Source organism: Anticarsia gemmatalis, chromosome 27 (assembly GCF_050436995.1).
Source record: "Anticarsia gemmatalis isolate Benzon Research Colony breed Stoneville strain chromosome 27, ilAntGemm2 primary, whole genome shotgun sequence".
NCBI lineage: Eukaryota > Metazoa > Arthropoda > Insecta > Lepidoptera > Erebidae > Anticarsia > Anticarsia gemmatalis.
This window is the reverse complement of record NC_134771.1, coordinates 1,094,708-1,238,886: the sequence shown is the minus strand read 5'-3', so window position 1 is coordinate 1,238,886 and position 144,179 is coordinate 1,094,708. Positions and strand designations below refer to the sequence as shown.

At 36.3% G+C, this 144,179-nt stretch overlaps 3 protein-coding genes across 6 annotated transcripts; all 3 read left to right on the top strand.

Moving 5' to 3' along the window:
- The first annotated feature begins 5,695 nt into the window (after window positions 1-5,695).
- On the top strand, window positions 5,696-21,163 carry LOC142984417 (UBX domain-containing protein 4). Its single transcript, XM_076131976.1, has 11 exons — window positions 5,696-5,929; window positions 9,806-9,943; window positions 10,502-10,627; window positions 11,440-11,607; window positions 12,098-12,264; window positions 13,105-13,215; window positions 13,516-13,611; window positions 14,329-14,485; window positions 15,155-15,282; window positions 15,763-15,931; window positions 16,428-21,163. Exons 1-11 carry the CDS (start codon window positions 5,848-5,850, stop codon window positions 16,667-16,669), a joined length of 1,584 nt encoding a protein of 527 aa, XP_075988091.1. The 5' UTR covers window positions 5,696-5,847; the 3' UTR covers window positions 16,670-21,163.
- Window positions 21,164-28,669: 7,506 nt separating this feature from the next.
- On the top strand, window positions 28,670-54,261 carry LOC142984418 (uncharacterized). Of its 4 annotated transcripts, none has more exons than XM_076131978.1 (5): window positions 28,670-29,049; window positions 44,573-44,742; window positions 47,039-47,150; window positions 47,468-47,557; window positions 53,199-53,337. In XM_076131978.1, exons 1-4 carry the CDS (start codon window positions 28,767-28,769, stop codon window positions 47,551-47,553), a joined length of 651 nt encoding a protein of 216 aa, XP_075988093.1. In that variant the 5' UTR covers window positions 28,670-28,766; the 3' UTR covers window positions 47,554-47,557; window positions 53,199-53,337. The 4 variants fall into 4 exon arrangements, with proteins under 4 accessions (XP_075988093.1, XP_075988094.1, XP_075988092.1 ...); XM_076131979.1 differs by having other exon boundaries at window positions 28,671-29,049; window positions 47,471-47,557; XM_076131977.1 differs by lacking the exon at window positions 47,468-47,557 and having other exon boundaries at window positions 28,671-29,049; window positions 53,199-54,261.
- Window positions 54,262-85,838: 31,577 nt separating this feature from the next.
- Window positions 85,839-143,632, top strand: enc (R3H domain containing protein encore). Its single transcript, XM_076132002.1, has 32 exons — window positions 85,839-86,276; window positions 111,714-112,145; window positions 112,553-112,637; window positions 112,918-113,115; window positions 113,723-113,865; window positions 114,562-114,653; window positions 115,216-115,285; window positions 115,712-115,767; window positions 116,506-116,635; window positions 118,449-118,579; window positions 120,025-120,127; window positions 120,681-120,810; window positions 121,535-121,618; window positions 121,962-122,100; window positions 122,916-123,014; window positions 123,363-123,481; window positions 123,913-124,014; window positions 124,370-124,436; window positions 125,035-125,585; window positions 126,142-126,369; window positions 128,357-128,459; window positions 129,551-129,651; window positions 130,023-130,113; window positions 130,861-130,951; window positions 131,826-131,928; window positions 132,369-132,494; window positions 133,258-133,464; window positions 134,308-134,522; window positions 135,073-135,155; window positions 136,070-136,242; window positions 136,631-136,679; window positions 137,248-143,632. The coding sequence occupies exons 3-32, from the start codon at window positions 112,569-112,571 to the stop codon at window positions 137,298-137,300; spliced, it is 3,906 nt and encodes a 1,301-aa protein (XP_075988117.1). The 5' UTR covers window positions 85,839-86,276; window positions 111,714-112,145; window positions 112,553-112,568; the 3' UTR covers window positions 137,301-143,632.
- The last annotated feature ends 547 nt before the right edge of the window (window positions 143,633-144,179 follow it).

The window sequence follows — 144,179 nt, the reverse complement described above, 5'->3', positions numbered from 1 at the left end:
TAACGGCGTAAAAATAATTACTGACGCCATAAGGGTTAGATAATAAAAAAAGAAAAACAGATATCTAAAGGCTGTTTGACAGTATTTAAAGCACGTGTGGCCAGTAGTAAGTAGAATTAAAACAAATTGTTGGTATGTTAGTGTGTTAAAACGTAATTTTAAACAAAAATGTAGAAGCGGATTTTTTTCTTTGCAACTTATTATTAAAATATAGGTACCTAATCAGTCTTTTTGTGTTTCCTTATTAACTATAAAAACAATATTAACCCTTTTAAGCAATAGTTAAACGCAGAAATTTGTATAGGTTCAAACGTAATAGGTAGGTATGCACAAAAGATTTTACCAAAAACATCCCAATTTCCAGTCACATTTTCCTCATTTGACATCACAAATATGGCGGGCCAAGGCTGCCTAAATCACGAACTAGCGGTACTAGTACCATACTAATACTAATTAACAATCAAATCACGTTTAAAACCTCGTTTCTAATGAATTAATAATAAATCAAATACCATTTGACAAGTTTGACGTAAATTTTGGCGGGATTTTATGGATATGTCGGTTCCTGTCTGTCTGTGGTAAGAGTTCCTTCTTGTTATGGCGACGGAGAAATAAATCATTTTGACGTTTGTTGTGTTCTGGTCATGGTAAGGACATGACGTAATAAAATATAGGTACAATTTGTAAGTGAAATTATTGTTTTTATAACTTGTGCCACAACGGCTTATCACAAGGTAACTAGAAGTACCCTAATTCCTATCCTACTAATAAATGCAAAAAATAAAGGTTGCATTAGTATAATTAAATAAGCCACCCAGTAAAAAGTTGTGAGGTAACAAAATTCGAATTGAGGACCTCCTCCTTTTTTGAAGTCGGTTAAAAATGTAATATACAGTACTCGTAACTGGCGTTCCTGTATGACAACATGTATGTATGTGAATGAGGCAAGGGAAGTTTGTGAGGATCGTACCAAGTGGCGTTCCATGGTCTCTGACTACGCTCTTGGAAAGAATTGCAGAGTGCGCCAGAGGGCCATTGCGGTCGCCTGATTGTTAGAACAGTCAACCGAGAGTCCTATACATCCATACTTAATATTATAAATGTGTAACTCAATCATGCCTAAAGTACTGAACCAATTTGCATGAAATTTGGTATGAAGATATTTTGATACCCGAGAAAGGACATAGGCTACTTTTTACCCCGGGAAAATGACTATTACCATGGGAAAATTCAGATGGCGGACGATGTCGCGGGTAAAAGCTAGTAGGATATATATTCAGTTTGCTATAAAAACAACCTACTTCTTCAAGTGGTTTGGCGACACCTATAGTTCCTCGCAAGAAACTAGGGCACCAACTCAATGAATTTGATGAAATTCGGCAAAAAAATATTTCAGGCAATGTCACTTTTACATAATACTAAACTTAGAACTAGCATTTGATAGAAAAAACAATACGTAATTTTAAAGATTTCCTTTATCTAAAAAAGCAAAACTAATTTAAAATCAGATTCTAATGCCTTATAGCATGTATTTCTAGACATTCCATTGTTTAAACAATGACCAAACGACCATAGTGTACCGAGAACAACTTCTATTGTATTCTATTTTAAGGCAAAGGAAACTATTCTATGTTTCCTTGATTGTCGTTGTCTATGATCGATTCGAATAAAATCGATATTTTTATCTTTTTATAGAAGGAATTTAAAGTGCAAATGCTAGATCATGTTTATGACTTTAAAGAAAAAAGCTTTAGGGTTATTCTTTAAACTGCATTGAAATAAACGTGAGGAGTTCGATCGTTGAGGTTAAGCCACACTTGCCGAGGTTGTTTTGCGGATGGGTGACCATCTTGTACATATCGAGTTCCTCCGTGTTTCGGAGGGCACGTGAAAGTCAGGGTCCCGGCTGTCATTTTCAAAGATCTCCCCTCCCTCATTATGAAATGAGACTCTTGCCCAGCAGTGAGACAGTAATGGGTTAAACTAATTTTATTTTTTATGTATGTCATTTATGTGAATGAGACAAGGGAAGTTTGTAAAGATCGTAACTAAGTGGCTATCTTTGGTTCTTTGGCCTCTGCCTACTCTATGGGAAAAGCTCGGGAAATAAGGTATGTTCGTATGTATGGATGTGAATAAGGCAAAGGAAGTTAGTAAGGATCGTACCAAGTAGCGTTCTTAGGTCTCTGCATAGACAGAAAAAAGGTGTGATATTATCTATATATAAAAACACTTTTACTTTTCAATCGAAAGCTTAAAATATAAATCTGATATTGTACTTAAACAACAAGAGAAGTTAAATAAATAATTTAAATAACATAATAGAAGCGGATGTGACAAGTGTGAACCGATTAATATCCGACACTCTGCCGATGACTTGTGAAACAAAACAATAGAGCATAGACACTCGCGCCAAATTTCCAAACAAACGGATTGTGATTATTATCTGTGGGGTTGAGGTTTTGGTGGGAAAGGGGTTCTGTAGGTTAATAGAAATAAAAGTATTAGAGCCGGTGTAATTTCAATAGATTCTTTAATAGGTAAAAACTGTTTCTCGAATAAAATTCGAAACTGTTGAAAAGGATAGTGGCCACTGGTCGCCCGCACTAAGAATTGTTCTTGTGTCGCGACTCGCGGGGACTTTTACAAACATACAAACAGTGAACACAAAGTACAACCAGACCCGAAAATTATTTGTGGATCGCACAAATAATTGTTCCGTGTGGGAATCTACCCCACGACCTCCCGACGCAATGGTAGCGGCGTGGTGACCTAAACCACTGCGCTTAAAGCCCTTCTCCCATTACGATACGCCCGCGTGACTCTAGTCTCGGAGACTAGTCGCCACGAAGTATCTCACATACATTTGTATGGAGACTACCAATATCGTAATGTGAGAGTCTCCATACAAATGTATGTGAGATACTTCGTGGCGACTAGTCTCCGAGACTAGAGTCGCGCGGGCGTATCGTAATGGGAGAAGGGCTTTAGGCTTTTACCTCGGCAAGCCTATTCGCGATAATTCTCTGCTAAACTTAAAAAAATAATGGCGCCTAATGTCTTTAGAATCACTTTAACTAACTACACAACGGATCTCTAACATGTAAGATTAAATAATAATGTGGAAAGTGACAGAACAATATGTAAATAACATTATTTAGTGCGTGCTGCGTCATCCAACCAATTTGTACCGACCGCCATCTTGTATTGATTGTATAGAACAGGGCATCTGTGGAGACGTCGATACATAAAATCACGACTTTTTTCTTTAAGGGTGAGAGAGACTAAAGAATGCGACTTACTACGATCATTTAATTTTCAAACTTCCTTTGCTTCATTTACATCCATACATATAGAACCTACGACGCGGGCAATATAATATGTACGAGTATACATATAGATGAGTGGCCGCATTGTGCTATTAAAAAAAAGACGATAAGAAATAGACTTTACTTGTTATCTAATACGACAGTCGATTAGTCCCGACAGAAGCTTTAGCTAGGACAACTGGTACATTAGTTGGCTGCCTGATTGACCATAAGAAAATAAATAAGCCTTTTTTTATCAGTTCCTTAAAACAACTTTGCAGCAAAATAACGTACCTACTTAAAACTTTACTTCGGAGCATTTATCTATAACTTCAGACACCATATATCACAGTTACACAGTCAAACAAACAAAACGGCACTTAATTAATTTTCGCAAAATCCACCCACCCAATTTCTAAATTAACTCAAAAAATCTTAACAAATATTAGACTCCACTTCCTTTCTAAAGCATATTGAAATTGGAACGCTCATAGACAATAACGATGGTATCAATAACCGTTTAGCATACTACACAGTTTGGCAATGACGCGCCCTTTGTATTCCATGTTTAAAACTCACTCACAAATATGGCGCCTTCAATATGACATGATATTTAATCTTTCTTTAGTTTAGCAATTGTTTTATTAACTGTTTAACTTATTTCACGTTTGGCGCAATGGTTAACGTGGTCAACTCGCCGCAATAACCGTAGCGCCGCGTATGGTTAGTTCGAATCCCACCCAGACACAATATCTTTTTGTTCTGAGCCTGGTTGTCAATTTGTCTATACATATAAGTATGTATTTAGAAGTCTACAAGTATGTTTATCAGTTATATACCATACAATACCATAGTACAAGCTCTACTTAGTTTGGAATCAAATGATCGTGTGTGAGTTGTCCAATGATATTTATTAATTAAGTAGGTATTTATTATTATTTGCTTAGCAAAGTGAGGGAACTGTATGAATGCGGCTGTCAAATTTGCATCTAATTCATATTAAGGTGAGAACGGGACCAAATCTTTTTTTAGTTTAAAAATAGTTTTATTAACCGTTTTACAGATATAAGACAACTTGGTCCAACGGCGACGGAAAATATCGTGATGCAACCTTACATGTCTGAGAGTTCTTTAGAACAGATCTTGAAAGTACGCAAAGTCCCAGACTTGGCCAGCTTGTTGGACTTATTCTCATTCCGGGAGGAATCCTTTGCCCAGCAGTTGGACAATAATAGGTTAAATGTGCTTATAAGTAAATAAGTATATTGTTTTAATAACTGTCTTATTTCTATTTTATTAATAAACGTCTACTTTCCGAACGGTGAAGAAAAACGTGAGAAACGACATTACGCAACAAAGTTGCTCAAGTTCTTGAAGAAATGCAAAAGATCAAACCTGCATTTAGTCAGCGTGGTAGAATGAAAGCTGCCTGGATGGCCTTATTCTTCTGTCATTGATTCAGAAGTCCTGATTCAGATCCTGTGGAGGGAAAGATAGATTGAATAACTTAATAATAAATATGTTGACCGCATAAATATTTGCATTGCACGGTGTGGAAATCGAAGTTACGAAGTTAGCTTACAATTTGATCGGAGTTGTTATTTAAGCATGGCGCACTTAGATCTCCTAGCTACGACCTAATCTTCCTAATATTTCGATATATTTCAGCGAATTACACTACAGGTTATATGAACTTGACACTTCCGCGCCATAAAACAAAGAGCATTTAATTTTGCCTTTATACATTTTTTGGCAGATGCAGCGCAAAGTATTCAGAGTTCAGCCTAAATGATTATAATGACTGTTGGTAAATGAAGCGATAATTAGAATATTTACAAAATTAAATGAAGTTAGACAGAAAAACGATATCTTATAGAAATAATTATAATGAATAAAGCGTGCGTTACGACATCTATCGCCAAGTAGAACATGTAAAGCTTATATTTGTTCCAAATTTTACACTGCCATCTAGTATCGAATAGATATTTCCAAGGTCACATGGAGCTAGTCATAGACAATTTAATAAATCATTCATCTCAGTCTAAATATAACCTTGCACATTTACGCTGATCGGAATCTTGTTGGAATGCTTCCTACAATGGTCTATTTTAAATATGGTTGGATAATAAGCTATTAACATATTTGCGTTCGGAAGCAGTAAACTGTTTCATAGACGAACATAGTATATAATTTATTACTCTGCAATTTAGTTATGTATGAGTAGTTTTTTATTTAATCATTATAGCGTAACAGATAACATTTTAATCTGTGTATCTGTAGAAGTGGATAAGAAGAAAACCATCCATTACACAAGCGCTAAGCCTTCGACGGATATGGGTCAGAACAAGACTTCGGAACGCACAACTGCAACGACAAGAAAAAGAACAAAAATAAACACGTCAGCTGTCAAAATTTGTTGTGTCATGTCGGTGTAATATTTTTGTTGGAAACCAAACACAGTGAAATCGTCTCAAATAGATAAAATATACACTGAAAGTTTCTAATTTTGCTGTTAAACTGCAGCGGCTGAACAACAACAATGCATTGGTTCGGGGGTAGTATCGCCGAGGCGGTAACATTGTCTAAGCAAAGGAATGCGATTTTCGTCGTATTTGTCGAAGGTACTGTGCTAATTTTGTATTTTATACCTTAATTTAGACAAATAACGTTAAATATGTGTTTAAAAGTAGTTACAGTACTCAAAAATTTCACTTAAATATAGGTCATATTATGTCAGACTTGGAGGTTAAATGGTAATGTTTAGACGTCAAAATAAGCCCTAGTTTATGTCCCATCCTCATTATTTAGCCGCTCTATGTCTTCCGCTATCATTTATTTCATCCGCAATGCATCGTTAGAATGATGCAAAGCCGCTAAATATGCTGCAATGCGTGAATGTATAAGGATGTGTAATTAGGTTAATCCTTTGATAGTTCTAGTGACCGATTTTTTATTAATATCACCCCGGTATGCTCTAGAATAGTAAGTAGAGGTGTAGAATTTTACTCTCCATGCATACATGCATAAAATCATCCTTCATACAAACTTTCTTTACTTCATATCATCATCAGATCCATACAAACTTTCTTTACTTCATACACATCCATACATCTTGTCATACATTCTTAATTCAAAATATAATTTCTGAACAATCATCAAATGTTATATAGTGGCCTCTCTTACTTCCGCTTCGGAAAGAAGGGAACAGCACACGGCACTCCTGCCCAATTGCTTGTAACAAATCAGTCTTGTTATGTGTGTATAATGTAAAACATAGTAATTAAGTGTCCATTGTTGGTAACACTATTGAAATATTGTTGTTTAATTATACACAATGGGTAAAATAAAATGGTTAGTCATTGTTTGTATACTGACTCAGTTTTCTCACCTATTTCTTTTTCTACTTGTATTGAGTCTTCATATCAAGAATCTTTTTTTAAATTTTCTTTTTCAAAATCAATCAATGATTTTAAATTGTAATTGACACAAAAGCAATTCTTAGGGCAGGAGTTGTCTTAAAAAAACAAAATTAGATTTCCAACATAACTCCAAAAATCCACTCGTTCTACTCTTCAACACTCCCAAGAAACAACAAAACATACATGCCAAGATTCAACTTGTTATGTTCAGTAGTTGCGGTTGTGCAAAATTTGCATGGGTCTCCACCCATAATCAGAGAGATTTGGGCTTTGAGTCCACCACACTGGCCCATTTTGGGTTGGGTCTTTGCATACCTTCAATAACTCTCAGACATATGATGATTATCTATACTAATATTATGAAGCTGAAGAGTTTGTTTGTTTGTTTGAACGAGCTAATCTCAGGAACGAATGGTCCGATTTGAAAAATTCTTTAAGTGTTAGATAGCCCATTTATCGAGGACGACTATAGGCTATATATCATCACGCTACGACCAAAAGGAGCAGAGTACCAGTAAAAAATGTTACAAGAACGGGGAAACTTATGACCCATTCTCTCTTATGTGACGCAAGCGAAGTTGCGCGAGTCAGCTAGTTTCTAATACATATAACTTCGAAAAGTTTTTTTTTGGTGTGTTGCTTGGGGTTCGAACCGTCAGCCACTTAAGTGGTAGGTGTCATCTTATACCACTCGGCTATCACTGCTCTCAAGTCATATTGTGTCAAACTATTGAATAACCTAACATTTATATACTTATATCTATCTCTCTATATGTAAGTACTATGTGTATTGTATGTACTTAATAATGTATATTTATTTTCACTTATATTACCTATTACTATTGTTATTTATTTGTACACTCTTTCTTAACTCATTTTCCTTCCTCTTTTAAACACATTCATAATTATCTTATAACACCCCAAGGTAGACTGGCAGAAAATGCCCCTAGCATTTAGTCCGCCATTATACCGTGTTGTATATTAAATTTAAATGAAAATAAATAAATGTAACCCATTAATGTCCCACTGCTGGGCCGGGGTCTCCTCCCGTAATGAGGGAGGGGTTAAGCCTTGAGTCCACCACTCTGGCCAAGTGCGGGTTGGGGACTTTGCATGCCCTCAATAAAGGTATTAAACAAATTTTAGGCATGCAAAGTTTCCTCACGATGTTTTCCTTCACCGTTGGAGCATGTGACAATTATTTAAATATGTAAATAAATAAATTAACATTCTCATGTTGTCTACTATTCCACAAATATTTTCTCTCATGAATGAATCACAATTTGAAGTAACACTGACTGCAGCTGTCAATGAGTCAAGCATCACCTTGCCAAATACTACACCTGGCAAGTTGCCATGTTGCCGCATCTTTGTACGTGACGGTCGGCATTGATTGACTTTTATATTTTAATGACATTACTATTTTGTATGGAGTTTTTATTTGATTGGTTATTTTTTATACATACCTAATTTTATGTATTTTTCCATAAAGGAAGGCAGAGGCTATTTATGTAAACAAAGAGTTTTACTTAGATGAATGACTTGTTTATTGAACAATAATAAAAAATACAGTATTTTAAGAATAGGCTAAATCTTGATTAATTTGTCCTAAGTAGATAGTAATGGGGGCGAACCTTTTGCTACATTTCGGGCAGATTACCATACATCAGGGTACTATGGAGATAACTTTGATATAAATTAGAAAATTACAATAGAATTTTGAAATACTTGGATCGAACCCTGGAACTTCGTTATAGACATTCATTACACTACAGACCAATCGTAAATCTATATCTATATCTATACTTATAATAAATCAGTAGAGGGTCAAGGTCAGGTTTTTTCCTGTCTGTATGTTACGCTATCACGTAAAAACTACCGGATAGAATGCACTGAAATTTGGTATATGCATAGAATAAGTAGTGGAGCAAGTACTGGGATACTTTTTATCGCATATAATTTCATAGATTTTTAGAAAATTACAAAAAATACGTAGAAATCGTTTTGAACCTGCTTTTCCCTATGGAGACCATAGATGGCGTTGCAATCCATTTCACAACATTCGCATAGTGAACGCGGCGCGTGCCGTATCGATACCTGTTGTCGCACCAACCAATAGATGGCGTTATAGTCTGCGACAAAGCATGTTTTTCCTTATTAATTTATTTTGATGGCTTGTGTAAAAAAATACCTTTGAAACAGGCTATACATTTATTAGATTTTCAAACATAAATGTTGTATGATATATTACACAAAAATGTTGTTTTACGTGGGTCTGGTGCGGTCGAGATATCCTAGATGGCAAACCAAGTAATTTCGTTCGTTGTCGTTGTTCGCCGCAACTAGCAGATGGCGTTGTAGTTCGTAACACATAACCAAATTAAATTAATTGGTTGCATTAAGGAAATAAATTGGATAACTATGAAACAGACTATGTGGTAAGTTTAAAAAAATAAACAACGGATGATATATAAAAAATAATTACGGGTTACGCGGTTTCGGACGTATCATCGCAAGTATACATTATTACGCGTGTGAAGAGCTCCAGCGCAGATAGGTCTGCTGTACGTATAATAATATTCTGAATCCAGACGGGTAAGCAATGGTCAGTCTATAATAAGGTATTATATTTTACACTGTAAACTGGTACGGATACAGACGAGAGAGGAAAAGAAGGTTACCACAGGAAATCAGACCTGCCTGAGCCTGTGTCACATTGTGTGTCCTTCGGGTCCCTTTCGTAAATAACCATTAGATGACAAAGAGTTGTTAGCATTTTTATGTGTAGGTGTATTGAGTGCTTCGCAATTCGCGTGCTCAAACGAATAAGCAACAGTACGAAATTCACGCGAGCGGAGCCGCACGGGTCAGCTAGTTGGAAATATGGGGTCGATCGTTCAACTAAATTGAAATTTCGCACATAATTTCGGCAAGACACATAACAATATCGAACTTATAACGAAACATAGGAAGCCATACAAACTTTACCTTCAGTTATACCTTGCGTGATGTTATAAATAAAAAAATAATGTTAGAACTACTTAAGAACGGTTCACTAAGTTGAGTATTTGTTTGCAGGTGAGAACGAGCTATCAGTGGAGATGGCAGCCACCATCGACGACACAGCGGTGGTGACGCGGCTGTCGGACCAGGCCAACTTCCTTGCCGTCAAGCTCAAGAGTGGATCTACTAACTACACGCACTTCGCGCAGATCTGTATCCTTTGTAACTGGGAATCGAACTTGGATATAGCCGGTTTTGATACTTCTAAACAAGCATCGCATAACTAGTAGGAATTCGTTTTAAGATTTTTTTTATTTAATATTTACACAGACATTTTCAAATTAAAAAAGAATATAATATTTAGAATCGTATTAAGTAGGTATATATTTTAAGATTTCTCTTGTTTTATAAAATTATAAATCTTGTATTAGACCAGACTACCAATTGCTGATCATGGGGTCATGTGTGCGATTCTCGGGTCAGGTAAAGTGCTATTGTTATTTTATAATTTTAGTTTAAAATATTTCGGTAACATGCCCGATATATAGGTATATATGGCAATGACTCACCGCTATCATATAGGGCAGACATTGTTCGCGAAACTTGGGTGTACTTTAAACACCTCTACTTAATCCTTCGAATGTAACAAGCTTTATATTATGTATGAAGTCTTGTAAATCGGCTCTCGAGTTATGAAATGTTCGAAAATATGTTAAACAATTTCTACAGTTTCTCCTATACGAACTTTTCACTCCTTAACTCGATGCTCAGACCAGTTCGTGCCAGTTCCCTCGCTGTTCTTCATAGGTAGGAATGGTACGCCGCTGGAGGTGGTGTGTGCAGGAGTCCAGGCCAGCAACCTTGCTACCAGGATCGACAGGATACTGGAGGAACATCGTAAGTTATTCACTACTATCTTTTACCCGCGACTTCGTCCGCCACCTGAATTTTCCCATGGGAATGCGTCATTTTCCCGGGGTAAAAAGTAGCCTATGTCTTTTCTCGGGTATCAAAATATCTCCATACTAAATTTCATGCAAATTGGTTCAGTAGTTTAGGCGTGATTGAGTAACAGACAGACAGAGTTACTTTCGCATGTATAATATTAGTATGGATTATACTAAGTTCATAAGTAAAAGTAGCGCTCTTAATGGCCAATTATCTTTATCAGCACGGCAGAGTTAGTATATGTTGATTGTAGACGCAAAGATATTGCAAGGGAGATTTCAGGCATGCTGAGGTGCATCTGGAATGCAACCGAGAGAGAGCCAGATCCCTAGTTTAAATTGAGGATGAAGTAACAATTTAAACACGATGACGAAATTCGAAAACCAGAAAATGTATAGGATTGACTTAAACTACGCTAAACCACGTGGTCAATCGTCGTCGTTATCCTAAATTGGTAGACAATGTTACAATTTGTAGTGAAGTGTTATCACTTACAAATGTAATTAGTAACGGTAAGAAACATTCATTACCGATTTTACAGTTATTGATTGACACTGACAGCAAAATTTTTGGTTCTTATTAATGAATAAACGATTCGTCATAATGATCGCAAAAACGTAATATGTTTAGAAAAGCTTTAGGTCTATAGAAATTATTTTGGAAACATAAAATAAAAACTAACAGTTTATATAATATATATATAACCCTACATTCTATAGACTCTATCTTAAATATTTCTGATCGAAAACTTTGACTTTCAGACAAAGAAAACAAACCAATTCAGCCGTCAACCTCAGCTCAGAACATCAGAGAACAGACGGTAAACTTCTTACAGTCAGAAGCCGCGTCACCTGTAAGAGATGAGACTGAAAAGACCGAGAAGACCACTGAAAAGACCGCTGAAAAGAAACACGCTGAGAGTGAACCTGGTATGTTAGCTTATTATATTTATGGACAGCTATCGAGATGTTATTTCTGTGCTCTGCTGGCTTACACTTGACGAGACTGTATTCGAATTTTAGCGCAGTGGTTTGGGTCGCCACACCGCTACCATCTCGGGAGGTCATGGGCTCGATTCCCACACGGAACAATTATTTTTACTTTGTGTCCGTTGTTTGTATGTTTGTAAAAGTCCCCGCGACACATGATCAATTCTTAGTGCAGTTGTCTTTTTTAAAAAACAAATAAAAGACTGCTGTCCTAGAAATTTCAAATTCGATTTCCAAATTGTCAAAATGCTATTGGAGATTTCTAATTTGTTTTAAATTTCTCTCTATAGGAGTCCATGAACGTGCCTGATTTATGGCAATTAATATCCCTAAATTACATAGTAAATGGCGAAACGCGACTGTATTTCATACACCACCTTATAATATAACAAATGAAAAGTTTTTCATAACTTTAAACTGTTATTTCTAGAATCATCAGCAACTCCCGCCAAACAGGCGAAGACAGACGAGTCCCCAGACCACGAGATAGTGTGTGACGGTGGCGTGTGCGTGCGAAGACCTAAGAACAAGCCTGATGAGCCGGGACCCTCGCAGGCGCCCACGCCCACCATGCCCGTCGCTCCGGATAATACACAGGTAAGAATACAATACTTAATTATAGCCCATAGCCAGTTGCGCTCACCGGTCGGTAAACGATCTGTGGGTTAAGCAACCATTGGCGCGGTCATTCCATAGATGGGTGACCGCATAGTGGTATTTGAACTGGGCGTCTCCGTGCTTTGGAGGGCACGTTAAAAGTCGGTCCCGGTTGTTGTCTACTAAGATAACAGTCGTTAAGCCACGTCAAAGGCCTTCCGGGCGGTTGAACAACTTTGACACTAGGTTGATCACTAACCATACGACAAACAAAAATACTTAATTTCATTTTATCATATACTTAAGGCCGCTCGCGACTTCGTCCGCATGGACACCCTTCCCGTGTAAATCCCGATCCCTCGGAAACTCCGGGATAAAAAGTAGCCTATGTGTTATTCTGGGTCTTCAGCTACACCTACATACATACCAAATTCCTAAATACCATTTTAAAATGGGGGTGAAATTTTCCCAGGTTCGGGGAGATTGTCCCACATTTGGCGAGATTATTCTGAGATATGGGGTCAATTTTCCCAGGTTCGGGGAGACTTCCTAGCTAGGCGAGATTATTCTGAGATTTGAGGTCAATTTTCTCAGACTCAGGGAGATTTTCCCAAATTCGGGGAGATCCGATCCACATTCATTAGAGGAATTTCTCCCGAGATTGTCGAGACTATTGTCATATAAATAAAATTGATCTCCACTGTTGGGATAAATATTCTCCTTTCTTTCTTATTTGACATGGCTAATTGACTGTCCAAAATCAGGATGTCTGACCATTTTTTCTGTAACTTGTTTTATAATATCATTGCATATTTGATCTAATTCTACTATTATTTGCAGGGCGAAGTCCCCATGGAGTCAGAGAGTGCAGGCAGTATTGATGACAAGATGGAACGCGCTAAAGAGCTCATCGAAGCACGCAGACGAGAGAAAGCTGATAAAGAAAAGGAGGTAATTACACAAACAGCTGGTTTGACAGACAGACCCGGGTGTGAAATACGCGCCACATAACTCTATGTTTGACTGCGTCCGTGGCGCAGTGGTTAAGGTCACCACGCCGCTACCATTGCGTCGGGAGGTCGTGGGTTCGATTTCCACACGAAAAAATTATTTGTGCGATTCAAAAATAATTGTTTTGGATCTGGTTGTACTTTGTGTCCGTTGTTTGTATGTTTGTAAAAGTCTCATCGACATAAGAGGGTTTCTTAGTATGTATGTAATAATAAATAATTGTGTCTGTCTATTTCCTAGGCTGATAAACAAAAGGAAATGGATCGCCGCGCTACCGGTAAAGGAGTAGCCGAACTGAAGAGGTGGCAGGCTGATCAAGAACTCAAGCAAATACAGGTACTTACAATATATTATACTAGCAGACGAGCCCGTCTTCATCCGAGTATAGAACAATTTTATTCCACTGATTCCACTCCCATGGGAATTTTGATCCCATCGATCCCATACAAACCTTGCCCCGACAGTTACAAACATAACTTTTAAACTCTCGCGTTGCATCTTTAATGTATAATAAAATACGGGAATTAACGCAAACACGCATTTTACCTTAAAATTATTTAGTGAGAAACGTATGAGAAAAGAAAAATCCAATTTAGTTTAGTTGTTCAAAAGTCATGCGCGTACATAGGTTTAGGTGATAACCAACTATTGTATTCCGAAACACGGAGAACTTATGTATGTATAAGATGGTCACCCATCCACAGAAAAACCTCGGCAAGCGTAGCTTAACTTAAGATATCGATCCGCGCGACTGTTGTTAAATAAGCCACGAGCTCCTCTATGTATTTATCATGTCCTAAAATACATGATATACTTAGTTTCTTATATCATTGTATTTCTGTATCTCTAGAAGACTACAGGCTGCTTTTAGCCCTGCCCCCCAAAGTCTAGAGTAGCAAAGGAGGGGGTGACACAAAGGATCAGGAATGGTCGAAGTGTCAGCCAGGCATTAACTGGCACCCCCACCCCTAAGATAAGATAAGATCTCTGTAGCTCTTATATCATTGTCTTAATGTCCTACACAACTAATTGTTATAATTATGTTTTTCCCAGGAGGAGCGCAAACGCGAGAAGATGGAGAACAACTTAGCTCGTCAGCGCATCCTGGAGCAGATCGCGCAGGACCGCGCCGAGCGCCGCGCCCGCGACCTGCCCCCCGCCACCCCCACCGCGCCCGCCAACACTGCCACCGCACAGACACCACCTGCTAGTAAGCATACTATTACATACTAAAATTGTTAAAGTAACTGCACATTGCACAACTGTTTATAATAATGTTCTCCTTCCCAATATAACTACGGCGGCCAGTTTATTTAAAACCAGCCAACGGTGCAGGATTTTGTTTATAGTGGCCAATTGTGTGCAATACACAGGTACACTCTCTATTCCATCACTCTTATAATCCACAATCTCTGAAAAAATCTTAACAGAAAAGACTTTAGGGCCCGACCCAGGTTTCGAACACGAGACTGCACGGCAGTCACATACACCACCGAAAACGCCACAAAGACAGTTAACACTTTATAACGTTTTTAAATATTTATTTCACCTCTTGTAATAAGATAAAACGCCAAAATAATTTCTCTGATATATACCTAATCTTTATCAATCAGTACAGAAATTGAATTTTTAAAATAAGACCTTTATAGTGTAGAATGTTTTTAAATAATTAATATGGAATTTCCTAAAAGTTATTTGTACGCAGTTTCTTGCATACGATACATCATCCTCTATTAAATTGAAATGTAAAATTCGGAAAAAAAATACTTCCACTATACTATGTTTTAATTCCAGTATTCATCAAAAATCCTGTAATATAGTCAGACAAACTTACTTATAAACATTTACTATATAATTTAATACACATTATGTATTACAGCATCAGGCGACAGTGGTGGTCGCGCCCGCATACAGTTCAAGTTACCAGACGGCACGTCGCACACGGCGCACTTCGACGCAGAAGACACGCTCGCCAATGTGCAGAGATACGTCGCTGATAACTTGCAGGTAAGTCGCCGTTAAATAGGGAATTTATATTACATTTGGTGAGATTTTACCCTTGATTTGGGGAGATTTACCCATGAAATGGTGAAATTTTAAACATTATGGGAGAAGTTTTGGTCATTATATAAATACAGCATAATTAATATATTAAATCATATTTTTTTAGTATAACGATTTTATACCTAATGCGGGGTCAATTATTTGTTATTATTTTTTATTATTTAACGCTATATTTATGTCGACATTTGCCGACGAAAGCGTCGTTAGTACTTTCTGATTTGTCGAGTATAGCCGACCGTCGCGGACAAAGGCTTAAAAATGCATGATTTTGAGAAGTATAGCAAAAAGTGAAGTATTACTCTACTAGTAGTGCCATTGGGAGTAAACGAAGAATTCTTATTCATTTATATCAGTCTAAAGTTGGATGTATCTCATTCTGTGCTTACTAAAGCGTCAATGATTAAATTGTATTTCTGTCCCCAGTTATCCACCTCATCATTCTCGCTCTGGACGGCATTTCCCCGGCGCGAGCTGACGGAATCCACCGCCAGCCTCCGCGGGCTGCAGCTGGCGCCGTCGGCCGCGCTGCTGGTACTACCGCGACGCGCCGCGCCCACCGTGGCCACGCCGCAGCCTGTCGCCAGCATCTTTGGTGAGATACACTATAAATAATTAAATATATGATAAAATTTTACCACATTTTAGGGAGAATTTTTCCCATTTGGAGGTAATTCTCCCACATTTTGGGGTAAATTACCCATTTTAGGGTAATTTGGTTCACTTTTGGGGAGTTTTACCAACATATTTGGGGAGTTTATCGACATTTGTGGGGGATTTCACCCACGATTTCGGAAGATTTACTAGAGTCTTCAAAATGTTATTCAGTCGTAGAGATTTGGACTACAGAAAGGTAAGGGTATATCCAAATCTACGATACATATCCGGGAGATGCATCCATTTTTTTATAGATTTTGCATAAATCTTTACATATCATTATTTACTCAATGGAACATGGATTATTCAGCATAAACTTATTTGGTTATTTATATACATAATACTTCATTTTTAACAAAGATAACATCTTCGTACCTCAAAACAATACCTACTTTTAATATACAAACTAACCCAAATTATTTCTTTGCCCGCAGCATTCCTCACACAACTATTCACCTCCCTTATCCTAGAACCAACACATCAACTATACATGTGGCTTCGAACCCGGCTCTTCCCTCCCCCCGCGGCCGCCCCCCGCGCCTCCAGCCCCACCGTCCCCCCTCCCCCTCCCCCCGGCAACCTGCGACGTCGCGGCAACATCCACCGCCTGCCGAGCGACAGAACTGGCGACGACGACAATAACACATGGAACGGTAACTCAACGCAACAAATGTAATTATAAATGCATATCCAAAACTTAGCAAAACTTAATTAATTAAATGTTTTTTGCAAATAATGAGTACTTGACTCGATCAACGATAAATTATTAAACTTGTACTCGTAAAAGGTTCATCTAAAATGCTCACGCTATTTTATTTTTTCGTAAATTGAAATTGTAATTATTACAAACCGAAACATTTTATTAGGCACTCGTTTGATTCGGAAAATACGGTATCGTGTCACTACGTCGTATTTCTATACTAAAATGTGTTTTTGACATTTCTTAAAGAGTAGCTGATTTGACTGTTGTCAAATACTCGATTATAGAAAATGTAATTTATGGGAAGTTAGTACTATATAAAATTTGTAACACTATAATGGAAAGGTTTTGATACCTTTGAGAGTAAATCGACGAAATTTAATTAAAAGCAAGTTTTTGCGAATTAGGGTAAAATTTAAAACTATAATGGGAGGTCTTTACGAACTTTTGACTTGGGTCAAAACATTTAAACTTTATTAGTTATTGGTATCTTACTGGAATAACACTTATTTATTAAAATGTTTTTTGCAAATTGCAATTAACTATGGGAAATGTTATATAAGTCACGTATTTGGTACCTTAGTAAAATCTGTGTAATGTGAGGTTCTAACGAACTTGAGTGAACACCTATTAATGCAAGGCAAAATGAGGTAAACTATAATATATTGTAAAAAATAATTATTGGGATGTTATTTATACCGAACTTAAAAAATCTTTTTGGGAATTAAAGTGAATTGGTTGGTAATGAAAGGTTTTTGGTATCGTACCAGCTATGTGTTGGAAGTCCTGAGTTTGATGTCCGTTTATGTATTTAATTTGATTCTTTATTGTACTTTACGGGTTTTCTTTTAATGCAGTTATATGCTCAGCATTTCCTCATAATACCATATACCTAATATTATGCATTTTATGCCAGTTTTTTAATATATAAATGGGATGTACTAAACTGACATCAAGCTTAGGACTTATGCTCTCCGCTTTCGACACAGGGGACGTTTGATATCGCTCTCAAAGTAAACTTAAATGTATTGAGAGTGATCTTACACTTATTTAGTCAAATATACGATTTATTCTATTTTGATATCTGAGTAACCCCCGGTTTCTGAGTACATTTAGCGGTAGTTTATCTATTCAATAGCGTTTGTTATATGAGTTTAAACGCTATTGAATAGATAAACTACCGCTAAATGTACCTCAGAAACCGGAGGTTAGTATTACAGAATGTTTTTTTTAACTGACTTATATTCGGTTTCTGAAACGCATTTAGCGGTAGTTTTTGTATTCAAACTGTTATGTTTATATGAGCTTAAACTAGAATAGATAAACTACCGCTAAATGTACTTCAGAAACCGAGAGTTAAAGATACTCCTATTGAAAGAAATGTAATTTCTTAATTGTAACTAAACTGACGGATCCAAAAATTTGGTTACCGTCGTTTGACATGTTTTTGAAGGGGGCGTATTATCACGAAAGTGGGGGGGAGAGAGTTGTCAAAATAATCACATTGAAAAGTGGGAATTGACTGTTGGGAGGGAGGGATGTTGGACTTGAAATTTTAAATATTTAAGTCTTTACGGGGTATTGTGTATAAATTATAAAGTTAGTAGTATAAGGGCCGATTCAAACCAGCGAAGGATTTTTTTAGCCTGCCTCAATGGCGCAATGGTTAAGGTCGCCAGCTACCATTGCGCCGGGAGTCGTGGGTTCGATTCCCACAAGAAACAATTATTTGTTCGATCCCATCTATAAATAATTGTTTCGGGGCTGATAGTAAAGGTCGCCAGCTACCATTGCGTCTAGAGGTCGTGGGTTCGATTCCCAAAACAATTATTTGTTCGATCCCACAAATAATTGTTTCTCAATTGTACTTTGTGTCCGTTGTTTGTATGTTTGTAAAAGTCACCGGGACACAAGAGCAATTCTTAGTGCGGGAGTTGTCTTTTAAAAAATATATTCGCTGGTTTGCTTTAGCCCTAAAACTACATACTCAATTAACTCAAGAAAAATTAATTAAGTATTTTGTTAGCGTTACAATGGATATTGCATAATTACATATAACAATGTTTTAGCCATATTTTAGTGTACTCTGCAATTTATTCAAGTTTGGTTTCCATGGATAAAATAAAATTAAATAATTAATATTGTGTATTGCATTTCTGTATATCTTCAAAGTAATAACTGTTAATTTGGAAAATAATAATTGAAAATTAAAATTTCATAAAAGAAAAAAGTAAGTATACTAGTAGTGTTGCTATATTAGTATTGAGGAGGCGCCCATAGCTAGTTGCGCTCACCATTCGGTAAACGATCTGTGGGTTAAGCAAACCTTGGCGCGGTCATTCCATAGATGGGTGACCGCATAGTGGTATTTGAACTAGGCGTCTCCGTGCTTCGGAGGGCACGTTAAAAGTCGGTCCCGGTTGTTGTCAATTAAGATAACAGTCGTTAAGCCACGTCAAAAGCCTTCGGGCGGCTTGAACAACTTTGACTCTAGGTTGACCACTAACCATACGATGAGTGTGTGAGTAATGATCAATTAACAGTTTTTATTTTGAAGATAAATAAAACCAGTTTCATTGCTTTCAAATAAGTGTCGGTTAGGTTATCCAGTAGATACTTAGTTGTACATTTGATGTTACTTTATATATTAAATAAGTTAACCAACACTTATTTATGCCCGGTTTCTAAGGCACATTTAGCGATAGTTTATCTATTGAAACTGTCATGTTTATATGAGTTTAAACGCTATTGAATAGATAAACTACCGCTAAATGTACCCCAGAAACCGGGGGTTAGCCGTTGTAACTGGTAAAATCTTATGTTCAGCTGCTGTATTTATATCATATCACAATAAAAAAATTGCAAAACTTACTTATTATGATAAAATGAGCAGGCTTAGTACTAAGGTTGTATTTAAAATTTGTTTGTTTAAAATACGTTTTTATTGTACGAAACATAATCATTTATTTCTATGTATATATTGACCAATAAATATAATAAAAATAGAAAGAAACTAAATGTTTTATTAGTCTTGCAACACATCGCACTAATAATACAATAGTGTGGTAATTCAAAATTAGACTAAACACTATAACTATACCGTATTTTTAATTATTTGTAATGAATAATAATAATTTAACCCATTAATGTCCCACTACTCTGCCGTCGTCTAACTATAATGCCGTTATCTACAAAAACAATTTTGTAGATAACGGCATTTTGTTTCAAGATATTCGCGAAAAGGCGCGAGAAAAGCAATATGCAATGCTGTTTCCAGATGCTGCTAAAGATATTTCAAATCGCAGTTTCCAGATAGTTACGAAACAGCATTGCATATTTATTTTGTCGCGCCTTTTAATCGAATATCTCGAAAAATTGTTTTTGTAGATAACGGCATTATAGTTAGAGGACGGCAGTACTGGGCAAGGGTCTCCTTCCGTAATGAGGGAGGGGTTAGGCCTTGAGTCCACCACGCTGACCAAGTGCGGGTTGGGGACCTTGCATGCGCTCAATAAATATATTAAACAAATTTTAGGCATGCAAGGTTTCCTCACGATGTTTTCCTTCACCGTTGGAACAAGTGATAATTATAACTTCTATTTCATTTTTAACACAAAGAGCATTTAGTTTTTTTGTACCCATAATAGGGAGTTATAAACAAGTTATTCGTCCATTCTGATAAAAGTTGTATTTTGAGTTAAAACACTATTGTATTATTAGTGCAATATAATCGTTTCGGCATTTTCGTCCTACCCCTGGTTTCCGAGCACATTTAGCGGTAGTTTATCTATTCAATTGGGTTTTTTTATATGAGTTTAAACGCTATTGAATAGATAAACTACCGTTAAAAACTGTATATGTGTAGATGAACACGGTACAAGCCGAACAAGTGAGTCGAGTCGGTTTTGTTGTTCGATCAATATTGCCGAATCGACTATGTGTGTAGCAAGACTTACTTATGTTTGTATTACAAATTATGTTATTCGTATAGTATATATTTTATTTATTTCTCGGTTTCATTTGTATAGAAAAATACCCGTTTATTTAAAACCCCTTAAGCAATTTTACTGTCTTACTGCTAATCAAAGATCTTTTGGAATAAAGGCGGGGTTAGGCCTTGAGTCCACCACGCTGACCAAGTGCGGGTTGGGGACCTAATATTGATTTATTCATATTTTAGAAATTTCCTTATTTCTTATCCTATATAAGAAATAAGGAAATTTCTAAAAAAGGAGACTTAAAAAGGCAATTTTTACATACTTTTATTACTATCTATAACTTAATTTTCTTTCTCAATCGGAACAAATATTTGTGCGATCTACAAATAGTTGTTTCGTGTCTGGTTGTGCTTTGTGTCCAATATTTGTAAAATTGCTTCCAATGATTTTAATTAAATGGTTATTTTTCTAGTCATTATTATCAAAATTTCGTTGTAATTTATATTTGAATATTAAATATTTGTTAAATGTATTTTTTGTTTTATTTTCTGTTCTTTCTGTTATCCTGATTTTTCCACAGAATTTATTTAGATGAAATTTAGCCTGGATATGGTTGAAGACGCGAAATCGTAACTTTATGCCCGAACGTAACCCCTCGCCGTGTGTGTTTGTCTGTTCGCGATAAGCTCAAAATATACTTAACGGATTTTCATACAATTGTCACCAGTATATTAAGCTATTCCTGCGAAAGGTTTTTTATGTACAACTTCTTGACGTCTCTAACGTCCATGGAGGGTATTGTAATATAATTTTGTATACTTTAATATCCATTGGACGTTTGAGTAGTACGGACGGTAAATCTAGCGAAGTCGCGGTGGCTACTAAAGAATAAAAATGCAGTTTAAAGGTAGGTTTTTACGGCAACAGTTCCGTCAGCCTTTCTTTATTAATAGCGGAACATTGTCTGTTCCTGTTACACAGTAGATGGTAATCGAAGCGGCACTTATTAGCATAGAAGTATTCATTAATATCGACTGTCTGAGTGCGAAAGTAGTCGATTGTGTAGTTCAATTCCCGGGTCAGACAAATATATATTGGCTTAGCCTTTGTTCCAAACTATGTTGGAGTCGGCTTCCAGTCTCACCGGATGCAGCTGGATACCATTGTTTTACATGGAGCGACTGCCTATCTGACCTCCACAACCCAATATCTGGGTTATAACACGATACCTTCGGTAAGACTGGTTGTCAGACTTTCAAGCTTCTGACTACTGTTAACGACTGCCAAAGATCTTCGAAAATGACAGCCGGGACCCACAATTTAACGTGCCTTCCGAAACACGGAGAAACTCGATATGTATAAGATGGTCACCCATCCACAGAACAACCTCGGCAAGCATAGCTTAACCTCAGAGATTGATCTGCGCGGCTGTTGTCAACTAAGCCATTTGACAACAGCCGCGCACAAAGATTGTATTATTTTGGATTCGTTTGAAGAATTCAGATATGTACCTAAAGTTCGTTCATGTTATAGTAGGGGTACCTATCAAGGCTTCATCTCGATGTTTTCCTTCACCGTTGGAACAAGTGATAATTATTTCTAATTCACACATCATTTCGTGTTGCGTAGGTACATTTATTCATTGTTTTATAAGATGTATATTTTTAACTTCGGGATGAAATAATTACTACTTAATTTGTTATACTGTAGGTATGGGTACAAAATCATAAAAATAGTACTAAATTCATAAACGGCCCTTAAACAAGATGAGAATTTTAATGGTTACGAATGTTACTATATTATTATCTTTAAGTTAACTAACGTTTCGACCGACTTAAATAAAAAAAACATACAAGTAAAAATACTTACAGGACATTAAATTCACAGGCTTTCCCGTTTAATAAGGTGTCAAATGAAAATTAAACCCGTTATTTCACACCTCGGGTAAACGAACTTATCACAGAATCAATTGCATGTGCTCTGTGAAGTGTAGATGACTGAAACACGCAGGCTTATACGTACGGCACGTAGAATAGACCGTGTATCGGACATTTAGATTTCATTGATTAGATTATTTTTCTTTATTTCGTAAAAAAAATGGTTTTCATTGAGAACACTTTTCTTCTCAACTTCGTAAACTAGGTATATCACGTTATTCTTAAATTTATAATAATACCTGGCCTAATGCAGGTCATACGCGCAAGACGGATTTTGAGCTATATACTTAGGAACTAAAAAATACGCGTGTTACATGCGAGCCCTCTTTATGTGTATTAAAAAACACAGACAAAACGAGAAAATCCTCCGTTTAAGTAGGTTAAGAAAGTAATCTCACAGTTGTTAATCATACAAAAAAGTGTCATCAAATCTAAGGTAACACATAAGTAAATAATGAAAGTCAAAACGCTATACATACTTAATCAGTTCCATCATTATGCACATATTAGATAGGTAGGTACCTACTAGCTGACCCGCGTAACTTCGCTTGCGTCTCATAAGAGAGAAAGGGTCATAATTTTCCCCGTTTTGGTAACATTATTTACTAGTAGGTACTCTGCCCTTATTAGTCGTAATAAACTATCCAAAGCTAAATTATTTTTTTTAATTCGCTCCAGTAGTTCCTGGGACAAGCGCGTTCAACCAAACAAACTCTACAATTTTAAAATATTAGTATAGAAGAGACTCGCAGAGTCCCTGAAAGTCTAGATATTTAGTGCTAATTGTTTGTCTAGTCTAGATCTATCCTAAGATTGCAACATCATGTTACTCAACACACGACACGCGATGTCGATCACTACAATCTCACTTTTGTAGACTCACATGAATAACTGAATAATTGTGATCTTTACAGTGATTGACTACAATGAACGAAAGTATTTTTCAACGATATCATATCGAGTTCCTCCGTTTTTCGGAAAGCACGTTAAATTGTGGGTCCCGGCTTACTTTCAAAGATCTTTGACAGTCGTTAACAGTAGACAGAAGCTTATAAGCCTGACAACCAGTCTTGCCGAAGGATACTGTGTTGTAACTTATTACCCAGGTAAAACAGTTATAAACTGTCTTTTTCGTATATTGGTGTAGGCAGAGACCAAAGATTGACACTTTTCAAGATCCATATAAACTTCTTTTGTATATAAATAACTAGCTGACCCGCGCAACTTCGCTTGCCTCACATAAGAGTGAATGGGTCAGTAATTTCCCCGTTTTTGTAACATTTGTCGTTGCTACTCCGCTCCTAATGGTCGTAGCGTGATGTTATATAGCCTATAGCCTTCCTCGATAAATAGGCTATCCAACAGTAAAATATTTTTTCAAGTCACACCAGTAGTCCCTGAGATTAGCGCGTTCAAACAAACAAACTCTTCAACTTTATAATGTTAGTAAGTATAGCTGGGTTAAATTTACTCTTCGTCTATCAGTGGCAGTTTAAATCTATTATTATTGTTTTATTTAGATCAGCCATCGAAGTTATAACAAAGGTAATTTGAAACAACTTTCACTAAATCAATCAAATCGGACTGACAGTGAAATTAAAACTTTTACTTGCTATATCAAATTACTATTTTTCTTTTTTTAGAGAAAACTCCCGCACTAAGAATTGCTCTTGTGTCGCACTACAAAAATTGCATAAGATCATAGTAATACGTTTCTTAAGGGCATGCAAAGTCCTTTACCTGCACTTGACTAACTAGCTAACTAACTCGATGGACTAGAGGCCTAACCCCTCTCTCGTTTAGGAAAAGACCTTTGCTCAGCAAAGTGACGTATTATTAGAAAAAAATATTAAGTACTAGCTGACCCGGCAAACGTTGTTTGCAATATAAAAAAAAATTGTGTCACTTAGGTGTCTGAAAAATAGATGTTGGCCGATTCTCAGACCTAGTCAATATGCTCACAAAATTTCATGAGAATCAGTCAAACCGTTTCGGAGGAGTATGGCAACGAAAACTGTGACGCGAGAATTTTATATATTAGATTAATGAGTGTAACAAATTAAGTATGTAGGTACTACATACATATTTTTTCCATCGACTTCTCTCAAAATCCCGTAACACGGATACGGTCCATGACTTCTTAATAAAAATCATGTCTTATACATTTTGTTAACATAATTACTGTCTACGGTGAATGAACACAATTATAGATTTTATCTTTATATTATTAAGTATAACTGTTGTATACGAGTACAATCTATTAAAAACAACAAAAAATCAACTCATTACCCTCCTTTTACAGTGCGCAGTTGGCTAAAAATAGATAAACTACATATCTGATAAAACGAAACATTAATAAAATTTATAGGTCTACACAATAAATTGTCGATGTATTTAGTGCACCTGTACCTTTAACTTCTACTTAAGTAAAGATAATTTAAAGCATTATCAGTAGTTATCAGTAGTCAGAAGCTTGAAAGTCTGACAACCAGTCTTGCCGAAGGGTATCGTGTTATAACCTAGGTAACTGTGTTGTCACTGTGGAGGTCCGATAGACAGTCGCTTCATGTAAAACACTGGTATTCAGCTGCATCCGGTGAGACTGGACTTCAACATAGTTGGAAAAAAGATCAGTCTGATGTATAACTTCGTTGCAATAATTACAAATTAATTACAAAATACGGGAAATTAACGCGAACATTCCTGTCTTCTATTATACACTAGCTGACCCGCGCAACTTCGCTTGCGTCACATATAAGAGAGAATGGGTCAAAATTTTCCCCGTTTTTGTAACATTTTTCGTTGCTACTCCGCTCCTTTTGGTCGTAGCGTGATGAAATATAGCCTACAGCCTTCCTCGATAAATGCATTATCTAACAATGAAAGATTTTTTCATATCGGTCCCGTAGTTCCTGAGATTAGCGCGTTCAAACAAACAAACAAACAAACAAACTCTTCAGCTTTATAATATTAGTATAGAAGTATAGATTAAACATGCAACGCGAGAGTTTAAAGTTATGATACCTTTGCATCATTCTCATTCATACATCTTGTCAACAATCTGTTAATACTATATAGTGTCAATAAATACTAAAAACTACCAATAATCTGTAATATTTATTACATGTTACATGAACACTCTCACTTTCATTGGAAAGTGCTATTACAATTGGGATAGCTGTTTACACGTGGTATTTTACAGTGGACGCTAAGACGTTAAACGTTATGCTTCGGTTTCACTGCTGTGAAATATGTACGTAATATTTATTTTACCTAATGTAACAATTTTACTCGTGGCTTAGTTAACAACAGCCGCGCGGATCGATCTCTGAGGTTAAGCCATGCTTGCCGAGGTTGATCTGTGCATGGGTGACAATCTTATACATGTCGAGTTCCTCCGTGATTCGGAAGGCACGTTAAATTGTGGGTCCCGGCTGTCATTTATGAAGATCTTTGACAGTCGTTAACAGTAGTCAGAAGCTTGAAAGTCTGACCACCAGTCTTACCGAAGGGTATCGTGTTATAACCTAGTTAACTGGGTCGTGGAGGTCAGATAGGCAGTCGCTCCATTTAAAACACTGATATTCAGCTGCATCCGGTGAGACTGGAAGCCGACTCCAACATAGCTTGGAAGTAACCGCCTTGGTATACAAAACCACGATTGTTATACCCTAAGGTGAAGGTAGAGGTATGCTAACTACACCCGCGTTTCACCATAATCAATGTTAGTCCCATTTTAGTCACGTTTAGTCTATATCGCTGATTGTTAGTAGCACCTCGCATGATCAATTATTGTATCAACCACATTGTAAAACTTTTAGCGATTGAAAAGAGTGGCCGTGAGTTTCTTGCTAGCTCTTCTCATAAGGCTCTACCCCCTTTCCGAGCTAGCGGTAGATTCAGTAATTGTAACGACTATCATAAGTGTCAATATTTTACCTAAATGATTTGATTTTGATTTAATGGGTAATTATTGACGAACTCAGGGCTAGGTATATGTTGAAAATTACTAGGTAGGTACTTGGTGATCAGCAGTCACATTCCGCCTTAACCACTGAGGCACCCAAAATTGTGTTATAAAAGAGCTCCGAACCTGTCATACTTATTCTTGGGAGTCGTTCCCACTCTCACTCTCGACGGAGCTTTCTTTTCTCTAGAAAAATGTATGCCTAATAATTCTAAGAAAAACTATATGTACATGCAAAGATAATTTCTTCTATTAATTGCTCTGGTAAATTCCCATTAGTTTGACGTATTCTAAACCGATTAGCAAGACATGGTCACGGATTTCCTAATCGTTTATTTTAGTAAGCATTTAGGTACCTAATTTTAAAATATATAAAGTGTGGTTGGGTTTTTTTAATATGAGTAGAAACTTTGTTTGGAACTTCACTTATCAAAACAGGAAAAAGGCTTGGCGTTAATTTTAAGGGGTATGTACACATATGTACATTGACAGGCGCAGTAAGAGATTTTTATGCCGCGTCCGCACGCTTGCCAAACCTCAACAAGCGCCCACAAATTCAAACGTGTGGAGAGAGTGCTTGCCATGGTTTGTGAAGGTTTGCAAGCGTTTGTAGCCGTTCCGATCGAGTGTCGGTTTTTTGACACAAATCAAAGGAAATTTGCCGCAAGCGCTTGCGACGCATCCACATGTTGGTGCGCGCTCAGTTTGGTTTGTGTACTGGAGGCCAGCAGACTTAATTCTCTTTCTATATTGAGTCAATCTTCCGACTCCAAGGGCATTTGAAATGATCGCATATTATAGAATATTGATCGTTAGTAGTTTTTTTTCTTTTCTTTTTAATAAAATTAACTTAAACCAAATGTTATGGCTGATATACTCTCAATATCCAACACGTCCGTTATGCTTGCCTCTTCAGAACTTACTAAGTCACTCGCAAGCGTGTGGATAGCGATGTTTGATTCCCTAAATCAAGCCAAACGTTTGTAGAGGTTTGGAGTTTGCGGCAAGTGCCAAACGTGCGGACGCGGCATTAGGTTCTCTTCTTATGCCGCGTCCGCACGCTTGCCAAAATTCAACAAGCGCCCACAAATTCAAACGTGTGGAGAGAGTGCTTGCCATGGTTTGTGAAGGTTTGCAAGCGTTTGTAGCCGTTCCGATCGCGTGTCGGTTTTTTGACACAAATCAAAGGAAATTTGCCGCAAGCGCTTGCGACGCATCCACATGTTGGTGCGCGCTCAGTTTGGTTTGTCTACTGGAGGCCATGAGACTTAATTCTCTTTCTATATTGAGCCAATCTTTCGACTCCGAGGGCATTTGAAATGATCGCATATTATAAAATATTGATCGTTAGTAGTTTTTTTTCTTTTCTTTTTAATAAAATTAACTTAAACCAAATGTTATGGCTGATATAACCTCAATATCCATCACGTCCGTTATGCTTGCCACTTCAGAACATACTAACTCACTCGCAAGCGTGTGGATAGCGATGTTTGATTCCCTAAATCAAGCCAAACGTTTGTAGAGATTTGGAGTTACGTTAAATAAAAAATTACGAGTTTTTTTAATATATTTGCGCACTGAAAAGCTGCAAATAGGTAATGTAACCCAAAATGTATATAGCTCTATGAATGCCTATAGTAAAAAAGCCTACAAAGCCATGATTAATTAATTGCTTCTTCATGCCTAAAATAAATATTAGCCTTAATTATGAATACTATTCTTTACTTCAGACCACAATAGAATACCTAAGTAAAACTAAGCTATTTTCACCGCTTTCTAAACCTATTTGTTCAGTAAATCATTTCGAAACTAAAATGCTAACCAAAAATAATGATTGACAGTTTTTTTCACTAATTACACCAACGCAAAAACAATGTAGTTCCGCCACCTAAGTTTGTACACATAAAACAAATTCGTTTCCGAACGCAACTTAAAAGTAAAAAAAAAACGCTTTCTAAATTTTCTACTCTTTTCTCCCATTTTCATAAAATCGCGCATTCGTACTTAAATCGTACAGGACTTGAATTTTAATAGGAAAGCGAAAGTTTGTAACTAAGTGTTTTTATTTGTTAACATAGTGTGCAGTTGTCTTTAGTCGAGTGAAAGAAGAAATGGGCGAACGACCTTTCCGAACGGCTCAGTTTTGACATGGCGGCCGGCGCGAAATGACGTTCGTTGTTTTTACTCCGTCGCGCGTATATTCCGAGAAAAAGTGAATTTAAAAATCATTAATGAATAAAATGATGGATTTAAAAGAAATAATCAAATGGTTCATACCGTGTTTTCATATTTTGCTATATAAAAAAGTGAAAATGTCGTGCTTGACTCGCATTTGTTTGTTTTTGATACTTTTTTTGGCGCGTCCCAGTTGTGGCGCGAACGTAAACAGTTTTAGTGAGGCTGATACCAAAAATGTAGTTAATTATTTAGATAATAATAACCAAAGTGAATATTTTGAAGTTAATAATAAGCAGATAAATGAAGAAAAGAGTTTGGATGTCGATACATCAGTCGGTAAGTAGAATTGATAAATACTATAAGTTCCGCGTAAATATAAGATCCGTTAGTATGAAAGTGGAACCCACTTTCAAATACTAAATAGTATATAGTTTTAGCCGGTCTAGGTATCTAATTGAAGGATGGTACAGTTAAACGGCCGTTTTGTTTACTAAATAGTTTCTCTAAATAAAAGCTAGAATTTCGCTTATGTACGAAATATTTACCATTAAAAAAAACAGCAGTTGCTGGCAGGAAAGATTTAGTAGAGCCTAATTGTAATGGCCTTAATTAATTAAAAAACAGCTTATCATACCAAACGTAAACAATATTTATACACAAAGGTGTTTTTCGTAGAATACATAAAGTGCTGTCTCAAACGGGATTCGCACTTGTGACCTGCTGGCTTACTCGAGGCAGAATCGAGTTTCAAATCATCCTAGTTTGATTCGATCGAATAACCATCGCTTAATCGTATGTTCATAATGTTACTTATCTGGAAATGTAAGTACGTATTGTAATTTATTTTTTAAATCCATTACTGTCCCACTGCTGGGCAAAAGGGTCGGCTCCCGAACGAGGACGGTTAGCCTTGAGTCCATCACGCTGGCTAAGTACGGGTTGGCGACTTTGAATGCCCTAAAGAAATGTATTAAACAAATTTTAGGCATGCAAGTTTTCATCACGATGTTTTTTCATCATCGTTAGAACAATTGTTAATTGTATTGTACTTATTTCATTCAAGACGTGAGATTCAGAAAACTTATACCTAATAGGTACCTACCTAGGTATATGTTTTTTCTATTGATTGGCATTAGAAACGGTGACCATTTCTCCAATGCGTGATATTAATATGTCTAGTTAGTGTAGTCAATTTACACCAACATGCAAAAAGGAGTTTTTTAACCAGAAGGAAAGTACGAAAAGGAAAGTCTTTATTTTTGACGTGAAACCAAATAGGCAGGTAGGTAGACAGGTAGGTAGGTAGGTACCTATATCGACAATATTATACAGTAAATAAATAAGTATCGAACTACATACGCGAGCCGAATATCTGATAAGCGATTTTTTCTTTTATTGGTCTAGGTTCAAAGAACTTCAACATTACTTAGCTAATGTTGAAGTCCTTAAAGCCGGCTGAAGGTCTCTACAACTGCCTGAAATGCTGGATACAACTTGAATCGGAACCGATTTGAAATTGTCTCCGAAAATAAATATGTTATTTTCGGAGACAGGTATTTCTAACGAGACGGAGTATTTCTAAAACCTCATTATGTATATTATATGTACACTAGTTATAGACCAGCTTTATTTTCAAACAGTCGCGATTTTTTTATCTAGTTACAAAAGCAGGAACACAAACTTAGAAAGCAAGAAATGTCTACACTATAAAATAATTGGAAAATCTACATATACCTATTGTATAGCCTATAGTTTAAATCCTCAATCGCTGTTTCGAACAATAAATCAATTGAGGCAATAACCTAGGTGTTAAATCCCAGACCATGATCCCAATTTTGACAATTGACAAAAAATCAACATTGTCCCGCTTAAACCCGGGCATTTCTGACTATGGCCTGACTTCGCAGGTTGTTTACCTCACTGATCGTTTACCGACCGATGAGTACAACAAACACTTTCATCATGTAATTAGCACATTGTTACACGCAGTTGATTGGTTCTTTATTGTTACACAGACGTGTGTTTTGTTTTTATCTGTGGATTGACATTTTTTTATAACGCCTCTTGAAGTGGGTAAGAAACTTGATAGTCTTGATTAATACCATTATAATTTGGCTGCCTCTGTGAAGCAGTCGGTAGTGTATTCAAAACACAGTTTCGGCCAAAATGTATCAAGATTATTCAAGATATTACTGAGATTTTTCGTCAAGAAATACTTAGTGGCTAGTGATGGCCGGAGTTATAAAGTTAGGGCGTATACGTATCCGTGACTTGGAGAGCTGGTAAAGCCATCAGTTATCCGACCAACCGGGCTATGAGGGTGTACCTGTGTACTGTGCACACACTTGGATAAAAGTCCTGCACCGTTAGGTGGTTTTAATAAAATCCGGTGTTATGTTATTCGAGGGTTCGATTGCACCACAGAATAAATATTAGGTCGGGGAAAAAGTCTTTTCGCATTATAGTATGTATGAACTTGTAATAAAATCTTGTCTCTACACAAAAAGCTCGATGTTTAGGTACCTCACGAGCTCACTGAAATAAACCTAATGAACCGTGTACTCATTTGTGATTCTTGAAGCCAAAGAGATTTTTTTATTACAAGTTCACACATACTGTAATGCGAAAAGATTTTTTTCCCGACCTAATATTTATGTGATACACATATAATAGTCGTAGATTTGTTTTTTAACCCAAAATTCTACCGAATACTGCAATTATTGTTCCAGGTTTCGTTTTCGTCACAGCAAAATTTGCAATGAATAAACCAAGATAATATATTTCCATTTCTTACTAATTTATTTATTGATTAGTCTAGAAATCAATTAACTTTTACGACTTGTTTTGAGCGATTGTTTGCAGGAAGTTTCTACAAATCGTTTAAGTTTTTAATTTAATTGGCGTATTAAATATATTAAGTTTTCGCCACATAATTGTTATGGTATTAGGGCTGAGATTAATTAAAATTGCCCACAATTAAGGAATATAAAATTGTATTAAAAACAAAAAAATATAGAACTCGACTCCTAGGTTACATTGAGATTCCCGTCATTTCTAAGGGCGTTCCAGTATACCAGGATATAGTTTCCGACAGTGTACGCTCGCATCTTTCTTGCCGGAAAAGATCTGATGCCAAAAATGGTTTATGGCCAGTTTCTTCATCAAAAGTAGCAGCCAAAGTATAGGAGTAAAGTAAAAATTACAGGCAAAGTTTCTTCAATTTCGAATTTACTGATAGTTTTATGAAGAAACAGATTTGCCTTTGCTACCTATATAAATGTCTACACAATGGTTTTAGCGGTAACTTTAGATATATGTGTAAAGAAACTGGCCCTTAGACTATATATGCCAAAGTATATATACATACCTATACTTACGAAACAACGGAATGGATTTTCATTCATTTCTCTAACTTTATCTGTAACAGTTAGAGGACCCTAAAATTCTATACACAGACGAAGTTTCCAGAAATAAGTAGATCTATAGTCTGCGTAGCAAGTAAATCTATATCTATACTTCTATACTAATATTATAAAGCTGAAGAGTTTGTTTGTTTGAACGCGCTAATCTCAGGAACTACGGGTCCGATTTGAAAAATTCTTTTAGTGTTAGATAGCCCATTTACCGAGGAAGGCTATATAACTTCACGCTACGGCCATTAGGAGCTAAGTAGGAACGAAAAATGATACAAAATCGGGGAAAATTCTCTCTTATGTGACGCAAGCGAAGTTGCGCGGGTCAGCTAGTAAAAAATACAATAGAAACTGTATACAGAAAAATATCAAGATTATGTAAGGTACCTAAATGACACTGTATCATAATACTAGCTGACCCGCACAACTTCGCTTGCGTCACCTAAGAGAATGGGTCAAAATTTTCCCCGTTTTTGTAACATTTTTCGTTGCTACTCCGCTCCTAATGACCGTAGCGTGATGTTATATAGCCTATAGCCTTCCTCGATAAATGGGCTATCTAACACTGAAAGAATTTTTCAAATCGGACCAATAGTTCTTGAGATAAGCGCGTTCAAACAAACAAACAAACAAACAAACAATCAAACAAACAAACTCTTCAGCTTTATTATATTAGTATAGATTAAAAGTCAGTTGAATAATAAACGTCACACAAATTATTATCTCTTTGTCTGATTTTATTATTTTATTTGTCTATCGTCCTTGGCTGATTTTACTTTTAGTGGCAATTATTTTAGTTCTAGACACATTTTCCATTCACTTTATAATGGTATATTTTCGTACCTCTCACGCAAGTGGTTGCAGATTCGAACCCGAGTCACCATCAATGACTTTTCGAAGTTACGAGTGTATTAGAAATAATGATCACTTGTTCCAACGGTGAAGGAAAACATGGTGATGCAACCTTGCATGCCTGAGAGTTCTTAACAGTTCTTGAAGGTATGCATAGTCCCCAACGCGCAATTGACCAACGCGGTAAACTCAAGGCCTTACCCCTTCCTCATCTCGGGAGCAGACCCTTGCCCAGCAGTGGTAGAGTAATAGGGTACATCTATACTAATATAATAAAGCTGAAGAGTTTGTTTGTTTGTTTGTTTGTTTGTTTGTTTGAACGCGCTAATCTCAGGAACTACTGGTCCGATTTGAAAAATTCTTTCAGTGTTAAAATGCCCATTTATCGAGGAAGGCTATAGGCTACATAACATCACGCTACGGTCATTAGGAGCGGAGTATCAACGAAAAATGTTACAAAAACGGGGAAAATTTTGACCCATTCTCTTAGGTGACGTAAGCGAAGTTGCGCGGGTCAGCTAGTTTATTTATAAGAAGATAACTTCGTGCTCTACATATATGTATACGATGCTTATTGAAAAACTACTTCATTGGTTTGTTTGTGTTAAGTTATGTTATCATAAGAATATTTTGTATCTTAAATTAGTGATTAATAAATATTATTATTATATTTTATTCCTTTCTGTGTTGCATTTCAAATAAACATCGCTAACTAAGATCGTTGACCTTACACCGTTTAACGACCAGAGCTAATACTGAAAACTGAAAGTGTATTGAATTGATTTCAGTCAATTAATGCGGTAATAATTTTTGTTTCGTTTATAATATTGAGCGTGACAGTCACGTAACGACAAAGATCAGGTTTATTGGTTTATCTCTCCGGATTTTATAACTGAACCAGCTTTTGCCCGCGACTTCGTTCGTTTTTTGTGGCTTAGGACAGAATTTTTATATAAACTTTCATCACCTATTTTCTCCCCTTAGGGATTGATTTGATCAAAATCCTTTCTTAGCGGATGCCTACGTCATAACATCTACCTGCATGCCAAATTTCAGTCTGATCCGTCCAGTGGTTTGGGCTGTGCGTTGATAGATCACTATGTCAGTCAGTCATTTACCTTTAAGTTATTTATATATGTAGGTAGAGGTACATGAGTACGTCCGGTGTTTGTCACTAAGATTGCGTTCTAAAGGAGAGACAAAAGTAAGAGCTATTTTTTAATAAATAAAACGAAACAGAGATAAAAAATCAAGACTGCTTAACTATATTAGAACTTCTATCAACGCCTAAATGAGACACGCGTAACAAAACATCTATAGATACCAAATCTCCTAATTTTCGAAATCTGTCAAAAAGCATATTATTATTTTTTTGGGAACTCGCTTGAGCGACGAGTGAATGAAACGAAGATTTGCCAATTACCTAGTCCATTGAAATGTTACATGAATTTTACATTTGTTAGAGGACGCAATTTTATTTTTGGAACATGTAGGGGGGGTCAATAGAAGCTTAACTTGAAGTTTGTGGGGTTGCCACTCTTGTCCCCCGGCCGCCATCTTGGAAAAGGGGGTGGAACCACTTTATTCGCTATATCTCAGAAACTATGCGTCTTGCAATAAAACTGTAAAAGCATAATTTGTAGCAAATTATTTTTCCTACAAATATGTTTCGTAACTTTTTGCCCTAAATTAAGAATTAAAGAAGTTATAAGCAAAAATGTGTTTTTTTTTTTACAAAAATTTTCTTTCCGTGACCGGTCTACTTCGTAGCGCTGTTACTGAGTTTCTAATTAATGAAGTTGAAAAATATCATAGGGATAAATTTTCCTCGAAAAATACTCTACAAGATTGGTCTGAGGTAATTTTTTGTATTTATACATAGCAGCTTAGCCTTTTTTCCAAACTATGTTGGAGTCGGCTTCCAGTCTCACCAGATGCAGCTGAATACCCGTGTTTTACATGGAGCGACTGCCTATCTGACCTCCACAACCCAGTTACCTAGGATATAAAACGATACCCTTCGTTAAGACTGGTTGTCAGACTTTCAAGCTTCTGACTACTGTTAACGACTGTCAAAGATCTTCGAAAATGACAGCCAGGACCCACAATTTAAAGTGCCTTCCGAAACATAGAGGAACTCGAAATGTGTAAGATGGTCACCCATCCACAGAAGAACCTCGGCAAGCGTGGCTTAACCTCAGAGATCGATCCGCGCGGCTGTCGTTAAAAAAAGTTATAGACTAATAAAGAAAATTGTTATAAAAAAAATTGCACTTTTTTGCTTATAACTTCTTTAATTGTTAATCTAGGGCAAAAAGTTATGAAACATATTTGTAGGAAAAAAAATTTGCTACAAATTATGCTTTTACAGTTTTATTGCAAGACGCATAGTTTCTGAGATATAGCGAATAAAGTGGTTCCACCCCCTTTTCCAAGATGGCGGCCGGGGGACAAGAGTGGCAACCCCACAAACTTCAAGTTAAGCTTCTATTGACCTCCCCTACATGTTCCAAAAATAAAATTGCGTCCTCTAATAAATGCAATATTCGGCCCTCAAATTGTAACATTTCAATGGACTAAATGCTTTCTTCGTGTTCACTCACCGTAGTACATTCAATTGTTAGACCTTTCAATTGTTTTTTTGCCCATTCTGTGTGGTCAATAGATTTTTGAAACACGATGTCTTGTATAAAGATAATTTCGATTATAAAGCTTCATATTTTTGTCCAAAATATTGTAGAAAGTTGTATTTTGTGAAGGGAGTCTTCTTGCATAGACAAAACGTACATAATATTATGTCTGTTATACCCAAAGGTGTAGGCAGAGATGTATGAAATTCACTCACGTTTCGCCATTAACAATGTTAGTCCCATGTAATAGGGGGTGAGATTGCCATTTACCGGGCACGTTACGAATCGGGCTACTATTAGGAAATATACTTATCTATATCCTAGATTAAAACATAGGATGCTATTTTACCCGGAGGCGGGATCCCGTGGAATCTATTCGACTTTTACGCGGACCAAGTCGCGGGTAGAAGCTAGTACTTATTAATCAGAAAATTTGTATTACTATACCCGACCCGGGAATCGAACCCGAGACCTCATGGTCAGCAGTCAGATACACTACCGACCGCGCCACACATAAGCGCAAAACATAATACCTATGTATTATAACAAAACAGAAAAACATACGTGAGAGAAACATACTATTAAATAAAACTATTAATCATGTTTATTATAATAAGTTATAGCATCTTATATCATACATTTAATGTTAAATTGCTGGCTATTTCAAATAATGTTTATTAAATTGTGTATTTTATGACTTCTAGAATTACAGTCTTTGTTGTACAACACAATTCATATTATTACAAAGAAGCTAGAAATCTATCTAGATTCTAGCTAACGCAGCTGTGCCTGCATTGCTTTTTGCTGTCTAAAACAGTAGGTAGGTACCTACCTATAAAGTTTAATGTCTTCTTTTGAGATATATTATTTCATACTACTACATACATACACACAGCAAATTGCGGTTTGGTGCCCCGGATACGAACCAGCGACCACTTGGTGGAGGTGCCAACTTATACCACTCGTCTATCACTGCATCAAAATAAATTGATAAAACAAACTTAGTTAACTCACACTGCGCCATTCTGTTTTAATTACTCAACTAAATCCTAGCATGATGAATCACAATTAACACAGTCATAGAAAGTGAGATCTTAATTGAGAGTAGCTTTGAGTAAAAGTGTTTAATTAATATGTTCACGCTTTTTAAGTTTACGGTACGAGCAGATTTTGAAGATTAGTCTAAATTATGTCTGTCTTTGTCTGTTTGTTTTGATAAATGTGAGAGAAATTGTAATTTTAATTATTCTTCAGATTACTTATGACTCTAGTTATTATTTGTCTTGAATAGCAGATTTTTTGGATCTGTATTTAAACACCAAGCTTTCTTGAATCATTTGTTTGAGTCTTTTTGCAAAAGGATTATCCTCTGCCCATTTATTTTGTTAGATTATACAGATTCCGCCTTTATAACTTTAAAATACATTTATTTCAAATACTTTTACACCATAATTGAGAGAAACTTTGATATTTACAAATTCAAACCTAAAAAATAATCCAGAATAACTCAACTTTCAACTGTTACCAACTTAAAAAGGACAGTTATCTATCTATGCGATGACCTTGCCAAGGGATGATTAACCTACAAACCTAAAAATTGTGTAACACGTTTTTCAAGAACCTAATTAGTTAACGACCAAGATGAAATAAAAAAAATCTTATTTCCTGCAAAACAATTATTTCAAAACTAATAATTATGGTCTAACCGAGCCTATTACAGTCTTGAACATTCAATTTAAACCGATAACAAGTTTAACAATGGACCTTTCACTAAACTTTCTCTGTTTATAAACAATTGTTGTTGTTGTTGATTGATAGTACGAAAGTATAACAATATTAGGGCTGTATTCTTATGTCAAATCGTGCAAAAATGTTGCCAAAGCAACATTGAACGCAATGTCAAAACTTGTGGCTATCCTACTAATATTATAAATGCGAAAGTTTGTGAGAATGTATGTGTGTTTGTTACTCTTTCATGCAAATATTACTGAACCGATTACGATGAAATTTGGTATATAGGTACTAATAGGTTGCTGAAGACCTAGAATAACACATATGCTACTTTTTAATCCGGAGTTCCGGAGGGATCGGAATTTACACGGGAAGGGTTTCGACGCGGACGAAGTCGCGGGCGGCCTCTAGTAAACCATAGTTCATAAAATGGTGAATGTAACCTATTACTATAATTACTGCTCAACCCACCTTAAGCCTACCCACCGTAAGACTATTTTCTGTACAATCTATACTATACTAATGTTATAAAGCTGAAGAGTTTGTTTAAAACGCGCTCATCTCAGGAACTACTAGTGCGAATTGAAAAAAATATTTTACCGTTGGATACCCTATTTATTAAGGAAGGCTATAGGCTATATATCATCACGCTACGACTAATAGGAGCAGAGTACCAGTAAAAAAAGTTTCAAAATCGGGGAAAATTTTGACTCATTCTCTCATATATGACACAAGCGAAGTTGCGCGAGTCAGCTAGTAATATTGTATCTATCTGTTTAATAAATTATTAAAATTTATAAAAAGCCCATGTACTAAGTTTACTTTACTACAAGTACTTTGAATACGTGAAGGTATGTTATAACGAGAAAGCGTGTACAAAATGTATTATCCACTAACCCGTTACGTCCATGTTTGGTGACGCAAACATACAAAAGTGCCGGTCTACACCATGAGCTCCGTAACTAATTGTTAGCTACTAGCTACTATGTAGAATTTCGTAACAGCTAGTCAAAAGAAACGTTAGACAATGAAAGCCTACTCTCGTTTTTTTAACGTAATACAGTTAACAAATGGAAAATGTTTGCTAATTAGCACACACACAAAAATAAATATCATCCTGGCCAATATTTGACTACGGCGCGGCTACCAGTTTAATTGAAACCAACTGTTCAGGACTTCGTTTATAACAAGGGTGTGCACAATACACAGGTACACTCTCTATTCTTCTACTTTCATAGGCAGGTGAGATGGCTTAGCTGACGACCAGTGAAAAAATAAGCCCAGGACCGACTGCTTTACATGCTCTCGGAGGCACGCAGTTTTGTTACCTCAACTTCCCTTTCCTTATCTTAACTAACTGCATGATTACCGTCTGGTGATCGCAAAGGTTTTCTGTATTCCTTTAAAAATTAAAAAAATTGAGGTTAAATAGTCGGTAGCGCGATTGTAATGCCCATGGTGTTACAGGCATTCATAAACCTCGGTAACAGCTTACCATCAGGCGAATCCTATGCTAATTTAGCACAAGAGTAATAAAAAAAGTTGGTTATCACCATCTACTGAATATCTCTTCCGTTTACTCATCCGGGTTGGATGTTTCATACAAAAAATAACGATGTTAGTGACTTTCATCATGATGTCACCTATTTGCAATTTCCTCACTCGCTAACGATCGAAAACGTTCCACTTTACTATGTTGTGTTATTCTGCTTGCGGAACTGCTATCAATAATTTGAGCATATAGTTATTTTGTTCCTGAGTTATAAGTTAGACACCCCGTCTAACGAAGAGAAAGAGTAGACCACTGTAACTAGAAGTCTTGAGTCTATAATATTCAATTAATACATATAAGTTGTTTGGTAAACCATAGTACAGTTTGGAATCAAATAACCGTGTATGAGTCATCCATTGGACATGATATTTATTTATTTAATATGGTTATTTATATGCTTTCCGAAAATGTTATCGTTAGTTCATCATCAGCCTAGCTTTTTTTCCAACTATTTCGGAGTCTCACCAAACGCAGCTGAATACAAGTGTTGGCAACCAGGCAACATCAAGTGAAGCTGCCGAAAAGAAAAGGAAGAAAAAGAAAAACATGGCGGCTGCTTTTGTTTTTTTTGAATTGATTACGTCAACTTACGTTTGTGAATTGTACTGTTATTCTTAGTTTAAGTATATTTTACCTGATTATAATTATTTAATGTAACATTTGCTTAATTTGAAAGGCTCCAATCGTTAGGACAGTATATTAATTTAACACAAGTATTTTACATGGAGCGACTGTCTATCTGACCTCCGCAACCCAGTTACCTGGATAATAATACGATACCATTCGGTAAGACTGGTTGCCAGACTTTCAAGCTTCTGACTACTGGTAACAACTATCCACCCTTGAAAATGATGGCCATTACCCACAATTTAACCTGTCTTCCGTAATCCATACTTTTAATATTATAAATGCGAAAGTAACTCTGTCTGTCTGTCTGCTACTCAATCACGCCTAAACTACTGAACCAATTTGCATGAAATTTGGTATGGAGATATTTTGATACCCGAGAAAGGACATAGGCTACTTTTTATCCCGGGAAAATGACGCATTTCCCGGGAAAATTCAGGTGGCGTACGAAGTCGCGAATAATCAAAATTATAATGACATTGAATTAACAAAATTCCGTTGTCATGGCAACTGTTTTAATGGCGGATATGCCTTAGCGCGACTTCGTTATATTTTGAGATATAAATAATCTTGAGAATATTTTTCGTGAAAAAAAAGCATATTTTATATCATCACGCTACGACCAATAGGAGCAGAGTAACAGTAAAAAGTGTTACAAAAACGTGGAAAATTCTGACCCATTCTCTCTTATGTGACGCAAGCGAAGTTGCGCGGGTCAGCTAGTGTTTTTTAAATCAGTTATGGTATGCAAAAGATTTTTTTTTGAAATAGTGAACAGAGGCCTGCAGATCACAGTCTTTAGAAAAAGCGAGGATAAGTAGTTTATTATTTAACATATACCTACAAAAACTGTTCTCAAATCAACACTGAATAACTCAACAAAATATATAAGTTCTTTTGCAGCAAAAATCTTCATAAGTTTGTTTGAAGATAGACCTTGTCATTTCAAGGTTACCTCTTCATCGAAGGGGAACAAATAATCTTCTTAGAACTTATCATATTGTAGTGTTTAATTTAAACTTAACTTTAATGAAACATATTGACCTCTTGAGAAGGTCGTGGATACTTCTAAAATATTGTGGGACATCTGGTTAAATAGTGAATAATTACTTTTTGGTGATAAAGTACCTACCCAATCAATCAAGTATAGCCTTTCTTCCAACTATGTTGGAGTCGGCTTTCAGTCTCACCGGATGCAGCTGGATACCAGTATTTTACATGCAGCGACTGTCTATCGGACCTCCAAAACACAGTTTACCTGGGTTATAACTGAGCAGCTACTTAGAATTGACATTTACACAGGAAAAAATAGGGACTAGGCAGTCAAAAAAACGGAAGTTAAATTACTACCAGTCAGGGGTGTATTTACCCTAGGGCTAGAAGGGCTATAGCCCGGGGCGGCAGGCCGCGAGGGGCGGCCCAGGGGCGGCCCAAGGGCGGCCGGTAGGCCGCCCCGAGGACTTAGGTTTGGACATTCGGAAAAGTAAAAAAAAATTAAGACGTAAGGCTAGAACGTGCCTGACCCACCTTTCCCAAGTATGCAAGCCGCCCCTTGTTATCTCCTGAACTGGTTGACCCGTGTATTTTTTTTACGCCTCGGTTTTGTTATGTCTGAAGTAAGTTTGATGCCAACATAAATATTTTAGTATTTAGCTTACGTCGCCCTGCGCAAGGTAATTTCTAGAAGTTCTAACATGTACTCGTCTATCTAGAAAAATAATAAAGTTAAACAGGCACCGGGGCGGCGGCGAAGCGGTGGAACAGAACAGAATTCATTCTGTGACGGTGCGAAGCTACTGAAGTGGAGTCAGTCTTTCTTGGAACTAATAACTATTTTGGGTCTCGGTATGTTTCAATGTTGATCGGCTCGCGTTGGGTTAGGCGCGTTGTTTTTACCCCTCGTGAGTCTACATCTTGTCGTGGTGAGGGGGCTAAGAAGTAACATTGAAAGGTTGAGGAAACAGCGATCGCGAGGAACAAACAAATACTGTGCACGTCCCTCTGCTTGCAGAGGACATAGGTGCGGGACAGGTGCCCACCGAGCCCGTCCTCCCACTGACGGCTCAGTGGGAGGACGGGCTCGGTGGGCACTCACACTGCCCCGAGCTGACGAAGAGCCAGGCCGCCGTCGCCCTCGTCAACGTAAACTCGATATCGTACACCCGCTCATCCTTGACCGAGGGCCTTGCCTTAACCGGCTGGGTCGCGAGGAGACCATCTCTTTGAAAATCCCGAGTAACTCCAGCAGTGGCGCCTCCTTTGGGGGCCTTGCGTGGTCAGAGAGCATTCGCTTTGCGAGGGGCTGGAGGGAATACCAGACGCAAGCGGCCACTGGGGCACCTCCCGCCCTCCAGAAGTATAAACGTCAGGAGTTTGGGGCGTCTACCTCGGTGGAACCATACTTGCTACCACACGCGGGAACTGTTTGGATAATATAAATTTGAAAACGAACCTACTTGATGTAAGGGGGAGAGGCGAGAAACTCATACCCGAGGAGATCGGGGGCAAGAGGCCAAGCTATCTTGACTGCGTACAGTCAGAGCACGCCCAGTTTTGCGTGATACTCCTCGGTGAGGACAAGATCGAAGATAGCTCGGGCGTCTAGTGTCGGATCCGACACTGACTCCGACATGCGCGTGGTTTTGGATGCAACTCATCTATTCGAAAGCGGCCGCCTTTGGCGGAAGAGACGACCGAGCCCCGAGTCAGAGGAGTCGGATGGGGTGGGGAAGAAAAAGAAAGCGCCGGGGAAGCGGGTGTCAGACAATGATCCCAAGGACAAATCAGCCATCCAGCTGGCGGACACCATCCTCACCAACCTGGTGGTTGGTGAGGTAGTGGTGGAGGTGGCCGACAAATCCGGACACCTCAAGGGGACCTTTATAAAGTCCCCCAAAGACGCTGCCAGGAATATCAAACTGGCAGTTTTGGAGTCGAGCAGGCAGTATACCATGAAGGAGAATCTGGCGCGAATCATCGCTTGCAAGCGGAGGTCGATCACATGTAGCGAGAAATCGCTCGCTCGGAGCCTCGTATCCGTCTGCCCCTAGTGGCAGAGGAGAAGGCAGCGGCACTTCCCGTGCCCGCCACTAGAGCGGTAAAGGCAATGGCACCAACCTCCGCGCCAGAAAAGCCAGGGGCAGCGTCCTGAGCTGCGCCGGCTAACGCATCCGCCGCAGCTCACAGATCCCCGGACCAAGGAGAAGCAGGGTAAATAGCCGCAGCCCTCTTACAGTGCGGTGGCTTCCAAACCACCGTTCACTAACCCGACGGCTGCCAATGAGTAGCAGTTCGTCGGGAAAAACAGCAAGGCAACAAAGGCGCCAAAGGCTACGGGAGCCGACAAAAAGGGCAAGAAAAAGAAGGCGCCCAAACTTCGGGCTCCGAAATCGGCTGCAGTGATCTTCACGCTGCAGCTGGAGGCGGCAAAAAGCGGTGTGACCTACAAAGACGTTATTGGGGACGCGTAGGGCAAAATAAACCTGGCCAACAATGGAATACTCCGCTTCGAGGTTGCGGCTACGGGAGCTCGAATGTTCGAGCTCCCAGGGGTAGCAGGGGCCGGAAAAGCGGACGCCCTGGCCTCTAAATTGAGGGAAGTCATCAGGGAGGACACTATCCGAGTGTCCAGGCCCACAAAGGCCGCGGAATTGAGCATTATAGGTCTGGACGATTCTGCCTCCCCAGAGGAGGTGAAGGTCGATTAAAGCCGATTTCATAAATAAAATTGATTCGGACAATGTAAAAAACGAATTTGCTAAAAATTAAAATAATGTTTAGTTTTTTTCATGCCTTGATGGGGCGGAAAGCTAGCGGAGCCCGGGGCGCACCATCCTTAAATACGCCTCTGCTACCAGTTATATATGAACAGTCTATTGTATATCGGGTGGTCCTACTTTAAATAAAACTGTCATTGTATGGCCAGAATTTAATTGTTATTGCTGTTATACAATAGCTCGTAATCTTTCAAATATGGTAGTGTTATGGTCAAATAAAGGTTAGGGTACTTGAACAGTTCTTTGAAGTGATAGTTATTTTCGATAACTGCAATGTCTGATGATGATGACTTAGGTACTGTACCAAGATATATGGTTAAAAGTATTTGGCATAATCATGTAGACCCTTGCCTACCTATTTCGTCTTTCTTATATATTTTTGAATTTCGTACGGAACTGTGCGTACCGGTAGGACCCACAGTTCGATTATTCCTTTCTACACTCAAGGAAAATCACCGATTTCAGTGATCTTTGGCAAAACTAATAGGATATACTACTTGGGTTATTGTGATGGGGTGCTTATAGATAAGACTATGGCGCCTGTCTATAACAATGTTAAAAACATGTAAAAATGGCAGACAGACTTATTCAAGCCCGAGAGAAGTATTTATTAGTTGCTAGTACATTAGACATGGTCTAATATAAATTGACGTTACAAACTTGTTATCAAACATGAGTTAACAAAAACAGCTGTATCATTGAGACAATGTCACTGCGAGGTATGCGAAGAAAGTGGACCACGGACCGCGGTATAACAGATTCGAACCGGTTTTCACTCCGATGAGCACGTGCTTCCGGCGAACATTCGTACTCACTGATATATTGGGGAAATATAGTATTGATTTATTGTACAAATGCACGTTTGTACCTATTTCGTTTATAGTCTTTCATCATCTTATGGAAAATTGGAAACAAGCTTGCGCAGGAATATTTATAGTAAAGCTTATGTTACGTAGATATAGTTGCTTGTAATCCCATTCGCCTCTTAACCTGGACAGGTAACTGAATAGAATTTCGATAATTGCTAGCTTTTTGAGAATAAGAAGAGATCGACACTAGTTTGGAATAATATTTGAAACGATTTAATAAATCTCGTTAGAATTGTTTTTTTTTGATTCACCTGTAGATTTGCAGTCGAGGCTGACCAAAATCAAAATTAGCAAATACTTTAGTCACGGTCGTTACAATTATTTAATCAATGGCTCGAAAAGGTCATACCTAAGTCCAAATCTGATGTTTTTAAATTTCACATCTAATGGAACCCCCTCTCCCTTCCAGGCAGGACCTTCGGCCGTCCCATGAAGAAGATGATGCAGGCCCTCATTCCACTAGCCTTCCAGATCGGAGCCGCCTCCACCTGGATGGTAGTAGCCGCCGTGGTTGGAGTCAAGACCTTGCTGGTCGCGCTGGTGATTCTCAAGATATTGCTGGTCGCTGGAGCTGCTAAGGTATGACCATTTCAAATACTTTGTACGAAGTTTACGAAATCTTTACTAACCTTATAAAGCTGAAGAGTTTGTTTGTTTGAACGCGCTAATCTGAAGAACTATTGGTGCAATTGAAAAAATATTTTACTTTTGGATAGCCTATTTATTGAGGAAGGCTATAGGCTATATAACATCACGCTACGACCGACAGGAGCAGAGTACCAGTAAAAATTGTTACAAAAACGGGGAGAAATGTAATAAAGGAAATTTTGATTTTGATAATGGATTTGAGCATTACTTGCGGCGCCCATACCAAGCTGCGCTCACCGGTCGGTTAACGATCAGCAGGTTAATTTAATCTTGGCGCGGTCTTTCTATAGATGGGTGATCCCATAGTGGTACTTAAACTGGGCGTCTCCGTGCTTCAGGTGCACGATAAAAGTCAGTCCTGGTTGTTGTCTATTAAGATAACAGTCGTTAAGCTACGTCAAAGACCTTCGAGCGAGTTGAACACACCTTATAGTTAAGTTAAGAAAAAATCAAAAATAATCTATTCTATGTGTATTCTAAATAAAAACGAGGTAAGGCGGTCGAAATGATTATAATTGCAGGCCTTTTTAGTTTTGTGTGTGTATCACTCATTAGGGTGCGTCCACATCTGGCGAACGTGCCGCGAATGTGCAGCTCGCAAGCCGTTTGCGAGCTGCGCGCGTGCAGTCACGGCAATAGTTTGGTGCGCCTCTTTAGCGCAACTCATACAAGGCTCGTATAAAGGCGTGCGCGCGGCGCGCGATCTGCGCGTACTCAATCCTCGCGCTTACAGTTCCATTTACTGGCTCAGTACTTTCGAAGATGTCGGACGACACTAGTGCTTTTAATATAATTGCTGCATCATTAGCTATTATATTACTGATAAAAAGGAAAAAAAAGAGACAACGGCGTTGGCGGGTAAGTTAGGGGTGCGGGGATTGAGACGCGGGTGGAAGGAAGACGCGAGCCGCTAGCGCGCCGCCCGCGCGCTGATCGCGTACGGCGCTTAGGTTGCGCGTGAACTGCGCGCGGGCGGCGCAGGAGCGGCGCTCGAACAAAATTGTACGCGCGCAGCTCGCAAACGGCTCGCGAGCTGCACATTCGCGGCACATTCGCCAAATGTGGACGCACCCTTAGAGAACTTTCTATGCGATCTACTTTATTTTTTGGACATGCCAAATGTTAATCTTAAAAATGGTCAGTTTTTTAATAAACTGTTACTATTATTATGTTCAATCCATATTATTAATTTTTTTTTGAGTCTAGATATGAAAACGTCAGCGAAAATTTAAAATTAATGTTAGATCACGAGGTTTCGAGTTCGATACCTGAGTGAAAATATTAGTAAATTTAATAACCAGCTATGTTTCATTTGATACAAATACGTACTTATTAAAAATCGTTTGTTTGTATATTGAGCTTTCACGGCTAAATTGTTAGACCGATTAAAATTGTATAGATTACAACCCAGAAACGGAGTTAAGATCGTTAAAATAAAATCTCACGGGCGGTGCTGCAGGCAATAGCTAGTTAACAATGATAATAAGTCATCATAATTATAACATAAGACATCTTTTCTCTCTTTCTAATTAAAGCTCAATTATATCTCCATCTCTTTCACTCGTAAGTTAAGTATGGCACTTTCTCTAATAACGCGAATATGTAAAAATATTTAAATATAATGACCTTGTACGGGTCACAGTCAATGTTTTATAGGCTTTTGTTTGTATGTATGTCATAAGCGTCATAATTTGAATGGCTAATGAGATAAAAGGCACTTTGAAAGTGCTAGGTTCGATTTTTTTAAATAGTTTTTGCGAAGTCATTTTTCTGAGCTCTAGGGTTATTTTTTGTATAATTCTGATATGATATGACCGTCAGACCGTCATCAGTTCGATTTCCCTATCAAGTAAAGTATTGTTAATGATTAGTAGAACGATATATAAATATTATCGACTACCAGCCGCCTGCGGGTTTGTCTACCATAGTATAGTCCACGTTCCCGCTTTCTCAGCATTTCTGCTGCTCCTATCTTATCAGTCATAGCGTGATGTTATAAACCCTATAGCCTTCCTTAATAAACTATTACTATTCACCACAAAGATATTAATTCTATTCGAAGCTGCAGTTCCTGAGATTGGGGCATATAAAAAAGCAGACCCTTTAGGTTATTTATTATGTTATTTATTGTTTATTATATTGTTAAGTAATTAAGTATAGACGTAACTCAAGCCAGTCTTTTTTGTCTTTATCAATGTTTAACTAATCATAATCTGTATACTTCCAGTTCGGCGCACTCTTCGGCCAGAAGGCACATGGGCACGGCTGGGAGCCTCCCCATCAGAAAGAGATCCACCTTCACATCCATGGCCAGCAGGGAGCCCATGAAGAACACTTTTGTAAGAGAATATTTTTATATTCATGTTTGAAATTGAGGGTAGATCCAAAATTCATCTTTATTTTGAATTTTTAACCGACTTCAAAGAAGAAGGAGGTTCTCAATTAGACTGTATTTTTTTACTATAACCTAAATAAATCATGCCATTTGCAGGTTCTCTTCTGAATTGAATAATAAAATAGATTTTACGCCAGTTGTGGCGCGGTCGGTTATGTAACCAACTGCAGATGAAGTCTCGGGTTCGATTCCCAGGCTACAGCAGTCAGTTTCATATAAACCGGCCATATGACAATTTTATTAAAAGAACCACAATCTCAGCAGATCAACCACTCAAACAGCCGGTATATTACCCTCAACCGTATGCTCCTGCAACCAGGTCGGATGTGGAGCAACCGAGACGGTAGACTTGTAAGTCAGGAACCAATACGCACCATGTACTGTTATGCAAATCTTTGGCTTGGAGAGTGAGGGTGGACTTTTTAGGAGGGGTAGGAGAAAGGGGTAGATCTTAATGTTTGGTAAGGGATTGCCTTAGGGGGAAATGGGTTTTGGTGGTTAGAATAGATTTTATTTCGATTTTGAAGGGTGGGGTCTGTTTATTTGGGTTTCGTAAGGGGATTACGTTCGTTTTCTGGGAGAATCATTATTTAAATTCGAGTATAAGTATCTTTTTTCTTTGGGTTCTTACTGAATTTTGGCCTCTATATGTAGCGGGTATAAGGGCTAAGGATCCCCTTTTCGAGATATTTAGAACTTATTGCCTCCTTATTAAACTGACTGCCTCCGTGGCGCAGTGGTTTAGGTCACCACGCCGATACCACTGCATCGGGAGGTCGTGGGTTCGATTCCCACACGGAGCAATTATTTGTGCGGCCCACAAATAATTGTTTCGGGTCTGGTTGTGCTTTATGTCCGTTGTTTGTATGTTTGTAAAAGTCCCCGCGACACAAGAGCAATTCTTAGTGCGGGAGTTGTCTTTTTAAATTAAATTAAAATTATTTTAATATTAAGAAGTTTAGTCTGCATTCGTTCATCTATGATCCAATACCTATACAGGGTGTCCCAAAACTCAACGATAATCCGAGACAGGATGAAAGGCCAAGTCATACCGGCTATAGGAAAAATAAGAAAAAAATTCCATATCACTTAGTTCAGCAATAATAGACACTTTTCAAAAAAGTTGAAATTCCACACCCTTGGTCGCATTTTCAAGTCCTGTGATCACCAATGTTACAATTTCGCTGTGTTTTTTTGAATTTCGTGATCTTAATTAAATATGCTATTAATCGTATAACAAATTAATGCACAAAACATTGTTAATTTAATTAAAAAAGTTAAGTTTTAGTGAGTCATCTTTCTCAAAAATATCGTTAGTCAACTTTGACGCTTCATACTGAAAAAAAAATGTACTACACTACCCTTGGCAAGTTATTTCAAAAGTTGGCGCATTTAATCAAGATTTCAAAATAGTATAACACTTGCCACTTTTCTTGCCATTAAAAACGTTATTTTTATTTGAACGAAGAGTATCCCCGCAAATGGATCGGACGCAGTGGTACAATTTTATGGCATCCTCGTTCAACCGATCTAAATCTAGTAGATATTTTTTACTGGGAATGCATAAAAGAATAAGTCTTTTCAAAATCAATACAAAATCTATCAGAACTTCGCCAGAAAATTGACACAGCGTCAGAAGAAATAAATGCAAGGAATTTTGCTTGACTGGTGAAAAAATCTTTTGTACGTCGTTGCAGAGCCTGTATTCGTGCCAGAGGAAAGCAATTATTTTCAGTAAAGATGTAATTGAGTCAGTCCATAACAAATATTTAATGTAATAAACATAATAGGTTATAATAATTAAAAAAAAAACAATGAACGAACCATCGATCTTATTTAATTATTCTCCTTAAACTAAAGTAATTCCGAATTGTTTTCCTCTAGCATGAATTCAGGCTCTGCAACGCCTTACAAAAGACCTTTGCACCGGTCAATCAAAATTCCTTGCATTTATTTCCTCTGACGCTGTGTCAATTTTCTGGCGAAGTTCTGATAGATTTTGTATTGATTTCGAATAAACTTTTTCTTTTATGCATTCCCAGTAAAAAATATCTACTGGATTTAGATCAGGAGAACAAGGAAGCCATAAAATTGTACCACTGCGTCCCATCCATTTGCGGGGATACTCTTCGTTCAAATAAAAATAACGTTTTTAATGGCAAGAAAAGTGGCAAGTGTTATACTATTTTGAAATCTTGATTAAATGCGCCAACTTTTGAAATAACTTGCCAAGGGTAGTGTAGTACATTTTTTTTTCAGTATGAAGCGTCAAAGTTGACTAACGATATTTTTGAGAAAGATGACTCACTAAAACTTAACTTTTTTAATTAAATTAACAATGTTTTGTGCATTAATTTGTTATACGATTAATAGCATATTTAATTAAGATCACGAAATTCAAAAAAACACAGCGAAATTGTAACATTGGTGATCACAGGACTTGAAAATGCGACCAAGGGTGTGGAATTTCAACTTTTTTGAAAAGTGTCTATTATTGCTGAACTAAGTGATATGGAATTTTTTTCTTATTTTTCCTATAGCCGGTATGACTTGGCCTTTCATCCTGTCTCGGATTATCGTTGAGTTTTGGGACACCCTGTATATCTTTTTCAAAGGATAATTATTAGATATATCTCTTCAGAGATAAAAGACTACTTGACAACTGCATCGAAGTACTACCAATCTTGTTAGGGCTCCAGAGGTATGTGGTCCGCCTCCACTAAAAAGCTTGTGTTCTATGAATCTAGCAATGTGCCTAGACATGGCTAGAATTCTTGTTTCTTCATACAACAATTTCAGCAGCGTATTTTCCTGAACTCTTTTCAATCATGCTTTTGATTGTAAAGGCTACCTATATTTTATTACATCAATTTATCTTTTACAATAATAAAATGTATCTTTTTATATATTAAAGTGTCATAATGTTAGCGATCGTACTCCTTCGAAATGGCTTGACCGATTCTCATGAAAATTTGTGAGCATATTGAGTAGGCCTGAGAATCGGTCAACATACATTTTTCATACTTCTTAGTGATAAGGGTTTCCCACTCTTAACATTAATTTTATTTTAAGACACTTTTTTTATTATGTCGCATTAAAAAATACATACGACTCTTAATTTTTACCCTTTTCTCACCAACCTCTATTTTTATATCTATTTAATAGCTATATAGTATAATTTATATAGCAAACAAGGTTTGCAGAGTCAGCTAGTTATTATATAAAACTTCCTTTACTGACTGACTGATGGAAAGCTGTTTACTGTTTTAAAGTGTTTACTTTCACGTAAATATCTTTAAACATGCTAATTATCGGTTATCCGTCCCACCGGACTATGAGAGTGAAGTAATATAGAGTGTACCTGTGTATTGAGCACCCTTAGTCGTCTAAAATCCTAAAACCTCAAGTTCGATTCCCGAGTCGTGTAAAATTACTTACAGGCACGGTAAATGACAATAAGTGGGCCACTCGCTGTGGCCACTTCTGCCTACACCTTTGGCTATAACAGGCATGATGTCATAAAATAAAATATGACACTTCTTGGCCTAGTCAGAAAACAGCAATTTAAATATTTCACGCTCATCACATACACATAAAAAACCTATTATTACCATATTAAAAATACTATTATTACTGTACTTATGAAAGTTTCAAGTCTTTTTTTTTTTGGTTTTTACTCATGACGTAGGTATAGTATAAGTAAGGTGTGTCGATGATAAAAAATGAGAGCAGTGAAAGTTATTAATGTATGATACTATAGTAATATACCGCAAGAAGAATTTAATATGTTGTTATATTTTCGAGGGCTTGATGATATTTCTATGTATATCGTCAAATTCAAATTCAAATTATATTTATTTGCAGAAAATATGGTACAAGAGGTGGTTTACAATGTAAATTATTTGGTATCACATATTTTGTCATGAAGATGACATGCAAATAGGGTATACGAAAATCGCACAATTATGAAATGTATTATTACTATGGTTATTACATTTTTTGTCACTTTCAATCAATTTTGAAACTGTATATGAGTGAAGGACACAGAACATTTGGCGACGTTTGGCGAAGTGGTCAACGTCGTCACCTTGCCGCAATAACCGTAGCGTCGCGTATAGTGCGTTCGAATCCCACCCGGGACAAATATTTGTGTGATGAGCACGAGTATTTGTTCTGAACCTGGTTGTCAATTTATCTTTATAAAGTAAGTGTGTATTTAGAAGTATATAAGTATGTTTATCAGTTATTTGGTTACTATAGTACAAGCTCTGCTTAGTTTGGAATCAAATTACCGTGTGTGAGTTGTCCAATAATATTTATTTATTTTAATAACCACGTAACCACGTTATACAGAGAGACTATCAGACTAGACTACGTTTAGCAGTGATAGCCGAGTGATTTATGTTGGCACCTCCCACTCAATTGGTTTCAGGTTCGAACCCGAGGCAGCACACCAATAATGACTTTTCGAAGTTATGTGTGTATTAGGAATCAATTATAACTTGTTCTAACGGTAAAGAAAATAGTCATGATGCAACCTTGCATGTCTGAGAGTTGTTTAGAACAGCACTTGGTCAGCGTGGTGGACACAAGGCCTAACCCCTCCCTAGTTTGGGAAGAGACCCAAAGCGTGGGACATTAATGCGTTATTTTATTTTTAGTTATATTGTGAAGGGCTTGATGTTATTTTTATGTAGCGACTAGGAGCCACACGTTACTTTTCTCATTTTCACATAAATTTGTTTGTTTTTAATTCATATTAGTCATAGCTTGATATTATGTAGCATTCCTCAATAAATTGAGTATTCAACACTTAAATATTTTTTCTATTTCTCAGATAAGCACATTCAAATAAACAAACTGCAATTTTATGATATTAGTATAGATATCACGCTTTTTTCCCATAGGAGTTTGTAAATATCTGTCAAAATTCCGTCTGATTAGCTATCTGATACTTATCCGAAGGTATTTCAAGGTAAAGTTAGTATTTAACTGTACTTATAGTTCGTTAACATCGATCCCGGTCAAGTCTGAACCAGTCTTATCTAGGTCTAGCACCCTCTTATAGGATAGGAGGTCAGCAGATGCTTATAGTGGGATAACTGTTTTTGCGGTCCAATCGTGTATGAGACAGCTGATCGAAAGTTTGCGGGTTCGATTCCCGAGTTAAGCATATTTTATAATAGAGAGTAGAGTTCTTACGCCAGCCAATTTATTATCATGCCGTCTCTTTTACTCATACGCAACAAGAGTGAGACAACTCATTATATAATTGTAATGAAAGTATACAGTTATATGTATGTATGAAATAAAAACAAAATTAAAGAAAGTATCTCTTGTATGTAGGTGATTATTTTACATGGGTAAGTCGTGAGATACGTACTAAAAAATGGTAGTTTATAATATTATTGTGAGCGTGGTTTCTTCCGCGATAGTTTTTGTGTTGAATAATGTAGCCTGAGGCTTTCTTTGGGGAGTTCAGCCTATAACTTTGTTAAAAAATATCCTTTATGGTGTAGCTTTTAAGACGAAAAGAATTGATAATTACAGTAATATTCAAAACCCAATTGTTTTCAATGTCTTAATTATTTTCTGTAATGTAATCTTACTTATTTTAGCTATACAAGACAGCATTAACAGATTTCCAGACTTTTTTAAATTACAACGTCCTCTGTACTTCAAATCCAGTACTATTTTAATTTCAACTAGTTTAATTTCGCTAGTAAAGTGATAGATGGCGCTATAAGTACTTTAAGTTTTGTAGTTTTGCAATCTATGTTACGACAATCTTGCGCTTATTAGCAAAGATAATTAAATGTTACGTTATTTCTAATTTGTTTCATTCAACAACATCCTTTACTTTTCAGGTTTCGTTAAATCTTCAAAAACACTTTCTATATATACGCCACACACCTCTCAACTACACAATGAGCACACTTACTAGTTCACCACAAATCCGTTAGATGTCGCTAATCTAAAACATTTGTTACAGCTCCATGGAACAGAGATGGCGCCACTCCCGCAACAGCTGACACGAAAAACATCAATGTGGTCCTCAACCCTTATGCTTCTGGACCTCAGACAATTAGCACTCCGTATGGAAATTATGTTAAAATAGACAATCAACAGGCTTATGCTCAATCTTTAAGTAGTTTAAATACTTAACACCGTGTAATTAGGTGAAAATTGTAATGCAAATGGCAGATTTTATGCATTTTATAGGCAGGTCTTATGTAAAGGATAAACCTATATCTATATGTACAGAACTTTTCTGTTACCTACTGAGTTAGTGACTGACAGACTATTATTATATTTTTATTATTACAGACAACGCACAGCTGAAACTACTGAAAAAGACTATACATATAATCCTATCAAGAAGGTTTTGATAGACGATTTCTAACACCTGTTAGTTTTTCTACTTATCATAACTATGAATTTAGTACTTAAAAAACAATTAATAGCAGTCCATCTATTCGCCTCGTAATAATTAAATTAGGTCCAAATCTAATAAACAGTAATTTTTAATCTGCCTGTTAAATCAGGCATGTGCTGTTAAATTATGTTTTCTCTCTTTCCCTCTTATAGTAAAGAAGTAAGATGGAAAGATATAAAACATAGTAAGTTGAACTTAGTCTTGCATTTGACAGATTTTTTCATCATGGGATAAAATTAATAATTTGTCAATTAATGAAAATTGATTCATACTTCAAAATTGTAATAATTTCTCTTAGTTATCTGCTCCTAGCTCGAACTTGGTCAGCGTGTAAGGCCTAACTCCTCCCTTATTCCGGGAGGAGATCCTTGCCCAGCAGTGGGACAGTAATGGGTACAATTATTAATTATCTGACTATGGAATAAATCTGCCTTAAATAAAATGTTTCGTAAAAGTAGGAACCTAAGTAATTTCTATTGTCAATCTTTCAGTGCTTGATTTTAGGAATTCCTAAATATCCTAGGCTTATATAAGCTTTTGTTACCAGTAATTATTATATATAAATGTATTATTTATTTTATATTTAGTTTAATTAAGAACAATTTTGGTTGAAATTAAATTATTTTTAGATTAGGTGTTGTTTTATTCTTTATCCTACGTGTTTGTTGTCATAGACATTAATTTTAGTTAGATTTTTTGATGTATAATAGAATACGAGAATTAACGCGAACACGCATTTTACCTTATAAATAATGCCTAACGTTTCGGCACAGGTTGCACCCGCCGTGGTCGCAGGCTGACTAATTCCCGTATTCTATTATACATTAAACATGCAACGCAAGAGTTTAAAAGTTAGATTTTTTTATGTTTCCCTAAAAACTCTAAAAAATAAAAGAAGTAAACCGACGCCTAGCGTTATGTACTCGGGTCTCAACCCTCTCATATAAAATCTATTTTTTTACCTATACATATAATTGGGTACTTGACAGGGTTAACAAAAAAATATTAAACTTGCGCTCGTAAAAGGTTCATCTAAAATTCTCAGGCTTAGTATCTTTTGTTGTAAATAATGTTTAAATTGTAAGTATTGCAGACTGAAACATTATATTAGACGCTCATTTGATACTAACGAAAATATAATATGATACTTGTGACGTCACAACCGTATTTCTATAATAAAATTTAAATGTGTATTTGACATTTCGTAAAGAGTAGCTGATTTGACTGGTAATTAACTACACTATTCGTCAGACAATTTTGTATTTAGAAGTCATTCTTTTAATATTTAAGTTAAATAAATATTAATTAATTTAGGCCAAATAAATATTACGATTTTCATCAAAGTTATGGTTATCACAAAAAATAAAAGTGTTCATATCACCTACCCTCGAATCAAATACTTATTAGTTTGACATACCTTCGAAACAAAAGTCATCGTAAATCTTCAGTACAAACTTTTAATTTGAAATACAGTAATGTAATACTCGAAAGTTGGCTATCAACATGTTGTTCGTGCTTGAGTTATTCAATTTGCTACTAATTCCGAAAGTAAAGGAGTAAGGAGAGCTGGTAAGTTTTTATTTTTATGTTTATAGAGACAGTTAACAGAAGCTTGTGCCCTTTGCCTTTCTATCGTCAAACCTTACCGTATTCCATCATTCTCATGAATCAGTCGGACGGTAGACGGGTGCCGAGAATTTAGCGACAGCATAAAGGAATTCATGTTTCTACGTCCCTTACGTAGAAACACTACCTAATTAATCTTTCTTGTTGTTATATTCGGTTATTTCATCAAAATAGTTTGATATAAAATCTTAGAAATTGGCTATTAATCGAGAGTTAGGCCAGTATTATGATTTTTGTTTCTTACCTTACTTACCCTTGTTTCGTTCAAATTCAGATAAAATCTGGTGAGCTCTTAGGTACAAGTAGTTTCGGTAATAAAATAATAACCAGATTGAGTATTTCTTTATTGTACAAGTTGTAGTGCCTGTTCACAATCCTCTGCGATACAATTTACTGCAATTGTTCATTAATTATTAATTATCTGTTAGGCTTGATTCTTTATTGGTGAAAAACATAGATTTCCAAAACAATCCTGAACATTTATTAATTAAAAAACGGACTTAAACTTATCAATATTAAACGGTTGTTTGTGTCACTTTCTTAGTTATTTTTATCAACTTTTTAAATACGGTTTAAGAATTAAGAACTAAGATTAAGTTTTTACATACGTCTACGTCCTACATGTACTTTTTACAATGTTTTTATGTGCATGCCCAAAAAAACTAAAGAAACTTAGCGATTTCGCAAAAACTTTTTAAATTAAACTATTTTGCCACTATAATCTAAATAAACGGGAATCAAACTCCTCAACAAACTTTACCAGTCTAACTAAACTAATACCCGCGCCAGTCTAATGGTGAACATTCAAAACGTACACAGCCGGAGACCGAACCGGCTTCCCTTGACATACAACCTTGTTAACTGGTTATATACTTATTACTAAATATTAGATGCGATGAATATAACACTTTTAGTCATTTATAGTTTGATTATTTAGAAAAGATCCTCAATTTTAAGATTTTCGCGATACATATTCTTTATTTTCTATTATTCGGAAACAATCTTGCGATCATGACTAGCATTATATGAGTCGAAACGTCAAATAAATGACGGTAAATTACATGTTCAAAAGAAAAACTAGCTATCTCTGCGTTTATGACTGCTGATCACAATGTCGTGGAGTTCGATTTTCGGGAAATTAATTTAAAACATTTCACAAACGGTTGAATCATAAGAGAGAAAGGGCTTTCGTATTTATAACTAGTGTAACAGAAAAATAAAAGTTGACTTTCAACCACCTATTCTTATCCGCTGGGAAACGGTTGATTTTGATCTATCTCGTAGAGTTTAGCCAGTTTAATTACGACTTCGCATTAGAAATTTTGAAATTATCAGTGTTACTCCTCAACCCTTCCTGTTAAATCACTACTAAGTACCTACTATCTATTAAACTGCATCAAAATCCGTTGTGTAGTTTGGAAGATCTAAACATACATATGTACGTACATGCATAGGGACGGAAGCGGGAAGCGAATTTGCTTTATACTATGTAGTGATAAGGATAGGATTGGTACCTATAACTAAAGCTATAACTATATTTAAACTTCACATTTTCAACACATACTCAAAAGCCAGCTAATCCGAAATAGTGAAATTCACACATATTTCACCATCCACAATATCTAACGTTTAAATCAAAGTGTTAACTCAATGTCCAAAGACTGTCGTCACCGTCTGACATCATAGTTTCTGAGAAATAACACTAATACATACAAACATACCTACACCTACTCACCACTCACTGACGGTCTGCATTCCAAAGGTTTTTTTGCAAAAAAACTACATTTAGATTTTTGGTAAAACTTTATTTTTTACTAGCTGACCCGCGCAACTTCGTTTGCGTCACATAAGGGAATCATAATTTTCCCCGTTTTTGTAACATTTTTCTCTGGTACTCTGCTCCTATTGGTCGTAGCGTGATGATATATAGCCTATAGCCTTCCTCGATAAATGGGCTATCTAACACTGAAAGATTTTTTCAAATCGGACCAGTAGTTCCCGAGATTAGCGCGTTCAAACAAACAAACAAACAAACTCTTCAGCTTTATAATATTATATAGTATATATAGTATTATAATATTATAGTATAGATTACAGTTTTTTGAGATCGACTCGTCTTGTACCCGGTTTCTGAGGTACCTTTAACGGTAGTTTATGTATTCAAATTGTAATTTTTATGTAAGCTTAAACGCTAATGAATAGATAAACTACCGCTAAATGTGCCTCAGAAACCGGGGGTTAGAATGGTTCTGGGCGGTAGTTTATGCGACGACGCTTCGGGTACGATTCCTGACGCAGGCAAAGTGTTATTGGGTTTTATTTACCCATTGTAGTCCCACTGCTGGGCAAGGGTCTCCTTCCGAACGATGGACGGGTTAGGCCTTGAGTCCACCACGCTGACTAAGTGCGGGTTGGGGACTTCGTAGTCAGAAGCTTAAAGTCTGAGATCGAGTCTTACTGACGGGTATTGTGTTATAATCCAGGTAAAGTAGTTGTGGAAGTCCGACAGTCAGTTGCTCCATGTAAAATACTGGTATTCGCTGCATCCGGTGAGACTGTAAGCCGACTACAACATAGTTGGAAGAAAGGCTAGGCTGATATAATTCTTCTCTGTAAAAATACATGTATTAATTCTGCTTAACCTTTAAAACAAAGTAGCGTGAATATAAGTTAAAACTAGTTATAATAAAATCTCAATAAAAAGCGATCCGAGTAGAATTTTAAAATAAAAATAACATTATTAACGTAATTTTAAAACAGGTTGCCATTTGACTTTTAAATATTTACTTATTTGTCTATGTGTGTGTATACCTACATAATATTTGTATGTATGTATGTATGTTAACCTTCGAATAATGTGACAAGCGGAGACAAAATAAATTTGGACTATGAAGCTTTTTAAGACGAAAGTTCGAATAGCTTAAGTTGTATTGTATGCCACTGTACTGTCACACTGCTTGGCGATGATAAATTATACTTTTTTGAAATAATCTAGACCGAAATGACTTTGACTGTAAGGACTTCTGATTTTAATTTGATTGGATTTTGACTAACCTCGTGATTTCTTTTATTTAACCTCATTCCGAGTCCCACTGTTGGGCAAGTATTTTACGTCTGGTCATAATATTAGGAACGCATTCACGTTATAAAGGAAGTTATGAATTAATAGGACATTAATTATTCAACTCTGTACTGCTTTTGGTCCGAGGTTTCTCTGAAGTACCTGGGATTCAGGTATTTAGATACAGTAAATCTCTAGCTTTTTTTCCTTTTAAGCAGATACCAAAGAACGCCACTTACAAACTTATCTTGGCTTGTATAAATCGAAAAAAACAATAAACAAAATTAAATTCCTGACATTGATGTCTAACAAGCAAAGTAGCGGTCCAAAATCTAGTCGCCTACAATCTAAGTGTGTGATAACTTGTGTGTGTCTGTATGTGTGTGTGTTGTGTGCGAACCAAGGGCGACTGCTATGACGTCAGCATGCCTCGGATTAGACGCCCGCGCGCTTCTCTATACATTTAGACACAACTTCGATATTTTTGTTGAAAATTGTTATTTACTGTACGTAAAATTAAATATTAGGTCGTAATCGTAGGTACTTGTAATAAAATCTCTTTGGCTTCAAGAATCACAAATGAGTACACGGTTCATTAGGTTTCTTTCAATGAGCACGTGAGGTACCTAAATATCGAGGTTTTTTGTGTAGAGAAAAGATTTATTACAAGTTCATACATACTATAATGCGAAAAGACTTTTTCCCCGACCTAATAGAAACGCCGGGAGGGGACATCCTAGAAAGATACACACAGATCGATGTCATTGTCCAAGATCTTTGACAGTAGTCAGAAGCTTGAAAGTCTGACAACCAGTCTTACCGAAGGGTATCGTGTTATAACCCAGGTAACTGGGTTGTGTAGGTCCGATAGACAGTCGCTCTATGTAAAATACTAGTATTCAGCTGCATCCGGTGAGGCTGGAAGCCGACTACAACATAGTTTGGATGAAGGATATGTATGTATATATCTACATTATATAACTCAAAGGTGTGTGACTGACTGACATGGTCTTTGACTGCCTCTGTGGCGCAGTGGTTTAGGTCGCCACGCCGATACCACTGCAACGGGAGGTCGTGGGTTCGATTCCCACACGGGACAATTATTTGTGCGATCCACAAATAAGCCCCCTTACGCACTAGCGGTTAACCGCGGGAGCGGCTAGCCGCGCGGTTATAGTTTAATATACAACCGCCTGTGAACCGCAACATAACCGCCAACAATTTTGTCAGGTAACTGTAACCGCGCGGCTAGCCGCTCCCGCGGTTAACCGCTAGTGCGTAAGGGGGCTAATTGTTTCGGGTCTGGTTGTGCTTTGTGTCCGTTGTTTGTATGTTTGTAAAAGTCCCCGCGACACAAGAGCAATTCTTAGTGCGGGAGTTGTCTTTTTAAAAAAAAAAAAAAAAATGGTGATCTATCAACGCACAGCCCAAACCACTGGTCGTATCGGGATGAAATTTGGCATGCAGGTAGATGTTATGACGTAGGCATCCGCTATTTTGATCAATTCTACCTCCAGGGTGATAAAATGGGGGATTAAAGTTTGTATCAAAATTCTGTCCTAAGTCACAAACCACGCGGACGAAGTTGCTGGAAAAAGCTAATGTATATAAGACCAGGGTCTTAATTCTTATCCAGTCAACTAGTGATTATATAAAATCTAGAATTCTTAGTGTTAATAATAATCTAGTCAAACAAGTTGTATTTATTCGTCTGTGTGACCTACAATGAATGCCGCGGTGTCCGCTAACGCCTAAAGGTCGAGGTTCGGCTCTCGGCTCGGACAAAATTAATGAGATTTTCCTGTTACTACAAAAAAATAGATGTAGTTTTGTCTATGATAGCTTTAAATGTATTTCGTAATAGCTTTTAATATTAAGTTTTGGACTTCGATTTTCGGGTAAAGATATTTTCATACATATGTTTATACAATATCTTTTAGTGATACTGCACGGCAAAAGCTGCTGGTTATAAAGTGTTAAGTTTGAGTCCCGAATTAGGCAAAACATAATTTAACTTTTAAGTAAAGTATACCGTAGTTTAAAATTCGATTGTTAACTAGCATATATTATTCCTGAAAAATAGAAAATTATTACGTAGAGCCTTATGTTTCTGGTAGCAAAAATACATATAGGTATGTTCATTTTAAGTTAAGTATCGAATCTCGTACTACCTTCAGTAGCTCTACCATGAGTTGGCAACTATAGTCTCCCGCAGACACTGTAGTTAAAAAAATGTATGAAAACTTGAACAGCGCCTCTAGCGGATAGTTGAGGTACCAACATTGCTACCATGAGTCGCTATAGTTAGTAACATGTAGTTAAATTAAACGACAGTGAATGTAGATTGGCTTTGTCGTTCATTCTTTCCGTACGATAATGGTACCATGAGTTACCAATTTGACAGATGCTATAGTAACGAACTATTACTATAGTAGTTACGGCACTCACCGACATTTGGCTTCGTGAGAGCGTATTGTTTTATAAGCAATTGAAGTTATTTTCGATTAAAAATGTTTGGTAGAACATATTTTGCGTTTAATATGTTTGAAACTGCTGCATTCGAGGATGAACGACGAGAACAGAAAAAGTTGCAAAGTGATATGCGTGCATTAATTGGAAATCCTCTGGATAATATGAGTGATACAAAATTTGTTAAACTATATCGACTACAAGTGTGATCATTGTAAAAGTTACTTCGAATCCGCAACCGTTCTCCTATGACCGGTTCGCCATTGGACTGTTCGTCGACAGGATGATTCATTTATTTCCTTTTCCCCAACAGAGTCTTTCACCTATGGACGGTGACACCTATGATGGTGAAATAGTGAAATCTAAACGTGGTTAAGACATTTTAATCCATGAAGGTAACTCCTATCACTTAAATAATAGGCGTGATATGAAGTTTTACTGGCGATGTACGCGAAATCATTCGGCTCGGTGCAACGTGTTTGTAACGACTCTGCTCACGGCAGCAGAGTCGATTTCACTATTTCACACTTACTCATTTTAAAAGCATCAAATAATTGTTAAGACGAAGATGCACTACACCCAGAAACAAGTAAAGAAAAATGTTACTGATAATATGAAACTACCCACTTTTATTTACAATTATTCGTTATGTGCAAGCACCTACTCACAAATAAATTAAAATTTGCTACCTATAAATATGTTCGTAGTATGTAAAATAAATGAATTGTAACGCAATATTAACATAGATCATTTCCGGTGCAATACATAGTAAGTAAAGGATGCAACTGTAGTATCTATGCACATGCAATAAAATTATCACTACAATACTTACGTATAAGATAATTTTGTTGTTTTATTTTCATAGAATCGAATAGGATGTAAGTAATCAAAACTACATAAATGAGTAGTTAATGCTTTTTTATAGGTAAGACTAACTCATTTTGAGAATTAAGTTCTTTATGTTGTAAGCAAAGTTTGACTTCTCTAAGGCAAGTAACCAACCCTGTTCTCTTAGTAAAGATACAGTAAGCTGTAGCTGTTAGATATGTATATTTTTGTTTTATCGCTTGTGTTAAAATTGACAGCCTATTCTCCTTAGATGAAAAGGTCTGTAGTTACCAGAGTAATAGGTTTATCGTCGTGTCGGTGGAATATTCTGTAGCTGGAAAGACCTGTCGTCGAAATTGACATAGATGAAAGTTTCTGTCGACGCAATGTCCATAGGTGAAAGACTCTGTTGGGGAAAAGGAAATAAATGAATCATCCTGTCGACGAACAGTCCAATGGCGAACCGGTCATAGGAGAACGGTTGCGGATTCAGTAACTTCAGCTTTAAACCATGCTTTAAATCATGCCAAGTTTTTGCAAACATGTTCATAAAGTTTCCTAAGACGCGGCAGAAAAGAGGATTATTTAAACAAAGGTGAAAATAAAATTAGTTGTTAATTAGAATCCTTGCACTAGCACTAAAACGTAACTGAGGTGTTTTGTTTTGTCCCCGGCTGACAATAAACAAAAAGCAATAACACAAAATCAAAAATACACGAAAACGTACCAAATTACATGTAAGCGACGACTTCCTATTTTTGTTGGTTAATACTACCATATCAATTTGAAACGTGTGTCGTATTTTCTCTCTGTCTGTCTTATGTGAATAGAAGGAGATAGAACTACAACACTCAAGCTTAGTCAAGTTACAGATTGAATGTTGACATTATGTCGCAAAACCACAGATTAAAAATCTTACTACGAATGATATAGTTTTAACTATAACGTGAGTAGTTTACGTCAACACAACTCATGGTACGAACATTTAAGCCCACTGTTGTAGTTGCGTTCTCACGTTAACTACTCTAGTTAAGTAAGATGTTTTTACTACGCCAACTCATGGTAGAGCTACAGGAGTGTGATTCGATACTTAATTTAAGTAAAAATATATTCGCTTAAAAAAACTTCCCAGCAAATACAGCCTTATTTGACAAAAAAGAACAAGTTATATTAAATTTATAAAAAAACTAATTTCAATAACTTTCAGGTTTTAACCTTGTACAATTAACATTATAACTGGTTTAGTAACATTTAAATTAAAATACGATTTTATATTTAAATTGAATTAGAAATATACACGACAAATATTAATATTTATCACTTTATTTTGGTTACATTACAAAGTTGATTTAGTTCCAAAGACGCGGCGATTTTTACAAACACACAAACAACGGACACAAAGTACAACCAGACCCGACAACTGTGAGTCTGTTTGTATATCAAATCAAAAAAAATAATTTCGTGATACCATCAAAGAATTCCATAAAATTATTATATTTGATTTGGCATAACAAACTAGCATATTAACAATATTATTATATTTATGAGTGGATTTTTCACACTTAAAATTAGAATCCACTGTAATATTTTTGCATCTGAAATAAAGGTACAATGTTTGTATTAATTTGTCATTATCATCCGTTTCTGATATGACAAAAACTAATTAATACACCAATTAACAAACATTCATAAACTCCAAGAACGTAATCTTCTTAGTTCTTCATTCTTCTGCGTTCTTCTGTTCTGTTGTATAAAGGGATTAAACGTAACCTCTATCAGGCTATGTCTGAGACATCTCTAAGATACAGACAAAGCCAAGGAGAGGCTAGGTCAATACCCCCGCTCTTCGGTCTTCTTGGTCTTTTCAGTCTTCTCGGTCTACTGGTAGTTTTTTTCATGGTCTACTGATGTGCTTTTCAAGATATTACTTATATTTAACATTAAAAATACAATTTATTTATACAATATATGTATCGGCCGTTTACTAAAAACCTACTTTAAGTAAATTGTACAGATAAGTGACTATGTATAAAAACAATAGTAACTGTTACTTGTACTTGTTTTAAACTATCGGTTGCTGAAAATCTTAGGTACGATAGGTTATTGAAAACAGTCGTTAGTAAACCTATAATTACAAGAATAGATTCACATTGTTTTATATTTTTACAACAAATAAAAATAATCACCTACCCTTAAAATTACCTGTAAGCAAAAAGGTCATTTGATATCTTTCAAAGCGGTCAAAGTCGCGGGCAGGACTCAGTATACAATAAAAACGATTACTATTGAAGCAAAGATAGTAATTATCGGTTTAATTACTAAGCAACTACGCCATTGTTTGAGAAATATCATCAATATCATTTGACAGGAAAACTGTTTTGTTTCTTGATTATAGCTTGTTGCACTCACCGGTTAGGTTAGTGATATAAATAAATAATAAATGTGATTGTTTAAATCACATTTATTAATCGTATGGTTAGTGGTCAACCTAGGGTCAAAGCAAGACGGGTAAAATCTAATTCGGCTACCTTGATATGCCTCTTATATTGATATTAGATGATAGTCGTTCAGTCTAAGCATTGGTGACCAACGCAAATGGTAGAAATTTTGAATATCCACATCGCATCCAAAAGTCTTTTAAAAGTAGCTTATTAAAATGATTATTAGAAATAATGATCACTAATTGTTCCAACGGTGAAGGAAAACATCGCATGAAACCTTGCATGTCTGTGAGTTGTTTTATACAGTTCTTTAGGGGCGTAAAATTCTGTACCTGCACTTAGCCAGCCTCGAAAACTGAAAACTTAATCTCACCTAAAGAAAAGATTTTGCCTAGCAGTGGAGTCAGTCATATAGTAAATTAATTTGTCAGTAGTTGCCTATAAATCATAGAGTTATATTCCCTTTTTGTAGACATAAATACTGGAATTTAACTAGTACAAAATAGTAAACTAAAGTCTGTAGGAGTCTTGTATAAGACCAATAATTATCACGTCAATAGAAATAATAATCACTTGTTATAACGGTGAAGGAAAACATCGTGATGAAACCTCGCATGCCTGAGAGTTGTTTAACACGGCTCTTTGATGTCTCTACCCCTTTAAGCTATGATGGACTATGGTTTTAACTAATGCAAACGTTCATTACAAAAAATCTTAGCGTTACTTAATAAAAAACTAAAAAAAATTGAAAACTCAAAATATCAAAAAAATATTATAAAATTTCTTAAGCGCGCGTTGAAATCTTTTACACTACGGATTTCGTAAACATTTACACCATTGCAAATTATTGTTTTTATACCCGAATTTGTACATAAATATATATAAATCAATTCAGTAATAATTACTAAATAAAATTTATGACTCAAAAACCACAATTTCAGCTAAAGTCTTACGCAAAATCAATCCAAAAAAGGTTAATTATTTCAAATCGTGCAATAAAATTTCGACCTTTCGAAAACGTTTTCAAAACTAGATAGTTTAGCCTATAAGAAGAGCTATTATCCAATCAGCTAACGGCCTAGTCGTTTCGTAACATATCACACATATGAACAAACAGTTTTAACTGACATTTATGTGATATATGGGATTGAAAGTTGTGTAATTCTTTTGGTTTTTTAAATGTCATTTGGTTCATTGTCTACATAAGTTAAGAGCTTTGCGATAATTTAAAAATGATATGCTTTGCCTGCGACTTCGGTCATGTGATAAAATTTTCCATAATAAAAATTATATCATGTAGAAATCTATGTTATAAGCTGGCTATTGACCAGATTTTATTAAAATTCGTTCAGTAGTTTTGGCGTGATTGGCTAATAAAGTGAATTCAAACTATCGCGTTTATAATCTAAAGAATATGTATTAGGATGTTTTGAATCGAGTTAAAATAAGTTGAAGCACTTAACTAAAGGGATTTTTAAAACACTTTGTAACTACAAATTTTACTTTTTGTACCTAAGAAAATAGCCGTGATAGCCGAGTGGTATAAGTTGACACCTCCCACGCAAGTGGTCGCAGGTTCGAACCCGAGGCAACACACCAATGACTTTTCGAAGTTAAGTGTGTATTAGAAATAATTATCACATGCTCCAACGGTGAAGGAAAACATCAAACTCTAAAATTTGTTTAATACATTAATTGAAGACATGCAAAGTCCCCAACCCGCACTTGGCCAGCGTGGTGGACTCAAGGCCTAACCCCTCTCTCATTACGGGAGGAGACCCTTGCCCAGCAGTGGGACATTAATGGGTTAAATTTATTTTAATTTATACCTAAGAAAATGTAAAATATTGTAAAAGTAATCATTAGGAATACTTTTACAATATTTTGTTACCATCGTTCTATTCAAACGAAACGTGATTACCAAATAAGTAATTAAAGTCGACACTTGTTCAAATATTGTTATATCTGCCTAACTACTTACTTATTTAGAGGTGACATGTAGGTCAACGAACTATGTTTATTTTATACATATTTATCATTTACTTATTATATTTATGTCTCTTTTCATTGCTAGGTAAATGAAAGAGACAAGAGGTTTCAAAAATATCTGAATAGAATTGTTATATTTAGCTGCCTAACTTTGCTCGGGATCAAAATTTCATCACATATTTCAGGTGCTCGGGAGTTGAAATAAAAAAAGCTTATGTGTTAACCTACTCATGTGGCTAATTTCATGAAAATCGTTTCGGCTATTTTGACGACATACAGTATCGAACGAACTTTCGAATGTCATAATATTTTGGCTTAGTTTCGCGGTTTATATAACTTGTGAATAATCTATCCGACCAAATAATAATGTATGAAAAATAACTTCGAATTCCTCCTGGTAAAGTAACTGATACTTATTCAGAAGATGGTGGAAAATAGAGCTTAGTATATGGTCTTTTGCTATATAAAACCATTCATATATAACAAGATGTATGGATGTCAATGAAGTATATAAGGATCATAGCAAGAGACGTTCTTTAGTCTCTACCTGCGTGGAAAAAAAGGCTTGATTTCATATATGTATGTAATAATAATTTTTCTTGGTTTTTTGTATGCTTGAAGTGTTTGTTTCAACACTTCAAGCATACAAAAAACCAAGAAAAATTGCTACATAATTTCAACATCTATAGTTCTAAGAAATAAGGTATATAACAAATGGAAAATACCACACCGTTTGATTTACAAACCAGTTTTACAAGACTTCTCCCTCCCCCCTCTCTTGGTAGGAAGCTGGGGCCCCGCGGGGGGAACAAATGTCAACTTAAAATGGTATATTTATGGAAATGAAGATATCAATCATTTTATTAAGTTTTATTATTGCGACTGTTGTCATGTGGGTAGAGGTGAATGAATAGTGGTGGTTTTTAATAAGTTATCTTTAGTTAGGGATAGGTTTTTAGTTGAATCTTAAAATAGGTACGCTGACCTTTTTAAGTGTAATGATATATTTAAATTAAAACCTTTTATAACATCACGACTATCATACCGAAAGATTTAGGCATGGAGAAAGAACACCAGTTTTTTCATTTTCTGTAAAATTAGTCCCATGTAATAGAGGGCGACTTTGTTGCCATCCATATACCAGGCAGGTAACTGAATTTCGGGCTACTATAGACGTCATTTCTGATCAGAATAGATATTAGAAATAATAAAAAATAGGGACAACTAATAAATATCTAATCCTTATAGCAGCTCTGCTGCGGTATTTTATTTCCAATTATAGCGCCAAGGGAGCATTTTTTAAAAGAAAACTGATGTGCCCAGAAGACTAGCAGCGTTCTATGAGGCTAATATAGTTTATCAAAATCGGTGCAGCAGTTTAACTTCGCGTTAATTCCCGTATTCTATTGAACATTAAACATACAACGCGAGAGTTTAAAAGTTATGAGAGCGTAACACACTGACAAACTTTGCATTTATATAATAGGTATAGAAGTATTGCAATGTGATTCAAACTTCATACCATCTAGATATAACCTGTCCGGGCGTCGAATCCGCATCCTCAATGACATCATATCACGTAGGTGGCAAAGTCACTCGCTCGACCAGGTCAAACACATTACTAACCTTTTTTTATAACGCAGAGGGCAAATAACACAATCTAAGAAATATCACTGTAGAAAAAACAAACTTCACGTCTGACCGCGAAATACGCAAAAATTACTGAATAGATTTTCATGAGGTTTTCATTAACAGATAGAGTGGTTCATAAGGAAGGTTTTAATGTATAAATACAATGAGTTTTTGCAATAATTTGGTTAAAATATGATGATGTTTGTACATATCGAATTAATAGTTCCGATCGAGCTGAGTTCTTAAATTTCGTTATTACATTAATATTGCAAGTCATTCTATTTTAACTTTAATAAAAAATGTAAACAGTTTTTATTAAAAATAGACTACGAAACTAAGTACGATTAAAACAACTCCTACGATTTGAATTACACACTAAACTGTTAAATCTTCCGGAATAAAGTCTCCCTTATTCCAGAAGATTTAACAGTAACAGGTTAGGACTTAGTATTCTGTAAGAACTGTGTTAAACAACTCTCAGGCAAGGTTTCATCACGATGTTTTCCTTCACCGTTATAACAAGTGATCATTATTTCTAATACACGTCACTTGGAAAAGTTATAGATATTGACTTAGATTTGATTCTAAACGAAATAATTTTAATTTTAACCATACTTCCACAACAAGCTAATCAAAATATGCTCACGTTTTATAATTTACCACTGATATACAAAATTAAACAACCATCAAAAATCCTGCTAATATTATAAATGTGAAAGTTTTTCAAGATGGATAGACGTAAGTATGTAAGTTTGTTACTCTTTCACGAAAAAACTACTAAACAGATTTTAATGAAATTTGGTCCACCGATAGCTTATAACCTGAATTAACATATAGGATACTTTTTACTCTGGAAAATCTTTTCACGCGAACGAAGTAGCGTTCAGAAGCTAGTAATAAATAAAGTTAAAATTGTTTGAATCTGAACGCGTGTTAGCCGAGCATCAAACCTGCTAACTGTCTAACCGGCTGCCAGTCAAGGTCGCCACTTATTATTCCTTCCAACGGTCGCCAAATTCTTAGCCGCGACTAGCGTTTTAACGCGGTTTTGGCTGTTGTATTTTTAAAAGAAGTTTGGCATAATTTGAACGAATATATTGTTGGGTGAAACGGATTTTTGTTCAGTCATATTTTTGTCCAGACAATTTTTTGTCAAGTCAGATGTTTGATATTTGGTGGTTAGGTACACTTTTAACTAAGATATGGAGTTTTTAAAGTTGCATGGCTCTATAAAATGACATTTAAAACTAAGTGTAACTTATTGTAAATGAGGAACGATTTATAATAAAGATTTATAGTCATGGTGGAATTTTTAAAACTGTATTTTTTTGTTTTAAATGCGATACTAAAGCCCGATTTTATCAATTCCAAATATCTGTTCAAAAAACACTTCCAAATATGTCAGGTATAATTTTGACAATAATTTCCCACTGTCACTTTATCTTACTTACAGTTTATCAGACACTCTAAAGCTGTGAAACTGAATCTAAATGTATGAAAGATTAATTTAACCCATTCCTGTCCCACTGCTGGGAACTGGTCTCTACAAATAAGAGTTGGGTTAAGTAGTCCTTCATTCTGACTTAGCGCAGTTTGGAAAATGGATTCTTCAAAATAAAGCATTTTTCTTCTTCTTTTTCGCTGATTACGACTTTATGTATTTGTTTATTTTAAACTTTATATACAGAGCTGTATAATGGCGGACTTAATGCCAGGGGCATTTTCTGCCAGTCTACCTTAGGGTGGTGCAGAGATTGTTGTGAAGGTGTTTAAAAGAGGAACCAGGTTTGATTGCCAGGTTGGACAAAGTGTTATTGGTCATATTTGTATTAGATGATTCTTAATAGTAGCCCGGAGTTTGGTAACGTGCCCGGTATATAGCAATAGTCTCGCCTCCTATTACATGGGACTAATATTGTTAATGACAAAATGTATATTTCATACACCTCTGCTTACACTTTTGGATGTAACAGGCGTGATATTATATATATAAATCTGTAGGAGAAGTGAAGGTGTTTTAATAAATTAAGTTGACCTTAAGGTCTTTGAGACCGGTATAACCTTAGAATGACGTAAGCTGTCTACGTGGGATGTTTATTTAAATAGTTATCTAAGGTAAAATAATAAAATGGTATTTTTAAATCTAATTGTACGTCTTTATTGTTTGAGCAGTATGTGACTGCTGAGCACGAGGTCTTGGGTTCGATTCCCAGTTTGAGTAAAGTAATATAGAGTTCTTATGTGATTTTTATTCGTTATTCTTTATAGAAGATAGGAATTTTGGTTTGTGTCTTGAGTTTTATAACATTTCTGCCTAGTTTCATGTGTATAACAGGATTGAAGTTGTAAAAAATATTGAGAGTTTATTTGACTTGGTAAAATTTTGGGTCCACGTGACTCTTAAGACAGAAATAAGACTTTGTTTTACAAAACGTGTTTATTACTAGACAAAGATGATATAATCTCTTTTAGATATCAAATAATTATGCCTAAAAAAACATTGAAATTTCACGTCCCTTTTATTTTTTTAGAGGTTTTAGATATTACTTTATAATAAGGGTCTAATTTTCCTAAGAATATTTTCCCAAAGGGCGAAAAAAAGAGTTTTCTGAGTCACTTATTTATAGCTTACATTGATATATCAGTAAAATTACCGTATTTACAGTAATTTTAATGAAATAGGATAGGTATTGATTTGATTTCACAATGGCGCCTATGATAAAAATTCCATAAATATTTTACTTCTAACAGGTATGTAAGCAAAGGTATCTTTATAATGCCATTTGTTTCTCAATGTAACTACTTTGCAATTTTAATACGACCACCAAGAATTTCCTCCTTACGATTATAAAATAAGTTAAATAAATTTGAATTTATACATAATTCAAAAGTTAATAACAATTTTAAAATATTATTTTATTGAATTTAAAATTTTACAATTTATAGACGATAGATATAAAAAATAAAATGGATTTCCCGCGCTTTCAACACAGATAAAAAAATCATTCGAATTTAGCAATAAAAAAAATAAACTCACCTTGAAAAAAATAATTTTAAATCGCACTTTTAAAATTATTTAAAAAAAAGAATGTCAAGTTATGATGTTGGCACGTCCGTACACATTGAATCACAAGGCACACTGAGCGATTGGCGAAGAGCGAGATATCGATATGTCCTCATAAGAATCGATTAAAAATATCTTTAAAACAGGTTGTTACTTTAATTACGATGAGACGTTAGACTGTTGGCGGATTTTAAAACGATCTTCGAAAAAATATGGCGCGGTTTGTGAGACCGCCATTTTTTTTTAGCGGGAATGTCAGGAGTGGGTTCGGTAGTTTTTTTTTATTTGATGATATCTGTTGCCTGTCCGAATTTCGAAGTGGGTTACTATAGCATTTATTTTTCAATTAATAGCAAAATTAAGGTGATTTTTTCTTGGAAACCAAATATTATAGAGTAGTTTAAAACTAAAATACAGTGTTTGGTACATGTGATGCATTTAGGAATGTATAAAGTAGTTATTAGGATTGTCGTTATAATTAGGATATTTACATGCGAAATCCTTCGAATACGTTTACTTGGCATTTTGCCAGAATAGATAAATGCTATTCTTTGTAATGTTGGAGCAAAACTAGAGATTGTAAAATATAGCAAAACTTGAAACTGTATAATTTGTTTTTTTTTGTGAGTCGATTATTAAAAAAAGGGGGTGTACTCTGAAAATTGGACGTGCGACGAAATTCTGTGATTTTTATTTCGAAAATTATTTTGGAAATTTTACAGGTATATTAGGTAAATACTATTTATATGTATAATATCACGCCTGTTACATCCAAAGTGTGGGTAGAGTGTAACTAACCCACGTTTCGCCATTAGCAATATGTTATAGAGGGCGAGACTATTGCCCTATATCGGGCACGTTAACAATCTCCGGACTATTGAGAAATATGAATTAGAAAAGATTAATAGTACTTTAACCGCCCCGGGAACTTGCTACCTCATGATTAGCAGTCGGATACACTAACGACTGGGACACAGAGAGCAGTTTCTTCCAAGAGTGAAAAAAAAATATCCCTCACGATTTAATTTGACCCTGGATCAAACCCAATAAAATCAAGTATTATAACTTATTCAATGAGAACGTGAGAAAATCTCATACATACATAATATCACGCCTTTCCCTCATAAAGATAGGCAGAGACCAAAGAACGCCACTTGGTACGATCCTTAAAAACTTCCCGTGCTTACACAACCATACATCTTGTCATACAGGACCAATAAATTCCAGAGTATTATAACATATTCCATACAAACGTGAGAAATAGTCATACATACATACATACATAATATCACGTCTCTTTCCCATAGGTGTAGGCAGAGACCAGAGAACGCCCTTAGTACGATTCTTACAAACTTCCCTTGCCTCATTCACATCCATACATCTTGTCATACAGGACCAATGAAATCAAGAGTGTTATAACGTATTCAAAACAAACGTTAGAAAATCACTTAAATACATAGATACATAATATCACGTCTTTTTCCCATAGGGGTGGGCAGAGACCAAAGAACGCCCTTAGTACGTATCCTTACAAACTTCCCTTGCCTACACATCCATACATTTTGTCATACAGGAAAACTGAAACATTTACAAAATCTCATACATTTTACATGTCTACTGGCCTCACGCATATCCGTTATAAGTTTCTGAATCAAAGCTGAATCATCAATGAAATTTGTCACAAGGTCTTCCGCCTTCTGAATTGATCAATGGACATTTGAATGTGAATCCTTAAAGATTTTCAATGAGATTCTCTAGGCCAGTATTTCATTGAAACGGGTCTTATTTCATACTCCTAACCTCCTCCCGCAAACAAGGTGATTAAAAAGAGTGGCCAGGAGTTTATTGCCAGCTCTTCTCATTGGCCCTACCTTCCGAACTGGCGGTAAATTCACTCTCTGTATCATTGACTATCATCAGTGGCAGCATTTGACCTAAATGAATAAATGATTTGATTTTGATTTTGAGGTGTACTTACGTGTGACAAAATTTCTCGGCAAAATAAGTATGGTAAGTCAAGTTATAAAAGATATATTATCAGCCTAGCCTTTCTTCCAACGATGTGGGAGTCAGCTTCCAGTCTCACCGGGTGCAGCTGAATACCAGTATTTTACATGGAGCGACTATCTATCTGACCTCTACAACACAGTTACCTGGGTATACAGTTATACACTATATACCTTTTGGTAAGACTGGTTGTTAGACTTTCAAGCTTCAAACTACTGGTAACGATTGTTAATGATCTTTGAAAATAACATTGAATCTTTGATGACAAATGATCTTTAAAAGAACTTTAACGTGCCTTCCGAAACACGGAGGTAATCGATATGTATAATATGGTTACTACACAACAACTTCGCAAACTTAGCTTTAATTTAGAGATCGATCCGTGCGACTGTTGTTTACTAAGCCACGAACTATTTATCTAGATTATAGGTAACTAGCTGACCCGCCCAACTTCGCTTGCGACCAGTATTATAAGAGAGAGTGTGTGAAATTTTTCCCTGTTTTCGTAGCATTAAAAACGCTACGACCAAAAGGAGCAGAGTTCCAGTAGTACTCTGCTCCTTTTGGTCGTAGCGTGATGATATATAGCCTTTGTCCTTTCTCGGGTATCAAAATATCTCCATACCAAATTTCATGCAAATTGGTTCAGTAGTTTAGGCGTGATTGAGTAGCAGACCGACAGACAGAGTTACTTTCGCATTTATAATATTAATATGGATAATTCTGCGTTTTTGAAAGTAACATTGCTGTATTTAACAAGCCACCGTCAGCTGCATAAGCCGAATAATGATGTTCTAAAGTCGCGAAGCTCTCATACTAGGCTTTCTACTAAGTTGTTGTTTGAAACGTTTTATAAGCATGTCGATGGAATCCTAAGCCCCTTCTCCAAATGTCAGCGTTGAAGCCTTGAAGGTTGCGTTCAGAAATGTCAAACACATGCAGAATGTGAATAGATATTAGCTTTGAGTTTATTACAATTATTGACCAATAGTTTATGTTAGGTCTCTGTGTTTTAGGCTGTAGTTTCCCACTGTAAATCGCGAGGTTTCAGGTTCGATCACCGGGTAAAATCCTGCCGGTATTTTTCTAGTTTTCCTGCCCAGTGCCCAGGCTTTGCTAGGGTTACGATTAATCTTAGATAATTATACACTAAAATTTATTATCCTCGGAAATAGTATCTTCTACTGTGGAAATAGTAAGAAAATTTGTTAAGTGAATTTTGAGTCTATCGCAAAGAGATGCGGCCAGAGGTTTTTAATTTATAGAAATCTTATCCATGCTATAATTTTATAATTTAATTTATAAATGATGTAGTGATTATTCTCAATAGTAGCTCAGAGTTTGGTCATGTGCCCGGTGTATGACAATCTCGCCCCTTATTACATGGGACTAACATTGTTAATGACGAAACATGGGTGTATTTCATACACCTCTGCCTATACTTTGGGATATAAAAGGCGTGTTTGAACATTAATATCTAATGATATAAACTAAATAAATTTTAAATATTACTGTCCCACTGCTGGGCAAGGGTCTCCTCCCGTAATGAGGGAGGGGTTAAGCCTTGAGTCCACCACACTGGCCTAGTGCGAGGACTTTGCATTCCTTTAAGAGCTGTTCTAAAGATCTCTCAGGTAAATTAATTTAATTGAAACTAACTTATTCAGTTTGTCATATATGAGTTTTACGTTTTCCTTCCTCGATTCAAAATACATACTTATCTAAACAAATTTGTTGGGAAAATCCTATGTACTGGAGGTTTATCCTTGATTACTAGAAAATACTATTTACTTCCTTAAATGCTTTAGTTAGAGTTTATTCATTTAACAATAAAATGAAAATATTATCATCTGATATTATTGATTTTATTTAACGTTTTCATAATTATATTTGACTGCGACCACGGCTAGTGTAACTTGGGCCGAATCATCAAGCAATCCAGGTAATGATCGTAATGATGTTTCGTGCTATACAAAAATCTGTCTATTAGTCATTTATTAGAAGAAAATCTAATAAAAACATCGCAATTCCGTCCTTATGAGAAAAGCTTATTCGACAAAAATATCCAAAAAATCATGAAAATATTTCATAAACTGTCTTAGAAATTATTGTTTTTTATTTTTTATCAAGACAACTTTATTTGTCAAATATTTTCAATTATATAAATCAGAACGAGATTATTTTGTACAAATTTGTTTAAACGTGTAAATCTAATGAAATATCATCGTGACCTTACCTGACCGGTAATCCCACTTGTTTTAAACAAGGCCACTCGGTAGACGACAATACACGTTTATAAATTTGAAATCTTTAAATGCTTAAAATTTATTTTGATCAATTATCAAGCACTAGCTGACCCGCGCAACTTCGCTTGCTTCACATAAGAGAGAATGGGTCAAAATTTACCCGGATAGATAGATATTTTGATACCCGAGAAAATGACAGACTACTTTTTACTGACTGATAGGCTACTTTTTACCCCGGGAAAATGACACATTTCCCGGGAAAATTCAGGTGGCGAACGAAGTCGCGAATAATCAATATTATAATGACATTGAATTAACAACATTCCGTTGTCATGGCAACTGTTTTAATGGTGGATATGCGTTAGCGCGATTTCGTTATATAAAGAGATATAAATAATTTTGAGAATATTTTTCGTGAAAAAAAGCATATTTTATATCATCACGCTGCGACCAAGAGGTAAAGTAACAGTAAAAGTGTTACAAAAACGTGGAAAATTCTGACCCATTCTCTCTTATGTGACGCAAGCGAAGTTGCGCGGGTCAGCTAGTAGATATATAGATTTTGATTCTTACTGATAAACGTAGCGTAAGCTCCAATTAGTTATAGTGTTTTGTCATTATCAATCAATTTTGAAACTGTATATATGAGTGAATAGCAGTGATAGCCGAGTGGTATAAGTTGGCATCTTCCACGCAAGTGGTCGATGGTTCGAACCCGAGGCAACACATCGAATGACAATAACTTTTCCAAGTTATGTGTGTATTAAAAACTATCACATAATTATGATAAGGTATCCGAAACTTTCCCAGAAGTGGGAATCCTACTAATACTACTACATAGTACTTATTATTCTGTGCTACTACTACTAATATTATAAATGCGAAAGTTTGTAAGTATGTATGGATGTTTGTTACTCTTTCACGCAAATACAACTGAATCGATTACGATTAAATATGGTATGTAGGTAGCTGAAGACTCTGAATAACACATAGGCTACTTTTTATCTCGGAGTTCCCGAGGGATCGGGATTTACACGGGAAGGGATTCCACACGGACGAAGTTGCGGGAGGCCTCTATTACAAAATTTATAGGCTTAGATCTATACAATGTCAGTATTTATATTACAGACTGGACGTAGTTAAGCAGAAAGGACTCAATCCACACTTTGACCACAATGGAGTTAAGTATGCAATCATTCTCCTGAGGGTCAAATCTATGATGTAGTGGAATCCCTATTTTTAAAATGTACATGAAAACTACTTTTCTCCTACCTCGACTCAACCCACAGTATCAAGAGTGTCAAAATGTACCCTCAGAAGAGTCCAAAGAAAAGATCCAGAGAAAAGTCAAAGTGTGGATTGAGTCCTTTTTGCTTAACTACGACCGTTTAAAGTCTAAGGTATCTCGAAGGTTTGTGTCGACATTTCCATCGATTTCCCCACGATCGTGTCTGCTAATTGTCGAGATGCAAGCCGAGGTAAAAACAAACAAGGTTTTTCATAATTGATCGGTTATTATAGCTTTATTGTCTGTGGTAGGGACGCCATCTTGTGAGAGCATGGCGGGATAATAGCAAAATAAATTAGTCTGATTTTTCTGTAGTCAGATAAGGTTTTCAGAAAGGATATTTTGAAAAATAAATGTATGAAAAATCTTTCTGAAGATATTTATTGAAAAAAAAAAGGAATTTAGATAGGTACTTTTTCCTTTTTGAAAAAACTCCGTAGTGTAACGGATTACATTGTAAAACATAAAAGGTACAAAAGATTTTGCAATCCTTTTCAAATTACTAATTCTTGTAAATAATAAATTATGATTAACGTGAAGTATTTTCTAAATATTTGAGCCTTATCTTACTATTTTACTCTACAAAACACAGTCTGTCATGTTTGTCAATACTATCATAGCTAAATTACTGCTACGTATTTAAAACTTCACTAGAATATGACTTCTCTGCAATATTGTCTATAAGACCACTAATTTGTGGTGATCCTATTGTCCAAGACACTTTGTCCATCTTGAGTTCTCACTCGCCTTGCATTAACTTTAACCTTACAGCCATAGATTAGAGAAAACTGCCCATAGATAATTACATATTACAGACATCAATGTACAATGTCTAAGGACTCTTATCTACTTAATTTAATTTACTGTATCGCAGTTGGTAGTGTAGGTATATAGCCGCGCAATATTGTTAAGTTTTACTATAAAGTCTTTCCTGAGTTTTTCTGTTAAGAATTTAGGGTTCGTCCGGAGTTGGAAGTTGACTTAGACTTCGCGCACGTAAAAAGTCGGTCCCGGTTGTTGTCAATTAAGATAACAGTCGTTAAGTCACGTCAAAGGCCTTTCGGGCGGCTTGAACAACTTTGACACTAGGTTGACTACTAACCGCAAGTGTAACTATAATTTTAAACTTCTTATATACCCTAAAGCCACTTATTCAAGTAATAATATAGTGTAACAAATCAACACATACATTTAATATTACCTTTAAACGTTAACCAATTAATCGACACTGCTTAGAAGGCGCCGGCGCCATTTTTTTCAAACAAAACCGGTTGTCCAGCTATGATGTCATGAATGGCAGTTAGAGGCCTTGAACCATAGGTTCTGAGGTAGACTGTTTATACTCTATGGGTTTAAAATGGCGGGAGTTTTGGCTAACCTTGCATTTTGGAAGTTTGAGTGAGTGGGCTATGTTTAGTGGAGTTAAAAAAAATATATATTTAAGTCAAATGTTATGATAGTTGTTACAATTATCTAATCTATTAAGAGCTCGGAAAGTGTAGAGCCTTTTGAGAAGAGCTAGCTATTTTTTTACTTATTTGACAAATAATGCTTCGATTTTTTGACATCTAAAAATCGCCATGCTATTTTAGCCAATTATTTAATTTAATTAATTATGTACTATTAAATCTTTTTTGAACAATAATCACGTCATTATGTCAAAAAGAAAAGGTATTTTTTCTTTGTTTAAGAACAGTTTATATTACATGTTAATGTGTAAATAACTTTTAATTTTTTTTCGTTTACCCTTTCCTGCAAAAAGTTACCTCTTATTCCGGGAGGTGACCCTTGCATAGTAGAACAATAATGGAATTATTAGTTATTTAATATTCTTTAAAAAACAGGTGTAATACTATGAAATATAATAAATATATACATTATTCTAAAAACCAGATTCCATTTTCTAATAATAAGTGATCAGCTGTTGCCAGTCGGCCATGTTAGGTGGTTTTTTTTTAATCAGGTAAAGGAATGCAAGGTTATGCCAGTCACGGAATCTTTAATATCACATTAATAACTTATTTTAATTTATGTTTGTATTTTGAAATAGGTTTTTTTATTGAAATTAGTTAATTGTTGAATTAATACATATTATTATAGATTTAGAAAAACTTCATACGTTGCTCAATCTTAAAATATATATAAATATATTTTTTTTTAAACAATTATATACATATAACTCAAAGGTGACTGACTGACTGACTTAGTGATCTTTCAACGCACAGCCAAAACCACTGGACGGATCGGACTGAAATTTGGCATGCAGGTAGATGTTATAACATAGGCATCTGCTAAGAAAGGATTTTGATCAATTCTACCCCCAAGGGGACAAAATAGGGGATGAAAGTCACAAACCACGCAGACAAAGTCGCGGGCAAAAGCTAGTTATACATAATATCGCGCCTGTTTTACCCGAAGGTGTAGACAGAGATGTATAAAATACATCCACCTTTAGCCATTAACAATGTTAGTCCCATGTAATATAACGGGTCATTAAAAAAAAAAATTATACTCAAATATCGCGTCATTTAACTTTAAGTGTCTGAATATAGCAACAAGCCGCTGTACAGAAGATGAAACATAAATACAAGAGCCGTCTTACGTCTCCGTCGGCAATCTGAAGCAAGTTAGGTTACAATCTAGATGGAGTCTAAAGTCTAGACTTTGTAAAGGTCAGTTGTCTAGTCTAGGTCATAGCGTGGGCAGGACATCTAGACACCTATACACCAAGATAACTATAACTCGAAGAACAAAGAATAGGTTTTTTGTTGCGTTCTTATACAATTGATAGTTATTGTTATAGAAGCGAAATTATTATTGTCACGTATGTAATGTTTTTACGGCTTAACTGTTATACCTATTTGGATGGATTTTGGTTTAGTGATAGCTTTTTTCCTAGAGAAAGAAAAAGGCTACTTTTGTGGCAAAAAAAATTGTGTAACCATTATTTCTTTCTTATTTGCTGTAAGAATAATTTTCGCGCTTTGGGGTCTTTAAAATCATAAATGCATACGTACATAATTAATAGTTATTATTTATTTATTTATTTATTTTAAACTTCATAAACATGTGTATATAGGCGGACTTAATGCCAAAGGCATTATCTACCAGTCTACCTTAGGGTGATGCAGAGATTGAAAGAAGTAGGTGTTTAAAAAAATAAAAATAAAGGACGTTAAGAACCAGGTTTACCAATAAATAAAAATAAGGTCATGTATGTACGTGTACTTAAATATAGATAGGTTTATACATACATAATGATTAACAAATAAGAAATATTAAATACATATATATACCCATATACATAAATAAATAATAAAATAAACTATATACTGAATTATACAATATACATTATTTCTAAATCATACATGCATAAGTACATTACATCACGTCTGCTATACCCAAACGTGTAGGCAGAGTTTTATGAAATACATCCACGTTTCTCCATTAGCAATATTAGTCCCATGTAATAGGGAGCGAGCCTCTTACCATTTTTAAAAAAAACGTTAATAATATACAAATTACATACACCAGATCTAAATAATTTAAAATAATTAACTAAACGACATAATTATAGATTTTTATTAGTTTTAGCCCATAGCCAGTTGCGCTCACCGGTCGGTAAACGATCTGTGGGTTAAGCAACGCTGGGCGCGGTTACTCCATTGATGGGTGACCGCATAGTGGTATTTGAACACGGCGTCTCCGTGCTTCGGAGGGTACGTGTGTAAAAAGTCGGTCCCGGTTGTTGTCTGTTAAGATAACAGTCGTTAAGCCACGTCAAAGGCCTTCGGGCGGCTTGAACAACTTTGACACTAGGTTGACCACTGACCATAGGACAAAAAGAGTAAACTGTACTCAATCACAAATTTTCAAATTATCTCAATTATTTTGAATGTCAATTCGACATTTGTTCAATTTATCAAATGTCAATTATTTGTTATTATTTGACGTTATATAAATGTCATTTAAAATTGTTATATGATCACGATTTAAAAGAGTGATCGGTACAATATTTCGCTTTTTAAAACATAAGAACAAATGAAAAAATCCAAGTTCCTTTTTATTATAAACTAGCTGACCCGCGCAACTTCGCTTTCGTCACATAAGAGAATCATAATTTTCCCCGTTATTGTAACATTTTTCACTGGTACTCTGCTCCTATTGGTCGTAGCGTGATGATATATAGCCTATAGCCTTCCTCGATAAATGGGCTATCTAACGCTGAAAGAGTTTTTCAAATCGGACCAGTAGTTCCTGAGATTAGCGCGTTCAAACAAACAAACTCTTCAGCTTTATAATATTAGTATATTAGTATATTAGTATATAGATAAATAAAAAAACATAATAAAAATTGACATGTTACATATCTGATTTATTTTAATATTTTATTTTAAAAAGACTCCCATTCTTTTCGCTCTATACATAGGTAAACAATAAAAAAAGTTACTTAATTTTCAAAGATCTCTGACAACAGTAGTCAGAAGCTTGTAAGTCTGACAATCAGTCTTACTGAAGGGTATCGTGTTATATCCCAGATAACTGTGTTGTGAAGGTCCGATAGACAGTCGCTCCATGTAACATCCATCTCCTCCACTTTACCCAGCAGATAGTTTATCTGACACTTATTCGGAACTGTGAAATGGGTCTTAGAATGCCAAAAATACACCAGGTTTATTCCATAGACGTATAAATATAAAGATTTGGTATAAATGTGTGTAGTTTTATTTTATACGAATACATTAGGCCCATTAAAATGCCTGAGAGTTTTGGACTGGGCGAAAAAAATATGGCGAGTGTGAACGTTTGTAAGTAATCTGGAGTTCTTGATATTTTATAAATGTCTAATTAAATATATGTATAGCTGTAAATAGTGATTCTTAAATAATATTGTTAATTAATAAAATATTTATAAAATACTCTCATACGAGTATACGAAAACTTCGTTTTTTGGTAAAAACAATGTAAAATATTATAGTTCAGTATTTTCATAGTTATTTAACTTACCTAAGTCGCGTCTATTCAATTTAGAAACCTAAAAAAACTTGCAAAGTGGGTGCAATTGTTTTGCAGTTAGATTTAAAATAATGGTTCACCCTTGTTTGGTATAACAACGTTTTGTCGAAAATCGCTCCGGCGAATTTTAGTTACAATAAAGTCATTACGTATAATTATTCATTTGACCGAATAATTAATTGGCAGATTTTTATTTAGCATATTTATTTCTTTGAAATAATGTCATTTGACCGAATTTTCAAAAGTACTAGTTTTATTTAAACGAATGTTTTACTCAACTAATAATGATTTAGTCGAAAGATCGTATCGAATATTAAGTTCATTATTAATTCGTTTCCTTTCATCTATAATATAAAAATAAGTCGGGTTTTCCTTCCTGACGCTATAACTCCGGAACGCACGAACCGATTGCCACGGTTTTGCATTCGTTGGAAAGGTCTCGGGCTCCGTGAGGTTTGTAGCAAACAAAATTCAGGGAAAATTTCACCGTATTACGTAATTTTGAAACTTACACAGAATTAGATTTACTTAAAGCGATCGCATTTAATTTAAGATTAGTCTAAGTGTTTTCTTTTTCAAAATAAATATTTTGCAAATATTTACAATGTTTTATTTTCTGCATTACATTACACCAATTGAATATTCGATAAAATACATGTTATACCACCTGAACATTACATCAAATGAACATTATACCTTTTGATCAATAGCGCAAATGTTGTTATCGCCAATAAATATTCGATGAAATGAAAATTATGTTAATCGATATTATACAAATTGATTATTTTCTTAAACGTTGTTCGAATTAGTAACATTACATCAAAAGTTGTTATACCAAACAGAGTGAACTAAAATAATAATCTCTCTCTTTTGGTTTAAAAAAAAACTCCCGCACTAAGACCAACTCTTGTGTAGCGGGGACTTTTACAAACATACAAACAACGGAAACAAAATACATCCATACCTGAAACCGCGAAAAGAAGGCTAATTCTTGTAAAAATAGAACTTTTCTTAGCAGCTTATATCCAAAACGCAATTTACGCAGAAAGAGAATGTATATCTTTAGTAAAAGGTTTCGCGTTATCGTTTAAGGATCTCTAACGGCGGCCATATTGGTATTTGGGAACATCCGGCACACGTTGAATATCAAACGAGACAAACTTATATATATCTACTTTTATTATATACTAGGTATACTCCACAACTGTACATAAAGACACTAGCAAGAAATACATACACACATAAAATCACGTCTTTTTCCCATATTAGGCAGAGTCCAAAGAACACCACTTGGTACCATACTCGAGGCGCCCATAGCAATTTGCGCTCACCGGTCGGTAAACGATCTGTAGGTGGTATTTGAACTGGGCATCTCCGTGCTTCGGAGGGCACGTAAAAAATCGGCCCGGATTTTGTAAATTGTCTTTATTAGATAGTATAAAAATCTGTTTCAAATGTTACACAAGTCTCTGCTCACCTCTTCTAAGAAACCAGCGTGAAGTTACATCAGTATTCGTCGTTGGAACGCCAACAGCTGACGAACATACACGCTCATACATTATGTATGAACTTGTATGAACCGACCCGGATATACGAGGTATTCACTGGATTAAAAGACTTGTGAGATATATAGTAGACTAGCTGACCCGCGCAACTTCGCTTGCGTAACATAAGAAAGAATGAAAAAAAATCCCCTTTTTTCGTAATATTTTTCGTTGCTACTCCGCTCCTAATGGCCGAAGCGTGATGTTATATAGCCTAAAGCCTTCCTATAAATGCTCTATCTAACACTGAAAGAATTTTTCAAATCGGATCAGTAGTTCCTGAGATTAGCGCGTTCAAACAAACAAACAAACAAACAATCAAACAAACAAACTCTTCAGCTTTATAATATTAGTAAGTATTAGTATTAGTATAGAAGTATAGATAACGTGATTACCACTGGTTATACATAAATGCTAGCCCTAACTTCACTCCGAGTTAGTTTTAGCAAACATACAAAATCTTTTTTCTTTTGTAACTCGTTACTGTCTCACTATTAGTAGTACCTACGTGTTTCTATTTTTCAAGTACAGTGGTTTTGGAGATTAACCCTTACAAATAAATTAGCTAAATTATCATTCTCTCTTATTAGCTGCTGTCTGTTTATTGGAAATATTTTTCCTACGCCCATGAGGAAGGCTATAGGATATTTTACATCATGCTAAATCACAAATTTTACATATGAATGTCTATCAGTCTGTCTGCTATACTTTCATGGCTAAACCGCTGAAACGATATTGTAGAAATTTAGCATAGACCCTAGTAGATGACGCAAAATCAAATTTAAGCTACGACTGCTCTAAAAACTCAACCCCCAATGTGGATGTTTTTAATAAATATATTTACCTACCTATACCTAACTACATACATACATAGTATAGTGGTTCAATCTAATGACCTCATCTTACCTGACCAGCTTCTTAGAATACTTTAGACTTTTAACATACAGATACAATACGTTATAACTCGTTTATAACATCATGTCTGTTATAACCGAAGTTGTAGGCAGAGATGTATGAAATAAGTCAACATTTCGCCATTTACGATGATTGTTCTAGCTCGGAGTTTGGTAATGTGCCCGGTATATTGCAATAGGCTCGCCGCTTATTACGTGGGACTAACATTGTTAATGGGGCGGGTGTATTTCATACTTTACTACCTACAACTACGGGTATTTATAAAGGGGGTTGTTAAGTATCTAACATATAGGTAGGTAGGTATCTAACATAGTTTATTTAAGGTATAACTAATATTATCACGTTATTTTTATCTAATATTAAGAATGTAAATAAGAAAAATATGCTTAGTAATGAATGGTCATTATAGCGGAAGGCGTGATTAAATAATTTGGTTTGTTCTTGAGATTGAAGTTTAACTGTAAAATTATTATAATTATAGTTACGTAATTTGAATAAAATTATTTAAGTAGGTAGTTGTTACTTGAAACACGTGGAACTAATTATTGTATACTGTAAAGAACAGCTGTATGGTAATTTTTTTAGGACCATATTTATTGTTATTGACACAGATTTAAATATTTTCCATTAGTTATTTGCGTATTTAAACAAAACCAAATTTTATCTGGGGGCACGGCAGTGCCCCCGCAAGTCGAGCAAAAAAAAAGCGGCACGGCCGTTACCATCTTTTCTCGAAGCAATTCAGGCCATTTTCGACCCCCTATAATTTCGTTGTGGATAAAACAAGAAGCCTGAATTTTTAGCGACTTATCAGTCATTGTATGAACACGGTATATTGAAAATTTCAGTCAATTTGAACCAGTACTTTAAGAATGACAACTTGTTAAAGTTTTGAATTTTGTCACTCACTGATTCACTGACTCACTGACTCACCGATCATCAAAAGTCTAAGGCATTTCTAGCAGACTTAGAAGCTTCAAATTTAGAATACAAATAGAATTTAGTATCTTAATCATGGGAAAATTTCAATATTTTCTAATTTCAGTCCAGTTTTCTAAATACATTAACTGCAAGAATAACTTTGTAATCTTATACATTTATATAGGATTACAAGGTTACATTTGCAGTTAATGAATTAATTATTACTGTAGTATAATAGAAAATAATAGGTGTACATAGGTACCTACTGTATGAGGCATAACTTAAAGGTGTTTAGCCCATGAAACTGAACAACATTTCAATAGGAAAATATGTTGAATTATGAAAAAAATAACCGTCTTTCCATACAAATTGGACTTATGTTCGCTCTACAAAAAGAAGTGAGATGCCATCAAAAACATCCTGTAAAAAACCTCAAGTCTCGCAGCGTAAAAAGTGGTGAGATCTATGTAATACCAAGTCGATTAATCTGTTTAGTCTCTACTGAAAGGACCTTCTGTCTTAAGTTATTACATAACTTATTATCATGCCAATATTAAAAATATTTCACGTTTAAAACAAATAAATCGACTTGGTCATCGCATGAAAACACAAATTCGCCATTAAAATTTCAGGAGCATTAATTTCTTTAAGATACTCATCTCAATTTTTATATTCGGAAGGACCCTAGTGAGGATTTCGGTTGCTGGCCCGTCGTGCTGTGCAGTGTGGTACATACTAATAATCAAATTACGCGATGGCCAGGTCGATTTATTTGTTTTAAACGTGAAATATTTTTAATATTGGCATGATAATAACTTATGTAATAACTTAAGACAGAAGGTCCTTTCAGTAGAGACTAAACAGATTAATCGACTTGGTATTACATAGATCTCACCACTTTTTACGCTGCGAGACTTGAGGTTTTTTACAGGATGTTTTTGATGGCATAATTATTTTGTCAAAACGACTTAAAGTAACGACACCTTGTGGCTAAATTCAAAACTATAATTATTGAGCGCCCTCTAGTTACTATTTGTATCAACTTTAATCATAGCGACATCTACTAGTGAGTAGTAACACTTGGTACGAATTCACTAATGTGAAAGAGAACTTTACATAGTTTTTGGACTAGATGTCACTAGCTAAACATAAATGGAGTGCGCATGTCAAAATTTCATGTCATTCACACATCATTTTATTTAGTGATATCGTAAAAACGAGTTGAATTTGTGCAAATATACGGACGCAGTGTCTCCGGGCATGAGTGCCACATATAAGCGGACCTTTGTGTTGAAAAAAATAAGTTGGATAATGTATTAGTGGGCTGAAAAACGGTGGTGTAATATAGTGGTTGACTGACTTGAAGGAAACCCCTTGGATTTTCACAGTTTCCCTCTGATTTTCCGAGTGCCGTGGACTCCTCAGGACCTATGTTTTGTTTAACATTCCGAACATGATGTGACTGTGTTTTTTCCGTGTGTATCGTGGACAAGTTTTTGTCTATTTTTGACTACGTTTTTGATCTATATTTATCGGAGGTATAATCCGTTTTAATGAATTACAGACATCTGAAGAAGAACAAATTGCGTAAGTTGTGCATTTATTTTCTTTAATTCAGTATTTATCTAATACATATTTAATTCGCGCGTATAATAATCTACAAGTAATATAAATATCAACTGTGAAAATGCTATGTTTACATACAAAACCAGCAAAATATTTCTTGCAAAAAAAAACAGTATTCCATTTTATTTTTAATTTATAGCATAGACTAAGCAATTATGTATTAATGTAGACTAGACAAATTGAATACACCCTAGATCACTATTTTAAGTCAAATTCATGATTTCTTTTGAATTCAATTTAGTTGAATTCAGACATATTGTTTTATAATTAGTAATTAAAAAACAATTAGACCAATATTTAGAGCCATGAAATTTGTTAAACCACATACAGTTAATAGAAATGATTCTAGTTGGCCATGCCTATTGAACTGACAAAATTATGTTCCCTCTTTCCATATTTTGTTAAAAGCATAGTTTCTCAACTAGACTAGTAGACTTAAGGCCTAACCCCTCCCTCATTCCGAACCCTTGCCTAGCAGTGGGGCGTTAATGTGTAAAATTTATTTATTAATAATATCTTTAGATGTTCACACTTGGTCGTCTGATTTCAAACTAAGCAGAGCTTGTACAGCAACCAGATAACTGATAAACATACAATCTTATATATTCAAAGCTATTATAAGACAAAATATGACTATGAACAGCTAAGAATATATTTATATTTCAACTAGTGGCTTGTCTCAGCTTCATCCGATTCCATTGCTCTTTACCGAGACATAACTACTCTATCTACTATCTACTATCTATTGGTGAAACTTAATTTTTTTTAAGCTTAAATCCCCAACCCTTGGCCAGAGTGGTAGACTCGAGGCCTAACCCCTCCCTCATTTGGGAGGAGACCCTTGCCCAGCACTGGGACAGTAAAAACACTAATGTTTTTGGTAGGTTGGTAGACCGTTTTACTGTTAAATAAGTAGGTAGTATTTATACAGTTTATCCTTAATGATTGCAAAATTTTTTATGCTATATTTTTTCCCTCAGAAAACCAATATCAATAAGATTTTTCTATATCTTTACATCAGGAAATAACCAGATTGCCAAAGAATAAATAAACATTTGTACTGTAACCTTACTTAAAAGATACTTTAACAATAGTAAGTTAATTTCTATATATAATTCTTTATATCCAACCATACTTTTTGCTTTATACCTTACTGAGGATGCCACTAAGCCATAGATTCCTAATCTTTTGTGGAGTTAATATACCAATTTTATATTTTTCTCTAATTGAATCATGTGCTAGGGGATGCTGCCACCCCCATTAAGACCCTATGCATTAGGCTTTAGCTAGGCATTGAGTGAAGCATACATTGTATAATGATACTGCGTTATATCCCAGGTAACTGGGTTGTGGAGGTGCGATAGACAGTAGCTCCATGTAAAACACTAGTATTCAGCTGCATCCGGTGAGACTGGAAACTGACTCCAATATAGTTGGAAGGAAAGCTAGGCTACTATAAGGCTAGGCTAGCCTACTAGGATAAGTATTCTACATACCCTTTCATAATATAATATGTTCAGTAATAAAAATATGTTAGGATTATCTTAGAAAATGAGTTCTTGATAGCACAATATAACAAGAATCATAGGTATTTGAAAAAGATACTGCATTTAGTATAGTTCTTCAATAGCAGTAATTAGTAGTGCTAATTACTAAGACCTTTAGTTAGTGTTGGTAATTAATCAAATTATGATTGTGTTGAAATTTTTTGTGTTGTTTTTTAACTTTAAAGTTTCTTCTAATTGCTGTGGATTTTCAAATGCTAGGCTGTGGTTTATATTCATGTTGGTAGTCCAATTAATATGAATCTAATAGATACGAACTTATGAGATTCAATTCAAAATATCCTTTATTTCGTAAACTTCATACAAAATATTATTGTTGTTGTCCGTTTCGGGTAAGTCGGCTCGTGAGAAGAAACGGTAAGAAACTTAGAGCGTCCCAATCGCATGTCCGATTTTTTAGACATTGGGCTAATACCGTTTCTAAAATTTAAATTATCACGAATTTACACTCTTTTTCAAACTTATAAGGTTGAAAATGTCGTGGCATCGCCCACATTATGAGATTTCCCAGGGTGAAAAGTATTATATATGTGTTAATCCAAGTCATAAACTATTGTATTCCGATCAAAATCCATTTAGTACTTTTAACTTTCCGGTTAAAAAAATTCTAGAGGTTGACCTCGCCCGCTTAAAGAAGTTATTTTGCAAAAAGGCTCTATAATATTTACACAATATTAATGATCCTCTAAAATCACTACCTATTGAAAAAAAGACACATCACAATCCGTTTCGTAGTTTTAAAGATCTTAGCATATACATAGGGACAGACAGCTGAAAGCAGATTTGTTTTATAACATGAAAACAGAATAATATACTACCTATGTAGTGAAATAGAACAATACCCAATTCCCAAAAACTCTCTAATACCCAACCTAGAAAAGGTTCTGAGAAAACCCCTAAAAATCGTTTATTCGTTATAATAATTTGTCACGATTGGTTCCATTTAATAACTGGGTAACTATTCGGTGGTTTGACCTTCGTATAGGGGTGCTATGAATCAGCTGCGATGACTCAAGTCACCTTGACATTATGTGGTCATACAATGCGGCTTAGATTTAGATGGGTGACCAGAAATGCGTGCTTTTTCATCGTAGAGTCAGCTAGCTAGTGTTTGATTAAAGTGGAGCGTATATCCAAAATTAAAATTATGATTCGGTAGAAGTTATGATCGCCTGCGATGATTTAAGACACCTTGAGATTACGGTGGTCGTGCTGATTGATGGTTAAGGAGCGTTGATGAGGGATAGAATTGGATGGGTGAGCGAAAACTACGTAGGTATTTGAGAGTATTTGAATCGACTGTTAGGCGGTACGAAGTTCGTCGGGTCTGCTAGTTTACAATAAAGTTTATAGATGGAATTCGAACCCTAGGCTCCCACTTTCACATCTAAATACCAAAGGTAACATTTATTTCGCCAAAGCATTTCTTGGAAAGGGGTGGTGCTATGAATCAGCGGAATGAATCAGTCGACCCTGACTTTGTAGGTCACAGGTTCGCTTCTAGATTGTGATCGCGATTAATTTGTTAGGCTGTAAGGCTGTTGTATTAGAAAACGTGAGTTCCAAGAAATAGGGTAGTTAGCTTGTGCGTGGGTTTATAGTGCGTTGCGTATAGGGTTTTTAGGACCAATCTGACCATATAAAGCCTGTGAGCATGTAAATAAGGTCTGTATTATGCTAGTTAAAATGATTGTAGTAGAAATGATTTCTGGAAATAGATATTGATGAGCAGTGATAGCCGAGTGTTGCCACCTCCCACGCAAATGGTCGACGATTCGGACCCTAGGTAACAAATCTATGACTTTTCCAAGTTATGTGTGTGTTAGAAATATTTGTTCCAACGGTGAAGGAAAACATTGTGATGGAACCTTGCATGCCTAAAATTGGTTAATACATTTCTTGAATGCGAAGTCCCTAATCCGAGCTAGGCCAGCTTGTTGGACTTAAGGTCTGTCTTCTCCCTCATTCGGAAGGAGACCTGCCCAGCAGTGGGACAGTAATGAGCTAAACAAAACGTGTTTTATAAATAATTGTCACTTGGTCCAACGGTGAAGGAAAACATCGTGATGATTGAATTTCTTGAGGGCATGCGACGTCCCCAACCCGCACTTGGCCAACGTGGTGGACTCAAGGCCTAACCCCTCCCTCGTTCGGGAGGGTCCCTTGTCCAGTAGTGGGACAGTAACGGGTCGAAGAAAATGGAATATAATATATTATTATACTTTTAATCAGTTCCTTAATAACACTCTAATCAGTACAAGAAACTTCAACATTGTTTTGCGTCTGGCTTGCAAAGGTTAATCTATGTTTGTATTGTTTATTTTTAGGCGTGATCTCCTAAACTGCTGAATCGATTCTTCGAAACAATTAAAAGTTGCATTATTCTTCAGTAAGATCTACTTGTCATTCCTAATTTTAATTATTTATTTTATTTATACAAGACGCATTCAAGTTTATAGTATTAAAAAAACTACATTATTCTTCTTCTTATAATTATGATTAATTATTTTATACAAGACTAGCAGTACCACGCGGCTCCGCTTGTATCTCTCTATTTAAACTGAAACACGTATATATTTATTGATATCGAATCAAATACCTAAACAGATTTTTTACACTTTTAGCTTCGAAAATAACGAACTTACATACCAAACTTTAGTCCCTTATTTACCCCTTAAGGGTCGTATTACCAAAAATATGTGGTATTATGTATGTATAATAATAACATAAAGTACAAAAATACCTCCTATAACAGTTTTCAAAACAATAAACAATTTTGGTCGATTCTTCCGCTTCGAAGGGTATAATTTAATAAACCCTATTGTATCTGCTCGTATAATTACATCCCCTTCGCGAAGGGTGAAATGTACCCGTTATTATCGTACTATTGCATTTAATAAGTAAATGATTTGTTAATTATATGTCTGAGTTTTAATGCACTAGGTTTGGCCTACGACTGACGGCGTTTAAAGATTAGGGTAAAAAGTATTTGTTAGTCCAGGTTATAAACTAGCAATTTGTCGTATTTTATCGAAGTCTATTGAGTTTTTGCGTAGAAATTAACAAACGTCCATACATTATCATAAACTTTCGTTGTTATAATATTTTTCAGTATCCTATATGTTTGTGTCGAATTTCATAGATCTACTCTTACATGTTATATCCAATTTTGTGTGTAGTAAGGCTTGCTGCCTGCTGTTGGCATGCAAAGTCCCCAACCCGCACTTGGCCAGCATGGTGGACTCAAGGCCTAACTCCTTCATTACGGGAGGAGACCCTTGCCCCGCAGTGGGATAGTAATGGGTTAAATTTATATTTATTTATTAAGGCTTGCTACACATACATACGGTTTGGCACGTTCGGAATGAGTGACTTAAGGACAACGCACAGCTGAAACTACTGAGCGTAGAAACTTGAAATTTGCTATGAAGATTCCTTGGGATGTCTAGAGGAGCACTTACAGACGTTTTCAGAATTTTTTTCCCGAAAACGGGGATAAATACATTTATATGAATTTACGTGTCGAAGTGTAGTACCTATGGTCTATGCCAGGGGTACCCAACCTTTTTTTAGTCGGGAACCACTTTTATATTATTCTTGTAAGCTTGGAACACTATGTAATTATATAAAAAATAAAGTGTATAATCCTGCTGAAAATTTAAAATTTTAAAATCGTTCACGGATCATATTTTGACATCCGCAGACCACTGGTTGGGAACCACCGGTCTATGCGAACGATGTCGCAGGCGGCCGCTAGTTCTCAATAAAGCTTAACAAACTACATACGCAATAGAAACACAGCTACAATAAACCCAACACCATGAACACTCGTGCGCATATAACAACATATTGATTTACGCAAGCCCATTGACTTAGTGCGTTTACCTCTGCTATACGCTGTAACTCTTGATTTAGAAACTACGTCACCACAGTTCTGTTGTTATGACTTGGAGTCATGAGTCTTGGTATACTTTGAGTGTTTTTCTGATGACGTCAAAGTCCTGTTTTACTTTCATTCCCTGAGTAACTGATAAGGCGACTGCCTCCGTGGCGCAGTGGTTTAGGTCGCCACGCTGATACCACTGTGTCGGGAGGTCGTGGGTTCGATTCCCACACGTGACAATTATTTGTGCGATCCACAAATTATTTTTTTGGGTCTGGTTGTGCTTTGTGTCCGTTGTTTGTATGTTTGTAAAAGTACCCGCGACACAAGAGCAATTCTTAGTGCGGGAGTTGTCTTTTTAAAAAAGAATAAACGAAAAAACACGAAAGAATAAAGAAAGCCTCGCTAGACTGGAAGTGCTTTTTAGTTTTTGAATGATCATCAACCTACCCTTTCTTCCAACTATGTTGGAGTCGGCTTCCAGTCTCACCGGATGCAGCTGAATACCCGTATTTTACATGCAGCGACTGTCTATCGGCCCTCCACAACCCAGTTACTTGCGTAATAACACGATACCCCTCGGTAAGACTGGTTGTCAGACTTTTAAGTTTCTGACTACTGTAAACGACTGTCAAAGATCTTTGAAAATGAAAGCCGGGACCCAAAATTTATAAATAGTTTTTGAATAAAAGCAAGATTTTTTTTAAAAACCATTTGGCGATTAAAAGAGTGACCAAGAGTTCCCTGCCAGCTCTTTTCCATGGCCCTACCTTCTGAAATGACAGTAAATTCACTCTCTGTATCATTGACTATCATAAGTGTCAGCATTTGATCTTAATAAATTATAGATTTAATTTCTGCAAACAAACACATTCTTTTCTCTGATCATCACCCCTAATAAATTAATTAGCGTATAATTTTAGCTTGTTATATCATGACGCCGTTTATAAATACAGAGTAAACATGAAAAAGAAGTCATTAACACTTTTATAATACGCTTTACGACTGACATGAAACATATTTTACGTTTTATTTTTATAACAATGAAATTTCAGGTATGCTAGGTTTTTTATATTCTGTTTCGAAGCACATATTGTCTTTAGGGTAGAGCAGAATATGATGCTAGTACTGGGTAGTGTGGTAAAATAAGAGTTTGAAAGTTTGTAAGGATCGTACTAAGTGGCGTTCTTTGGTCTCTTCCTACTCCTATGGGAAAAGGGCGTGATTATAATGTAGAAAAAGAATACTCAGGAGGGTTTAAGGCATAGGGTTGCGTCAAAAAAGTTACGCCCAAAAAAATATTCACGATCTTTCTGCCATAAGTCTGTTTCTTTGCTTGATCTCTACCCAGTTGTGTCCTGTGACAGTACACTTTGCACAGTTTCAATGAAACTAGTCGCCGTGGTCGACAATCGACGATCGATTACGTATGAACTGTACTAACAATTGCTAGTTACGATTTTTCAAGTAAGCACTACTGAGCTTTTTTTATGATAATTTTCTTCTCTAACTTCCAGCAACCATTTTATTCATAAAGATCTAATCCAAAATTAGTAGGAGTATCATAAGTAAAGACCTAACCCTTCCCTCATTAAGGGAGGAGATCCTTGCCCATCGGTGCATATATATATAGCCCATATATTATTTTAACATAGCATAAGCAAAGGTACTTTTGTCTCCAAAAAGTTGCCTATCTGATGATGGAAAAATGGATCCATAAAACCAAAAAAATATATACCTACCCCACTTTTTCACGAAACTTTCTTAACGTACCAAAGTATGTTCGCAATAAAAAGCGAAATTGTTTCCAAAAAGTTACACAGGGTGTTCGCGAAAGTTGAAAGTTTTGTTTTTCTTATAAATACTTTAATAGGTTTCCTTGGAATTGTCGAGTTGGATCTTTGAAACGTTGAGTTTAGGGACCCTACATACTACATATTGGTATATTTCCCGTAGTTTTCATACATTTTATACGGACTCTAGCGACCAATGACCCTCACATGATTTTGAACGTCACAAATTCAAAAACAATAGGCCGGTTCCTGCGTTTTGGCTGCGTGGCCAGTGTCCGACGATGCTAAGTAAGAGAAATTATATTAGCTGGCAAAACAAGAAAAAATGTTAAACAGTCCTGATAATAATTGAAGTAGCAGCGATTGTGTCTTCATTGTGCCACTGTGGCTCGACTTTTCTGTGTCTGTCTGGGTAGTAGTGTATGTATCCGGCTGCTGATCACGAAGTCTCTACATCGATTTCCGGGAAATGGATTTTGAGTATCTACGGATTTTTAAACTTTTGATTATTTTCAACCTCTATTACAGAGTTTGATTATGGCAATAACCTCGCCCTCTATTATCTGAGAGCTGACAAAACAAAGATGTGTTTCATACATCTCTTTTGATTTTATTATCGTATGGTTAGTGGTCAACCTAGTGTCAAAGTTGTTCAAGCCGCCCGAAGGCCGACTTTGACTGTCATCTTAATTGACAACAACCGGGACCGACTTTTGACGTGCCCTCCGAAGCACGGAGACGCCCAGTTCAAATACCACTATGCGGTCATCCATCTATCGAATGATCCGCCAAGTTTTGCTTAACCCACAGATCGTTTACCGATCGGTGAGAGCAACTGGCTATGGGCGCCTCATACATCTCTTCACCGCTATCACATTTGGATGAATAAATCATCAAATGAAGAACTTTTAAACTCTCGCGTTGCATGTTTAATGTATAATAGTATACGGGAATTAATCAGCCTGCGACCACGGCGAGTGCAACCTGCGCCGAAACGTTAGGCATTTTAAGGTAAAATGCGTGTTCGCGTTAATTCCCGTATTCTATTATACATCAAATGAAGAGATCATTGAGAACTATCATAAAGCTCAAATATAATGATTTATTTTCACCGTTAGCCTAACATCTGCGTCTATTCTCTAGTGATGTTGTTCAAAGCATTCATAATAATATATATTATGTTTGTGATTAACGAGTGACTGGCGTCTGTCGATGGATCGCTTTTACGTGGTATTTCCGGCGTTGTGTGGGTAGTGATGTGCTGTGGAATATCGATAGAGTATGTCGATAAATAGTATATATCAGCTTAGCCTTTCTTCCAAGCTATGTTGGAGTCGGCTTCCAGTCTCACCGGATGCAGCTGAATACCAGTGTTTTACATGGAGCGACTGCTTGTCTGACCTCCGCAACCCAGTTACCTGGGATAACACGATACCCTTCGGTAAGACTGGTTGTCAGACTTTCAAGCTTCTGACTACTGTTAACGACTGTCAGAGATCTTCGAAAATGACAGCCGGGACCCACAATTTAACGTGCCTTCCGAAACACGGAGGAATTCGATATGTATAAGATGGTCACCCATCCACAAATCAACCTCGGTAAGCATGGCTTAACCTCAGAGATCGATCCGCGCGGCTGTTGTTAACTAAGCTATGAGCTCCTCTTATGTCGATAAATAGTACACTGAATTTAATATTATAATGTAACGGGTCTAAATTAATTAAAGAGCCGTTACATTATAATATTATGCGTACAAGTCGCGACAGTGTAAAATCGTTAGTACACTGAATTATGGAGAAATTTGTCGTTTGATGACTAGATTTATTCTGTTCTGAAGTATATTAATGGATGTAGAAATAACGAATTTGATGTAGTAGTTTCCTGTTGTCAGATGATTGTTTTAAAATAATTATTTTGTAGTTAAGAGTTATGATAGTCAAGGTTTTAAAAAAATATTTGTTGAACTTTGATTAACTTTTCAAATTAGGGATATTTAATTTAATTTTGTACTACTTAGTTACTACAAAAGATCAGTTTTTTAATAAATTGTATAGAAAATATACATTTAATAGAAAATTTAATATTTATCTAATTTCATAAAAGACGTGGTTTTATGTATTTGTGTCATTGTATTTTTGTAAATATTTGTATGTATGTGAAATATAGATGTTACTACAAACTGTAATACAAACTAATAAATCTAATAAAACGCCACTAAATCTCACAGCTAAATAAATATAAATAACACGCACATTTCGAACACAATACTCCTAATTTCACAGTCTATTTAAATATTTCGTAACATTACAAAATGTCAGTGGTCTATAGAATCGTTCTAGGAACAGACTCCACTTCCATACGGTCTGTGTTCGAGGAACGATCAATATTTGCAGCTCGACTGGAAACAGATCAGTGGTTCTGGGAATTTGCATCTTATTTAGTAAACTTATTTGTTGCAGGGCTTTAATCTGTTTAGTACTTACCTTAAGTAGTTATGGATTATATGGAGGGATTTTAAATCTTTAGAAGTAAAAAATATATTTACTTAAGATGGCAGTTACTACTAAATAGTAGGGTAATGGGAATTAAATTCGATTTTTTTGCGTCGGATAATAATAGACTTTTTCATTTTAAACTTTTGTTATATCAGATGATATAGGCTGAGGTGTATGAAATACACGTCGTTTCGTTGTTTACAATGTGAGTCCCATGTCCCATCAAGCTTATTGCTATGTACCGGGCACGTTACTAAGTTTTAAATTAAAAAAAAAGAAAAACAGTAAATTAGAAAATACCATTATAATTTTACCCGACTATTATGAGGCCTTTCGCAGTCAAATACACTACTACCCAGATACAGTCGGATAAATCTATTAAAATGAAAAGACCTTAATGTCCCACTGCTGGGCAATGGTCTCCTTTCAGGATGACGGCGGTGTAAGGCCTTAAGTCTACCACGCCGGCTATTTACGAGTTGAGTTACATCCATTTAGGGATTTTTTAAAAGAACCCCGAGGCACGTATGTTTTCTTTCATCGTTAGAACGAGTGATAATTATTTCTAATACACACATAACTTATAAAATTCATTAGCGTTGCCTCGGTTTCGAACTTACGTAGGTGGCAAACACTTACATCGCCGAAACAACTTCTTAAAATGAAATTAAAATATCGATAACAAACAATCGATAGTGTCACCTCCCTACAACACAGTTGACATTGACCGTCTAATGTTCTTGTGTTAGTGATGTAATGACTTCTATATTGAGAAGCTTGTACAAGATGTGAGCTTTTACATCCCAGAAGATGTCAGAGATCTTCATCATTCGTTCCTAGTCAGAAGCTTGAAAGTCTGACAACTAGTCTTACCGAAGATTATCGTGTATCGAGGTTACGCTTGCCGAGGTTGTTCTATGGATGGGTGACCATCTTATACATATCGATTCCTCTGTGTTTCGGAAGGCACGTTAAATTGTGGGTCCCGGCTGTCATTTACAAAGATCTTTGACAGTTGTTAACAGTAGTCTGAAGCTTGAAAGCCTGACAACCAGTCTTACCGAGAGGTATCGTGTATTTAGGTCTTTCGTATCTATGGATGGGTGACCATCTTTAACATACCGAGTTCCCTCGTGTTTCGGAAAACACGTTAAATTGCGGGTCCCAACTGTCATTTTCAAAGATCTTTGACAGTTGTTAACAGTAGTCAGAAGCTTGAAAGTCTGACAACCAGTCTTACCGAGGGTTTAACCCAGTTAACTGGGTTGTGGAGGTCCGATAGGCAGTCGCTCCATGTAGAATACTGGTATTCAGTTGCATCCGGTGAGACTGGAAGCCGACTCCAATATAATTGGAAGAAAGGCTAGGCTAGATGATGAACTACACAAGAACACAAGATTTCTTATTCCAAAAACATTTAAGAAATTTGTACTAAATAATAAATAACTAACAGTTAACAGAATGTACCGTGTTAAATTCAGTAACGAAAAATGACTAACACCGCAGTTTCTTCCGGCGGATGTTCGCAGACAAGGTCGCTTCGAAATGTTCTGCATACATGCGATATATGGAAGAAATATTCTAAAGAAAAGAATAGAATTGAGGCTCCATACATTTGATAACTTTTCAACTCTCACGTTGCATGTTTAATATATTTAAAACGCATTTTAACTTGGAATGTCCAACGTTTCGGCGCAGGTTGCACTCACCGTGGTCGCTTCTCTGTAGTCCGTTCATATGCTTTGAAACTGAAATAACGTGTGCAAGTTAAAGCAGACAGACATAAATAAAATCACGCCTGTTTCCCAGGAACATGTGTTTCAAGGGAGGACCAAGAAATCAAAAAGCGCGAGAATAAGCACGGACATTATAATCAATAATTATATTTACTGCTATCACTGCTGGGCGAGGGTCTTATACGAAAATGAGGCATTGTGTTCGCCACGTATTTGCATGCCTTAAACTCGTTTTATAGAAATTTCGAGCATGTGTGTATTATATGTATAAATCGGGTACATCACCAACCTGCTACTACCTCTGTTTTTAAAATGGATTATATTGTTTGGATGATAATTCAATTTAATTACCTCAGGAGTAACTCCAATCTTTACAATTTTTTTTAAATAAAGATTCCAGGTATTCTGTCCATATAGATATACAAAGATATAGAAGCAGCCATCGTCTTTTCAAATAAAACCTAATATCACTCAACAAGTCTAAGAAAGTTAAAACATCAAAGCCTCCTCCGCCCACGTGCACAGACACGTGCACAAGAAACATGTTCAAAAGTTATATCAATTATAACCAGTGACAGAGTTTTGGATATATGCCATGTGAGTAATATGTAGTGTATGATATTGCGGCACTTGATTTGTTGACTGGAGGTCTTGAGTTTGGATCCCAGGATGCGTATTGTGATGTGACAATAAGTGAACGTCAATTTAATAGTAATTGTGCTGCTGTTTGTTTGTTTGTCGTATGGTTAGTGGTCCACCTAGTGGCAAAGTTGTTCAAGCTGCCCCAGTGGCCTTTTTTTCAGTTCGATAAGGAGTGAAAGAAACAAAACACTTTATAAACCTTTCATAACTTCACATATTTTTATGAATAGGAAGGTTACTCTACAGTTGGCTGAACTGGCAATCATAATCAGGATGATTTAATTCAATGGTTCAGATTCATCATGACATTAATTGGAATCGTATGACCCACCCACCTTTTCAATAAGAAATTGTCAGCTGATATTTTCCTCATGATTTCATCTTGCCCAAACATTATCAACTTATTTTATCACATCTAATTACCACAGTAGGATAATAATCAATCTATCCCATTACGATGCCACTGTTGGGCAACGGTTTTCTCCCGGAATGAGGGAGTGGTTAGGCCTTAAGTCTTAAGATCAAGTACTTAGTATTAGCAACGGTCCTGCATGATAAAATTAAGTGATGTGTATAAAGCAAAAGTTTGTTGAACGCAGGTTGCGTTGTGTTTGGCCTACCCCCATGGAAAACGGGCGTGATTTTAAGTATATACTAGCTGACCCGCGCAACTTCGCTTGCGTCACCTAAGAGAATGGGTCAAAATTTTCCCCGTTTTTGTAACAATTTTCATTGCTACTCCGCTCCTAATGACCGTAGCGTGATGTTATATAGCCTAAAGCCTTCCTCGATAAATGGGATATCTAACACTGAAAGAATTTTTCAAATAGGACCAGTAGTTTCTGAGATTAGCGCGTTCAAACAAACAAACAAACAAACAAACAAACAAACTCTTCAGTCAGCTTTATAATATTAGTATAGATTATTACGCTGGTATGTTGTATAAAAAATTCAGGTGCGTGGTATTCGTAACCTGCGGTCCTGTATGACTAGATGTATGGATGTGAATGAAGCAAAGGAAGTTTGTAGGGATCGTACCAAGTGGCGTTCTTTGACCTACTCTTATGGGAAGAGGCGTGATTTCGTGTGTGTATGTAATTTCTTCACCTTAATTTTATGGAAAATCAGGTGCATAGTACTCATAACCAGCGATTCTGTATAACAGGATATATGGATGTGAGTGATGCAAAATAAAGTTTGAAGGATCGCAGCAAGTGATGTTCTTTAGCCTATACCTACGAGGAAACGAGCGTGATTTTTTGTAAAATTAGGTGCGTAGTAGGTACTCGTAGCCGGCGGTCCTGTATGACAAGATGTATGGATGTGAATGAAGCAAGGGAAGTTTGTAGTTATTGTAGCAAGTAATCTTTACTCCCATAGGAAATTGGCGTGATTTTTCTATGTATGTATATTTATACATTCATCGGTTTAAAAGCCCGTGTATCGTGCATCGATCGGGCGGCGAGCAGGCAATGGTGACGTCACAGCACATTTCGTCGATCTATTAATAAGTGCGCGTAGCGGCGCCCGCGCAGCTGCCAACTATGTATGCCTGGTTAATTGTATGTATGTACTATTTACATAGGCAGATTTAGTTTGTGTTGTGAGTAAATATTTGAAAGAAAAATGGCGTGAAAATATTACAGGTTTTCTCTAAAGAAGAACTATTTCTAGGTATGTTTTTGATGTTTCTGCTTCCTTTATTTTTCCTCAGTCCCTCCCTTTCGAAAAGTCAAAGTCATATATGTTTTATTTCATAAAGTTTTAACAAGTATTTGAAAAAGTCATGGTTTTACTACCACTAGTCATATGCCTTATTGACTGTATGGTCCATCATAGCGTCCTATCGTTAAGATATCAAAAACATTGGAATCTCGACTAATGGAGTAGTGTAAGAGAAGTTTAGTTGTGTCTTGAAAGTCGCAATAGCAGAAAATACTTTCTTTTTAAAACGAATGGCCAATAAATCAATATGTAACTTCTGAAATATATTTTGCTTCATTCACACTCATACAAAGACTGCTTGTTACGCCTATCCTAGTGCTTTCCATGTGGTCCAATTTTACTAAAAGAAGACAGAAACAGTCTTCCTAATAGTCAAGTATATTGCTTCTCTAGTTAATACTCGTAAAACAGATACAGCGTCTTATTAATAAATTGTTTACAGTATTATACATTTGTACGAAAGATCTTATGTACTATGTACTATATGTTGTTGTTATATTTTATATGGAAAATATACTGTGATTAATTTGAGCGCTTTTCTTGCTGGTAGATATAGTTTCTATCGGTATTGGAAGAAGATTGTATTCTGTCTAGGGAAAAGAATAGGGCCGATCTTTACTCCCTGCCTACTCCCATCGGAAGCTTCAGTTACTTAGGTGTAGATTTAAGACAGCTTACCCCCGGTTTTTGAGTACATTTAGCGGTAGTTTATCTATTCACTAGCTGACCCGCGCAACTTCACTTGCGACACGAATGAGAGAATAGGTCATAATTTTCCCCGTTTTTGTAACATTTTTTACTGGTACTCGGCTCCTATTGGTCGTAGCGCGATGATATATAGCCTATAGCCTTCCTCGATAAATGGGCTATCTAACACCGAAAGAATTTGATTTTAGAATTTTATTAAATAATACCTATATAAATAATGGGAACGTATGGGTTACATCTAAGCTACTACTCATAATAGCAGGCACAAGGCAACTCAAGAAAATGTGCCGGAATTTCAAGAAATTCGGCTATTGTATTGCCCCGGAAAATACCATCATTATGACTAAAACTTATTAGCGTTTGAATAGACGTAATTTAAACAGTAAAAAATAGGGCTCTAGGATGTATATAAACGTATGTTTGTATAGTTCTTAATTCAGTAGATTTGTTTGAAACTCAAATGTTGAGCCCACGCAAACATCCGGAACAAAAAATAGTATTACGAATTAAATTCCTTAATGCTCTTCCGTAAACCAACTAATAAACATCTATGATTAATTAAAGGTTAGTGGTCAACCTAGTTTCAAAGTTGTTCAAGCCGCCTGAAATGGCTTCGACATGGCTTACCGACTGTTTTCTTAATGGACAGTCATTGAGACCGACTCTTCCGAAGCACGGAGACGCTCAGCTCAAATACCATTTTGTGGCTATGTGGCCACACTGGCCATCCATCTAATTCCGAGCTATAGTTGCTTAACACACTAATCGTTTACCGAGTATTATAGCTTCGAGCGTCTCGAAAAAGTTCGAATTTGAATAAACTGAAAACTTTAATCGCTTATATGGTCTGGGGGGTAGTGTATACGACTGCTGACCACGAAGTCTCAAGTTCGGTTCCCGAGTCGGGCAAAGAATATTTATTAGAAGTAGCCAGAAGTTTGATAACGTGCTCGTTGGCTGATGGTATCTTTATGGTAATAGACTCGCCCCCTATTACATGGGACTAACATTGGAAATAGCTAAACGCATATGTATTTCATACCTTCGGGAATAACAGGTGTGATATTATGTATGTATGTAAAAACTACATGTAAAAGAAAATATTATGTTCTTTTAAAATGTTTACATTAGGAATATAAATTAAGCTCTCAATATATCAAAATGTGAATTAGCGAAACGTAGTTTCATTCACATATCGTGACGTAGATTTGTATGTGTGTATGTGTGTGTGAAATTTTCTTCAAATATTACTATCTGTGTGTGTGCAAAGTTCTATACATACAACTTCTGTGCGTGTGTGCTATTTTCTTGTAAAATGTTAACAAAAGTTCGTATGATACGTCACTATTTTGAATGTGTGCGTTGAATTTTCTTTAAACATTTTTGTTTGTGTGTGTGAAAAGTTTTGTGATGACGTAGTTGCATTTGTGTGGGTGAAATTTCCCTCTACATTAGTGTGTGTGTATGTGTGTATGTGTGTGTGACCTTTGAGTGTGTTGGCCTTGTGTACGTGTGGCATTTCCTGCGTCGGCGCATGTTTTAAATAGCTGCGGCATGTGTTCGCTAACGAGGCTTGGATATTGATGGGTGGGCGATGATTTCGATTTCCGATGTTTTTGAATGAAGAGTGTATTTTTTACTTTCAGAATTGTATTAGTTACTTACAATCGTTTAGGTAGCGATTAAATAAGTATTTCTACCAAATAAAATAGGTATTAATAAATATTTATGGTCACGATAATTCCCGCATAGATTGACGTGTAGGTACAGTAAAACTTTAAAGCTATGGGAAAGACACTATTATGAGGTGTTAAGTTCAAATCCCACGCAGGGAGGTTTAAAATATCTCATTTTCATTTAGCAGTTATACTAGGTATTAGGATTAATTATCACATAATTATGTACTACTCAAAATGTAAAAAATATCGAAAATTTATCATGAAATTGAATTTGTTTAAATTTCGCTTTACCCTTCAAAATTAAATAAGCGTAATAATACAAGTTAACATTATAAATAACTTTCAGACGGTTATCTTCAATCCTGTCCACTGTGGCACCGGGCAGACACCCTTATGTTAAGCTATTGGAGAAAGCTGGAATGATGAAAGATTGGATGTGGCAAAAATAAGGGTTATTTTTGTCTATCGTGTAGCGAATTAAAGCTCATGTAATTTGGTCGATGTGTCAAGAAATTAAAAAATAGAAAAATATTAGTTTTTACCTACTTAAAGCTATTTTTTCGCTCTCAATTATTCCTGTATTTAAAATGATGATGTTTTTATTTGCCAATTCTTCGTGAGTAATTTTAGCTTAGTCATTACTAAGCAACGAAGAAACCAGGCTTTTCGTAGACGAAATACCATTTTTTTAACGATGGATATTTTATTATTCAGCCTTCTTTACAGATTTACCTATTTATTTTACTTGCATCGTAATCGTAATTATCAAAAAATTTCCTGTATTTTTGACGGATACCTTATTAAATTGCGATACTGTATTTAAACTTTAAAATAAAATGTACTTCATCAATATAATCAAATAGATAATGACAATGACCTACTTTACAACTGGAACGTAATATATCATAATTTTCACGTATAAATTTACTGTAGGTGTGCAAATCAATAAAATGAATACCAATAATACTTCAACGCAGTTTATACAAGCAAGCAATTTGAAACTTTGTATAATCACAGTACAGATTGGATATTTATAAAAGTTGATACAAACTATAGTTACTGAAGTTGGTTAAAAGTATAGCTATGTGTGTGATGATTTTTAGTTTTAGCAGTTTTGATGTTTTTGACTTCTCTATAAAAAGAGTTTTTGATATGCTAGCTTCTGTCCACGACTGCGTCCGCTTAAAAGTATTTTTCTGGGTGTAATGTCTTCTAGGCGAGATCCGGCTATGGTGGCCAACAAGCCTACGGCCAGGACTGTGTTTTGGCAACGAAAATACTTAATCTGTGAAAATTTCGTCTATCTCACTATCACAGTTCATGAGATACAGCCTAGTGACAAACAAACAAACGAACATTGAAGTTTCAGTAACAAGAAAGTTTTTACCCTTTGGGTACAGAACCTTAAAAATGAACTAGATCTGTAAAATGTTAAAACAGTGACTCAAAAAAGAAAAAATACCACAGTACATTTTTTAAGTCTAGTTAAAATAGCTAAAATACATCTAAGCTCCAAGTATACCACCGTGACATTTCACCCTATACCAGGCTCGCCCTTGGTGTAAAAATAACGGTGAACGAAGCGAGCTTTATTAATCATCCCCCTGTACAACATGACTCACAACACCCTGTGTTCAATGTGATTTTAATACGGGTTTTGTAGAACGAAGTTTTTTTGATGTAGAAAAGACTGCAGTTTATTATCTATAGTCTTTTTTATTAAACCGACTGGGAGTCAGACTGAAACGGCTGAATCAAAGTTTGATGCAATTTGTACTGAATGAAATTCGTGTAAAAAATTATTGCTTGAAATCTTGGTAAAATACACAAAAATACGCTTAAAACATTCTAATATACGTATGTAGTTGATATTATTATAAGCTTTTTACGAAGGAATAAGAGAGGGATGAGGCTCTTTGAGTCCACCACGCTGGCCAAGTGCGGGTTGGGGACTTTTGCATGCTCCCAGGAAATGTGTTTAAGAAATGTCAGGTATGCAAGGTTGTATCACGATGTTTTCCTTCATCGTTAGAGCAAGTGATGATTATTTCTAATACACACATAACTTGGAAGAGTCATTGGGGTGTTGCCTCGGGTTTGAACCCTTGACCATTTGCATAGGAGGTGCCAACTTAGGTCCAACCACTCGTCAAAAGGATAAGCACTCGTCCATTACTGTTTTACCCCATACAATAGCTTAAAAGTAAAAAGTGCCTCATGGGCTGCATGGTGATTTGATAATAATATATCTTAAAAGGCCAGTGCATTTTCCGTCTTTTAACATTTACTTATTTTTTAGGCAAAACATACAAACATAAATTCTTGCATTCTTCCTATAGTGGTAGGCAGAAACCCTAGAATGCCAGTTCATACGATCCTTGCAAATTTCACGAAAAAGGCGTGATTTTGTACATCGCACTATTACAGTAGTGTTCATTCAAAATACATCGACACAACTTCAACTAGACTTATAACTATAAGGTTTTTTTTATTTTTAAAAAATAATATCTTCTGTTTCATTTTTAAAACACAAAGAACATAAAAAATGTACCCATAATAAGGCGATAAGCAAGTTTTTCGTTGATTCTGGATAAAATATATATTTTGAGTTACAGCACTATGGTATTATAGTGCGATATGTATGTCTGTTTGCGAAATCTGTTCAAACAACTATAAATAAATTACCACATTTCGTATTTAAAATCGATCTAATATATCCCAGCATCCCATGATTGCAAGTTGCACAAAGGACGTCAGGACGCGCGTGTGCCGTGCCCCACTCCCGCTGACCCGGTGACCGGGTAGCACCAGATCGTTGGGGCCGACCGCGCCCGATCTCGCCCGAACACTGCCGATCGAGAGGGGAGGATTGTTTGTTTTGTTAAATAGTTATCCGGTTTTGCTAATACGTTTGTATGGTATTTAGCAGCGATTCATTTTTATATATAAAAGTAGAGGCCGCCCGCGACGTCGGCCGCGTGGAAACCCTTCCCGTGTAAATCCCGATCCCTCGGCAACTCCGGGGTAAAAGACAACTCCCGCACTAAGAATTGCTCTTGTGTCGCGGGGACTTTTACAAACGTACAAACAACGGACACATAGTACAACCAGACCCGAAACAATTATTTGTGGATTGCGCAAATATTTGTCCCGTGTAGGAATCGAACCCACGACGCAATGGTAGCGGCGTGGTGACCTAAACCTCTGCGCCACGAAGGCAGAAAACTGAGTTAAGTCATTAATAATTATTAGTTCGTTCCTGGATTCGAACCCGAGGCTTCGAGCTCAGTAGTTATACACTAACGACCGCGCCAAACAGTCTTTTCTTTTCTTACCCACGCGAAAAAAATATTCCATGATTGAGTGTATTCTATACAATTGAGATGTTGCCTAGGTAACTTATATAGAATTCTAATTAGTCGTTATATACGAGTAAATACAATAACTGGCTGACACGTGCCGCTCTGCTTATAGACATATATTATGTACTTAATGGTTTTTACATAAGCTTATGTTTGACACTGTATCTTCACATCTGTATGCTAAATTTTAAAACTGATTCTGCGGTTTTTCAGGAATCCTTACAGACAGACAGTCTTCCATTCATACAGTAATATCACGGCTTTTAAACCCAAAGGCTTCGGCAGAGGTATATGAAATGCAGCTACGTTTCACCATTTACAAGTTTCATGTAATAGAGAGTGAGCCTATTACATACTGCCTAGCGTTCCGTCCGCGGCTTTGCCTGCGTGGAATATCACCCCCCCTTCTAGAATTTCCAAGAATCATTTCTTAGTGCTCCTCTATACTACCTAAGGAATCTTCATACCAAATTTCAAGATTCTACGCTCAGTAGTTTCGACTGTGCGTTGTCCATCAGTCAGTAACTGAGTAACGGAAGAGTTTTATATAATACTAGCTTCCGCCCGCGACTTCCTCCACGCTAAAAGGTTTCCCATAGTAAAAAGTATCCTGTGAGAATCTAGGTTAATTTCGGTTCACACAGTCAAAAATCTAAGAAGATTTATACAAACTATCACCCCCTATTTTATCCCCTTAGGGATGGAATTTATCAAACTCCTTTCTTACCGGATGCTTACGTCATAAAATATAACTGCATGGCTAACTTAAGCTTTATTTGTTATGTGGTTTAGGCTGTGCGTTGGTAGACCACTATGTCAGTCAATCACCTTTGAGTTATATTTATTTGAAAGCATATATTATGGTATATCTAATTCCAGTGTCCATATATTTAAACCTTCACCCATAACTCCCCACCCTCGCAAGCCTCAACCTTCGCGACCGGTAGTCGGACGTAGTATATGGTGTAGGTTCGACCTTCGTTTGAGGCAAAACGTTAAGAATTCAAGGTCACAGTCAAGGTTACATTGTTCTGCATTATGTATGGAGGTAATGATGGTGATTAAGCTTGGATTAATGGTCGTTTTCTATATGCTAACTTTAGTTAAAGATAGGTAAGATTTTACGCATTATTGTCCAGATAAAGTAAGGGTCTTTTGCTGGGAGAAGGGAAATGTTAAGCCTAGTTTCCTAAACAGATCCAATATCGGAAGATTTTAAGAGAACTAGTTTAAAGATCTCGCGATGATTTATTTCTCTGTTAAAAAATTACTATTATTTTCTCTAATACATACATAATATCACGCCTTTTTCCCATAGGGGTAGGCAGAGACCAAAGAACGCCACTTGGTTGCTCTAATACAAACGTATTCCTAAAGAATCGTTAACGTTACCAAGGTTTAAGAAAACCTTTCTACCATTTCATTAAAGGGTAAAAATCGTCGTAGAATTATTACCAGAATTAATACTCTATTAAAAAATATATCCTGTATGACAACTTGTATGAATTAACGTGTTTAAACTCTCGCGAGTAGTACACATAATATTATAATGCAACGGGTCTTATACGCGATTGACAATTAAAGGTTAGGATACCTTATTTGTTCACCCGACGTTTAATTTTCAATCGCGTTTAAAACCCGCATTATAATATTAACATGTATGAATTTAAATGAAGCAAAAAAAGTTTGTTATAATCGTAGCTAGTAGAAATCGTTGGTCCTTATCATTTCATAAGAATAACGCGTAATTCTATACGTAGGGTAATAAATAAATCATTCACTTTAACAAAATCAACTGAAACACTGAAAATTGGTCGCAAACTATCAAATTGATATCGAATCCTGCAACCGGGTCACCTGGTGGCACCCACCCCCCACCTCCCTCCCTTTATGCACCGGGTGCACGCGACCTATATACGAGGCCGGCGACCCCGCCCGGGACGACCTAGTCTACTGAACTACCAGGATGCTGGACAGAGATCGAATGGGAGAGCAGGATGGAGAATAAAAAAGTGAAAATGCAATGCTGTTTTTAAAATTGAGGGTGTTCATAAAAATAAAAGAATAGATGCGTCGAATAACCCCCGGTTTCTGTTACAGTTAGCGGTAGTTTATCTTTTCAATAGTGTCAAAACTCATAAAAAAAACGTTATTGAATAGATAAACTACCGCTAAATGTACTCCGAAAACGGGGGTTAATAAATTACTTGTTTTTTTAAGTTTTTTTTTGTTTATACGCTAGTTTTGGTATATAAATAAGTGCGGATAATCTATTTAATAGATAAAATGACAACAAATGTAAGGAAACAACTGACAAAATTCTGTCTAATAAGCTATCAATACTTATCCAACAAACATAATATCACGCCCTTCCCATAAGGGTAGGCAGAGACAAAAGAACGCTACTTGGTACGATCCTTACAAACTTCCCTTGCCTCATTCACATACATACATATTGTCATACTGGACCGTCGGTTACGAGTAGCACCTGACCTTTTTATAAGACATCACCGATGTGATCTGTGTATGTCTTTCTAGGGTGCCTCCAAAGTGGTTCTTTGGTCTCTGCCTACCCTTATGGAAAAAGGCGTGATTTTATGTATGTATGTAATAGCGCTGTTTTGGGTAGGACAATAATTTGACTGCCTCCGTAGCACAGTGGTTTAGGTCGCCACGCCGATACCATTGCGTCAGGAGGTCGTGGATTCGATTCCCACACGGAACAATTATTTGTGCGATCCACAAATAACTGTTTCGGGTCTGGTTGTGCTTTGTGTCCGTTGTATGTATGTTTGTAAAAGTCTCCGCGATACAAAAGCAATTCTTAGTGCGTGAGTTGTCTTTTTAATAAAGAAGAAATGAAGCATATCTTCCGGGGTTATTACTCATAAAATCTATTAAACATAAAGTTCAGTACTCCTATAACCTTGTGGCGATGTTATCGATTACCTGTCAACGAGGTTCGATTCCTTGCTCGCGTGTACTCTGATTGTGTTGAGATTACGATTGTTGTGTGTTAGTTATTATGATAGACAAGATTTGAGAATAGGCTGGATGCAATGCTATTTTATCAATTCACTAGCTGACCCGCGCAACTTCGCTTGCGTCACATAAGAGAGAATCGGTCAAAATTTTCCCCGTTTTTGTAACATTTTTTATGGGTACTCTGCTCCTATTGGTCGTAGCGTGATGATATATAGCCTATAGCCTTTTCCGATAAATGGGCTATCTAACACTGAAATATTATTTTAAATCGGACCAATAGTTCCTGAGATTAGCGGTTCAAACAAACAAACTCTTCAGCTTTATAATATTAGTATAGATTTACCTTATTTGTTTTCGGCAGATAGAGCCAATGAGAAGACCTGGCAAGAAACTCCTGGCCACTCTTTTTAATCGCCAAAAATATTTTTATTATAAACTAGAGGCCGCCCGGGACTTCGTCCACGTGAAAACCCTTCCCGTGTAAATCGACCCCTCGGGAACTCTGGGTTAAAATGTAGCCTATATGTTATTCTGGGTCTTCAGCTACCTATATACCAAATTTCATCGTAATCGGTTCAGTAATATTTGCGTGAAAGAGTGTACAAACAACGGACACGAAGTACTCCTGAATCATAGTTATTCACTAGCTGACCCGCGCAACTTCGCTTGCGTCACATAAGAGAGAATGCGTCAAATTTTCCCCGTTTTTGTAACATTTCTCGTTGCTACGTAGCGTGATGATATATAGCCTATAGCCTTCCTCAATAAATAGGCTATCTAACACTGAAAGAATTTTTCAAATCGGATCAGTAGTTCCTGACATTAGCGCGTTCAAACAAACAAACAAACTCTTCAGCTTTATAATATTAGTATAGATTAATAAATCATACTAATCTACCTGTAACTACATGTATGGTATAGTTATGGTGGAGTAAAGCCATGAGTCGGTCATGAGTCACTAGACGCATAGTCTGAACTTGCAAGGGCAATGGGTCACGGACTCTTTTACTGTACCTACTGTTTCCGTTATACGTCCGGTAACGATAATTCGTTTAGACCAGTTTTGTTTTTGTGGGTAGTCGGCTCCTTGCCGGTTTTCACTACATTTAAACTTTTTATAAAGACAACTTCCCATGAAAATGTATGTCTGTCTTAGACTTTTAAATTATAGCTGCAAAGTTCATTTACTCCGTGTGGGAATAGAACCTACGAACTGCATGGGGTGCATGTTTAGTAGTTAGCATTAGTGGTGAAAAGTCTACGTTCCTGTTAAGAGCGAGAATAGCTTTATAATGTCTGCTGTCTAGATGATACCAAAATCAAAAATGAAATACTCCGGATTATGTAAAACTAGAGGCCGCCCGCGACTTCGTCCGCGTGGAAAACCTTCCCGTTTAATCCCGCTCCCTCAAGAATTCCGGGATAAATACTACCTTATGTGTTATTTTGGGTCTACAGCTACCTACAATCTACATACCAAATTTCATCGTAATCGGTTCAGTAGTATTTGCGTGAAAAAGTAACAAACATCCATATGTACTCACAAACTTTCGCATTTACAATATTAGTAGGATATTGCACGTACTTTAATATGTGTATTCATGATTTTTAAAACTCTTCTAAAAGGAATGCAAATTCTCCAACCCACACCAAGCCAGTGAGATAGACTATTTCTCTCATCCTAGAAGGAAAATTTTGCCCAGACGTACATAGGTACCTATTTTAAATATAAGACTGTCGTATCGTATACAACAATGGAAACATACATAAGATGGTTCGATAGCGGTGAATGACTGTTTCGCTTCGGCTTACATAAGCCGCGATAAGCCTGTCTTTACTGCATTAAGCTTATATGTTTAGTAGCTTAATGATAGGCCTAGAGTTTCCGGCTTTTCGCACTGCCTCTACCTTGAAAACTGACTGTAAAATTTACTGTATTTTATCTAAATTATGTGTAAAATCTAAGCTCTACATATTCGTATTGATTATAATAAGGAAGAGAGTTTAAGAGAATAATATTTGAATCACTTCTTCTTGTCGTATGGTTAGTGGTTAACCTAGTGTCAAAGTTGTTTAAGCTGCCCGAAGGCCTTTGACGTAGCTTAACGACTGTTATCTTAGTAGACAACAACCAGGACCGACTTTATACGTTTCCTCCGAAGCACGGAGACGCCCTGTTCAAATACCACTATGCGGTCACACATCTATGGAATGACTGCGCCAAGGTTTGCTTAACCCACAGATCGTTTACCGACCGGTGAGCGCAACTGGCTACGGCAATGTTTGAATGATTTAGTTCTGTAATTACTTGTTGGAATTAAAAAAAAATAATTTTTCGTATGTTAACATCAATGAAGAAGGCAGGAATAGCTGATTAAAAACTGCGTGAGCCTGTTAGGTTTAATTTAATATCATTATTTTATAAATTACGAAGTATAATTGGTTTGGTATAGGTTTCAGTACAAAATAAGCCAATTAACTTCGTAGTCTGCGTCATTAAAATCCGACTGGTTCCAGAGATTCTTACGAAAAATGTTTATCAGCAAACCACCTACATTATTTTTTACTTCTTTTTTCTCCTAATAAATAAGACATTTTGTCCTACTCTACCATTTCCAAAAAATCTAACCTTATTCATAAACACACTATAAACCTATTTTATTAAAAATGCTACTATAAAATGTTTTCTCTTTTTCATTTCGCTAAGGAGTGAAAAAAACAAAACTCTTTTTAAGCCTTTTATAACTTGATATAGGTATTTATATGCATAAGAGGGTAAATCTTTAAATTAATTGTATCTAATGAAAATTTTCTCTTTGTTACAGATGGATGGCGCCCATCAGAATAACCCAACCACTTGTCAAAACCCACTCAACCCACATTTACGCCATATTGCAATAAAGAATAAATAAAAAATGCACTCCGTCATTCACCGTCCACGAGCGCAAACAAAAAAACCGTTAAAAAAACTAAAAATTAAAAAGAAAAACGAGCTTACCAACATCAAGATATTGTGTTCTACATAGTTACCAACCTCACAGCGCGGAATAAGAAAAAAGTTTTACGTTTAAAAAAGTTTTTGACTTAAGAGGCTTTAATGGAAGTAGTTTTAATGAGTAATAATAAAATAAATAGTTGCCTTCTATTAGAGTAGATACAGTGTTGGTCCAATATCTAATTATTGCTAAGTAATAATTTCCCCCTCTTTGTATAAATACCTGTGTTTTAGAGGTGTTATTTTATCGAGTGAGTAAAAGGTTGGTATTATTTATTTTTATCTATATTTAACATTTACAATAAACTAATTCTAGATGAGATTAAGGGCCAGTTTCACTGCTGTTTGTCAAGTTCCTGTTAAATTTAAATGTCAGATAATGATTTAGCTTTAATTTTAAACTTATCTGAAAGGTAGGCATATCCAGATGTGATGACACTGGGCGAAGCCTTAGTTTCTAACTCCAAATTATAGTGCCAGTCGCCTAAGATAAACGCCACAGGTTCGATTCCTAGAAGAATATTCTAGAAAAACACAGAAATTAGTAGTATTTATTACAACAAAACCCAAAACCTGTTTAACCTTTAAAGATTCACCCTTCTTCATACCACTTAGATAAGTCCTGTTTTTAAATGTAGTGATTTTTAACATATACTTGTATGTTTCCAGTAAATTACAATAAGCAATGGAGAACACGGAGGTAGAGAAGAACACGGGCGCGGAGGAGAATACCAGTCAACTGAATAGAAACAGGGTAAATAAAAAACTTCCGTATGTCTTTCCCATCCTAGCTGTATAATATCTTCTACTTTAACAACGAGAGAAGCCCAATCAGCCACAAACTGACTGACTGGTTGTCAGACTTTCAAGCTTCTGACTACGAGTAACGATTGCCAAATATCTTTAAAAACGACGTGCCTATTGAAGTACTATTTGGATATCACATTTGTTTGGTAAAGAGCCTACTGCCTGGTAAATGGCAATAGGTTAGCACTAAAAAAAGATATTCAACATTTACTTTTCTCTTGTTTCAGAGCTTCAAGTCAAAACAACTGGTCCGTAGCCAAGCTATCCGCGAGACGGCGTCCCCTCCCCGCGTGGCGTCGCCCTCCCCGCAGCCGCTGGAGGCGCCCCCCGCGCCCCTCGCGCCCCCCACGCCCGAGGACGGCGCCGATGATTCTAGTCATAGGTGTAGTGATGACTTTAAGAAGAAGCTACCAGTTGAGATTCAGGTACATGGATAAATAAATTTAACTTATTATTGTCCTACTCTGCTAGGCATAGGCCAAGGGGAAGGGGATGAAAAATGCTACAGAATCCTCGATCCTTGCTTTCCATTTAAGAAAAAGAATTTGAAGAAAATGTTTTGATTATGTTTTAGCGTTAGAACATAGCTACACAGTCATTGGTGTCTTGCCTTTGGCTTGAATCCTCGACCACTTGCATGGGAGACAAATGCTAAACATCATTATAGAGTGTAGGCAGAGATCTAAGAATGCCACTTGGTACCATCCTTACAAATTTCACTCAAGGATTCGCAGATCTTAAAACACCATTTGGGACGCGGAGTATCCAACTGGAGGTACCACGTCCTGGCCACTTTATGGTGACTGTTGAAGGAACACCGTCAGGTTTTTAGTCGGTATGCCCAAATTTAAAAGCCGGAACGCCTTGCCTGTGGGAGAGCCCGACAGACCCCCGCTTCCTCCCTGGAGCGGGACATGCAGTAATGCATTTTCCAGACGAAAAAAAAAAAGATCTTGAAACACCATGGAAAATAGCATTTTTAAATACTTTTGACTGTATCTCTTTTCTAACTGTTCTTTGTCTGTCGGTCAGATAACGTCAGGCGGCTGGGACGAGACCCACTGTGAGCAGCGGCAACGCGCCCGGCGCTGGCTGTCGGACGCGCCGCGCGACTTGCTGTCCAACAACCCGCGGGTGGCCTGCGTGTGCGGCGCCTGTGCTTGTCCTAACTGCAGGTATATAGGGGACCTTGCTACTTTTAGATTAGGTTCTTTTATTATTTTTTACTATTTAAAGGGAAATTAAGCTTTTTTAAATTTATTTTAAGATGTCGTTGCAAGTACAATACTGAGTTGCGTAACGTAATATTTCACTTTTTGAACTCACCAAATTAATCATATCTTTTGATAGAGTGAACCAATTTCGATGAAACAAAAACTAAGTTATAACTCAAGTTGCGTATAATTTTTGTGTGTAAACATTGTCTGCATTGAATTCGTAGATTTTACTTGATGTGCGCACAAACAAACAGACGAAAAAATTTAAAAAATGATGGAAATGGGTTCTGTTTCTTATCTTTTTACATAATGTGACACATATTCTACACTAGCTGACCCGCGCAACTTCGCTTGCGTCACATAAGAGAGAATGGATCAAAATTTTCCCCGTTTTTGTAACATTTTTTACTGCTGCTCTGCTCCAATCGATCGTAGCGTGATGATATATAGCCTATAACCTTCCTCAATAAATGGGCTATCTAACACTGAAAGATTTTTTCAAATCGGACCCGTAGTTCCTGAGATTAGCGCGTTCAAACAAACAAACAAACAAACAAACAAACAAACAAACAAACTCTTCAGCTTTATTATATTAGTATAGATAATATGCATATATTTTTTTCTTAAAGTAAATAATGTGTTATATGTGTGCAGGGGTCGCAGACGTCGGCACGCGTGTCCCACGAAGCAGGACTCGGGCATCGTGTGCTCGGACGATTGTCCCGACTGCACAGACATTGAGACAGGTAACTATTCACTAGCCAACCCATGGGAATTCTGTAGGGTAAAAATAAATCAATATTGTTAAGTCCATATACCGCAGGTCGTTTACACAATGTAGACATCTCTTTATTTTAAACTAGCTGACATCCGCAACTACGCTTGTTTTTATAACATTTTTCGTTACTACACCGCTCCTAATGGTCGTAGCGTGATGTTATATACCCTAAAGCCTTCACCGATAAATGGCCTACTCAACACATTTTTTTTCAATTCTAACCAGTAGTGCCTGAGATTAGCGCGTTCAAAGAAACAAACAAACTCTTTAGCTTAATAATATTAGTATTAGTATAGACTAGCTGACCCGCGCAACTTCGCTTGCGTCACATAAAATTTTTCCCTATTGGTCGTAGCGTGATGATATATAGCCTATAACCTTCCTCGATAAATGGACTATCTAACACTGAAAGAATTTTTTAAATCGGACCAGTAGTTCCTGAGATTAGCGCGTTCAAACAAACAAACAAACTCTTCAGCTTTATAATATTAGTATAGATTAACACTAAAATATTGTTTGTTGTTTTACAGGATCCAATAATAATGAAGTTATGAGGAAATCCAACAGTCTCGATGTGGACGACCAGATGTATTATTGTAGGTTAGTAACACATTATTTTAAGAATCAAATATTATACATACAAAAAAATTGTTAATGGCGAAATGTGGGTGTATTTCATACACCTTCGGGTATAACAGGCATGATATTATAATATATTATACTAGTTGTCCCGCGCAACTTCGCTTGCGGCACATAAGAAACAATGAATGCATGCATTTTCCTCGTTTTTGTAAAAAAAATATTGCTACTCTGCTCCTATTGGTCGTAGCGTGATGGTATACAGCCTATAACCTTCCTCGATAAATGGACTATCTAACACGGAAATAATTTTTCAAATCGGACCAGTAGTTTCTTTCTTTCGTAGATTAGCGCGTTCAAACAAACAAACAAACTCTTCAGCTTTATAATATTAGTATAGATTATGTAAGTATTTATGTATATACGTTATATATTTGTATGTTTCAGATGTCCAGAGCGCAAAGAGAGACCAAAGAACATGACATTATGCAGAAACGATTCAGGTGATTACCACAAATGTATGTTCACACTTTTTATTTTATTTTTATTATTTATTTATTATTAAGTTCTGTTCGAAAAACCTTTGATTTTACTTGACGGTCATTTTTAGTTAATTATTTACTTTAATTTAATTGTTATTAGAAAATTAAGACTATCATAAGTGTCAATATTTTACCTAAATGAATAAATGATTTGATTTTGAAAAGTTTCAAATCTTTTCATTTATCAAAACGGACGGCCTCAGTAGCGCAAGTTAAGGAGGTTGCCACACCACTACCATAGCGTCGGGAGGTCGTAGGTTCAATTCAATTTGTGCGATCCACAAATCATTGTTTCGGGCGTGATTGTGCTTTGTGTCCGTTGTTTGTATGTTTGTAAAAGTGTCCGCGACACAAGAGCAATAAGGTAGTTGCCTACCAGTCAAATCAGCTACTCTTTATGAAATGTCAAAAACACATTTTAGTATACAAATACGACATAGTGACGTCACTATGTCATATTTTCGTTCGTATCAAATGAGTGTCTAATAAAATGTTTCAGTCTTTAATAATTACAATTTCAACATTATTTACGAAAATAGCTACGTAGTCTGAGCATTTTAGATAAACCTTTTATGAGTATGAGTTTATAAATTTTTCGGTAACCAAGTCACGTACCCAATTCTTAGTGCGGGAGTTGTCGTGTTTGGAAAGAAAAATAAGAAAACTGATATAATAATATTATCATGTTTGTTGTTTCAGACGAAAGGAACGAGCCGACCGGCCCCGAGCTGGTCGCTTTTATAAAGGAGACGCTGAACAAGAACCCTCGCGACAGACTCGCGCTGCTCAAGATAGAGAAGGAATTACACGCACTTATCAACGACTCTAGGTAAGTCACACTACAGCAAGGTTTGGATCTAGATGGATGACCGTTTATAAAGGAGACGCTGAACAAGAACCCTCGCGACAGACTCGCGCTGCTCAAGATAGAGAAGGAATTACACGCACTTATCAACGACTCTAGGTAAGTCACACTACAGCAAGGTTTGGATCTAGATGGATGACCGTTTATAAAGGAGACGCTGAACAAGAACCCTCGCGACAGACTCGCGCTGCTCAAGATAGAGAAGGAATTACACGCACTTATCAACGACTCTAGGTAAGTCACACTACAGCAAGGTTTGGATCTAGATGGATGACCGTTTATAAAGGAGACGCTGAACAAGAACCCTCGCGACAGACTCGCGCTGCTCAAGATAGAGAAGGAATTACACGCACTTATCAACGACTCTAGGTAAGTCACACTACAGCAAGGTTTGGATCTAGATGGATGACCGTTTATAAAGGAGACGCTGAACAAGAACCCTCGCGACAGACTCGCGCTGCTCAAGATAGAGAAGGAATTACACGCACTTATCAACGACTCTAGGTAAGTCACACTACAGCAAGGTTTGGATCTAGATGGATGACCGTTTATAAAGGAGACGCTGAACAAGAACCCTCGCGACAGACTCGCGCTGCTCAAGATAGAGAAGGAATTACACGCACTTATCAACGACTCTAGGTAAGTCACACTACAGCAAGGTTTGGATCTAGATGGATGACCGTTTATAAAGGAGACGCTGAACAAGAACCCTCGCGACAGACTCGCGCTGCTCAAGATAGAGAAGGAATTACACGCACTTATCAACGACTCTAGGTAAGTCACACTACAGCAAGGTTTGGATCTAGATGGATGACCGTTTATAAAGGAGACGCTGAACAAGAACCCTCGCGACAGACTCGCGCTGCTCAAGATAGAGAAGGAACTACATGCACTTATCAATGACTCTAGGTAAGTTAAGATGGCAAGGTTTGGATCTAGATGGGTGACCGTTTATAAAAGAGACGCTGAACAAGAACCCTCGCGACAGACTCGCGCTGCTCAAGATAGAGAAGGAATTACACGCACTTATCAATGACTCTAGGTAAGTCACACTACAGCAAGGTTTGGATCTAGATGGGTGACCGTTTATAAAGGAGACGCTGAACAAGAACCCTCGCGACAGACTCGCGCTGCTCAAGATAGAGAAGGAACTACATGCACTTATCAACGACTCTAGGTAAGTCACACTATAGCAAGGTTTGGATCTAGATGGGTGACCGTTTATAAAGGAGACGCTGAACAAGAACCCTCGCGACAGACTCGCGCTGCTCAAGATAGAGAAGGAATTACACGCACTTATCAACGACTCTAGGTAAGTCACACTATAGTAAGGTTTGGATTCAGATGGGTGACCGTTTATAAAGGAGACGCTGAACAAGAACCCTCGCGACAGACTCGCGCTGCTCAAGATAGAGAAGAAATTACATGCACTTATCAACGACTCTAGGTAAGTTACACTAAACCCCTGGAGGTTTAGGGGCTCCAGCGCCCACAGTAGACGTCTGGGACCCTAAACTGCCACTAGCAGTAGTTTAGGGGCTCAAACTACACCTAGCAGGAGTCTTGGGACATATGCTTCCCCTAACAATAATTAGACAGCCTCTAGCGCAGTGGTTAAGATGGTTGCCGTGCCACTACCATTGCGTCGGGAGGTCGTGGGTTCGATTTCCACACGTGACAATTATTGTGCGATCCACAAATAGTTGATTTGGGTCTGGTTGTACTTTGTGTCCGTTGTTTGTAAGTTTGCAACATACGATATATTGGTTTGTTACAGTCGGTGCATAGTTCGATTCCCGGTGATGACATCGTACGGTCGCATGCTGGTGCACCGCTGCGCATCACTGTTCCAACTGTCTCATCACTTGGACATGAACAGCAAGACCTCCGTGCTGGTGTCTAAGAGTGGTGAGTGACTCCTCTAAGTGTATTGTAGATTAAGAGTATGTCAATTGAGGAATATTAATTGATGTTATGAGAAAGAAGCATGTTATAAGAACTAGGAATTATTTTTTTATTTGTACCTAAAAAACAAAACAAATTCCCTACCATTCCGTCAAGAGGTCGTGAGTTCGATTCCCACATGAAACAATTACTTGTGCGATCCAATTGTTGCGGCCTGGTTGTACTCTGTGTCCGTTGTTTGTATGTTTGTAAACGTCCCCGCGACACAAGAGCAATACTTAGTGCGATAGTTGTATTTTTAAATAAAATAAAGTACCTAAAAAATTTAATAATATTTTAGCCATTAATGTCCCGCTAGGCAAGGGTTTTCTCTCTATTGAAGGAGGGGGGTAAAGCCTTTAGTTCATCACGTTGGCCAAGGCCGTAAACCCTCCGTGCGCGAGTCCAACTCATACTCAGCCGGTTTTATTATTAACTGTGTCTTAGCACAGAATAATAAGTACTAAAGTGCAGAACACGCACTTCCCGTAACAATTTATAGAAATAACGACTCTTGCTGCTAAGCAATAAAGTCTAATTCAGCTCGTATAAGCGCTCCGTACCTAACGACATATTCAACTAAGTATTCCCGCTCTCTTTTAACGCGTAACTCTGTCACTGTCTGGCGTAGAGTAACGCGTTACCTATGACGCTAGGGTCGTCGGCTTGCCGCATCGTTGCTACCTGTTTTGGTTTGTTTACATTTTTACTATTTTATATTCTTCATAATTATGTCCTAAACCTGTGAACCGATTTATATCATTCAAACGGATAAAATAGTTTTAGTCTTAGACGTTTCATTTGATACCAAAATCCTTGAAATATCTCCATAAACAAAAAGTCACATTTGCAAGTTGCTCTCGTAATTATAAAGTATCAAATTCCTTAATAATTCAGACATGAGTCCATATTGTTAGCATCAACAAAGTAACTAATTATACCTAGTTAGTACTATTATTTTGTAGTAGGTAGGACTGTAAAGTTTTATAGATTTTCAATGAATCTGTAGGTAATGAAAAAAATGACAATCCCTCGTCCTTCTTTTTCGACAAACATCCATCAAATGAGCAATGCTTTAAACCTGCCATTCTATTTTAAACGTTTTTATAATAACATCACTCACAAAACTTCTAATAAACGCACGCACGAGCTCTACGCGTGAGCGTCGACACTCGACTCCCGGAGTGGCGCCGACGCCACGCGAATTTGTAGGCAGTTATCGCTGTAGGTACGGCCGAGTGACGGGGGCCTGGTCTTAGGTACAGAGAATATAAAGAAAATCATAATTTTTACAACATGTATTCGCATTATTTATAAGTGTAAATATGAATGGTACGGAACCTGTCGAGGACGTGCCTGACTTACACATGGCCGGTTTTTTATTGTTATTAATTGTTATAACTCTCTAGGTACATGTGGCGGTCGTATTCCGTGCACGAGCTTCAAGGAGTGGTGCACGGCGACGTTCCCGCCCAGCCCGCAGAGACACCAACCCGATGTACTGCATGCTAAGTAAGTTCCACTTTAATATATATAAATAAAATTTAACCCATTAATGTCGCACAATTGGGCAAGGGTCTCCTCCCGTAATGAGGGAGGGGTTAGGCCTTGAGTCCACCACGCTGGCCAAGTGCGGGTTGGCGACGTTAAAAAAAGTAAACTATATCAACCAAAATTAATTCCCATATTTATAAACACAGTATTAGCCAGAATTTAGTATATTCAAACAACTATTATTTCTTTTTTACTCTCGAATCGAGGAAGCGGTCAGGCCTTGAGTCCACCACGCTGGCCAAGTGCGGGTTGGGGACTTTGCATATCTTCAAGAACTGTTCTAAACAACTCTCAGACATGCAAAGTTGCCTCACGATGTTTTCCTTCAGCGTTGGAACAAGTGATAATTATTTCTAAAACACACATAACTTGAAAAAGTCATTGGTGTGTTGCCTCGGGTTCGAACCTGCGTGGAAGGTACCAACTTATACCACTCGGCTATATATTGTATTATTATTTTACCGTTATTTATTGTGTTAAAGCTACATTAATATTATGTTTATTTCTCCAGGTCTATATTGAAACGCGACACTCACTCACTGGACGAGCCGGGCACCGGGTCTTTGTCTTCAAACCGAAGCAAGTCCCTCGAACAGAGGGAGAGGGACTATGAGCGAGTGAGGAGGAGGATATTTAGTTCTGTAAGTATCTATATTTTATTACAAACTTACAACGCAATACATAATGGAAATTACATCTAAAAAAAATAAAACAACATGAGAAAAATTCTAACATGTTCTATAATTATAATTTATTTAAATTTTAATGTACCTATAACTTACATGTTTAGTATAAATATACTGTTAATGTAAGGCGGTAATAAATAAATAAATAAATAAACAGACGGGGTTTTAAGATACCTTATTTGTTTACCCGAACAGCAATAAATTTAGCAATGTAATATTATCTATACATCTATACAAATATTATAAAGCTGAAGAGTTTGTTTGTTTGTTTGTTTGAACGCGCTAATCTCAGGAACTACTGGTCCGATTAGAAAAATGCTTTCAGAGTTAGATAGCTCATTTATTGAGGAAGGCTATAGGATATATATCATCACGCTACGACCAATAGGAGCAGAGTACCTGTATTTTTTTTTTAGAAAAACAGGGAAAATTATGACCCATTCTCTCTTATATGACGCAAGCGAAGTTGCGCGGGTCAGCTAGTTATTTATGTAAGTTTTAAATTTTAAAGTTTTAGTTAACTAGATTCTTCTCGCGACTTTGTCCGCTTGGAAAGATTTTCTAGGATAAAAAAGCCCGGGTTATAAATTACCGAAGTGCAGGATTTCATCAAAATTCTTTCAGTAGGTTTTGCGTAATACAGAGGGCTCCGTGTTCTTAATTTTGTTTGTATTTGCAGCAAGACGAAGCGCAATGGCCGTGGCTGACTTCAGGACCTGTGAAAGTCCTCACTCCGGAAGGTGGCAGGAATAAACTACAAAAGGTAAACATTAGGATATTTCATTTATTTTTCATACATTTTGTAAAACATTGTACTAAGTCTCTCGTAATAATTGAATCTTTTAATTAATGTTTCAATAATTAACTGTTAATATATGAAAACTGTATGTCAACATATGAGCTTGTTAACTTGCTATCCAATGTGCTCGCCAACTTGTTTGCCAACTTGCTCTCCAACATGATACCCAACTTGTTGTCCAACATTTTAGCCAACTTAACTTCCAAATTATTTACCAATATTTTCCTTAACTTTTAATACTTTGTCTAACTGATCATACAATCTTCATTTATTAGTATAAATATAACCTATATGTTTTACCCCATAGGTGCAGTCGTTAGAAGGCAACGGTCCGCCGAGCGCGAGTTGTAACTGGCGCGGTCGTGGTGCTGTGTCCAAGTCGCATAGCTTCGGTGGTTACACGGGAGCCGAACCCCCGACACAACCGCGACTGCTTAGTCGACAAGGTAACATACATATTATTATACTACATACTTTTTAGGGTTCCGTACCCAAAAGGTATAAGGGATCCTATTACTAAGCCTCCGCTGTCTGTCTGTCTGTCTCCAGGCTGTATCTCAGAATCCGTAATAGCTAGAAAGCTGAAATTTTCCGGTACTGCCAAAACAACAATTTAAAAAAATATATATAAATTGGCGTCCCTATACAATAAACGTGTATTTTTCTTAATTTTTACGGAACCCTTTGTAAGCGAGTCCGATTCGCACTTGGCCCTTATTAATTTTAATTTGGCCTTAATTTTATATTTTTTTTCTTTATTTAGACTTTTGATAAAAAATACGTGACTTATATTTTCAAATTATCAGAATTTCTATTTTGCCCATATTTAGCCCAACATATTAATGTCAAATTTCTAAAATCTATACTAATATTATAAAGCTGAAGAGTTTGTTTGTTTGTTCGTTTGAACGCCCTAATCCCAGGAGCTACTGATCCGATTTAAAAAAAATCTTTCAGTGTTAGATAGTCCATTTATCGAGGAAGGCTATAGGCTATATATCATCACGCTACGACCAAAAGGAGCAGAGTACCAGCAAAAAATGTTACAAAAACGGGGAAAATTTTGACCCATTCTCTCTTATGTGACGCAAGCGAAGTTGCGCGGGTCAGGTAGTAAAAAATATATTTCAGTACCCATATCTGACGACTATTAAAATTTGTATGTTTGTTAAAGTCCCCGCAGTGCAAAGCCCACTTTAGTGGAAATTCTTTGTCTCATCTTTATCGAAACACTCCTTTATATAAATACGTTTGTTTTAAGGTGATCTAGCCTCAAGCAGTTGGCGACTGTCTCCATCGAGCTCCGGCTACAAGACCCTCAGTCTACGCAGCACTGACTCCATCACACCATCACCTACTGGTAAGTGCTTTGTAGACCATGTAAAACCATCATTCTGGCACATTGTGCTTCAAAGAGCATGTTAAACCAAAATTTATATTTGTAAGTGCTACAAATGGAAATTTTGGTTTAACATGCTTACGGTTTAAAGTTGAATTTGAAAAAAAAATAATTGAACCGTTTATTATACTGTTAAGTGGTTTGTGGAGCACGAAAATCGATTGTAGGTCTGCAAATTTCCGAATTTAGCCAGATTGACGCAAGTCTGGGCATTTCTGGACGTAAATAAAGAAATTGGTATTTTTTTTTAAAAAGACCCTTGCCCGGCACCGTCACATTATTTAGTTAAATTTGTTTTTCATTCTCTAGGTGGAGCAAGTCCCGAGCCGAGCGTGGGGGTGGGCCCCGGGCTGGAGGGGCCGGGCGTGGTGTGGGCTGTTACTGACATGTCTGCCGTGCCGCCCGGCGCACTCGTCATACACCCACAGGTACGCTCAGCTGATTATATTACTTCTTATTATATATTAGCTTAGCCTTTCTTCCAAACGATCTTGGAGTCGGCTTCCAGTCGCACCGGATGCAGCTGAATACCAGTGTTTTACATGGAGCGACTATCGGACCTCCACAATTCAGTTACTTGGATAACACGATATCCTTCGGTAAGACTGGTTGTCAGACTTTCAAGCTTCTGACTACTGTTAACGACTGTCAAAAATCTTCGAAAAAGACAGCCGAGACCCACAATTTAACGTGCCTTCCGAAACATAGAGGAACTCGATATGTATAAGATGGTCACCCATCCACAGAACAACCTCGGCAAGCGTTACTTAACCTCAGAAATAGATCCGCGCGGCTGTTATCAACTAAGCCAAGATCTCCTGAAAAGAGTAATAATAATTTGTTAATAATGTTTCTTTAGACTGGTCGTCCGCTAACCAACCCAGATGGCAGCGTGTACCACTTCGACCCCGCCAACCCGCCCGTGTTATACGACCCTACAGTTATTAGTGAACAACAGAAGGTAAGAACTAAATCTATCTATATATAAAATTACTTGTTTTGACTGACTGATTGCCTGCCTGCGTGATTGACTGATTGACTAACTAACTGAATGACTGACTGAATGACTAACTGACTGACTGACGGACTGACTGACTGTCTGATTGATTGATAAAAAATCATTGCAGAGCCTATACTATACAAGTGAGAAACATGAAATTTGATTAGGTGTTGCCTTTTATGATATAAACACCCACTAAGAAAGAATTTTATTTAATAGTCCTCCCCTAAGGGGGTAAAATAGGAGATCAAACTTTGTATGGAAGTTCGACATTTTTGGAGCGAGCGAATAACACAATATTTCCTTTTTTTTATAGCAATATGACCAAAACAACGAGAAGCGTCGCGGCCGACTGGAGAAACAACATTCATTCATGGACCACGGTAAGTTTATATCTTATTTATTTATTTAAAAACACATAAACATATACATACTTAATTCGCCTTCGTGGCGTAGTGATTTAGATTGCCACACCGATACTATTACGCCGGGAGGTCGTGGGCTCGATTCCCACACGGAACAATTATTTGTGCGATCCACAAATCATTGTTTCGGGTCTGGTTGTACTTTGTGTCCGTTGTTTGTATGTTTGTAAAAGTCCCCGCGACACAAGTGCAATTCTTAGTGCGGGAGTTGTGATTTTTAAGAATAAATTCAAAGTTTAATCGTATTTATATCGCTTCTATTGGTCGCAGTGTAATTCGCTTTGTTCGTGATTCGATACCTCGTTATATTTTTAAGGAAACTAATTATACAAATTAAACATTATTATTATTAATAACTATTTTATCAATTGGAAGCTTGGTTATACATATAATTATACTTATATATATAGTATGCTTTTGTATATAAAGGTTCAGTATCGGATAGCTAAACTAAACATTGACAAATGTATGAAAAATTTGACAAAATTCTACCTCATGACTTAGCAATACTTATCTATAATCCGTTAAACTAGCTATTAAACATTTATTTCAACAGAATGTGAATGTCAACCAAGCGAGGAATGCCGCAACAAGTGTTGTTGCGAGTGTCGCCGTCACGACAACAACTGTCATCAACAACAACAAATACAAATACAACAACACTCCCCACAAACAGACACGCAGCAAGAACAACTAAAACAAGAAATACAAGACAGACAACAACAGTTGTTGGAAATACAATTGCAACAACAGCTCGAGATTAAACAACAGACTCAACCTGAGTTGAAACAACATCAAATAGATTTACAACAACTACAACAACAGGTTGAATTGAAACAAATACCTCAACAAGAGGTACAGAAACAGCCAGATCAACAGTTGTTGGACATACAACAACAGCTTGAGATTAAACAACATATAGAACAGCCCCAACAACTAGATTTGAAACAACAGTTGGTAGAAATACAACAAAATGAAATTAAAATGCAACAAGAGACGTTGAAACAACAGCTAGAGATACAAGAAAGGCAACAACAGTTGCTGGAGATACAATTGCAACAACAAAATGAGTTGAAACGACAACAAAGGTTGTTGGCTTCTGAAAAGGTATGTAATATTTTATTAATTAACTATTAGGTCGGGGATAAAGTCTTTTCGCATTATAGTATGTATGAACTTGTAATAAAATCTTTTCTCTACACAAAAAAGCTCGATATTTGGGTACCTCACGAGCTCACTGGAAGAAACCTAATGAACCGTGTACTCATTTGTGATTCTTGAAGCCAGAGATTTTATTACAAGTTCATACATACTATAATGCGAAAAGACTTTTTCCCTGACCTAATATATGCCTGTTATACCTAAAGGTGTAAGCAGAGGTGTATGAAATACTTCCACGTTTCGCCTCTAACTGCCTCCGTAGCGCAGTGGTTAAGGTTACCATGCCGCTACCATTGCGTCGGGAGGTCGTAGGTTCGATTCCCACACGGGACAATTATTTGTGCTATCCACAAATATTTGTTTTATATCCGGTTGTACTTTGTGTCTGTTGTTTGTATGTTTGTAAAACTCCCCGCGACACAAGGGCAATTCTTAATACGGGAGTTATCAAAATAATTATAAAACAAAAATAATTTTAGCACTAATTTACTTTCTTTCTCAGGAAAAGAAACCACCATCAAAACCGCCAACCCCGGTCCCAACACCCGTTCCAGCCGAGCAGCCAACCCAACCGGACGTCCAACAGGACGAGAAAATAGAAGAATTGTCCACAAATAGTGAAACTAAGATATATGATAGTCACAAGATAGAGATGCAGCGAGAGACTGAAGTGTTCAAAGTGAAGGAACAACAAGTGTATCAGTATACACATGGATATTCCACTGACGAGGTAAGACTATTTAATAATCCCATAAATCCCACCAATCCCACGGTCTCAATAATCCCACAAATCTCAATGTATCAATAATCCCAACATCCCACTGTTTCAATAATCCCACAAAGTCCATAGTCTCAATAATCCCACTGATCCCACAATCTCACTAATCCCGCTGTCTCAATAATCCCACCAATCCCACTCATCTGGCTATCCAACTAACTGTCCACAAATAGTGAAACTAGGATATACGATAGTCACAAGATAGAGATGCAGCGAGAGACTGAAGTGTTCAAAGTTAAGGAACAACAAGTGTATCAGTATACACATGGATATTCCACTGATGAGGTAACACTTTGTATTATAATCCCACGAATCCCACGGTCTCAATAATCCCACGAATCTCACTATCCCAATAATCCCAACATCCCACTGTTTCAATAATCCCACTGATCCCACAGTCTCAATAATTCCACTGATCCCACAATCTCAATAATCCCACTAATCCCGCTGTCTCAATAATCCCTCCAATCCCACTCATCTGGCTATCCAACTAACTGTCCACAAATAGTGAAACTAAGATATATGATAGTCACAAGATAGAGATGCAGCGAGAGACTGAAGTGTTCAAAGTGAAAGAACAACAAGTGTATCAATATACACATGGATATTCCACTGATGAGGTAACACTTTGTATTACAATCGCATAAATCCCACCAATCCCATGGTCTCAATAATCCCACGAATGCCACTGTCGCATAAATCCCACCAATCCCATGGTCTCAATAATCCCACGAATGCCACTGTCGCATTAATTCCACCAATCCCACTGCCTCGATAATCCCACGAATCTCACTATCTCAATAATCCCAACATCCCACTGTTTCAATAATCCCACAAACACCATTGTCTCAATAATCCCACTGATCCAACAGTCTCAATAATCCCACTAATCCCGCTGTATCAATGATCCCACCAATCCCACTCATCTGGCTATCCAACTAATTGTCCACAAATAGTGAAACTAAGATATACGATAGTCACAAGATAGAGATGCAGCGAGAGACTGAAGTGTTTAAAATTAAAGAACAACAAGTGTATCAATATACACATGGATATTCCACTGATGAGGTAAGATTGCATAATAATCCCACAAATCCCACCAATCCCACGGTCTCAATAATCCCACGAATGCCATTGTCACATTGATCCCTTGAATCGTACTGTGTCAATAATCCCACGATACCCACTGTCTATAATTATCCCACAAATCCCACCAATAGTCGGTCTCGATAATCCTACAAATCCCACGTTCAGAATAATCCCGTGACCCCCATTCCCAATAATGCCACCAATCTAAATATCATGCCTCACAGTCCTACTGATCCCATCAGTCCCGTCGATCCCATCTGACCTAATGATCCCACCTGTCACACATTCCGCAAGTCCCACTGATCCCACCATTCCCACAGATCCCACTGATCCCACCAGTCCCACTGATCTACCAGCCCTCCTGATCCCACCAGTCCAATTGATCCCACCAGTCCCATTGATCCCACCAGTCCCATTAATCCCACCAGTCCCATTGATCCCACCAGTCCCATTGATCCCACCAGTCCAATTGATCCCACCAGTCCCATTGATCCCACCAGTCCCATTGATCCCGCCGGTCCCATCGCTCCCACCAGTCCCACCGATCCCGCCAGTGTCTCTGATCCCGCCAGTCCCACTGATCCCACCAGTCCCTCTGATCCCGCTAGTCCCTATGATATCATTTTATTATTTTTTTAGTTAAATTTACATTTTTTTTAGTTAAACAGATCCACAGATCTTTTATATCGAAATGACGGGGACCGAGATATTGCCTCGCGAAGCTGCTCGCTTAGTTAGGACCCGGCTATTGGAGTTTGCAGAAGGTGTTTTGCCTCGGGTTCGAATCCTCGACTGCGTGGCGAGTACATCCTTAGACCATTCGTTTAATATTATGTTCATTTTGTTATAGATGACCTCGCCGCATCAGTTACAAAACCACTACATAACTCAGGAGGTGAATTTACAAGTGATGCAGAATAAAATGACGCCGGTGCTGCCCGATCCTAATATACGTGAGTATTTTTTTTTTTTTTTTTTTAAAGACAACTCCCGCACTAAGAATTGCTCTTGTGTCGCGGGGACTTTTACAAACATACAAACAACGGACACAAAGCACAACCAGACCCGAAGCAATGAATTGTGGCTTAGTTAACAACAGCCGCGCGGATCAATTTCTGAGGTTAAGCAACGCTTGCCGAGGTTGATCTGTGGATGGGTGACCATCTTATACATATCGAGTTCCTCCGTGTTTCGGAAGGCACGTTAAATTGTGGGTCCCGGCTGTCATTTTCGAAAATCTTTGGCAGTCGTTAACAGTAGTCAGATGCTTGAAAGTCCGACAACCAGTCGTACCGAAGGATATCGGGTTATAACCCAGGTTACTGGGTTGTGGAGGTCAGATAGTCGCTCCATGTAAAATACTGGTATTAAGCTGCATCCGGTGAGACTGGAAGCCGACTCCAACATAGCTTAGAAAAAAGGCTAAGCTGATATACAAATGATTTCTCCGTGTGGGAATCGAACCCACGACCTCCCGACGCAATGATAGCGGCGTGGCGACCTAAACCACTGCGCCACGAAGGCAGACAAATATGAGTGTCACTTATTGAGTGAGCCTTCGTAGCGCAGTGGTTAAGGTCGCCACGCCGCTACCATTGCGTCGGAAGGTCGTAGGTTCGGTTAGGAACAATTATTTGTGCGATCCACAAATAGTTGTTTCGGGTCTGGTTGTACTTTGTGTCCGTTGTTTGTATGTTTGTAAAAGTCACCGCGACACAAGCGCAATTCTTAGTGCGGGAATTGTCTTTAAAAAAAAGTAGAATAAATTAATGAATTAATTAAATAATTTATAAATGAGATCACTATTTTATTACATTAACCCTCTTATTCATAAACACACTATAAACCTATTTTAGTTAAAAAACTACTATAATATGTTTTCTCTTTTTCATTTCACTTAGGAGTGAAAGAAACAAAACACTTTATAAGCCTTTCATAACTTCATATATTTTTATGAATAAGAGGGTTCATATATACAAAATGTGTAATTTATATATTTTATTGTAATAGCACACACTTATAAAATATTTATGATTATTTTCAGGTCCAATGTCATTGACCAACATGACCAACATGACCAACATGACCAACATGATGTATCAGACCAACGTCGCACAAGCTTACAATCCATATCAAGTTAGAGTTGTAAGTATATAATTACTTTTAGTTGTATACTAGCTTTTAGCAGCGTCTTCATCCGCCACCCGAATTTTCCCATATGAATGCGTAATTTTCCCAAGTAAAAAGTAGCCTATGTCCTTTCTCGGGTATTAAAATATCTCCATATCAAATTTCATGCAAATTGGTTCAGTAGTTTAGACGTGATTGTGTAACAGACAGATAGACAGAGATGTATTATTATTATGGATAATTTTTATGAAACGTGTAGCTCACATTGTGTATCCATTGGTATAGTAATCGGTTAAATTTTCTTAATGTATATAGGGTGTAACGACATAATAGGGAGTAATTTCTTAGATTTAAATGAGTAATGGTGTTATTTTAATGTTATCCAGGATCAACCCATGGTATACCAGCAAGTGGTTCAGCAAGAGGAACAGAAGCTAGCCACGTCTCCACACGCAAGCGAAACTGCGTTCAGAATTGGTATGTTTAGTTTTACTACCTATGTCTTTTTGCTACTTCAGTGCCGTGGCCGGTAGTGGATCCGGTAGCAAATAATGAGATTTCGGGTTCGATCCTCGGGTCGGGCTTAATAGTTGTTTCCGAGATTTACTATCAAGAGTTTCTTAATGATTGTCCGGAGTTAGAAAGTTGTATCAACTTTGCAGTATGATTGACTGAATTTTGGGATGGTTTAGGTTAGTAAAAAAAAATATTATCAATTATTTATGCTCTGAAGACCTACTAGGTGTTTTGTTTATGACTTTTTTCCTATTTTAATTTAACACGAAATAGGCAGTATCGAATAAGTATGCCTATCCATCCTATCCTTACTCATTTTATATGTATACGATAGGTTATTCTCATAGAAAACAAACAAAATTTCTAAGAATATTCGTTTTCGTTGAAATGATTATAACGCCTTTAGTCATTAAAAGCTTGCAAATTACGGCATACGTAATTTTTATCGTACCTTACTCTTGCACTTACGCATTCGTATTATGATTTTGACTATGCTGTAGTTCGCACGTTTGTAATCCTTCGAGTGTAATTATAAATCAATATGGGTGCTCCCACACAGCAGTTATATAACGTTATACAACATTGTGTAACACGATAATAAAACAATTTTAAAACAAATTTGTTTAAAAACAAATGTTATAAGTTAGTTTCTAACGTTATATAACTGCTGTGTGGGAGCACCCTATAAACTAATACTATGTACCACAGACCCGTCGTACCCGTACGCGGCGGTGGACTACACGGGCGCGGCGTGCGGCGCCTGCGTCGACACCAGCGCCATACAACACCAACAACGAAGGTAACATACTTATAAAACACTAGCTGACCCGGCAAACGTTGTTTTGCCATGTAAATAAAAAAATATATATTGTCACTTAGGGGTATGAAAAATAGATGTTGGCCGATTCTCAGACCTACTCAATATGCTCACAAAATTTCATGAGAATCGGTCAAGCCGTTTCGGAGGAGTACAGCAACGAAAACTCTGACGCGAGAATTTAATATTTTATATTACTTTTTTTTTGCGAATCTAAACCATTCTCAGATCCCCTTGAACACACACAAAAAAATTCATCAAAATCGGTCCAGTCGTTTAAGAGGAGTTCAGTAACATACACACTTACAGAAGAATTATATATACATAAAGACTAGCTTCAGCCCGCGACTTCACCCCGACCCCCGACGCTAAAAGAGGGATGTTATAAATTTGACGTGTCTGTGTATCTGTGGCATCATAACTCCCGAACGGATGCAGTGATTTCAATTTAGTTTTTTTTTTGTATTTAAGGTGACTACATAAGTTTTTTTTTTTGTATTAGAGGTGACTTTAATATAAAAAAATAATAGTTTTTTTTTTGTATTAAAGTCATCTCTGATACAAAAAAAACTATTATTTTTTATATTAAAGGTGACTATATAAATATTATTTAAAATAAATACAAATATTATTTTATTATTTAAGTAAAAAACTAAAAAAGAAGCGATGTTTTTAGACATGTTTAATTAAATCTGTTGAGTCGCCTAGCCGTTTAAAAGTTGTGGGAGGTGTGAAAGTGGGGAGATTAGCTGAATGTCTGCAAATAAACTCGGATAAGGGAAATTCTTGTATGGGGGTTTTTTAATTCTTTTTTATTAAATTTAATATTATTCAAATATTTTGTTTGTAATTCCAGTTACAGTGTGCCGTACAGTCAGGTGGAAGTGCCGCAAGTGCTGCAGACCCCCTACCCCGTAGGCAACGTGATATTACAGCAGCCGCACTTACAACCATATCCGGTGAATTTTTACTGTAATAGTAGGTGATGTGGGTTCGAGACCCGTGCGTGATAGTTGTGTTATTTGTATATTTACACTTGCACGTGCATTTTGTAACTAGGCAATGTTGACAATTTTTAGTAACTTTGCCAAAGAACCTTCAATGTTTTTGAAAAAAAATGTGTCGCTGATCTGATATTCTAAATTTATTTTGGTTTTATTTTTTTTATTTAAAACAAATATCGGATATTTATGTTATATTTAACATTAATAAAATCATTCTTTGTAATACTTTATTTGTGTTATCAGGCAAAGTTGACGTTTTTGCACAATTTTTATAAAGTTGTAACAATTAACTTTGCCGAAATATTAAGCAAAATCATAACACATATAAAATCGCGTAAGTTTCAGTGTACTTTTTAATTATTTTTAATAAGTAATTATTTATATTTTACTTGCAGTATCAAGAGCCTATCCAATGGCCGCAGGTGGCGCCGGCTCCGAAGCTAGTGGTACCAGAGTTGTACCCCACTATGGTGCCGTACCCACAACCAGCGTACCAACACTATAATATTATGTATCCACAAGTAAGTAAATAACATAATTGCGGGTGCGTCAGAAAGGGCCTCATAGCGGTCTTGGATGTCATTATCTATTGTGGGCGTTGTGACGTCAAAAATCCCAAAATATAAGCTCAACCACGGTCGCCATTGCTCGCCGTGACACTTACTACCTTATTGGGGGTTACCCGCTCTAAATCCTTATCATAATAACTAAGGAGTTTATAATCCAAACTAATTCGTAATTTACGCCCCGTCATAATAAATTACATCATTTTTGACAATAATACCGAAATTAATTTGAAAGCAATTTTAATTGGGTTGTTCACTGGGTTAGCGAAGAAGTATTAATCTCGTACTAGTACTCGTAAAATTCATCTAAAATGCTCAGACTACGTAGTTTTTTTTCGTAAATAATGTTGAAATAGTAATTATTACAGACTGAAACATTTTATTAGACACTCATTTGATATCAACGAAAATATGACATAGTGACGTCACTATGTCGTATTTGTATACTAAAATGTGTTTATGACATTTCATAAAGAGCAGCTGGTTTGACTGTTGTCAAGTACACAATTAAAATACTTTATACCTACTTTGTGTTTTCTTACAAAATTACTTTTTATTTTCATTTCTTCATCGCATCTAAAAAAAAGCATAAAATTTGGTCTATATTTTCGTAAACTTAACGTCACAAATACAATGTTTTTTACATGTTGCGACAGTATCTTAATAACACTAATTTATCAAACAAACAATTATATCTTATAAACATTTTTGTTCACAGGTGATACCCCAACCGTACCCAATATGCCAGCCGATCTACCCGATAATCGAATCCAAGCCCGCTGAACGTCGCAACAGCATACCAAACGGTCGCATCAAACGCAACAGCATATCGGCCTCGTCGCGCAACACGCCAGACCAAGTGCCTTACGAAGAACAGGCGAGGCAGGCTGAAATACAGGCTAAGATACATCAGATTAAAACACAGGTCATTTATTTTTGATATTGTGTAATTTTTTTTTATAGTTGGCAAAGTTGTCTATGTTGGGCAAAGTTGTCTATAGAGTGGGCAAAATTTAACAGAGTAGGCAAAGTTGTATATAGTGGGCAAAGTCGTCTATAGTGGGCAAACTTGCCCATAGCAAGCAAAGTTGTCCATGGTAGTCGAAATTACCCAAGGGTGGCAAAGTTGCATAATGTGGGCAAAGTTATTGAGTTAGGTAGTGGTCAAAAGCAGGCAAAGTTGTACATGCTAGGTAAAGCGGTGCAAGGTTAGTATCAGTAGTACAATATAAGGTAAGCATCAAACGCAACAGCATATCGGCCTCGTCGCGCAACACGCCGGACCAAGTGCCTTACGAAGAACAGGCGAGGCAGGCTGAAATACAGGCTAAGATACATCAGATTAAAACACAGGTAATATTATAGCAATATTCATTTTAAATGCTTAGAACTATGGACAGGGTGGATCATGGCGGGCAAAGTTTTTCATATTGGGCGAAGTTAGTCGTAGTTGACAAATTAGTTATTCAATGGGCAAAGTTCTTACAAGTTGGTAAAGTTATTGATGTGTGATAAAGTTGAAATACACCTTAATGTCGCCAGATATATCAGACCAAATGGAAAAATCTTTACTCTGGCAAAACGATCTTCGCATTAGTACTACGTGCGGCAAAGTGGTCGCTATGTGTGGCAAAATTATCCAAATATGTGACTGACTTTAGTCACTACAAGTGGCAAATTGTCAATATCTAGGAAAATAAGGATCAGGCAAAGTTAAATAATAAATAGTAGATTTGCAATTATAAATTCAAATCTACTTATTTCACAGATGGCACAGATGAACGTGAAAGAAAACAACAACAATAATAACAATACGCCAAAACGTCCGGAACGGCCCGAGCGGCCGGAGTGGAAGGAACGGCCGGAATGGAAAGAGCGGCCGGAATGGAAAGAACGGCCCGAGTGGAAAGAAAGACGCCGGAATAGCGGCAACGGCATACTAGGCAATTGTCCCGTTACTAATTTTAATGGAAGAGTTATGCCGTAAGTACCTATCTAAATATAATATACTAGCTTTTACCCGCAACTTCGTCCGCCACATGAATTTTCCCATGGGAATGCGTCATTTTCCCGGGGTAAAAAGTAGCCTATGTCCTTTCTCGGGTATCAAAATATATCCATACCAAATTTCATGCAAATTGGTTCAGTAGTTTAGGCGTGATTGAGTAACAGACAGACAGTGTTACTTTCGCATTTATAATATTAGTATGGATTATAATACTGAACGAATCGAGCTGAAATTTGGCATGCAGGTAGATGTTATGACGTAGGCATCCGCTAAAAAAGGATTTTGATAAATTTTACCCCTAAGGATATAAAATAGAGGAAGAAAATTTGTATGAAGATTGTGTCCTAAGTCACAAATCACGCGGACGAAGTCGCGGGCACAAGCCAGTCCTAATGTAATATTAATACGAAACTTTGTATGTCTGTTTGTTACAGTTTTACGTTTGTACAATAAATTGTTTCGTCATTCTACATTTATTTACTAACTTTAGACTTTCAGTATTTCAAATATTTGTTTGTATTTTAGTCGTACGGACGACACGCACCTGAGTTCAGCCGCGCGCGCCATTGTCAACTCTATAAGGAATATGCAAGCTAAAAATAATACATGTAAGTTATATCTATACTAATATTATAAAGCTGAAGAGTTTGTTTGTTTGATTGTTTGAACGCGCTAATCTCAGGAACAACTGGTCCGATTTGAAAAATTCTTTCAGTGTTATATAGCCCATTTATCGAGGAAGGCTATAAGCTATATATCATCACGCTACGACCAATAGGAGCAGAGTACCAGTAAAAAATAATACAAAAACGGGGAAAATTATGACCCATTCTCTTGACACAAGCGAAGTTGCGCGGGTATAATAATGTACTTCGTCAGTCTAGCCTTTCTTCCAACTATGTTGGAGTCGGCTTCCAGTCTCACCGGATGCAGCTGAATACCAGTGTTTTACATGGAACGACTGTCTATCTGACCTCCACAACACAGTTACCTGGGTTATAACACGATATTAAGTAAGACTGGTTGTCAGACTTTCAAGCTTCTGACTACTGTTAACGACTATCAAAGATCTTTGACAATGACAGCCGGGACCCACAATTTAACGTGCCTTCCGAAATACGGAGGAACTCGATATGTATAAAATGATCACCTATTTATATATCAACCTCGGCAAGCATAGCTTAACCTGACAGATCGATCCTAGGTACTGTTGTTACTTTAGCCACGAGCTCCTACTGAACAATAACTAAACAAAAAATCCAAGTATTTATAGAAAGCCACGGTCAGTTTCAATAAAATTGACCATGGCCAAATATTGGTCACATCATCTATTTACATTTGCAAATATTATCCTTCCTATTTAAGTAGGTTAACGGTTGGCCAGTTTTTAAAATAATTGACCATTGCCGACATTTTTTCTTAATATTTGTTCCGACTGTTTAAACTCAACGAATGGTCTGTTTTCTAAAATTGGCCATGGCCAAAAATCGGTCAATTAAATAATCAAATATTTAATTTCCAGATCAAGACCGCCGGGAGTACCAGCGGTTCGACCACAGAGACCGTCCGCGCCGTCAAGACAGAGACGAGCGCGACAAGCCCAGCGCTGGGCAAAGTAATGGGCAAGACAGATACGATATGAGGAACAGAGGACTCAACGTGCCGCTGTACCGACAGCCGTATATATTTAGACAAGTGAGTGGGCTAAATTATATCCGTGTTGGGCATAGTGGGCAAAGTAATTTTAGTATGTGTGGGAGAAATAACATCGATATTGAGTGGAGTGGGCAAAATTATATCACTGTTGGGCATAATTATACTTCTATGTGTTGGAAAAAAACATATTTTTTATTAGAATGGGCAAAATAAGAGCAATAATAAAATAAACATTATATCAGTGTTGTTGTAGGAGAAATTACATCCATATTGGATATAGTGGGCAAATTATCTGATTTAATAGTACTGGCCGCCGTAACCGAATATTGGCCAGCAAGACATTATTGAAATCTTTTAAAGATAATCTTATTGTTATGATATTTCGCAAGTTTCGCCTGTAAATAATAGTTATTTTTCAAATTCCCAGATGTCGCCGGGCGCGTGGTGTCGCCGTTCCCCAGCGCCTGTTCATCCAGGTAATTAGCCTTAAAACAATTAATAATTCTTACTAAGGTGTAAGTATGAGGTCTCGGGTTCAATTCCTCGACTTCCACCTACCTGTTCTTAAAATATTAGGTCGGGGAAAAAGTCTTTTCGCATTATAGTATGTATGAACTTGTAATAAAATCTTTTCTCTACACAAAAAAGCTCGATATTTGGGTACCTCACGAGCTCACTGAAAGATACCTAATGAACCGTGTACTCATTTGTGATTCTTGAAGCCAAAGAGATTTTATTACAAGTTCATACATACTATAATGCGAAAAGACTTTTTCCCCGACCTAATATATTCTTGAAATATTTAAATGTTAAGCCTCCATTTCGACTAGCCACTTAATTCACCACGAATTTAAGGCTCTCCCTCATTGGGAAACAATGCCCAGCAGTGGGATAGTATTAAATTTAATTGGTCCCCAACCCGCACTTGGTGGTGGTGGACTCAAGGCTTAACCCCTCCCTCATTACGGGAGGAGACCCTTGCCCAGCAGTGGGACATTAATGGATTTTTTTTAAATTTATTAATAATGTTTTTTCTCTCCGCAGTATTGAACCCGCCCCGCAGACAGCACCCGGATAACCGCAACCCGCGTCGCTAGACATACAAACTAACAAATTTGTTGTACTACCAACAAGCAATAATTATATGTACATATTATATTTAAAACAATTACTATATGAGGGACTATAGAAATACATAAATATACAAAAAAACTTACGAAACAAGCACCAACTTCAAAGAAAAATATTATATTGTCCTATAAACATCGACTTTATATCGAAATTTCTTTGAAAAACCAACTTCTAAGTAAAATATCAATCATTGGTACAAAAAAATACCGGCTTGAACGTGAAATATCTATAATTGTTGAGTAAAGCACCGAATTCAAAGAATATCAATAATTGTTATAAAAAACCGATTTTAAAACGAAGTATCAATGTTGTTTCAAAAAGCAGCGACTTCAAAGAATATCAATAATACTAATTAATACCGATTTCAAAGCAAATAATTAACAGTTACAAACTTGGTATCAGACCTACAAATTACAAATAAATTTATTACAGAAGTCGGTTCAAAATATACTTGTAATAGCTATAATACCATACTTGTTTTAGATTTTAAGAATAAATATTTATAGGCAATAAGGTATAAAATTTATACTTTTTTCAGCAAATAGTTTATCTAACACTTATATACTATGTCTAACTAATTGAAATTTGTTCCCAAAATGTCCAATAAATATATGTTTTTCTATAGTCCCTCATATTTTACCGTGATACACATGTCAAAGGAAATAACAATTAAATATATAATATTATAATTTATATGGAAATTAATTATAAATGTATGGAATAACATAAATATACAAATGCATGACATTTTGATATAACACGATATCCTTCGGTAAGACTGGTTGTCAGACTTTCAAGCTTCTGACTACTGTTAACGACTGTCAAAGATCTTCGAAAATGACAGCCGGGACCCACAATTTAACGTGCCTTCCGAAACACGGAGGAACTCGATATGTATAAGATGGTCACCCATCCACAGAACAACCTCGGCAAGCGTAGCTTAACATCAGAGATCGATCCGCGCGGCTGTTGTTAACTAAGCCAATAGCCCTAATTAAAACTTGCATTTGTATAATTATGACATTTCAATCATTTTTTTATTGAATTTCTATAAAAAATATAATATAATATATAATAATTGTATATAAGCGTAGTCGTACAAAGATCTCAAGCATAAACAACCTGATCTAGTCATTTTTTTTAAAACAAATCATAGATTAGTCGTCGTTTTTTTTTATTCGTTTAAAAACGCCTACGTCACATCCTTTGACTTAAATTAGTGTATTTAAGTTTTTAAAATTTAGTTTTTTATGTCTGTGGTGAACTGAAACATCAATTTTCTTGTATATGCGATAATATTATAAGTGCAGTGGTTATTTTGGTATATATAGCTATTATTATTAGTTCGGGGAAAAAGTCTTTTCGCATTATAGTATGTATGAACTTGTAATAAAATCTCTTTGGCTTCAAGAATCACAAATGAGTACACGGTTCATTAGGTTTCTTTCAGTGAGCTCGTGAGGTACCCAGATATCGAGCTTTTTTGTGTAGAGAAAAGATTTTATTACAAGTTCATACATACTATAATGCGAAACGACTTTTTCCCCGACCTAATATGTGCAGGGGTAGTCAGTTCGATCCCCATACTCTAGAAAGAAATTTTTTTGTTAAGTGTTCGTATAGAATTCGATATCAATTTGTATGAGAATTCAATAAGAATCCTAATTTTGAAACACGAAGTATTTCTATATACCTGCAAATCGAAATAGCCTTTCTTCCAACTATGTTGTAGTCAGCTTCCAGTCTCACCGGATGCAGTTGAACATCAGTATTTTACATGAAGCGACTGTCTATCTGACCTCCACAACACAGTTACCTGGGTTATAACACAATACTCGATAAGACTGGTTGTCAGACTTTCAAGCTTCTGACTACATAATTATCTATAGCAAAATAAATGATACGTATTTACAAATATTGTCGCAATTAAGATATTGGTGTTAATAGTTTAATTAAATTTTATAAATGAAAATATTATGTCAACATATTATTGTATTATAATCCAAAAATACATCAAACTAAATTAAATCTCTGAAATTTTGAATAAAAAGATACCTTTTACAAAAATTGCCTTTTATAACGAAGACTATAGGCTATCTAACATCACGCTACAACCTTCAGAAGCGAGCAGAAGAGAACTTGCCATGAAACCGCGGGATAATGAAAATAATAAAATGTTGACATAATATAAGTAGTTTATAAAATTTAATTTAATCACAGATACCCCTAATAATGAGTCACACCAGCACATCAAAATATGACTATTAAACATACTGCATTTTATTTGTGTACTTATACTGATAATAATAGTTTTTGTTTTATCAAAATCGGGTCAAAATTACCGAAGTTACAGCGTTATAAAGTTTCACTGCTTTTTTAAATTTGCGTTGCTTCGCGCGCTATGCGCTGACGTCACGTCGCGATAGACACGCTTATTCGACTGCGGATGATGCGGAGTTTTGATTTGAAAAGTGATTTGCATTTAATATTTAAAGAGTCTGTGTATGTGTTATAAATTTAATCATCATGTTTTTTGTAAAATAAGCCTCCACTAAGATATGCTCGATCTCGATCGCCACGCACACAATCATCAACTAGACCCAGGTAAAGAAAGTTGAACTCGTATACTACTAATAATATTTTTGTGTGTAGTTAACAATAAAATTGAAAGTTTGTTACAACTGGCATTACAAATAATAAGTGTTACGTACCTACCAAGTGTAAATTTGAAAAACCTAGTTTTAAAATAATATCATAAAAAAAAATTGTCACCCTGCCTCTGACTTTAGTCAGGTTGATGGCTATCATATGAACGCATGAATCTACTCTGTAGGTAGTCTCATATGATTGGGTGTGTAATGAGAACGTTTAATTAAACTAACATTTTAATTTTGATATTATTAGATTTAATAAACATGGGTTCTTTTTTCAAAACAAAAAACCAACGCCAACTCAACCGCCGCGCTCGGCTCGCCACCGCCTGTTAGGTCATTGAACTGCTCATTAAATAATATCAACTGTTTAGTAGAAGTTCATTGCTAGGTAGGTACGTACATGATATGGCATCTTGATCTTGAGGAAGTGTTCAAAAGGCAATAAACTTCTATTTAACATTTGCGCTTGACAGTATCTGAACCGGGCTTTAAGTTTTAGATTAGGTGTCTTTTGCAAAAATATAAAACAGTTTACATGGTACATAAAAAAACAATTTTTGGGGTGTTTTTTCACTGGAGTTAGTACACATAGGAACAATACAATATTTTCTAACCATTTTGTTTGTCCACTATAAGCAAAACAAATTATTTAAAGCGAAACCGCGAGAGCGCAACGAGCCTATGTAGGTATCGACAAGTGCTGACGAAATAGCAGTGTCGGGAGATGACGTCACACGTCCGTGCGGCCGCTTCGCCGGAGTTTGGCGCGAAGGCCATACTTTGACGTTAAATATCTCGGTCATTTTTGAAGATACGAAAAAAATAAAAACAGTTTTTTTATCCTTGAAGTACCTAGTTTTTAAATATGCTCATAACAAAAATCATTGGTGTGACTCATTAGTTTTTAAGTTAACACTATAAAAATAATTGGTTGGGTTTTGTTTAGTGGTTATTATCTTGAAATTCTATGTGGAGTCACTAAAGTTGCCAACACGCCGACAATTTGTTAGCGACTTGATGTTGATGGATTTATTTCAAAGGCAGTTTTTAAGTCGTCAACATGATTGTTTTGGAATAAAAAGCCACCGACATAATGTCGCCGACCCGCCGACAACTGTCGGCGAAATAACGTTGGCGGATTTATTTCAAAGGTAGTCTACAAGTCGCTGACGTGATACTTTGTAATAAAAACCCGATGACATCAGGTCGCCGATAGTTGTCGGCGTGTTGGCGATTAACAATTAATGGTCTCGTTAAGTTATAGTCACTAAACAAACTTCAACATTAACAAAAAACTATTTAAATTCGTTATCGTTTGGGTATAAGCAGAGATGTAGTTACAGTTTATTATTTAAGTTCACATGAAACAATTACATCAATTGAATTTCCACGTAAATCAGCTATTTGTTTAAACCATAAATAGTTAAAGGAAAAAAAATGATTTCTAAATGAAACGTGGAATAATACACTATTTGGTAAATTTTCTGATTTTATGACGAAATAAACTAAATCTCTGTTTATATCTAAATTTACCATTTTTTATTAATACAACAGTACCACATAATACGCTGGGAAAAACGCAATTAGATTTTGTTAAATATTATTGATACAAAAATATTAATAATTTTAACATTTGGCCAAAAAAGTAAAACACATAATGTTATTGAAACTGGAGCAAAATTCAGTGAGAAATTTAACCCAAAACTTAATCATATAATACCTATTACTGTCCCACTGCTGGGCAAGGGTCTCCTCCCAAAATGAGGGAGGGGTTAGGCCTTGAGTCCACCACGCTGACCAAAATTGAACAATTTGGTAATGTGTCCGGTATATAGCAATAAGTTCGCCCCCTATTACATGGGACTAACATCATCATGAGTCTAGCCTTTCTTCCAACTATGTTGGAGTCAGCTTCCAGTCTCACCGGATGCAGCTGAATACCAGTATTTTACATGGAGCGACTGTCTATCTGACCTCCACAACACATTTCCTGGGTTATAACACGATACCCCTCGGTAAGACTGGGATAAACAAAGTTATAGGTATTTTTTTATTATAATGTTTAACAAAACCTAATTGCGATTATTTATTTCTTAATTTTAAAATGTTTTTACATACTTATGTTTTCAAAAAACTATCTATTTCAACAACTTTACACTGTTATAACCTGGCTACGTTTGTTATTGAATTTTAAACACATATATATGTAAAAAGAAAGATAATTATAATAGAAAAATACTCCAGAATTCTGCAGCCAAACTATCCCCCGGTTTCTGAGGTACATTTAGCGGTAGTTTATCTATTCCATAGCGTTTAAACTCATATAAAAAAACGCTATTGAATAGATAAACTACTGTTAAATGTACCTCAGAAACCGGGTGTAAGAGAGTGAAGGAATAGAGAGTGTACCTGTGTATTGTACATATGACACTATATACAAACTCTTGTACAATTGGCTGGTTTAAATAAAACTGGCCGCGAACAAATATCGGTCAGGATAAATTTATTACCTAGAACTACAATTTCATATATAAATGTTAGATTAATATTTTTTCTTTTAGAAATATTATATGATAAATAGTTACATAATTAAATGTTATCGTTAATTTAATAATTGACGTAGCCAGATTATTTGTTTTAAAATGTAGCGATATTTTAATCTCTCAACTCACTATTTCTATAAAAATAATTGAAAATTTTACATAATATGTTATAAAAAATTGCGTTAATATTTCTGCCTACATTTTACGGTACAAGAAACGTGAAGATATACCTATATATAGTGTTCTTTATAAGAGGTAGACTTCAATTTTAAATAGATATTATGTAAAACCTTTTCAATTTCATAAATAAGAATCAATAGAAAAATATTTTAAATTATTGTAGTGTTAAACATAAAAAATAATACCATTTTGATTTAAATATAATGCTACATTTTATAACAACAGTGATTTAAGGTATCAATGATCGGTGATATGAAAATATCTCAGTGTTAGAAAATAATACAAAAATGAGAAATAGGTCATCTAGCGGATGATTTAAGAACTAAAGAGAAGCAAAAATAAATTGTTTTGGAATGTTTCAAATTGTGATTTTTAGTAAATTTTATCATTCGAGGATATACGCTGAAAATTAATTTGCTGAAACTTGAACTAGAACGGTAAAATTGTAATAAAAATCTGTTTATTGACTGTCGATATGAAAATGTATCAATTGTCTAGTATTACTTAAATTACAACTTAAAGTACAGTTTTACCACAAACTTACAGATAAACTAGCTAACAGATTAAGATTTTCGACAGCTCCAAAACAGATTTTTATGTAGCAAGAGATTCTTGAAGAAAATTTAAATGATTCATTAGTTTTGTGTAAAATGGCTGAAATAAGACGACTATTATTGGCATTTCGAGCAAATAATGTCTGCCAAGTCCGCTAGTATATTAATTAATCATTTCTAATATCTGAATGTTAAATAAACCGATCAAAGTATACCTCTTTCGATGCAAACAACCCCGATTGCCGCATAAATTGGACAAGTTTGACAGTACAACTGTCAAGTTGGCGACACAGTGCGCTGTTTATATGGAACGTTTAATAAACATGTAGAGTATATTACTGTTAATAATAAAGATTTTAGCCTATAATGTGTGTTTTCTTTTTACCCTATAAGAAAAACGAAAAAGATGTTAAACGATTTAAAAGGAAAATGTTTATCGTGACAGCCCGCCAAACTTGTGTTAGTTAGGTAGCGACATCTAGTATAACAACAAGGAACTACTAACGTAGTTACAGACTACTAGTTTTCGTTCACGAAATTTGACAACAGATGGCGTTGAATGTTTGTAAAGCTTAAGCTATTAACTACTAGATGGCGCTGTATTCGGTTTGAGTTATCGCACCCCCGGTGCAATAATGTCACTTTTGTAAAAAAATGCAAAAATGAGTTACTTATGTAGTAATTGATTTAAAGCACTACTACTGTATTACTATTATCATTATATAAGCAAAAGTAAAGTTAAAAGTATTCGCTGATGTATTCATCTTATCATTATCACATAAAGTTATTGTTGTGGGAGGTGTCAAAGTTTAAAATGCTTCTCCTGAAAAACTACATTTTTGCATAAGTGACAGTGTTGCACCGTAAGTACGTTATTTGGATTTCAAAAATTCATAAATTTTTAATTAAGAGGT

What these genes read in the sequence shown, in the direction of transcription:
- enc (XM_076132002.1), top strand. Translation starts at nt 112,569, where the DNA reads ATGGAGAACACGGAGGTAGAGAAGAACACGGGCGCGGAGGAGAATACC. An exon ending in AGCTACCAGTTGAGATTCAG is followed by an intron (nt 113,116 to 113,722) that starts GTACATGGATAA and finishes TCTGTCGGTCAG; the next exon opens with ATAACGTCAGGCGGCTGGGA. An exon ending in TACATCAGATTAAAACACAG is followed by an intron (nt 133,465 to 134,307) that starts GTCATTTATTTT and finishes CTTATTTCACAG; the next exon opens with ATGGCACAGATGAACGTGAA.
- LOC142984417 (XM_076131976.1), top strand. Translation starts at nt 5,848, where the DNA reads ATGCATTGGTTCGGGGGTAGTATCGCCGAGGCGGTAACATTGTCTAAG. An exon ending in ACACGCTGAGAGTGAACCTG is followed by an intron (nt 11,608 to 12,097) that starts GTATGTTAGCTT and finishes TGTTATTTCTAG; the next exon opens with AATCATCAGCAACTCCCGCC. An exon ending in TCGCTCCGGATAATACACAG is followed by an intron (nt 12,265 to 13,104) that starts GTAAGAATACAA and finishes TATTATTTGCAG; the next exon opens with GGCGAAGTCCCCATGGAGTC.
- LOC142984418 (XM_076131977.1), top strand. Translation starts at nt 28,767, where the DNA reads ATGAATAAAATGATGGATTTAAAAGAAATAATCAAATGGTTCATACCG. An exon ending in GGATGTCGATACATCAGTCG is followed by an intron (nt 29,050 to 44,572) that starts GTAAGTAGAATT and finishes TCTCCCTTCCAG; the next exon opens with GCAGGACCTTCGGCCGTCCC. An exon ending in TGGTCGCTGGAGCTGCTAAG is followed by an intron (nt 44,743 to 47,038) that starts GTATGACCATTT and finishes GTATACTTCCAG; the next exon opens with TTCGGCGCACTCTTCGGCCA.